Source organism: Denticeps clupeoides, chromosome 3 (genome assembly GCF_900700375.1).
Source record: "Denticeps clupeoides chromosome 3, fDenClu1.1, whole genome shotgun sequence".
In the NCBI taxonomy this organism is placed as follows: Eukaryota; Metazoa; Chordata; class Actinopteri; order Clupeiformes; family Denticipitidae; genus Denticeps; species Denticeps clupeoides.
The window spans coordinates 29,361,437-29,483,332 of record NC_041709.1 but is presented as its reverse complement, the minus strand read 5'-3'; the positions used below and the strand labels follow the sequence as shown (position 1 = coordinate 29,483,332).

General features: G+C 42.5%; 2 protein-coding genes and 1 long non-coding RNA gene across 10 annotated transcripts; 1 reads left to right on the top strand and 2 right to left on the bottom strand.

Annotated features, from left to right (window-relative positions):
• Window positions 1-868: 868 nt before the first annotated feature.
• Window positions 869-64,336, bottom strand: rimbp2a (RIMS binding protein 2a). 6 transcript variants are annotated; one of them, XM_028971153.1, is made up of 24 exons: window positions 64,307-64,336; window positions 64,028-64,168; window positions 57,298-57,441; window positions 43,731-43,814; window positions 31,621-31,710; window positions 29,056-29,178; window positions 26,086-26,190; window positions 24,047-24,097; window positions 21,889-22,093; window positions 21,599-21,738; window positions 20,488-20,567; window positions 20,055-20,164; window positions 18,278-19,087; window positions 16,225-16,376; window positions 14,231-14,953; window positions 13,654-13,791; window positions 12,765-12,911; window positions 12,566-12,671; window positions 9,717-9,886; window positions 9,155-9,323; window positions 8,144-8,244; window positions 7,423-7,494; window positions 4,581-4,763; window positions 869-1,598 (listed from the first exon to the last, which is right to left on the bottom strand). In XM_028971153.1, exons 2-24 carry the CDS (start codon window positions 64,160-64,162, stop codon window positions 1,419-1,421), a joined length of 4,218 nt encoding a protein of 1,405 aa, XP_028826986.1. In that variant the 5' UTR covers window positions 64,163-64,168; window positions 64,307-64,336; the 3' UTR covers window positions 869-1,418. The 6 variants fall into 6 exon arrangements, with proteins under 6 accessions (XP_028826986.1, XP_028826984.1, XP_028826987.1 ...); XM_028971151.1 differs by lacking the exon at window positions 64,307-64,336 and having other exon boundaries at window positions 64,028-64,264; XM_028971154.1 differs by lacking the exons at window positions 13,654-13,791; window positions 64,307-64,336 and having other exon boundaries at window positions 64,028-64,264.
• Window positions 64,337-67,582: 3,246 nt separating this feature from the next.
• On the bottom strand, window positions 67,583-73,897 carry stx2a (syntaxin 2a). Of its 3 annotated transcripts, XM_028971159.1 has the most exons (11): window positions 73,817-73,897; window positions 73,694-73,747; window positions 73,459-73,530; window positions 73,247-73,346; window positions 72,605-72,679; window positions 72,231-72,304; window positions 71,210-71,318; window positions 69,873-69,946; window positions 69,317-69,454; window positions 69,115-69,225; window positions 67,586-68,583 (listed from the first exon to the last, which is right to left on the bottom strand). In XM_028971159.1, the coding sequence occupies exons 2-11, from the start codon at window positions 73,721-73,723 to the stop codon at window positions 68,497-68,499; spliced, it is 870 nt and encodes a 289-aa protein (XP_028826992.1). In that variant the 5' UTR covers window positions 73,724-73,747; window positions 73,817-73,897; the 3' UTR covers window positions 67,586-68,496. The 3 variants fall into 3 exon arrangements, with proteins under 3 accessions (XP_028826991.1, XP_028826993.1, XP_028826992.1); XM_028971158.1 differs by having other exon boundaries at window positions 67,583-69,225; XM_028971160.1 differs by having other exon boundaries at window positions 67,583-69,225; window positions 73,459-73,525; window positions 73,817-73,890.
• Window positions 73,780-104,330, top strand: LOC114785231 (uncharacterized). Its single transcript, XR_003749032.1, has 3 exons — window positions 73,780-73,836; window positions 74,616-74,773; window positions 104,278-104,330. It is a non-coding gene; the product is annotated as an uncharacterized LOC114785231 (long non-coding RNA).
• The last annotated feature ends 17,566 nt before the right edge of the window (window positions 104,331-121,896 follow it).

Genomic DNA, 121,896 nt, shown 5'->3' with positions numbered 1-121,896 from the left:
ATGGTCATAACACCACAGAAACTGGCATTGACACAGAGAGCAGATACTTTTTTTAAAAAAGAACATTTGTGAATAAGAGGGCGGGGGGGGGGGGGGGGGGGGGGTTCTGTGACCATGATACCCTGTCCAGTCTGAGGTTATGGTGATCACTTTTCTATTGTTTTAATTATTACTATATTATATATAGATATATAGGCATCGATCGAAATGCATGAAAACCCACAGCCCAGTGCTTGTCCAGTAAGTGAGTCCACAGCATTTGGCTCAGAAGTAAACATATAAATGGGTGTATCATCCAACGGTACACCGAGACATTTCACTTTTTTTTTTCCTCCCTTCATGCTGGACTGCACCACCCCGTAGCAGACGGTCAAATTAAGAGCAACACGATGTGGGTTAGCAGCACAGCACATGGTCACATGACTGGTAAACACATTTAGCTCTGGCTCTTTTCTTTTTAAGGGACACACCGAGGGGATGGCACATGGGACCTCCACCTACCCCCTCCAATCCACACACACACACACACACACACACACAAACACACACAACCAGTTATTTATATTTTCAGCTGTCACATGACCACATATTCCTTGTGCATTTTTAAGGCAAAAACACAGATCCACTCAGACACAGCAGTGACACAAAGAAGTCCCTACAGATACGCAGTCCACAAAAAAAAAAAAAAAAAAAGAGTTCTTGGCACAGACTGATGCGTAAAGATAACAAAAATGCTCAGAGGGCTGGAGGAACCGAGGAGCGCCTTGGTCATTGGTAGTTGTCATGAAGGCCACTGATGTTAAAAAGATTTTGCTCCCCTTTTTGTTCCGTGGAGGTGGGTGGCTGGTCACGATGCAAAATCTTTTAAGCTTTGAAGCACCTTCTGTTTTTTTTTTTTTAGTTTTTTGACTCATGCATCCCCATCTCTCGCACTCTGTGTGTTACCTGTAACATACAGCATTGCACAACAACAACCGCTCTGTATTGCACTAAATTGGTTTAAGATAAAGATCTGTCTTGGCATGAGTTTATTCCCCTCAGAGCATCTTCTTTCACATCCATGCTGAACACAGGTGTTATTTGCACGTTTGCCCTTGATCATTAAACATAAAAATCCCTGCAGTTTGAACCAAGAGAATGTGAAGGAAACATCATGAGGACAAATTAAAAAAAAAAAAAAATCTAATCCGTGCACTTCATCCCTTCTTACATACTACCGACATAAAAAGCACTCTTTGTTGTCATTGCTTGGTCTCCCCTGTTAGTGTACACATAATTCAAATACCAACACTGATCAGACTGGACTCACACACATCACCACACTGATGACTAAATGGCTGAGATGGTCCCACGTTTGGGATGTGTGCCCTTTATATTTCGCGGTTGGCCTTGGCGTGAGTCAGATCCGGTGACAGCTTTTACTTGGCCGAGAACTTTTTCAGCAGCTTCTTGCCTTTAGACAGCAGGCCTTTTTTCTTTTTGGAAGCCAGGTCTTCCGGCCCGCCTGTTGGGCTGAGTGGCCGCAAGGGCCCAGGAAGATGAGGGCGCATGATGGGGGAGGCGGGTCTTCCGGGCGAAGGCGAGGTTTCCACCGGGACCTGATGAGAGACCCATGAGGGGGTGGAGGTTGAGGGACATAAGATTATCCAATCGCAAGCCTGGCGTTACTCTGAGCCTGCGGGTCTGCTGTGGCCTGACTTTTAAAATCTGCCTACAGCAACCGGAATTAGGAATTATGGGATAAACCTCATTTTACATGTACATTTATTCATCAGGCAGCTTTGCTTCCCCCTAAGCTTCTACTTCAAAAATATAATTTCTGTTACTGTAAGTACATGCTTAATGGGTTTCTGGCTAATTTAGCAAATTACATAAAAAAATGCTTGGTTAAGCAAATTGATAAATCTTAGAAGAGGTTTATGCCTTGCACCTCGGCGTAAAAGGCTTGGGAGCAACATCACATCAGATCTTTATTTGTTTTTATACCGTCTGCTAACCATTGTCACAGCCTTCTTCTTCTAAAAATGCTAATCATACAAGCGAATTTGCCTTTTAGAATAGTCAGTACATCAGCTGTCATTGCTTAAATGTTTAATTAATGTGGTTACCATTTAGCACCTGCTGCAGACGTTTTATGCTAATGATGCTACATTTGCTCTACCGCAGCAAAAAATACATAAATGAATCAGTACTTCTACATCAATTTATATGTGAATTTTTGTTGAATTTGTAGCAACAAGTCAACCGCCTGAATTCTGCAGCACATCCTGACTATTATGTTTTAGGGGGCAGTGGTGGCCTAGCGGTTAAGGAAGCGGCCCCGTAATCAGAAGGTTGCCGGTTGGAATCCCGATCCGCCGAGGTGCCACTGAGCAAAGCACCGTCCCCACACACTGCTCCCCGGGCGCCTGTCATGGCTGCCCACTGCTCACCAAGGGTGATGGTTAAAAGCAGGGGACGCATTTTGTTGTGTCACTGTGTGCTGTGCTGTGTATCACAATCACTTCACTTTCCTTTTGACTATTAGCATTAAAATGCTAACTGACAAAATCTTAGCAGACGTCCTTATTTATCTTAATACAAAAGCGCAGCCCATGTAAACTTTGTATGAGGCTAGAAATTTTTTAAAATTGTGCAGTTTAGTTTTAATATTGGCAAAGTCAATGCAACATATGAAGTGGGCATTCGTGATTTGTTTTTTTTATAATGACAAATGTAATATTTGGTGACTATTTTAATGCCACCTTCTCCATTATGACTCCATTAGGAACTGGCATCAGCGTATAGTCACTGGTGATATTTGGGAGACACATTTACATCCAGAGGATCTGCGGGCATAAACACTTTCAATTTCATGTCTCTAAAGACAATTTTAAAACTTTTTCCAAAAACTTCGAAGAGCTTTGTGACATCTCTAATTACATTGAAATAAATATGTTGTTTAGTCGCATTTCTTTGGGGGGGGGTGTAACTACAACATCTCTAGGCCGGGAATCCCAACCCAGTCTGAAATGTTCCATAGCTTCCCGTTGATAATGAATTTTGCTGTTCATTGTTCAGACAATTAGCAAATACAAACATCGAAAACATACTGCATGATTGATGCAGAACCCCAATTTTCCTCTCAGAACAGATTACTGCAGTTTTTTTTTTTTTCAGATTTTCGTGATAACAGCAATGCCTAGGTGAAAAATATTTCATAATAATTTATATACATAATCAGTTCATTTTTGTGAAAAGAAAACTGACTTACTTTGCACAAGGAAAAAATTGGGGCACAGTGAGCAACATGGACGACGTTCACCAATACAACTGAAGATACCAAATTATTGTTTTAATGCACAGGGCAACACAGACATAGCTTTTGATTAACACACAGGGGGGAAGTTAATCAGAAGCCCACAAAGCCATTGAGACTGACAGCACTGGCTGACTGGTGGAAAACGGCAACATAAAAGCCTTCAAACGATGCCATCCTGCTCCCTCCGGCCCGGTTACATCTGTTTAATCCAGGCCGCTTTGCACGTTTCTAATGATGAGTAATTACCGAAATGTTTCACTGGGCAGTTTTTACAGCACAGGTGTGCCTGCACCCAGCACCCTGCATGAGAACAGTAACTGGTATCCCTAGTTGCTTGTTAAAAAGCTGATAAACGCTGCTGGTACGAAAACACAAATAATCTCCTTCTCTCTCTCGTTTTTCTTTTTTTTTTGCCAAGCGGGTGGAGAAAAAAATTCTGATGCAGTGACACCATTTAAAAAAAAACGCACACTGCACAAATATGACAGGAAATAAATAATAATAAAAAAACAACAAAAACTACACACAAGCACTGATGACAGCTTTGTAAGAAACACGCTCATTTGCAAACCGTAGTTTTATTTCTTTGAGTCACCATTACAGTGTTAGATCCGATTGATCACTTTTAGATCTCTGCTGTTTTTTTACAGTTCTTTGGAATAGATTTTTTTTTCCATGTGTCTGGTTTTTGGTTGTGTCTGCAGTACATAAAAGAAACAAAGCCTCTTCAAAGAAACACAACTGCTCATCCAATATGTTTGTTCATATAGAAAACGTATGAAGTTTATTTGGAAAAAGGCATGCTAAGCAATGGCAACCTACAACAATTTTGTATGTCTCAAAACAAATTGTCCAAACCAGGCATCTTTTGAACACTTTCATAAAGCACTTGATTTGATTACATATGGTTTACACACAGAGATTTTGTGATTCAGTGCAAATGTAGTCTTGTTATAGTTATTTTGGAAGTTCATGGTAGGGGGACATGTTTTTGTCCCCACTATAGCGTTCTGGAAAATTTGGCCTCTCAGTGACATTTTTATGTCCTGATTTCACCACAGGCTTTGCTTCTTCCCTTTCCGAGTGATCAGAAAGGGCTTTGGACTTCCAAATCAACATCATCACCAGCACGGCCACAAAAATAACAAATAAAACCACAAATAAAACCATCAGGCAAAACCAACAAACCAACCAACCATACACAATAAAAAAGACAAGAACTCAAACAGGGGATGGATGGAGACAGGGCCTAGCGCTGAGAGCGACGGTGGGTGTGTACCCGTTTGGTCTCGACCCGCGGCGCTGGTTCAGCTGGCCCACTTTGTGAACTGTTCCCCGATTGGCCATTCTGCCCAGTGTGGCTGTTGGGGGGCGGGTTTTCCGTCAGGTAGACCTCCACGTCGTCAGGCACTTCTTCGAGAAAGTTGGAGGGGACCAGGCCGCGGTGGCCATTGAGCTCGCCCTGTTGAGAATATAGGGTAGGGAATCAAGAAGAAAGAGAAGATTTGTGACGTTCTCAGTCCCGTCAGCCCCAATGTTTGTTTCAGTTCCAATTTTGCCTCCACTCCTAGTAGCTAGCAAAATACACACAGGAGTGAAAAGCAGAAATCATACTTTCTGTGTAATGGAATTGGGGAATAACTGAATACATGAACCAGCGTTACATATTTAGAATACAAAATATGAATAACTGTATTTCGTTACAGTTACCATTTAAATGAGTGATAATCAGAATACAGGTACTTTGTTGAAATAAATGGATTACATGGCGGGTTTTTCCTGTTTCATATGTTAGGCTATCCCCCCTCTAATTTTGGTAATTCCACGCTGCGTGGACCACGCATAACACAGGTGTTCTGTCGAAACATGCTGCCTATTGAGTTGTGCTACCTAGTGGAATCTGTGCATGCGCAGTCCGTCAAGTTTGCGCTCTGTTTCAGCGCCCATAAATCCATGCTACCCCTGTAAATAAAATATGATTTCATTGCCTATTACACCATGATCTTTATACTCTTACAGTGCACATGAACTGGTTTTGTGTAAGGTGACACGGCATCACCCGGTTTAACTTCGCCGCTTGGAGGGTTTGAGTAGGGCCGCGCGGAACGGAGACGGCTTTCCACCGCGAGGAAGGTGCGGTCCTTATCAAAAAGAAGGCTACTTTTTATTTTAACTAAGTGATGGAATATGTTGGTGACCATAACAGTAAATACTTTTCGATGGCATATTTTATGTTTGTCTAATACTCTTCCACTTTTCACCTTTATAAATAAAAAACGGGGCTTTTTATTGTCTGTGATTGCTACATGAATGTAGCTGTAAATGTAGTTGTAAAAAGCATGGCAATATATTAAGTAATCCAAAGTATTCAGAATACGTTTTGGGGCATATATACTGTAATCTGTAACGGAATACAACACTGGATATATACATGTTTGCCAAGTTTCATGTTTTGTTTTGTCAGTATTTACTGTAGATGTTATCTTATGTTTATTACAATTACAATTAGGACAATTGTTATTGTCCTCCTTAGGTACAACTAATGGTATTTAGGATGTGTAAGTGTAGGATGTCTTTTACAGTCTGATCTCAATGACATGTGTCATACATTTGTTTAAACCATTCGATATTGTGTTTGTCATATTATGTTGTTATTACAGCAAATATATTTTTTGAATAGTTCTTAATGCACTATGGCTCTATTGTTATAATACTGCACATACAATATGGACACTCAATGTGTTTTCTTTATTTTCATGACCATTTACATTTGTAGATTCTCACTGAAGGCATCAAAACTATGAATGAACACATGTGGAGTTATGTACTTAACAAAAAAAGGTGAAATAACTGAAAACATGTTTTATATTCTAGTTTCTTCAAAATAGCCGCCCTCTGCTTTGCACACTCTTGGCATTCTCTCAATGATCCTCAAATGGTTTTCCAACAGTCTTGAAGGAGTTCCCAGAGGTGTTTAACACTTGTTGGCCCCTTTGCCTTCACTCTGCGGTCCAGCTCACCCTAAACCACCTCGATCGGGTTCAGGTCCAGTGACTGTGGAGGTCAGGTCTCCACTTTTTGTTAAGTACATAACTCCCCATGCTTTGATGCCTTCAGAATCTACCAATGTAAATAGTCATGAAAAAAAATAAAACACATTTGCTGGTTACAATTTCACCTTACAAGACATCCACATATCATACGAAGTAGATTGTATTATCTTTAACTTGATTGTCTGATTTTTATGTACAATTCTTTTAATTAAATTCTTGGAAATACATTTTTAAGATGATTTTGCTTGTGCTCTGAAGTGCTTAATTGGCTCAGCAATAAAGGGTCACACAACCAGCCACTGGGTTTAATAATTAACATTAAACGCAAAAGTAAAAATCTAATCATTTGTGAAATTAAACATAACCACAGGTCCGTTAGCCCTTCTGGAATTAGCTAAATCATAGCGAGACGTGTTCAACTTCCAAAATCACAGAAGCATTGTTTCAATTCTGTGGCAGTAGGGTGGTAGTAGCCTAGTGGGTAATACACTCGCCTATGAATCAGAAGACCCAGGTTCAAACCCCACTTACTACCATTGTGTACCACTTAACCCTAAGTGTCTCCGGGGGGGGGGGTTGGGGGGGCTGTCCGTGTAACGTCTGATTGTAAGTCGCTATGGATAAGGACGTCTGATAAATGTTGTAAATGTAAATGTAAATGCAGGGTTCGATTGTGCAGCCTGATTTAAGAATTTATTATTCTGGACACAGCATGGAGATAATGGCAGGTACTTCCTTCAAAACTTTACATTCTGTAGATAATTTGTCATAACGGTGTATTGCTATGTTTTGCGGTAGATATTTAAGTTGCCAGAAGCAGAAGCAGCCCATCCTTTGTGCAACTCCAGAGATGATAGTAAGTAGATGTTGCATTATGGTGATAAACTGCCCCTTACTCTATCAGGAGTAAATTTGCCAGCTAGCCAAATCTTAAACATTGGACCTTTAAAAGTATGAAATGGGCAGCCGGCATCAGTTCTCTTTACGGGGTGAAAGCTCTGAGAGGCGGCTGCACTCCAGCACGAGGGCATCAATGTCCAAAAGAGGCAGATGATGCACTCCACTCACGTAATAAAATCCGTCTTCATCAATCTCGCCGAACACGCTGATGATGTCACCTGCGCAGAACGTCAGCTCCGCCTGCAAAAGAGAAAGAGTGTTTGTGTTTGTGTCTGTGTGTGTATGATTGCTAATGGAAGTGTGTTTGTGTGACTGAACATGGCAGAATCTGAATATTTTAGGTTTTTCTGAAGGTTATGAATATGCATAGTGTGTGTGTGGGCATCCGGGACTAACACTATGGTGTAATTACAAAGAGCATGATATTGGACAGGCTCTAATGTACAAGAGTCGTGAGATAAACAGCTCTTGTGTCAATATTCATACTCAATATTCATTAGTTTAGCATGTGTGAGTTTGTTAACTTTATTCAAAGGTTTAATCTGTAAATAATGCTGACCGCATGTATAATGTACTACAATGCATTCATAATGAACAGCTGCATTTGTAATAATGATTTAAAACCAAACATAGGCACAACTGTTATTGCAAACATTACAGTCAATATAATTCATATTTTTTAAACCTTTTCTTACAGTTTCATATAGCAGTGGAATACAAAATTATTAAATTATAGGTAACCTAATTTGTATTAAATACGTTCACATAGATCTACATTATACATATGCTAATACATTATGAATGCATGTGTGATGTATTATGCAGCGGACAGTAAAAATCTTATGTGGTTGGCTGTTTCTTATTCTGCAGTGTCAGGGTAATGCTGCACCTCCACGTCCACATTTGGGGAGCTCTCTCTGGGGTCGTAGTCGTAGAGGGCCACCATTCTCCTGGTGGCCATGGGGTGTCTCCCTCCCCTCCGGTTCTGCTCTGTGGGTGACCAATAGAGAACAATGAATCTGTCAGGGTGGAGCTGAAGAATAATGGTTTCAGTGGCATTTCATGCCCGCTCTGGCAAGTTGTGGTGAAAGCCGATTTGTGTCAAAGTGGCATTTTATTGGAATGGGTTATTGTGTGACCTTCATTGTTAATAGTCACCGTCACTTAATGTCTTTAGCGAGTGTATTGCACATGCTGTGTTAGTGGATAAAGACAAATGGCATTAACAGTTAAACCCTATAAAAGCTGTCAGATTAGCAATAAAATGCCAAAGCATCAAATAATTCATCTTGGAACTGCATGTAATCCTTGTAATATTATATTAATCCACATGGATATTTCTGAATGCTGTTAATGGCCCCTGTTCGGATTGTTTAATTGTTTTAGGTTTTAAACCTGTAGGCGGTCCATTACAAATATGCTCATATTGTTTTAAAAAGCTTATTATAAGGATTAGAATTTTAAAAAGTATTGTGTTAATATATGAGAGCAGTGCACATCGTACCATGTTTACATGGGTCAGGGGGTCCAAAAATGCCATAAAAAAGTAGGTATTGATGATTGTGAAGATCTGTCATTAGTGTTTATGTGAAGGATCACACTGTAAATGCATTTGTGCTCCTTCATTATTGCTGCATGGTTCGGTGCATTAATGCTTGACAAGGGGGTGTGTCTGACACAGAGTGTAATTCACTTGTGTGAGCATCAACAATCAATCGTTTTTACATTATTTTCCCATTCTCGATGTTTGAAAAAAAAAAAAAAATTGAATGAACTGGGATATTTGCGTAAGTGTAATTTGCCGCAAGCAAAGCAGTTTAGCAATGCATGACGTCAGCCCATTCAAATAACAGACTGTAAAGAATCAAAATTTAAACAGCGACAAGGTAGGAGAAGGTACCTATTCTGTCTACAGGTGTGTTCAGAGACAGGAAGCCCTGTTTAATCAGAGAGTCCATGGTCTCCTCGTCCTCTGCGCGGATCTCGGACACCATGTTACACGGGATCAGGCCTGAACGCTCCCCAATCTCTCCTCGATAAAACCCGTCCGTGTCCTTGTCACCATACACCTGAGAGGCAGGAAGAAATTAAAAAGACAAAAGGAGATAAGGACAATTATTTTGCACCCCATGGAAATGCTGGAAATGTATGGAAAAGTGAAGAATTTATTTTATTTCTTTTATAAAGAAACTGGCAATGAAAATTATTTACATTTATGGCATTTTTATCAGTTGACCTTATCCAGCGTGACTAACAGTCAGTAGTTACAGGGACAGTCCCCCTGGAGACACTCAGGGTTCAGTGTCTTGCTCAGGGACACAATGGTGGTAAGTGGGGTTTGTTACCTACTAGACTACTACCACAATAAGACTCTAAATGTTCAACAACCAATTAAATCAGCTCAGCCAAGCCATGAATAACATTAACGTGGGCGGAGTCTGAAAACACCCTCTCTCACCCACCCTGATAATTTGGCCCTCTTTGAAAGGGAGCTCTTCGTCCGCAGCGTCCGGGTTGGGCGACATAGACAGGGGGTCGTAGTCAAACAGGGCCACGAAAATGCGAAACGGCTCCTCTGGTTCCGACTCGTCGTAGTATGCTGGCGAGCGTCGCCCACGATCCCTGTAGCCGTCTGAAAGACACGTGTTTTAACAGCACACCCATAAAAAAAAAGTTTAATGTAGGGCAGAGCTGTTCGAGTCAACTCTTCCACCTGGAGAGTTGTCAGCAGGGCCAAAATATATATATATTTTTTCTATTCCAAGATTGACTGTTTACCCATGTCTCACCCCACAAACTGAACAGCCCAGTTGCAGTGCTTTTTCAACAATTTCCTTGGGAAATCAAAGCATCAAAGCTCATTGAAATATGTTTAATACAGCCATTCAAAAGGCAGTTGCTGCAGTGAATCAACAGCGCCCCCTACTGTACGCCAATGGAGCAACCAGCTTACAACACGGTCCCACACAGTTAATGAAAGAAGCATGAACGAGGAAGACACAAGTTGACATGAATGCAGAGCAAATGCAAATAACAATACTGAAACACATATAGTACACATATATACATACATTAAAATCATGGACAGTCAGAATTCACGTACAGCATGCATTGCGCATTGAACAATGTGAGAGAAATGAGGAGACAGACTCACATCATAGTAGAGCCAACAACAACATTGACTTTAATAAGAAACCATACAAAAGTGGTTTATTTTACAAACTCCACTCACACAAAACTGAAATGTAGGGATTAAAAAGAGCTTTTGCCCTAACACTGTATCAGATTGATGAATACATTTCTATGCTACCGTCCACATAACCACACAGACATCCAGTATAAACCTTAGCATATGTTTTGCATTCTGCTACACTAAAGTCCTGTTTGCCTGTAAGACTGAAAGTGACTGTGTTAGCAAAAAAAACCTGCTGCACATGTTCAAGTCTTCTGCACTTTATAAGACTCGGCATACATCACAGAGCGTGCACAGCGCAGAACGCTGGGAAAAAGAGGGTAGTGCATTATTACGGGCCTCGTCTGGTCATGCATGCAGAGCAGGGTTCCACTGGACGTGAAAGGGGCAGGCAATTCATGGAAAAGTGCAAAGGGTAAAGGGCGAGAGGGTGGGGGTCAACATCCGCTACTTTGTGTGCAACCATCTCGTGAAAAACTGCGGCTAATGCAGTCCGAGCAAGCCACCGGTGTCTCAGGCAGGCCAGCGGGTCATGCACCCGGCCCAGGGTCGTTTTTTGACGGCGCACCGCTGCGAATCGCCGCCCGCCTCCTCAGCAGGGAGAGGGTCAACACGTACCATGGATGGGCCTGGAGCCCCCACGCTTCCCAGAGGACCATGTCCTGTGCCGAGCTACACTGCCATAGTAAACATCCTCCATGACCGGAGAGAGGTTGCCTTCACTGTTACTCTCTGTGGTTATCTCTATGGAAACACCAATCACAAGATGGGTAGTTACCATGCGCAGGCCCTGGGAATAGTGGGAAGGGGGAGGGGCTAAAAATGGTCTTTGGTCTAAACTATACTGTGTCGTAAAACATCACAACCTTTATTCTGCCAATGAAGTCAATTGCGAATATTGCTATCTTCAATGAAGTAAGTCACTACATTTCTGTGCAAATTTCTGTAATAACCAGATAAATAATTCTGAGGAATTAAATGAAGAATTAAAGTTGTAGAAACTAAAAAAATAGTTAGAAAAACAGCACTTCTATATTTTAGCTAGACAAATCCGCACAGAGTACTGCACAAAGCAATGAACTTAACTTAAGGGTACACACAGATAACATTTATGCAGGATCACAGGTGCCGCTAAAAAGAAATTAAGCTTAAATTAAAAAAATGCTGAAGTCAAAGATACATTTATAAACAAGTTATCAAATTGATTTATGTTTAGATAATTTTGAAAAGCAATTCCTTTAAAACAAGGGTTTAGAAAAAGGATCTGTACATCCAAATTATATGAGATTGCTGCCAGATTTGTATTTGTTTTCCTCATTTTTTACCAAGGTACAGAAGTGAAACAAAAAAGCTAAATTGAAAAATGAATTAATTTGTAGAGGATAATAAGAAGTAAGGAAAAATGCTAAATGTAACCAGAAAAGTAAAAAGGAAAGTTAATGTTTGAATGCTAGAACAAAATCAAGCTTTAAAATACGCCAACAAGTCTATTTTTTAAAGGTAAATAGGTTTAATGTCTCTATTAATCAAACACTTTGTAAGTAATACAATTGTCAGTGAAATTAATATTGAAATTGAAGTGGTTTTCATTGGAAAACACAGTGACACAATGAAATTGCTTTTAACCATCACCCTTGGTGAGCAGTGGGCAGCCATGAGAGGCGGCTGGGAAGTAGTGTGCAGGGACGGTGCTTTACTCAGTGGATCGGGATTCAAACCGGCAAACTTCTGATTACAGGTCTGATTACAGGTCTGATTACAGATCTGCTTCCTTACCTGCCAGGCCACCACTGCCCAGACATTAATGAATAGACGTCACTAGAGAAATACATTTTCTGTAACATAAGTGATAATTTCACTAATGTTAATAAAGCATGGGGTAAAGGTGTAAATATTGCGAACAGCTATGCTTCTCTTTTAGGGAGACCTGTGGTCCTGACAAGACATTAATCCATGACTAAAAAAATGCATTTCACACAAATGATAATGCTAATGGTGCTAAAGGTGTCTATTAAACACTGAAAGGCTCATGGATGTCTACATTAGGACACACAAAGAACACACTGAAGACAAACACAGACAGGACGCACAGTACCCTTCATAAAGACGGTAACTGACCAATGGAAGGGACTGTGAGGGGTCGGCGCTGGGGCTGAGGTCCGCTTTGACCTGACCTCCGACCTTCGACCCGAGCCCCTCGACCAGAGGGCGTATTCTGTAAATTCTGAGACCACAGATAAACGATTAGTATAATAATAGTATTAAATTCATTCATTTATTTGATTTTCATGTATTTAAATCTTTATAATTAGGGCACCTTCATTGTGTTGTGTGAATTACGCCGACGGCCTTCCTCCAGCTGCATCTCTGAGTAGAGCTCCTCCTCATCCTCCTCCATGATATCAGACAGGTCTGAACCACGGCTGCTCTCGGTGTGGTACTCCTCACTGTGGCTGTAGTGTGACTGGACATGGACACACACAAGCACACACAGTTAATTCTTGGGACAAATGAGGAAGTTTCAGATGTAAAAAATGCGTGGGGTTTGTTCACTAGTGTTAGCAATTGACATTTAAACAGATAGCAATGCACATAATGGCAGTTTGAAAACAGTGCCCTCAGCGAGACATTGAAGGAATTGGGCATGGTTTCTAAAATTTGGCAGGCTGACCCACCTGCCTGCCCAACTCTGACCCCCGCAAGAATTCATGTACTGATGTGCCTCTGCGCTGAGCCTGACTCGAACCATTGCCTTCCTCCTCTTCTTCTTGTATATTGATTGGTCAGTCTTTTATATAGTAACAAATGTGGGTGAGCAAAATAATAATAATTATAATATGTCTGGCACTGTTTCAGAATAATTTATAGTCACAACATGTACTTTGGCGAGTCCCATTTTATCACTGAAAAATATCTTCACGTGAATTATTATTATTTTTATAGTTCACCTAAAGGTAGTTTTAAGGAGCAGTATTTCGAGCTGAGAGTAGAAATGCCTTTAAATGATTTAAAATAATTTAAAACAGAATGTGTAGATTGTGTATATGTTTATTTTTCTGTCAATTCATGTCTAGTATTATATACATAGCATACCAGCTCTGCAGTTCACGCATAGCAAAGCATGTAACGCCAGTTTGAAAACAGTGCCCTCAGCGAGACATTGATGGAATTGGGCATGGTTTCTAAAATTTTGCAGGCTGACCCACCTGCCTGCCCAACTCTGACCCCCGCAAGAATTCATCCACTGATGTTCCTCTGCGCTGAGCCTGACTCGACCCATAGCCTTCCTCATCTTCATCCTCATCTGAGTTCTGTGGATGGAAGGGCTGGCTCCTCCTCTCCACCTGCCAGGCGGCCGAAAGAGAGAGAAACACATCTCTTCCAACCTCTTTTTTTTTCCCTGATTAGCCTTGACATTTCTGGTATTTTTTTGGTTTAAGGTTTCATTAAAGCCACTGTTCTAAAATCTGAGAGACTTTTATTTCCACAAATCCGTGGAGCAGAAACCCTTTGAGTATTTCCTCACTTCATTAATCCATTATCCTGTAACAAATTTGCACTCGGCTGCTCACTCAGCCATTTCACTTCAATCAATGATAGACTCTTTCACGTTTGCTTTACATCAATCCCCTTCAAGCTCATCCAATTTTCCTCCAAGCAAAGCTATTAAAAGTGTGCGAAAATGACCCAGCTCACTCTGAACTACACTTACAGTTGGAATGAACTTGCATGAGAGTCTGGGATGCAGAAATCATAGACCTTCGTGTTGCACAGAAAACTCACCCGCCCGCTCTCTGCTGCCACCCTCTGTGCTGCCTCGCGGGCGATGGCCTTGGCCACAGTGTCAGGGATCAGTGTGCCCCTTGGCTGTGGGAGGATCCTCTGTGGTGATGGAGATCGGCGATTGGGACACACAGGGGCTTCCAGGGAGTGGCCATGCATCGGAGGCGGTGGCATTCCAGAGGGCGAGCAGACGGACTCCCACGGCTGGCCAGGCCCCATACCCAGACCAGGCTCTTTGGTTTCCAGCTCTCTGGCACTTAGCGGCCTCTGGGGCTGCTGTGGGGGTTGTTGTGTCAGTTGGGGGATGTGGGGCTGGGGCATAGGGATGCTGGGTTGGGGATGGGGCGCTGCGTGAGGGGGCAGGGAGATGGGGTGTGCTGGGTGGGGCGGCAGGAGTCTGGGTCCCTGTGGAGGTAATGGCTGGAGGTGTCCGGGTTGGGGCTGGGACACCGGATGAGGCGGAAGTGGCTGTATTTGAGGCTGGGGCATGGGGTGAGGAGGGTGCGGCTGAGGCTGGTGGGGGAGATGAGGCAGGGGCCCATGAGGGTGGGATGTGGCCAGAGGTTGCAGAAGCAGTTTGGGTGGAATGGATGCGACTGGTGAGTCCTGAGACTCTCCTTGTGCTGACAGTGTCCGGACAACAACTTCGCGAGCCTCCAGGCACTGGATGCGGTTGAGCTCCACGCTCACATAATCTGCCAGAGGGAACAACACCTCCGCTATCTGTAGAGAAAGAGACCATAACCGGGGTCACGTATTACTACTAATCAGGACCTAATTAAATTAACATAAACAATTTCTTCTTGATTGTTGATTGGTCGGTCTTTTATATGGTAACAAATGTGATTGAGCTAAATAATAATAATTATTATATGTCTGGCATATATATATATGTATATATAATTTATACAAAGTCTAGCAGATATATTTAATAATAGTGATGTAGTGGGAGTCATAGGTGACTGTTAGTGAATGTGATGTGTCAAGAGATCTTAATATCGAGCCTGTCTATTTGGATGTTGGAGCTGGACTGTCCATGCACTGTATCCATTAAAATACTTAATTAAAGGTTTATAATCAGTGTCTGCCATTAAAGAGTAAAGGGATTTTAGAAATAAGAAAAAGAAATGCAATAAAAATAAATAAATAAATAACTAAATCAAGATGAGTATAGCGATTTAATTAAACTGTAACATCTTACACACTCATTGCATGCAACACAGTATGCTGGATGCTTAGAGGCCTGCATCCTGTGGTTTAACAGTGAATGGCTGCTGATTTACTAAGAAAAGGGTTGAGGGGATTGGGGGGGGGGGGGGGGGGGGGGGTGATCAGTTGAATCCCAAAAAAGTTCCCCACATTATTCAATCCTCTTGAATGTTAAATATTTGATTAATCAGTGGTTTATAACTGTATGATCTTACAAGAAAATGAGGTCTGAAGTCTGACATTGTGGTGGCTGTTAATAAATGATATTTATTAAATGTATCAATTATAATGATGTTAAGTCATATACTGTAGTCAATGTTTAGTACTGCTATATGAGGTAAACACTGCCAGATTAAACGTTTTAAAATGTTAACAGTTAAGAATATCACTTCATAATTTACAAAAACAATTAAAAAGTATTCACGGGTAATTACTTACATTATTTTCATTTGGTAATTGAAATAGTTACACTAATGTTGCTTTATAAAAAAGATAACTTGCAACTGCAACAAATTACATTTCCAAGGTAATCTTCCCAACACTGGATAAAATACATCCAGTAGGGTGCAGTGATTCTTTTTGTCCAGCAGAAGGCAGAAGAGGATTTGTCAGTGATAACCTGCATGGGATAACCAGATCTGGTCTAATTTCTTCAGTTTTTTTCCAGGTTTCACTTCCTTCACTGTGAGGTGAAAACCCTGTATTTGCAATCATCGATAGACCTGAAGCCTTTATTGCGGTGGAATCTGTGTTCCTTAAACCAGTTGAGGTGAATACAAACTCACCTTCTGGCCCTTGGTACACACGGCGTAACCAATGACATTAGCCCCATTGGACGTCCCCAAAGAGGTGAGCAGTGGCGGTTTCCAGCGCACCTGCAGGATGCCGGGGGCCTGACCACACTGCACCTGCACTTCCTGAGGGGGCAACGGAGGCCCTGAAGAGACAAATATGACAAACATCCTGGTTTCATTTATACTAGCAGCCAGAAAGCTTTGAAACATCCTTCAAGTTTGAAGTTATTTTTCTTTTTTTTTGTGAAATGTGTATGAAATTCATTTTTGTGTGTGAAATTCATTTAGACAAAAATGCATTATAATGATGGAAAACACCATGTCTACTTTCACAAGACTATCTTGAAAATAACTGCTATTCATTATACTTCTTTATGTATTTAAAAGAATCAATGTCAATATGATTAGTTCTTAAGTAACATGCTATCCACACTAGAAACCTGAAATGCCCCCTAGAAGAGCAGCATTCAGTGGGGGTGTTCTCTCATGCTTCGATGGGCAATGAAGAGAAGCAGAAGCTCAAAGTTAGAAGTCCCCGAGACACAAGATCTGCTATTCTGGCTGTTAGTCAGAGAGAAGCCATGCTGCCCTTCTGCACACCCACCCTCCTCTTTTTTTTTAATTCAATGGCTTGTCCATGTGTTGAGAAGGGAAATGTGTTTTTATAAATACTCGCAGCACTTATGTCTGCGGTGGCATCATGTGGAGTTGACAGAACTCCATAAGCTCTTTTTGTAGTGGGCAGTATACTTTTCTGCTCTAAAGGGCTGTAAGAATATGCCCTGATCTGGACAGAGTACATAACTTAGAAGTAACAGCAATTCTTGATTCATTTTTTTATTAGTCAAATCTTGCAGATAGCCGATAGCCACAAAACCTGCACTCTGATTAAATGCAACAAATAGATTTCTTATTTATCTATTTGATCTAAAATTTGAATAAACAAAATTAAACCAACAGCAATTTAAACACATTTTAAAATATTTTTTTTTCCATCAAGCTCATGTTTCCATCAAGCTCAACTGTGGGGAATTATTCTAAAGATTGTAAATTTTCAGGATTTTTACATTTGATAGACTACAGTGAATTACAAAATTTACCCCTACTAGCTGCAGGCTGTTGATTTTGAGCTTGATGTGATGCTCAGTGGTCTTTGGGTGCTCACAGATGGTGCCGAAGCAACTCATTTAGGAGTCCTCATTTCAGCTCAAGTCAATAAGGTATAACTGCTCAGGACATATTTCTGTTTTCCTGTTTTTGCAAATAAATACTTGCCTTTCAATGTCACTCTTTTGTGCCTCAGCTCTTCTTGAGCCCTAAGTCATGACACTTGAAAAAGGTCTTGGCTGAACAGCACCTATACTTGTTCCAATAGTATACTTTTCAATCTCTGCAATCCTCTGCTCATAAATAATTCAGGGTTCATTCCTCAAGCCCTGCATTGAAACTCTTCTAAATGTCCTTTTTGAGATAAAGTGACCAAAGCTAGACACATAATTCAATATGAGGTCTTACAAGGATGCTATTTAAGCTTAGCATTTCCTCCCTTTTATCAAAACTCCACAAACATGTGTCCTGAAGCAAATGTCACCTTCCATATCCAGATATTTTTGTAATCGGCATCAGTATTTATTTCAGTTAATTACTTTATATTTTGTCTGAATGTCTGAATTTGTCTGAATCATATGTGATCTTGTTATCAGTCCAGTCTTTAATTGGGTTGAGCATCTCTGTTGCTTCATCTCCTACAATGTTTTTGTCAGAAAATATAATCAGTTTGCTCTATTTGCTTGCTTTTGTAAATTTGGAATAATAGAGGTCCTAAAATTGAACCCTGAAGAACCTCATTATGGACCCAAGTTCACTGTGTCATTGTGCGTCTAATAACTACCCACTTTATTTCTATCTGTCAGTTTAAACTAAAACATTACACTTACAATTGAACTCATGACTAATCTCAAACTTAATTATCTGATTTTCAGACAAAAATCAACATAACCATTTACATGTAAAAGTTTGTTTAGGGGTGTAAATGGCACCTTACCTGCAGCCTGTGTGCAGAACTCCACCCCCGTCTCTTTCTTTTCTCTCTGTTCTAGTGGAAGCTGCCAGGGCATCTGGTGTGGCTTGGCAAGCACCCGAACCTTGTACACTGTCGTGGCCTTCAGGTTAACAAAGCGGTAGCGATAGCAGCCCGGCTTCACCACTGCCTGCTCCACGCCATCAAGGTAAATGATATGTGCGTAGTTACTGTTGCTAGGTAACCAGGAGAGTTCTGCTGAGTCCCTCAGGATGTTGTCAACGCGCATTCCGGTTGGCGCCACTGTCACATTCCGGCCCACCAGCAATGAGCAGCGCAGCTCGTCAGAGAGTCCGCGGTCTGTCGCGCTTTGCACTGAAACGCGATACGTGCAGCCAGACAGGTCAAGCTTCTCCAGGAGCATCTTGGTCCTGCTGCCAAATGGTACGGAGGACCGGACCTCCCCATCCACCAGGATGTTGTAGCCGCTGACTGTGCCCCAGCCCAGAGGCACCAGTGGTGGGTCCCAGGCCACGATGACACTGCGGGCCAGCTGCTTGATTAGGTTGATTTTTCGTGGGTAAGGCACAACATCATTCGCTAGGTCCTCAGGATCCAGGGGACCCATGCCGTTACTGCAGGGCCCCAGAGAGTCCCCCAGGCTTAAGCTGTCCAGTGGGCCTCCTCTGTCCACAGATGACAGCCCCAGGCACCCTCGCTCAATCCCCAGGTCCTCGCCACTGTCACCCAGCTGCAGGGACTGCTTTTCTTTGTCCTGGACAAACTCCACGAAGTTGGAGGGGACGAGGCCCCGCTGGCCGTCCAGCAGCTCTCCTGTACATGGAGAAAGTGAAGAGTAAATAAGGAAATTGAGGAAGGAAGTATGATACCAGAAATGTTTTGAAGACACCATGCCGCATACTTGCTGGGGATTTGGAACTGTCACTCCTGAAGAGCTGTTTTCACACAACTCATTAATGTTATGTTGTTCAACATTGCACAAGTAGAAAAGTTTTGCCACCTCCCACATGTTTGCACATGGTTCCAAAGCGGAGGAAATTCAGAGTGACAGCAGTCGTGGTGTTGACATAGTCCTTCACTATCAGAGAAGACATTATGACCTTGACTGAGGAAAATGTTAAAAGCTAAAATTAGAATAGAATGTCTAATTAGTAAAAGCGCAAAAGAGATGGGGAGAAGTGACTCATGCCTGTGTGTCCTCTCTGTGCACACTGCACTATTTTCTCAGGCATTTATCACTGGCCTGTGGGAATGTGACAAATGAGGATACGGAGATGTGAGGAGGAGCTTGCTGGTGATTAATAAGTCACACCGGATCAGTCATCAAATGAAAACCTGGGAGTGACTACATGACAAGCTCTCCATTTACAATGCACGTCAGAAACTCAGGCTAGATATAATGACCCATGTGCAGCCTAGTGCCTACTGGACAATGCCATGGATGCCATGCCAAGGATGGATATTGCTACTACAAACACGCCATTGGAAAAAAATGCTGTGAAATGGATTAAGCATCCGCCAATAAATGATGCTCATGTTCATCTACTTATTGTCAACCGTGAGGCAGGAACTGCGTCTGGACAAGGAGTCACAAATTGTTCAGCAGTGTAGGAACCAACTTTGACCATGCTTTAGCATCACTAAAACTAATTATTGATTATTGATAAAGTATTGTTTGACTTTGAGTCTCAGGAAAGTAATGAAATGGTTACAGCTTGTAGGCTACACAAGGGCTACAGCTTGTGAAAGATTGTGATTGACCAATAATAGACCAGCTAACCTTCATAGAAGCCATCATCATCCATGTTCCCATACACGTACAAATACTTCCCTGCCACCAGGGGGAGCTCTGCCTCCGGGTGCTCATTTGGTCCATCGTAAGGGTTATAGCTAGATAAAGACATCCGAATATTGATACAATGTAAAACATGGGTCCAAGCACAGTGGAAAGACATATTTGCTTCAATAACTAAGAAATTGACAATAAAATTTTTTTTTATTCATGTCAAGCATCAAATTGTCAAATGTACAAGTTTATGTAAATGTCTTGTCATTTTTGGAAAGGGTAGTTACTTTTTAAAACTTGTAGTTACTTGTTAACTGCCTGTAATCCTCATGCCCACTTACAGTCATGATTATAATAACAAAATGCAAAGAAAAAAAAAAAAGAACAAGCATTATGTATCTGGTCCGAGAGTAAACAAGGCTCTCACCTGTAGCGGGCAGTGCAGAGACGGACCTGTCCTGTGTAGCGAGGTTTGGACCTGGGAGATGGACTCACCTCATCATCCATCTGCAGACAGAGAGCCAGTCAGGGACAAATAAAGCAGATAAGGCAGTGTCTAATGAGCCATAACCCCACCCCAAAAAAACAATGGAATCAATCATTTTAACAAGACAGGAAAATGAAGGCTTGTTATTTATAGTGGTATATTACAGCTCATATGCTTTTTTTGCAAAGTGACATCTCTATTGTGAATGAGCTATTTTAAGAACGCTGCTGAAATATGCACACTTGCTCTTTTGCATTGTTTGATCATAGATTTCTGCTTTGTAGCAGATATTTTTAAGGCTGCAGCTCAGCCTTATGCGGTATTTCTTCCCTGCATGTAGACTGTAGTCACCTTGTTAACCTGTTTCCGCACGAAGGATGGGACTTCGTGCAGAATATCCATGGACTACATGTGGCATACCGCTGTGATTTCATGACCCTGTGTGTACAAGCACAGGTTACGTAAGTGAGGTTACCTAAGGCCGCTCCGAGAGGGGGCTGGACGATGGTTCTGCCTGTTGCCTGGAGTGAACCAACAGGTGAGCGAGAGCTCAATCTACTGCGGTCTCAGCAGATGCTCCAGAACAATAGAGACAGAGATTTACTAGTGCTTAGGTGGGAGTGACACGGGCGTCTGCCCTACAAAGCAGCTTTTATCAGACCTCTCATCTCTCCATCTGTGGTGTTAATCACAGCGCTGGCTCGTATTTGCTCCTCTTTTTCAATGGACACACACATTACCTTTGTGTTCTAAAAAGGATCAAAATTCAAATGTATTTAGTTTATATGTACTGTACTTGAAACCCGAGGAGCCCTCTTGCGGAACTGTGCCAGTCAATTCATTAAAATTGGGCAAACTACAGTAAGTACTCATGAGGCACTTAGGATTCTCTGATTCAGAAAGGCATTTATGTCCCTTTTAAAGTGAACTGTTGTCTGGAGTCCTTGATAATCAGGAAAGCCGCAGGAGAGATCATTCCTGGCCGTAGATTCAGCATCATGTGGCAGCTGTTTAAGTGAAAATAGGGATATTTTTATTTGGGATAAAGTACCTCTGAGGGGGTGGCCCGTTGTGGGCTGGTGGGCCGACTCCTGGTCAGGACGGTGGGTTTGACAGACAGCAGCTCGGGTTTGTCTCGAGTGGTCTGCAGGCCACGTTGATTCTCAGCGATCAGCGGACTGGCAGCATCGCCTGGCAACATGAACAGTCAACAACATGAAACAGCAGGGGTCTAACGGGGCATTGGACGGCAGTCCAAGCACACAGCCGAATATTGAGGAGAACGAGCATCCTGGCTAACACACATTGGTTTACGGTGTCGAGCATGTGGCTCATTCTCACCTTTCCCAGCCTGAGACGGCAGGCCGTTGGCAGTGTTGGTCGTGGCCTTCTCTGGGGAATGTGACACCTCCAGGGTAGCAAAGGGCCGGGAGCTCGGGGCGCCTGCGGCGTCTGCCTCCACTTGGTATCTGTGAAGCTCTTTAGACAGAAGGTTGAACTGCTCACACTGTGACCTGCATTTCTGCTCCAGGTCGCGAACCCTCACCTTTCGTCAGAAGAACAGACAGAAAAAAGGTAGAAGAGACACCGGTAGGACAACATGGGACATTGCACGTTTCCCCATTGCATGTAGGTGTCTTATACAAAATAATGACTGTCTGTGTACCACATGCATATCTCAAAACTGCACACAACATTTAAAGCATTACTGTAAGCTGATGATAAAGCCCACCTTCTGTGAAGGGTTATAAAATTCCACAGTGCACATTCCAGACGATAGGCTAAGCATAACTCAAGCATGTAAAGAGGCATTATTTCATGGAGCCTCAGCTGAAATGGCGTAGCTTTAAAACGAGCCACTGCCTTACGGAAGATAAGAACAAGGAGAGCCCAAAACCAAAAGGAAAGCTTATTTTGGCCAATGATTAGATTCTGGGGGCTCTTGCCTGGCTAAAGATTACTGTGGGCTTGGTGAGCGCATGCATTGTTTGGGATATTGAGGAGTTCCTTCTAAAATCTAATGGGGAATGGAGATGGGGCTAAATTAAAATGCTTCATGTGGGGACAGTAAACCCCATAGCAATAGTAAACAGGATGGTGGACAGGAAGCACCCAGCAGCCAGTTCATTTGATTTCATCACATGTGCTGATACATATTATGCTTATATGCAAACAACAATTACTGAGCACCCCACCCAGGACTGTAAAAGAAAAAAAGAAAAACAACTATTCATTCAGCATAGCTGTTTGCAAATGCATTTAAAATGTATTTTTAATGTAATCTAAAAGTAATCTGAATACATTACTATTCATGTAGTGTAATTCAGCAAGTATTGTACTCAGTACATTTAATGGAGTGTATTGAGAATTCAGCAAGTATTTCGCCCACCCCTGTCTGAAGGCGATAGGGTGTTACTAGCATAGTGGGTAACACACTCGCCTATGAACCAGAACACCACGGACTAATCTGAGCATATTTACATTCATTAGACTGCATTAACCTGCAAGCAGTGGGCACCCTGTGCAGAGTCATCACTCTTTCTTTGGGGGGTTTTCATTGTGAACAATCTGGATGCCCGATGTACACAGGATATAAAGAATTTGTAAAACTGCAGCATGCAGGAACTGAAAACTGTTTTGGAGACCTTCTTATTCTGACACCTTTATTCCAAAGTGAATATGTATATGAATCTTCTTCTATATGTTGTATAATTCTTCACGCAGAATCATTAATGTTATGAAGGAGGTGTTACCTCTAGGGTGACCTGAAGATCCAGTTTTTTGAATGAACTGTATAAACTGACAGAATTGTGTTGTTTGTTTGAATTATGTAATGGTGTCTTTATTTTAAAAAAGTGCTATTATTAAAACAGCTTGTAAGTACATGTTGCCGTTAATAAGAAATGACACACCGAAAGAGAAAACTGTGTTTACAAATGTCACATAACTCACTTCCTGTGACACTGGAGTCTGAAGAGTGTCAGTTCTTGAAGGGAGGATTTAAAACGGGGAGGGAGTTTTATGGAGTTAGAATTCATTCCAGCTTCATGTCTGTTGCTCACACTGTTATCCTGCATAACACTGTGTGTGCTCTGCTGAGGCATTAAAAGAAATACCCTGCAGCAGCCCTGAGCCTGCATACTTCAACGCAACTGTCAGAAAACGTTCCCTAGCGCTGTACACGCGAGCGTAATTCTTTTTTATATATATATATATATATATATGGGTATTTGCTTGGTTGGTTGGATTTTTTGTTCGTTTCTAAAACTCCGTTTAAAATGTTACACACTGCTGACATCAGCACACCATTCAACAGCATAGTGTTGTCTGGTGCATAATTTCTCCAGGCGAGGTTACGTGGGTGCGTCACCTGTTCATGCCAGAATGACAGCAGGATCCCTCATTCTTACTTTGGCCCTAAATAACCTGATGCCATTACAGGGTACATGATAAATGTAAATCCCCTATCTGAGTTCGCAAAAAAACTTCAGTGTCATACCTCTAACACGTGGACAGCCCCCTTGTGCCCTTTCTCAACTTCAGTCTGAGCCTGCAACACACACAAAGGAAGTCAGTGCACACGAAACTGTCAGCGCCATGACACAAACACACACAGAGCACCGGGTCATCCTCGTCACCAGCCAAGGGCAGATGACGAGGACGTCACATCGATGAGGCACGAGCTGAGGCGCAAGGCGGTTTGCGTCAGACGGAACCCAGACATTTGTAGGACAGAGTGCGGTTCTGCTCGATCGCAGGAACATCTGTTCAGATGCCTAATTGAATAAACGTGCAGACAGAACTGTGCACACTACAAGCCAAATTGGTTAATGGACGAACGGAGAGGAAGGAGCGGGAAGACGTGAACAGACAGACAGCCAGGGAGGGAGAGACTGAGTGACAGAGGGGAGTCTGTGTGTGGGCAGACTGTGAGATTTGAGAAGTCTGGGTCCCTCCCCGGGGATTAGGGGCTCTGCAGTGTTCGCTGTCAGCTCAAATTGTTGTGTGTGTCGGTCGCAGTGGCGCTTCGAGGGAAGCAAAGCGTACAAATCTGCAGGGCTTGGGTTACCGCTGGCCAATAGCAGGACACCTATCGCGTGTCATCACATCGATTTTCAAACCCCCCTACTCCAGCATTTGTTGAAAGCATGCATCTGCAAATTTGCTCAGTCATGTCCTGACCAGTGGCAGCACAGCGCACAGTGATTATCTAAACATATCATTTCTTGTAGTATCTAGTCCAGTCATACATTTGCTACTACTGCCATCCTCCATCACCAAGACCTGGGAGTAGTGCTGTAAATCTTGGCCCGAGGGTTGGGTCGGGTTCGGACTCAATTTTTTACATTTTATTCGTGTTTTATTTGAGACTACTACCACCTTAAAGAAGCAGTTGAAATCCCACTTGTTTAAAAATATAATAAAAAATTATAATAAAAAAATTTGTCTAGCACTTAACAATTCCCGAGCATGTTCTATTTCTGACAAGATAGGCTTTATCAGGGCTCTTAGTTTTGTAACTCAAAATCTATAGAAACCGAATGAGAATTGCTGGTGTCTTCCTCTTGTAAGTCGCTTTGGATAAAAGCGTCTGGTAAGTAAAGTAAAGTAAAGTAAATTGTTCAGGTTGGCCAGGGGGCATGTGACAGCAACAGACGACGGCGACCCGGAAGCGAAGGAGGACGGGGTCAACACACTGAATAAGAGCTGTGCAGCCATGTTGGGGGCTGCCGCTCTTTGACTTGAATTCATTGACGGTAGCCTTACTGACACACTGCCTCTCGGTTTATGACCCTTTCACCCGAACTAACAACCACGAGACTTGCCTGCTCCCTTCGGCACCCCGACGTTTGGACGTCCTTGCCCCTGTCACCCCGGCAAACCCCAGCCCGTTAAACTCCCCCTCGGTCCCGCACCATCCTGAAGCCAGCCACGCTCCTGTTCTCTCCCTCCACGGCCACCACGAGCTCCCCTTACCCACCACCCCTGTCCACCCCTCTCTCTCCCGCTCACCGGCGGCCTCCCTCAGCCACGCCTCCCACCAGCCAGCCACTACCCCAGCATCCACAGAGCTCACGTCCTTCCCAGCCACCGGATCCGAACCCGCGATGTGCGCCCCTGAACTCACTATCCTCTTCGTACGAATCGCTGCTTATAAATTCATTTCTGTGATTGGTAAAAGTGTTTTGCATGTTTCATTTTTGTTAAGTTTTAAAGTGTTTCATTTTATGAAATGTTTTTTGATGGCAAATTTTGGCCTGGCAGAGAGGGGCTATGTTGACTGTTGACAAGTAATTTATGATGTTTGATATTGGAATATCTAATTCCATTTGGATAACTATCAGTCTTTGTATTGTTATCATGCTTATTTTTAATGGCTGCAGAGTAACACATCTCCAGGTCATGAGACCGCACTGGATGTTGTGGGTGTCCCTCTCCTGCGTCAGTGGGGAGGCCAACGTTGAACTTTATCGCCTGCTGCGGGTGGAGTCATTAAGTCCCGCCTCCCCTGCTGGGCTCCAGACCTGGCGCTCTCACCTCCTGCAGAAGATCGAGCTCCTGCTGCTTGCTGCTGAGGATGGCCAGGGCCTGCGCATGCTCCACTTCTAACTGCTGCCTCTGCTCTGCAGCCTCACGCATATGCTGATGACACAAATCATGACGGAAAGAGGGAGAGATGGGGAGAGGGAATACAAAAACAAGAAAATGATAAACAAATAAATGATACATGTTGTGCAGCTTAAGAAACTGGCAGATAAAGAAAAATAGGGCAAGCACGCACTTAGTACGGAAAGTAGGACTTAGATGGTACACATTTCCTCTTTGGGAAAGATACTTAATAACAGTAATTGCTCATCATCCGATCCAGAACAGAATAGCTAGAATAGCATGACAGAAATGAACTACCTGATATTGTTGTTGTTACGGAGTATATGGTTATAGATTGCATATGTCAATTAATTAAGAGCATAGTAATATACAGTTATGCATTTTGTGCACAGAAAGTCTTCAAATTTGATAAATAAATGTGCCATGTGTACTTAAGCAATTAGACATTTGATTTAGATATTGGCACTGGTGTTATGCAGTTTCAGACACAACAGCAAAAGCCTGCTTGAACTAATTACCATTTTCAATGTTCTACATTTATGAATGATGGTTGTGACAGTAAATAAGATAATATTGGATTTGAAGTCAAGTGGGGAGCAATGGATCAGAGTGCTGAGTGCAGAGTACTGTATCTCATAATATCTTATATAATGTCAGTAAATGTCAGCTAATCACAATCTGATGAAATTATGAGTTAAATCCATACGTCACTCTCCACACCTCCACGCTGGTTGGAAATGATTCGTCAGATGCACTCCTTGCATGCAGTCCTCACTATTAAAATGGAAAACAGTGAGCAGGGTCGGCGCTTTCCAAGCTAAAGCTGCTTATTGAGTTTGTCATCCATCATCGTCTCTGTGTCGGGAGAAAAGCCTCTTTCCTAAGTGTGGGTGTTTTTTTTTTTCCGAGGTGGTCTGGTCACAGGTCTTCTGAGTAATCACTGACAGGCTTAGACACCACCACTGACGTCAAGGTCCTCAGGAGACGGCAAACACTGTCGAACTGTCAAACTTCCACCACTGTCAAAACCACATAGACGAAAACTCATTTACCAACATAGCAGCCTATGTCCTTCAAAGTCTTGCTGAACTCAAGTGTGAAATTTAATTTTCCACTCATTTCTCCAAGATCCTGCTCCTGTGCCTTCTGGGTTTGCTATTTTCAGGTTCTTCTCATTATGGAGAGTCTCATCGTCATCAGAACTGTGACCACGGCAAGTGGTGGCCTAGAGGTTAAGGAAGCGGCCCCGTCATCAGAAGGTCGCTGGTTCTAATCCCGAGCCGCCAAGGGGCTAGGTTCCACTGAGCAAAGCACCGTCCCCACACACTGATCCCCGGGCGCCTGTCATAGCTGCCCACTGCTCACTAAGGGTGATGGATTAAAAGCAGAGGACACATTTCGTTGTTTCACAATCACGAACGTATGGTACTCCACTTTGTTAACCATTTCTAAACTGATTCAGTGAACTTGCACCAGGCCACAAAAAGCTGATTTTCATCTTTTCAGACTCTAAACTCATTATGCACTTGAGGAACAGGAAGAAGCTCCAGTTCATGCAATTTGATGAAATAAAAAGATTGATGCCAAATACATCTCTTTGTTCACTGCTCTCCGCCTATTTTTCACTTCATTTCTCCCTATGGTTTCATCTCTGTGACTTTCCCTGACGACAATCGATAACTAATGCGAGGGAAGCGTGGCACCGTGTTCTTTTTTGAGACGTGCGGGGTCGATTGCTTGTTATCATACCATTCGTCCTTCATGAAACACCTCAGACAAATAGTCAATAGTTTGAGGATGAAGCTAAATAGCACAACGGGAGCATCTTTCATTTATCAATGAGGCTTGTACATCAACACAAGCATAATAATATTTCCCCGTGCTACTTCCCTGATAATGGTTACTGGTTAAGCTACAGTTTCACAGTCTCTGTTCTTCAACTGAAAGGCTGGACAACTTTCTTGCAAATTTTGTGTTTGCATTTGGCTGTTTGGAAGACTTGGCTCCAACATCTGCAATAGTTTCAAACTCATCATTCAAAGAAACCCAATAAACGCACAACCCAGTGTGGAAGGAAATTTAGCAGGCCCAGACACTCCACGTGTTTCACCTTTGGTCATGGAACAGCCAGAAAACAGCTGTATCTCACTTTAAACCTTGGTGATGTACAAGGCTAAGATGTTTTCCAAACAAGCGTCCTTGTCCAGGCGCCGATGACGAAGCTGGCGTGATCCTATCCTCCAACCCTTCATTACCATAGTGGTAGAAATATGCTTGTGAACTGTAATCAAGGGGGGGGGGGTGTCTCTTGTGAGTTCCCCCCATGGCCATTGTAAAATAAACTTGGATTATCAATTCAGTTGACTTCCTTTATTGCAGCTCCCCAGACGGCAAAAGTCCCACCACACCCAGTTCTAGAGAACACTACAAATTTATGATTTATGCTAAATTAAATTACTGGATGCATATCTTAATTAAACTGGTTTCTATGTGATATTTTATATTCGGAGTGAATAGAGAATAAAAAACTAAAGACCTCAAAGTAAATTGTCTTTTTGCACAATGCAAACCAGACTCAAGTGAGGAGCCTTCTGAGCTTTGTTGTCTAAGCTGCTCTAGGCGGCCACTATCTGAAGGCTGCCTGCCAGAGCTCCTGTAAATAGACTGTGACAGATCTACACTTGGGCCATGAACTCAAATGTTTGACAAAATGGCGAAGTCTCTGCAGAGTCAGGGAAAGGCATGGGGGTCAAACATGTTCAGAAAGCTCACAGGCCTGGTAAGAGGAGAGTAGATCACATGGACACTGTTTCTGAGGTGCAGGACTGATAGGGTGGAAATTGAAGAGAAGGTCAACTCATTTACAGCGGAGATGCAGCAGAGGCTTTTGGTTCTCACCTGTAGGACCTGCTCTAGGTTCTCCAGTTTGCCTTGGAGCAGAGTCTTCTCCTGCCGGGCCAAGTCTCGCTCCTGAGTCACAGTGCCAAACGTGTCTTTGAGCTGTTCATACTCCGACCTCACCTTCATGGAGACACGGCAAGAAACATTGGTTTACTGTTCTGTATACAACCTAAAAACCCATTTGCACATTGACAATCGGACAGATCCATCTATTGGTGCTTCATATTATGACACTGAATACGGGTGAAGCTTCATATCTAGGGTTCTCCAGCTACAGTATCTATCTGTAACCTCCATTTATCTCTTGTACAAATACACATAAACTGGTAGGACTGATGCAATTGTGATATTCCAGTAATAGAACTGAAGTTTGTGGATAATTCGTGAATTGTAAATCAATAACCATAGCTGACGTGACTCTCAAAAACAGACATGGACTAACTCAACACACACACAAACACAGCCTAATGTTTTGATCTTTATTGGACCCAAGTGAAGCTACAGGACAGGATCACCAGAGTCCAGTACCTCTTGGTTTCTGATATGCTAGACCCATCATCTGGATTACTTTAGCGGGACGAGCACCGCATGTGGTGACAATTGTTCTGTTGTCCACTTGCACGGTTGGTGCCGTGAAGGAACTGACAATAGATGATGTTGGCTTTCTGGTTTCCGATGACTAAAGTAAAGACACAGGTAAGGGCAGACACCAACGCCTTTATTTCTCATCTGTCCTGAGGGCGTCTACATGATAGAGAGGGTCTCATCTTGGTATTGATCCATGCCTCAGGGTATGTGAGAAACCGTGCAGTTGTCAGAGGATAAAAGGACCTGCTTTGTGCTGGCTGTGGGCTTATTTTTGCACAGTGGCAATCCTGGTGAGGCATTATAAACAGTAGGGCAAACCCCGTCTGTGATCCGAACGCGGCTGGGCACCGGTGGCACGCGGGCAGGGTATCTGATTAACCCGGGCCGTTCTCATCTCCCCACTCGTCTCGGCCAGGGACAGATGGTTCCTTTTTGTTCCTGTGTGAGGGGAGCAGGAGACGAGGGATTACACCACACCACTGCCAAGCCAGGCCCTGGATGCCTGGCATGGAGAAAAGCGACGCCATTAGCGCCCACTGCTGTGACCTGGTCTTCACAGCACAGGTGTGTTTGAAGTGATATCTGGAGAGCCTGCTGACTGTAGACAGACAACATGTCTACTATAGAACATAAGTCCAAAGGGCCCTGAACACTGGGTTAATGCACATTTCAACAGGTTGAACAGATTTTTTTAAAGGTGGTTTTAGAAACATCCCAATGGTAGACTTCCATCCTCTTTAAAAGAACAGACTGGTGAGCAATAATAAAACAGAACAAACATGCACTTGGATCACATAGATCAACATTGTATTACCATGAGAAATCACATTTTCATCAATGAATGTCTGAAAGGTAATTTTATTCCTGTAGTATTTTCAAACCTAAAATTATGAATTCTTGAATTCTTGGCAGTTTGTATGGATTTTAAATTCCGCCATAAAGACAGTACCACCCTGTTATCTGAGGTCCCCAGAGACCAAATGATAATGTGACTGTCACCCTACATACAAAAACGTCAGCTGAAGAGAACGAATATGATGGGACAAGACCTGAACACCCAGTCACTCGCCCTCTCTGTCAGACATAGACTTCATCTCTGTACACTAGAAACATTCTGCTCTGCAGAGCCTGCACACACACACACACACACTCACACACTGACATATACATTTTTTTTTTTTACTTTACTTACCAGACGCTTTTATCCAAAGCGACTTACAAGAGGAAGACACCAGCAATTCTCATTCGGTTTCTATAGATTTTGAGTTTACAAAACTAAGAGCCCTGATTAGGCCTAACTTGTCAGGAAAGAACATGCTAGGAAATTGTTAAGTGCTAGATTAATTTTTATTTTATTTTTGTGCAGTGTGTGTGCATGTGTGTGTGTTCGTCATGACTCGTCTGAAATACTTTTTGAATAAGTGGGCTTTCAACTGCTTCTTAAAGGTGGTAGTAGTCTCGGCTAGTCGAATGGAGCAGGGCAAGTTGTTCCACCAGCCAGGGACAACAAAGGAGAATAGACTTGATTGGGATCGGAGACCCTGTGATTGTTTGTAATATTAGCTGTGTCATATAATGTGCTGTGCAAAAGTTTTAGGCCTTAGTGAAATGATTTGAATGATTTTTGTCGTACATGCAAAAGTCTACAGATGGAAAACAACATTGTATTGTTTCTCAGAGAACAATAAGAACAGAATCTCTTTCTCTATACACAATATATCATTGTTTCGTGAAACTAATAAAAACTCTGCAATAAATGGTTTGAGTAAATCAATATTTTATCAGTGACACAAATTTTGTTTTGTATTGGTGCAACTGTGCAACTTTTGCACAGTACAGTGAGACTTATAAGAGAAAATATAATTTTGCAATAAGACTCTCCTAATTCTAACCCTACCAGTGAAGTGATCTTCAGTAACATTTTTTTTTTTTACCCTCCAGCGTTGATTTGGAGTAAGAAGTGCTGTTGCCCACCTGCTCGTACTGTGAGGCCTTCAGCTTCTGACTCAGCAGCTTCAGGTGCAGAGAGTTCTTCTCCTGCAAGGCATTGTGGAGCTCGCGCTTCTGTTTCAGACACAGAAAAAGAGAAAGACACCACTGGTCAATACTCAGTGCATGTCAATGTCCAAAAATCTGCACTGCAGAAGTAAATTAGGGTCGCTGGTAAAATTAGGGTGGTTGTAGCTAATATGAACCAAGGGACCCACATAAGTCACAAGAGAACTCAAGAACACAAGATCTGACCTCTGATTATGGCCACTGTCAGCTGATCAACACTAAACATTTAATTACATTAAATTTAACGAGTCGGAAGACGTCCCTTTAGACCTGTTGTTACGTGGATGTAGATACGTTTGTATCCACACATCCACAACTAGATAAAAAAGTGTGTGTGAGTGTGTGTGACTGTTTGGGTATGCGGATATACACACGTGGGCAATCTGAGACATCAATATGTATAAATAAATAAATAAATAAATGTTCCATTCCTGTCCCTCCATCACTGTCCTTCATTCATGCTACCCTAAAGCCCACAACCGTACCTGACTTACAATCAACATTAAGCAATATTGTGCAGACTGCATTTTAATCATCAGGTGGGCGGATGCAGACAAAGAGAGAGCAAATGTGGGAGGGGGCAAACAGAGTGAGAGACCAAGATGAAATGAAGAGGTGGAGAGGTGACAGAAAGAGAAAGGACAAAGATTAAGTGATGGAGGAAGAGAGTGACAAAGAGGAGGTGGAGAACAGTGACCGTGAGAGAGACGTACAATGAGACATACACTTTGCATAATCAGATTTGCATAATCAGGTCTACAACAGCGGGAGCCACGACTCACACAGCCTAACAGAAGAGGGCATCTGCCACTTCTGTACACCCTTCACTTAAATCATTCTTTTTTTTCCATGCTTGTGAAACACTTCATATCACATTAACTGTCAAATCAAAATCAAGAATGGGGTGACTTTTACAACCAACAATCACACTTTGCCAAATGAAGTTTTCATAAACCTGATCACTGGTTCTGGATGTAACGTTACTGCACTACATGGAATAAATGCATCTTTAAAAAAAAAGGATTTATAACAGGAAGAAGAATAACATTTATAGTAACAATGTCTCCAAGTTATAAAAAAGCAGTGTCTCTCCACATTATACCAAAAGACTGGAACTCCTGATGGCTGGGTGCAGCAGAAGCTGCAAAAAGCATCGCTGCCTTTGCAAAGGTGTGACACGTTCCGGCGAAATCCGAAGTGCCAATCAGACGCAAGGCACAGAGTCTCTGCTGTCGTTTGCCGCTGCATCGCATCGCCCTTCAAATGGGATCACAGCCATTTTCCTCAGCTTCCTTCGCTGATGAAACATGTTGGGGAAATTAGAGACGCCGTCGCTCAGACAGATGGTAACGCTCAGCGCTCCAGCCAAACCTAACAGATCTGATACATAAAATCCCCGACAGATGACTTTAAATTAGCTCTGATGCTCACAGTAATAAAACTGAAACCACACGGAACAAAAGCAACCATAGTGTGTGTGTTTGTGTGTGTGTAAATGTAGAATCGCTTTGATCTGGGTAATGTGTATATATTTTGGTTACTCAGTTTGTTAGAGTAAAATATGCTACTCAACCTCAGCAAAAATGAACTGCACTTTATCCAACCTGATACCCACGTCACAAACTTTGGATGTTTTTAGACAACTATTAAGTTGTCCATCTGTTTTTCCTTAACAAGCGTGCAAAGCCACCAAGACCCTCAGAGTGCAATGCAGCATTTCCAATAATTTCTGAATCAGATTCAAACCACTAATGTTGGCCTCCAAAACCAAGAATGGTCCAGTGCTTACACTGTGCCACACCCTCTCCGGTTCATCAGAACTACTCGTCTGGGTCCGCCATCGCTCAAGATGCATGGAAGCATGGGGTGGTAGTAGCCTAGTGGGTAACACGCTCACCTATGAACCAGACATGTGATCTAAGAAGACCTACTTATTTCTATTGTGTTCTTGATCAAGGGCATCAGCTAAATAAAAATGTAAATGTAGGTGTAATTCCCTTTTTTTGCACGTGTTTTTAGTATTATGCACTTTTATCTATCCAACTGAGTTCGAGACTCACTGTATTTATAAGCTGGATCCTGGTGAAGAATGTATTCAGTAGCAGAATGTATTTGCTGATGGAATTTAAAAGTACTTATGTATGGGCATCTCTCAAATGTTGAAATTGTTCGTTCATAAAAAGAGGCAAGGAGCTTTAAAGGTCCCCTGACATTATTTATTTGGTCTCAGTGGACCCCTAATACCATATCGGAAGTCTCTTTCTGAAATTCACCCTTGATGCAGAATTACCACTTTGATCCAGTCCCACAATGAGACTTCCCCAGGATGCTCCATTTCTGTAGTATTAAATGCTAATGGGGAGGACAGAGGCGAGACTAGGAGGAGAGTGGCTTTTGATTTTGATGCCGTAACAGATGGAGGATGGACATTCCCATTGCCTTGGGATGTCAAGTGTTGATTTGTTGGCACGTAAAATGGGGCGGAGCGACTGAAAAGCCAGCAGTGAAAGTGTAAAAATGAGCAGCATAACTGAAAGTCTTACAAGCAAAAATAAAAAAGAGCAAGATGTAAGCAAAAATGAACGTTGTCAAAATTCCAACCTCCTATTTTTTCTCATTTCAGTGTCATATTTACGTTTGATATTTACGTATGAAAGTTTTGTTTCAAATTTTTGGCACAAATCTGATTCCATAGAAAAAGGGCAAACCTTTGGAGAAAACAAAAATTTACAGAGCATTACAAGCTAAGCCCATATTTTATGTTGGTTAAAGCAAGAAAGTTAGCCCGTGCCAACTGTAATAACCACTTGATATCTTGACTTGATTAATCATTTCAAAATTTTGATTTCCTTTCCTGTTAATGTTAAAAATACCAAGCCAAACAGCTACAATGGATATCTCTTTGCAACATTTTCTGGGATGGTTTTGTATGCATGCAGGTAGTATTGTATTGGATGCATAGGCAACCTATTTTTGCTCACAAATATGGGGACTTGGTGTATGACTGCAGATTATTTTCATATTTCTAAACACTTGTCTTTTTCTACTCGTGCAGACGGAGTCTTGAAATTTGACGGGACAGCAACAAAGGGCTTTAAAAGGGTGTATGCGTCAGAGCATTTGAAGCATGCACTACAAAGATGTGGAGGTGGAACACAAACACAGTCGTCTTCCTTACTGAAGCTCTCAACTGTTGTTTTGTATTGTATATAGTTGGTTGTTGGGATTAATAAAAATGGACAGAAATGAGTGGCCATTTATTTAATCATTGGTAATGCATGATGTGAATAACTGTAACATGTATAACTGTATAACTGTATTTTCAGAAGGTGCAGGATATGCATATGCATATCCAGACTCATACAAAGATGCATTTCCAATTCAAATATGCTTCTGAGACAATCAAATAAAGCTGTAGGAATAATGAACTGGAAAAGTAAACCACCTCCTGAAAGGGCACTGCAGTTATGCACAGATCTTAGAAACAGTAGACCTGTAAAATGGATATCTAAAAGAAGTTTAAAAGTTATGTTGAAATGACATCACAGACGTGCAAAGATGACCTGAAAAAGACGTAGGGTAGAAGTTACAGATCCGACCGTCTGAGCTGAGCCTCTGAACAGCGAAGCAGATTGTCCAAATCACTCTTTGTACATTTTGTCAGTTCTAGCCACTGCAGGACCATAGGCAGGCTAGAGAAATTTGTATGAATGTTAAATGATCTCACTAAGTCGCTCTGGATAAGGGCGTCTGATAAATGCTGTAAATGTAAGTGAAATTTTAATGTCAGCAAACCTTTAGAAATATTTGTTCCTATTTTGTTATAGATAAAGATTAGTTTTAGACTTATTTACACAGTTACAATTATAACATAATTATTAATAGTTTGTTACATGTGTAATATGGGCAGTGTGCGGTGATGTGAAACTGCGTGTGTGCGATGTGTGTGAGAAGCTGTGATCTTGTCTGGAGGTGGGTGCGAACACATGGGCGCACTGCGACGTAAATATTTTGTATGTTTAATAAGATGACTCAGTATTGATTCACATTACCTGCTCCCCATCTCACGCTTTTTCTGGACCGACCAGGCTGTGCCAGAATGTCTGACGGCTCATCTACAGACCTGCAGTGCATCTTTTACAGAAATCCTTACTGTGTTAGTAAATGGACAAATATTAGACTTTCAAAGACCCTGAATCCTGACTAAATAAATCTTTTCAAAGTCAGACTCAGAAAATGCAATATATAGTCAGTTGTCTGTTCTGCTTTAAATGGACCCAAAACTGGACTGGATGCACCGTATTTACCCTTCCAGACTTTGACCAGTAAACATATATTTTCCAGAAACTAATTGATCTGTGACGTGAAAGGTCAGATGTGAAATGCGCAATAGAGTATTTTGTAGTGAAATTTGACAAACATTGATCAATATATCACTTTCCCTCCATAGGTGGGGCAGTGGTGGCCTAGCAGTTAAGGAAGCAGCCACGTAATCAGAAGGTTGCCAGTTCGAATCCCAATCTGCAAAGGTGCCACTGAGGTGCCACTGAGCAAAAGCACCGTCCCCACACACTGCTCCCTGGGCGCCTGTCATGGCTGCCCACTGCTGACTGGGGGGGATGGGTTAAATACAGAGGACAAATTTCACTGTGTGCACCGTGTGCTGTGCTGCTGTGTATCTCATGTGACAATCACTTCACTTTCACATATATACTGAGATAAGGACACAGTCTGATTAAATGCACCTGTAAGAATGGACATCACGGGAGCCTGCTTAACAGATGTCTGCAGGGGGAGGTGTGACATTCCTGTGTCAACGGTTGTGGGTGAAGATTCGGCACCCCTGTTTTACATGCCTTTTGTCTGACGGCAACGTGTGAAGTATCAGCCGTCAGGACCGCCCACCCTCTTTGTCTTCCCCAAATGGGAGGCACCGGGGGCGTGACATCAGAAACAACAGGTTCTGATTGGTCAGTAACAACTTCCTGTAGGCCAGTGACAACTTCTTGTAGGCCAGGGGTATAAGGGTCTGCTCACATGTGGAAAAAGAGACTCTGGGCTCTCTTGCTCAGAGGTTTTTCCATCGGAAGCCGGAAGGAGTCTTTCTCTCCCCCTCTTTTTCTCTTCTCCCTCTTTACTCTTTCTTCTCATTTTTATTTTCTCTGTAACCTTGGTACCTTTTTTACATTCAATATTCACATGTAACTACAATAATTATTTACCGGTGTTAATAAATTAGAAACTGTTCATTTTTAACCTCTATTGTGCCATGCCTCTTTCTGCCAGGTAACATCAAATTGGAGTGGTTGAACACACTGCTTTGTGTGGAGGGAGAAAGAGTTTTTTCTACACACTCTATTCTCTTCTCCCACACCACATGGTCTTTTTTACACACCAAAATGGCAAATTTGAAAGCAGCGTGTTTATAATGTGAAAGTGAAGTGATTGCAAAACACTGCAGCACAGCACACAGTGACACAACAAAATGTGTCCTCTGGGGAAGGTGCTTTGTATAGCAGCACCTCAGTGGCACCTTGGCGGTTCGGGATTCGAACTGGCAACCTTCTGATCATGGGGCCACTTCCTTAACCGCTAGGCCACCACTGCCCAGTTGTAAAGCGCTGTGTCTTCTGAAGCAACTGAATCTGTGTCAGCCAATGAGATGAAAAGCCCTGTCTCCCTACATCAGGTGTCAACTTGAGAGTGTGGCAATGACAGGACAGGGCCTGGCCTCCATGTCACAAAGCCTGTGTGTCAAACTCTGGGACAGTGTCCCGTGGAATTTGCCAGCTCAGCAGTACATACACTCAGGGACAAACACTCAACTCTGATCTATGTCGGTGATTCCATGCCCATTTTCATCTCAAAATGATGAGCATGTGAAACCTTCCTCCATTAAAGTATTATATTATACTATAATATATTATATTAATATTAGGTGTGAACATGCTGAGATACTTGTTCAGGATTTTTGAAGATGTTTTGTATTTCTGACCAATATAATAATTCATATAATAAATGATTTGATCACATGTGCAGCCAGTACTCTGGTGCAGTCCTGGAGCTGAACAAGCTCAAGACTGTGGCGATGACAGTAGAACTCAGGAGATGTCCCAGGAGATGTCCCTCAACACTGCTCCACCTCAGACAGCCCAGTGTCTTCTGTGGAGAAAGTTCCTGGGTACAACCATCTCTTAGGATGTAAAATGAGAGACCAACACCTCTTCCATCCACAGAATCAATGACTGCAGTGTAGAACTTGATCAGAAGTTCCTGTAGAAGACTGGACTTCAGTTGTTTCAGGAAGACCAGTCTTCCCAGGAGCTGCTGATCCTGTTCAACACTGCAGTCATTGAGTCCGTCATGTGCTCCTTCATCACAGTCTAGTTCAGCAGCACAGGAACAGACTGCAACAGACTGTATTGACAGCAGGACCATCCAGGACCTGTTCATCTCAAGAACCAGATGCCTCATACCCTGGACAAAGACTTTTTGACATGCTGCCCTCTGGTAGATGATAAATAAACCTGCAAACCAGGACCTGCCGACACCTCACTGTTACAATGTTAATCACCTACAACATTAGAACATTGCAACCGCACATTATGTACACTGCAATCCTTGTATTATTACTTTATAATGAGATACACCATCAACCGGAATCAAACTCCTTGTATGTGTTCACTCACATACTTGGCCAATAAACACAATTCTGATTCTGGCACTTCAAGTCTAATTTGATCAGTAGATTTTTTTAGATTTTTTGAGATTACAAAATATGTAAAAGAAAGGAAATGTTGTTGCAGCCTCCTTATACTTTTATTAATCAGAGTTGTGCTATTTAATATCAATCTGTATCCACCATTTTTATTTTGCAAAACTGATGAGTTAACTCTCCAGCGTAGTTGTAACTCCCACTGTGTTTCATACAGGAGCAGACCTCAGAAAACCAGGAAATTACTGAACTGATTAAAAATAGAGGCTTGTATGAGGAAACTTTAAAATCATTTTAAGGAGCTGAAGCAGCAAACCGCAGGTGCAGAGCGAACGAGAAGAAGAGAAGTCTGATGATCACATTCAGATGCTGCTCCGCCTTTAAACTCTCTGTTAATGAAAAAAGAAATAAGCACATAAAACACATCTGTGCGCTACAATGCTGACTTCCTTAGAGCACAAACTCACAATCTGCTCAACATACAGTGCCCTACACACACACAAACAAGTCCACAAATAATGACTGTACAAATACGACCAGACAATAAACTTGATGAACTAACTATACTGTAATGATGTCATTTTTGTCATGTAATCACACTGAACCACTCACTTAAAATTCGTGGGTACACACTGTACCATTTTGAATCAGATATGATTTGTTACAAATCATTATTTTTAGTATTGCCTACTATTAAACTACTAAATAAAACAGTTCAATCTATGCACAACATTAATAGACACTCTGGAGCATAACATTCAGACATCCATAAGCAGAGATAAATGCACACATTCATACAACACACAACATAACCTACAAGGAAAATTCTCAACAGCCTTACACAACTGTCGTCTAATAGACACATACATTACGCAAGAGCTCTGCAAATGCATGGATGCAGACACTGACAGTGTGTGTGTGGGAGCTGATTTACGCACAGAGTAGGAAGGGAGACGAGGAAACGTAAATACGGCAGCAAACTAGAACGGGTTCTCGACACGTACAGACCAAAGAAATAATGCCAATGGCGCTTGCGGATAAAATGAAAACTGCACACCCAGGGGGTCATGTGAGGCAAATCACCTAGTGTGCTTTGCAAAAAGTGTCACAGCGCATCGCGGGGACAGTTGGCTGTGAAGAGACTTTAAATGCCGCCGATTGTCAGATCATAAAGGGGCGTGTCCACGAACATCAGAGAAAATGTCAGCATCAGTCTCCCATGTCTCAAAGCGGGCACTCCCAGCATCTTTTCTTCCCTCGCCACCACCTCCCTTCTCTCTGAGCGCAGGTGGTTGCTATGACAGCTCGTCCCCTCCTCTGCCTGCAGAAGAGCGGGCTTTGCAGAGGACAGAAGAGTAAAAAAAAAATTATCGCCTGTCAGAACACTGTGGCAATACGAACGTTAAGGACTTGGCAGCTTCAGAAGCACCACTGCCGCCTCCTCCTCTTCCTCCTTCAGGCTGGGTCGTAAATATGCACCTGACCCCTGACACAGCTGCTCAGGATGACTTTTCCCACACTACAGTGCCATAGTCTTTCACATACAGAAGGTCGCACTGGTCGAAGTCATCCTAAACGCTTCCATACTCATTATGTCAGCAGTAGCTAGATAAATGATTTACTTCATGCTGATCAAGGGACAGAGGGTATCGTCAGATTTCCTGTTGATGTCCTGTTGAGAATTGGATAAGGAAAACTACTCAAAAAGAAGAAAACTTTTGTTATAACATAAAAATAGCAAGAAATGAGCTTCAATAGCACAGTTTCCATCTTTCTTTTGTAACCCTCCTTCTAATGAGTCAGCTGTCATGTGATACATTTAAAATATATATATGTTCATGTTCAGTGAGCCTCCTCAGAACAACTCATTGGCATTAAAAGTCTGCATGTTGGTCTTGGTAGAGAGCGTAGTCCAGAGACATATCTAGACATCACAATTTGTGATGTCAGCTGATATAAACTGACATAAACTATGAATGTTCAGAAAACTATGGAATCAGATTTGTTACAAAATTTAGAAAAAAAAACTTTCCTAATATCAAACAAAAATACAACGTTGAAATGTAAAATAAGAGGCTGTCACTGAAATACCTGCTGGCCAATGAGTCGAAGTCCAACCGAATTCTCAGGCAGCGCAAATGTAAAACGAGGCAGAGCGACTGAAAACCAGCAGTGAAACTGTAAAAACAAGCAGCTTAACTGAAATTCTCACAAGCGATGAGAAAAATGAAAAAGCGCAATGTAAGCAAGAACGAATGTTGTCAAAGTTCCAGCCTCTTATTTTACATTTCAACGTTGTATTTTGGTTTGACATTAAGAAAGTTTTGTTTCAGAATTTACTCACAAATTTGATTCCATAGAAACCAGGGGAATGGAGAAAGTGAAAGTGAAGTGATTGTCACATGTGATACACAGCAGCACAGCACACGGTGCACACAGTGAAATTTGTCCTCTGCATTTAACGCATCACCCTGAGTGAGTAGTGGGCAGCCATGACAGGCGCCCGGGGAGAAGAAGGGAACAAGATAAATGCTGGCACTACACCTGTGTGTGAGACATATTAACCGGAGGGGGGTTTAAATTGTCCAGAATGCATTGCAAAATGAATGCTGTGACATTAGTGACCCCATGCACCACATTGTGAACACCAGCAGGAAAATATGAGGCAGTTTTTCTTTTTAATGTTCTGTGGCATACGAAGATTCCACTCAGTTGATGCCATGTGGCGTTTTTCCAACAGCAGCCACCAGAGCAGGACTCACCGAGCGCAGACGACTGCTGAGCATAAGCCCTAATATGGGTAAATACAGTTCATATCAGCATAAGAGGGACTCTTACATAACCTGGCATAATTACACAACCTCAGAAAAACCGCAGTTAGAAATCAACTGAAATACAAGGTGGGGTGTGAAACGCAGAATAATGGAATTTCCGTCAGACGGGTGTGGAGAGGAGCTGTATTAAACTCTACTTTTACTAGAACACACACACATACACACACACACACACACACACTCAAAAGAGCAAAGCGGTGCTTTGTGAAGTTCTTGTGCTAATGAGGGGTCGTGTCTTCTTTAACCCTGCTACGATGGTTCTGGCCGCTTGGCACTACAGTGAAGGGTTTGACCTCTGACCTCCTGCTAATGATTGGCACACAGATACCAAACAGCCTCTTCAGATGAACCTCCTCCCTGACAAATCCGCTTATTTTTATATACAACTTTATATATTAACTTTATAAATTTAAGTCCATTGACAAGGATGTAGTGATACAAAATGATGTGAGTGACTGATTTTTTATTAGTGCTGACATTTTATTTATTTATTTTTATTTATTTGTTGTCAGAGTAGATATTTGATTAAAAATTTCTAATCAGTTTGCAACTGATGCATCTTAGGTGTCCTGCTTGGATTTAAAATGAAAATGTACATAGCTCAGTTATTGCATATTGCTGGCTTATACATGTTAATAAGCACTAGAAGGCATGGTTTATGTGCAGTTGTGAAGGCATTTCAGGAATTCTAACCTTTAATCTGACATAAAGCATTCATCCATGATGGCCTACAGTAGGTACAGTGGTAAAAGAATCTCGTTTTAATCTTACATAACTCACAGTGCTCTCACTCCCCCAGTGTAGCTTAATCTGAGTTTTGCACTCAGACTGATTCAAAGCACAAGACAGGATGTCTGTATGCTTCTGTGTGTTGTACAGAAGCATATCTAATAAGCACAACACTATGGGCATGAAATTGACACAATGACTTCTTTCTACAGTCTGGTTTAGTTTGAGAGTTTACCATAAAAAAAATTTTCAGTAAATTTGTCCCCAGTTTTGGAAGATTCAAATGTGACTTTTAGATACGCACAGGAAGAGAATAATATTTACAGATGAATGTACAGTAGTATGTAATCATATATAGTTAGTATTAACTATAAATATTAACATTAGTATAAAAAAAAGTGTATAATTAGAATTATACACTATAAATGTGTATTTCCAATGGAGATAAAGTGGAGTCCCTGTGATGTGCTTGGCAGTTGTCACCACCCACCGCAGCGCCTTACGCTCGGCAACAGTATCAAAGTATCAAATATCAGCTTAAACTACAAGGTTTCAAAAGTAAAAAAAAACTAAGTTTGCATGTCTCTGAGCTCGCCTGTTTTTCAAGACAAATCATGTTTAGTTGTGATGCAACTGTGAACTTTGCAGGTCAGAAGTCAGCTGCTTTATTGCTGGGTGGCTCACATAGAGTACGTAAGATTAGTATGTAGAATGTATAGATCTGTTGTGAACCTGACTTTGTGGGGTGCTCCGGGTTCATGTTCCGGACTGCAGTTTTGTGTTTGTCTGACTACCCGATAGTTCACGTATTAATGTGTCCTGCTGTCAGGTTCGTTTACAGTCATTGATGTTGTAACACTGTTTTGTACCACTACTTCACTGTGTTTATGTCTGTGTATTAGTGACTTATTCATTGTTGTGCACTTGCGTCCTTTTTTTCCTGCCCTGATGGATTCCTGACAAGATCCTTAGATCCTCAAAGCTTTTAAACTGTATATCATGACATTTATCAAATATATAAAGTTGTGGAAATGTGGAATTGTGGCTACAGTATATAGTATGTGCTGCTTACATGAGTAGCACATACAACAGATCGGTGGCCACTATCAGACAAATGACGTTTAAAAACCAACCTGCTATACATCTGCATACATCTCAGATTTTTATTATTATGTTATTACTATGCATCGATAAGCATCCAAGTGAATACGCACAATAAATATTGTGAATACGCACAATAAATATATTAAAGCCCATATAATGCTGAAGGAATGAAAGGAATGGAGAATGGTGGTGGCTGGCAGTGACAGCATTCTGCCAATGGCCATATTAGCATCTGCAGAGCTTAACTCACAGACCCAGGAGAGCAGGCCTCGACCCACTGTCAGAGCCTCCTGAGGTCACAGGACATGTGTGGCCCTTCTGCAGAGCCACAGGGCCGTAAAACAAATCTGTTCCACTGGAGGGGTTCAACAATAAAAGCATACATATAGAGCTTCTTATTGTTCTCTTGAAACGTGTAACTGTTAGAGGTTTCTGGGTAGCTGTCCAAGGTGCTGATCACAGGAGTTTGAGAGGAGCAGAGAAAATGAAGATCTCAAGCTATTTCTGAAGATACATTATAAGCCAAGGGAAATAATTCTCACACCCATTTTTAATTCTGATTTCTCGAGTCCACGTTAGGAAGCAGTCAACTAAAACATGACTCAGCCAAGTGACAAGCAAGCCTCGCGTCTCCCAGCACTCACCAGACTCGGGCATGTCAGCCGTTTGTGCCTCAGCTCCTTTTCCAAAAGCTGGCACCTCTTCCTCCCTGCATTCACCTCTGCCTCCTGAAGGCACAAGAAACACAAACGGCGGACGTTTAGTGGCGCCGCATGTGCAGGAAGCGGTACGGACTGAGGCTTTCGTGTTGCTTCCCCGTGTAGAGTATAAAGATGTAGGGATTACCATCATCTCAACAAAGGCAGCTTTTGGTTGCACTGTTGAATTTGTTTAGTTTGCTTCTGAAGCTCAGCAGATCTAGGTCTTGAGAACATGAGGGCAGTGGAGAGGTGGATTTTCTGCCATTTGAGATCCCTTGGAGTATTTCAAACAGTTATTTAAAGTGGCCAGAATATTGTCTACCGCTCTTTGGTGCTGATTGTTTTAGACCTATACACAGTTGTCAATGTCTGATTAGCTAGTTTACCAATCAGTTAGTTTGGTCTGGTTTGGTGAACAAGCAGTATTGCAAGCAAAGAAAATGTTAAGGAACACAGAAGGAGCGAAGGACACAGTACCCTTCCCTCACTGCTGCCAGGTTGGGCAGCTCTGAGTTTAATTTTGAATATTTAAAATGTTTTGAGAAAACTTGCTTGTTGAGAATAGAAAAGTTTCTATCTAAATATGTTCAGCACTCGCGACCCAGGTGGTTTCTACAGCTTTGTGTGTGTTTTGGAACAGGTTTGGATGATTTTGGAAAGGACACGCAACTTTCATTCTACATGTGACTTATTATGTAAAAGCTCATTGCTGTGGTCTCCTCCCATTTTAAGCATTGAAATGCATCTTCTGGGTAACAGAAGTAAGAAAAACAAAACAAGGTCCGTGTGGCCGGTTTGTTCATAATCCCCAAGATACAAACACAAGGCGCCTTTTCTTGTTAGTATCTGTGTCACTTCAAGTGACATAAGCACGTTAGCCCTTGATGTGACATTTTACACTCTTGTCTTTTCTTTCTCATGCATTGGATTAGAAAATGTTGTTCTTTTACACATATGCAATACTATGTGCAAGTCTGTTTGAAACTGTTCATAGTTTAATCTTTGGTTGTAAACATGACAGGTCTAAAATCTGCAGACTAGACCTGAAATGCAGAGAAATGCAGTTGAGCTGTGAATTACGGGCAAAGTCAGCAATTCAGATGAATTATATGAATATATGTTCAAGCACAAACACTTACTTTTAAAACCTCCATCCAGTTCTTTGCTGTTCCAGTACAGCATAGGTTCTCTTCACATCAAAAATGTGCTCTCAAAGCAATATAAAATATAACAAATATCCGCTAAATAATTTAATCCTGACCCAGTTGTGCGATACGTCTCCCACACATTATCCCAATCTGGTCAGCTGCTGCTGACACGCAGCAGTTGGACTCGCTTATTCTCCAAAAAAGCGGAATATCCACAGTATCGACAGCCAGGGGCCGACCAGAGGAGGTCAGTGATGGATCAGACAGAGGAAGGGAGCAGTGGTTTAAATGCAAATAACGTCTTGTTTTAAAAAAAAAGGAAAAGAGTAATCAATGACCATTAATCTGGAGGCCAAATCTACTGCTAGAGCTGACAGTGAGCATTTTTATGCCTCAGTGTGTGTGTTATACTGTATAGTCATGGTGTGTATACATAAGGGCTGGTCTCTAAACTTTTCTCTAAATGGACATTTAATTTTCTGCATTTGTGTACATATATGCATAATATACTGTGTGTCTGTGCTGGCATGATATCTGCATGCATGTATATATGTATATGAATAGTGAAAGTATAGTGATTGTCATTTGGAAACACTGCAGCACAGCACACAGTGACACAAAAAAATGTGTCCTCTGCTTTTAACCATCACCCTTGGTGAGCAGTGGGCAGCCATGACAGGCGCCCGGGGAGCAGTGTGTGGGGACGGCACCTCAGTGGCACCTTGGTAGTTTGGGATTTGAACCAGCAACCTTCTGATTACAGGGCCGCTTCCTTAACTGCTACGCCACCACTGCCATAGGAAAGCATGTTTTAGAGCGTGTGTGTATGTGTGTGAATTTGTGTGTGCACAGTTGACTTCCATGCATGTGCATGTGTGTATAAGTGTGTGTGTGTGTTTAAACGTCCGTGCAGGACTCTGGGGGCAAGGCAGCAAATGAACAGCTGGAAGCCGCAGAGCACCACGGTGGAAGTAACATGTTTCATCTGTGCCAACAGTCATCACCTTCCCACACACACACACACACACACACACTCCATCATGCTCACATGCTGAAGCAATCAGAAACAAGATGTGCTCTTTATCCTACAGTTCTCCTGATAGAGCGTCCAGAGGTTGAATTCATGTTCTGGCAGTGATTAGTAAGCCAGAAAATGTCATCGCTGGGATAACGCGTCAACCACAATCAAACCACCATGAGGCATTCAATGCGAATCGGAATGCAGCAAATGCAGCAACATTCAATATTTCCATGTGCACCAACATTCAATATTTCCATGTGCACATGCACCAAATGGGGCTCAGCTAACACTTTCAGAAGTTTGTTAAGCAGGCTTAAGCCAACCATCGATGTTTGTGAGCACAACAGACACACACACACACACTCACAGGGGAGCAGAGGCCGAGAGTTGCTATAGAAACCCATCAGGTACCCACGGCGCCCCCTGGCATTAGAAGGGAACCGGCTTTTTTAAAAACTCATTTGCACTTCGCTTCCATTCTCCGGTCAGCCTCGGATCCGATCCTCCGCAGAACTTAATATAGCTGCTGGCATAATGGGCTTTCGGCTCTGAAGCTTGGAAGAGCCTGGAATTACATTAAAAGCCACATCAGGCGCTCCTCATACCGCGCTGTTAACAAGCCCCCCAGTCCATCAGAGCTGACGCGGTGCTCCTGAACGCGCCCCGCAACATAGAGACGTTGGGAGCGTTCGCACCAGAGACTTCAGAGGGAGTTTTTTTTTTTCCAACGTTTTTGTTCTACCGTGACGCCACGGGCGAAGAGAGAGAGAAAAGGAGCTTTCCGTCAAGCGCGGCTGTCAGCTCGCCATTAGAACGTTCCACTGCTGATCTCAGGAGAAACAGAGCAGAACATTGCCTCCTTACTGCCAGGAAATGGCTAACCAACCACACACAAACACTCGCTCACACGCAGACCCACAGACACAGATACACACACACACACACACACACACACACACCTCTACAAACACAGAGGAGAGAAATAAAGGGAAAAAAACGGAACGTAAGAAGAGAGGAGGAGCAGAAGGAGACATGGACATGAAGGGTGGAGGAGAGGTGCAGAGTTGAGGAGTTCAGTACCCAGTCACTGCTGGTTGAAATGAAAGCCCCACACCCAGAGAAAGAAAGAAAGAAAATGCCGCAGATCAGAACCCCTCCCTTTTTAACTCTCGGTGGGCTTGCTTTTCTCTTTTTTTTTTTTCTCACCAACACACACACACCTAAAGATGGGGAGGGTTTCTCTTGAAGACATTTGCGGGCTGCTGATGCTGTGTTGCAGTTGTGTAAAGCATGATTGATTCCGGAGAGAATCCAGCCCACTCCAGCGTGAGCAGGCAGCGACAAGTGGGCGAGGTTACCTACCCTCTCTCTTCCACACCACAGCCAGCACCTGCACCTGTGTGCACATCAAATCACCAGCCAACCAAAGTTAAAGACTTCCTGAATGATGCAGTCCTGTTCATACAGCCACCCGGATAAAGATAAAGTGAAGTGATTGTCACTTGTGATACACGGCAGCACAGCACACGGTGCACACAGTGAAATGTGTCCTCTGCATTTAACCCATCACCCTGAGTGAGCAGTGGGCAGCCATGACCGGCGCCCGGGGAGCAGTGTGTGGGGACGGTGCTTTGCTCAGTGGCACCTCAGTGGCACCTTGGCGGACCGGGATTCGAACCGGCAACCTTCTGATTACAGGGCCGCTTCCTTAACTGCTAGGCCACCACTGCCCCATGAAAAGTCACTCCAAATGAAGGCACCGCTGGGATGCCACAACCCGGAAGTGATCGCACCAGAGGTCAAAAGCATGTATAAGTGGCCATCTTGGCTAACTGCTACGTCACCACCTCTTTATAAACCTTCTGTTTTGACTGACTAGCAGTAGCCCGCTTCGATTGTATTGGCAGCGCAAAAATATGTCATGGCGCACAGCAGACAGAGTTAAAGGCTGCTGAGTGGCACGCCATGAAACTCGTAACCAGAGCAGCGCTGATCTCAGATCAGGCAGCCACATTCATTTCCGGCACTATTTTTCAGCACAATTTTTATGCTACCACCAGAAAATCATTGCCATTGCCATTGACATGAGACAGGGCGGTGAACACCTTTACGTGGAAATGAGAACCCAGTTGCAGAGAGTGCAAGGAAGCAGGTGAATTTCCATGAGGTTAGTCTGCGTGAAGAAAAGAGAAGACAAGATACGGGAAGGCAGGGTGTCAGGACAGGCAAACAGACAAGGAATGGAACGATCTTACGATGAGTCGAGGTGAGTGGAGCCGGGTCTTTGAGTCGTGAAAGGCATTCAATGACTGAGAAATGGGAGGCGGCCATCTTGTCACCCCATTTCCACAGCGCTCCCGGTCACATGAGCAGAATCACATGACAAAGACTCTTTTTGGGTTAACTTTCAGATGAAAGCTCTGGGGCGGCACCTGGAGAAGACCCAATCAGGAGGCAGAGCTAATCGAATGACACGCAAATCAGTGCAGCGCTCCATATTTTTAAGGGGCAGTGGTGGCCTAGAGGTAAAGGAAGCGGCCCCCAATATCAGAAGGTTGCCGAGGTGCCACTGAGCAAGGTATCATCCCCACACACTGCTCCCCGGGCGCCTGTCATGGCTGCCCACTGCTCACCAAAGGGTGATGGTTAAAAGCAGAGGTCAATGCAAAAACCTTTTAAATGAGAGTGGATGATTAGAAGGGGAGAGAGTGAGATCCATGGAACAGTGTTTTCTCCCTCTGCATTGCTCAACTCATGTCATTGATGTGTATTTTGTGCTCATCGTTAATGTGTGTCATATTGGGAACTTGTGTTGTGTTGTGTCATATTGCGAACTGTTGTATGTTAGCTGTGGCTTTTTAATTTTTTCTCTTAGCCATAGAGCTAACTATTTCTACAAGTACTCCAAATTACAATAATAATAATATTCCTATTACTATTATCTATACTATTAACTATACTATACTATGTGGAGATGTAGCTCAGTGGTAGAGCGCATGTATGAGGTCTCGGGTTCAATCCCCGGCATCTCCATGGTGACTTCTCTTTTGGGGTGTTAGTAGCCTAGTGGTTAACACACTCGTCTATGAACCAGAAGACCCAGGTTCAAATCCCACTTACTACCATCGTGTCCCTGAGCAAGACACTTAAACCTAAATTGGTCCAGTGGGGGACTGTCCATGTAACTACTGATTGTAAATCGCTCTGGATAAGGGATAAATGCTGTGAATGTAAATGTTGTATTAATTATCATTATTACTATTAACACAACTAGTTTCTTAAAGACATCAGAAACCTTGCACATGTTTACATCAGCCTTTAAGAGCCACTGCATGGCCAACTCATCCCAGCAGGTTCTGTGGGTAGATGGCAGCCCACTGGGTAACAAACTCACATATCAAGCAGCTGACTCACAAACTCATAAGTTTAAATTCTACAAACCATCTTTTACTAACCCATTGAGTGAAACACTTAACCTTGCTGAGCCTGTAATTATTGGAAAACAACAAAATGAAGGCAAAATATTCCTAGGGTTAGGGTTAGAGATCAAATTTCAGTTGCTGCATCATCAGCATATAAACATGAATATTCAAATAGCACTAATAACACTAATGTGTTGCATAAAAAGAAAATCCATTGTAAAACTGTTAATAAAAGTGATGTTGAAAGTTTTTTAGTAGCTCAAGCTTGTTTTTGACATTGATAAACTTGTAAATGCTGTGAGAAAAAAACTGCACATGAGGTGCATTGTGAGACATAGGGCAAAAGTGCTGACTGTGTCGTAAAGTTTCTTCTTCTTTTGTCGTAGTAAAATGTGCATTTTTTTGTTATCCCCAGGTTTGATAGCATAAATAGAGGGACTCTGCAGATTAGCAGAAAAAGAACCCTCTATTTATGTTAAATTATCAGAGTGATGCAAAGTATGCATATTATGTAAAAATCTAAAAGACACTGAAACCTATTTTTGGTACACAGAAACTAATGCATATTGTTGTGCAGTTACATAGTTTTGCATGTTTTTATTAGGTAGTTACACAGTTATGTAACATATGTACTGTGCGATGTATGCAGTAATTATGATACTGGAAAAAGAATTCACATCACACCATAATATGATGTCGTTTGTATTGAATGGATAGATAGACGGATGCAGGAATGGATGAACTGTCTGATTTAGGTATCAGGAGATCCAGAAAGATGCATGTTTTCATGCATGCAGCAAAAAGATGTTTATATGGTTTAAACAACAGATGTTTATATGGTGAGAAACATCACGTAACATAATTATACAAGTAACCATGCATTAATTATTTTTAATATTTCCATTTTAGTTTATTTTATTAGCAAAGGTCTGGATCAGTTTTATCATTTCAGTTGTTATTTAATAGTTAGGGTTGTTATTTAATAGTTAGGTTAGGGTTATTTAAGAGGTTTTACTCAGACAAATAGTCTAGATTTGCCTGAAAATAGCACAATCATCCTTAATTAAATTAAACTTAATTTAAACACTTATAGAAAATATAATGTTTTGCCTATACTACAAATGTAAGATGACTCTACATTATGTGTGGAATTTAAGGGTCAATGAGGTAAATATGGATGGATGGAAATACAGCACTTCAGATTATGACCGGCTTGTGAAGGGTGAGAAACTGACCCCTGAGGACAGGCTGGGTGTGTCTGGAGGATGGATTTATTTCAAGTGAAAGGGTGCATGAGCTCTAGGATAAATGGAGAAGCTGTCTAGCAATGGGATTTTACTGCGGTGTACAATCCCCACGAATACAAACGGAATGGCAGCCCGATCCGACACTACAGTCCATACAAAACCATCCTTACACAGGGAGGGGGGAAAAAGGGCAGGCGGGAAAGATCAATCAGTGCAGGAGAGCGAGTGTCAATCAGCCTTGGGAGTGGGATATGGGCTTTCCTCCCTTGTAACCATGGCAACGCGGGAGCCACATCTGAGAGGCTCGGGTTACAAACAAACCCTCACTCACACCTGACACCCAGCATTTCCAGGCAGAGCCAATCAGAATGAACCCAGATCCGCAACACCTGCTCATTCCATGATCTTATCAGTAACATTTAAAAAGAAACTTCACCAAAGCTGCTGTCACAGTACTTATCACCATACTTTCGACTGATAAAAACTGTGTCACAGGTGTAGGAGATGATGCTTTTTTTTCCCGGGCAAATCACTGTCAGAGACTTGTGGAATAATGTGAGCTGCAGCAACATCCTGGCCTAGTTGCTTCGAAATAAAAAGCTCTTGTTTCAAAAATGTTCCTAGATATCTGGACCATAGAAAGCAAAGACATCGTGGATAATGGAAAGAAATAAAAGAAAAGATGCAGCTTTTACCGGCAGAAGACGCCTAGCAGCACCACCACCACTACAAGCCCTGCGTCCTGACCAAGACGGAAGGATGTCTGGTCTCGCCCTCTCCTCTCCTCCCCTGTCCTCGTCCTCTTCTCTCCTCTTCTGGGTGTGTAAATATCGAGAGGCTAGTCTCTCCGCCTTCCTACCGCTCTCCCTCTCTTCCCCTTGCTGTGACTCCCCCGGTGCGCTGCGCGATGTTAAAGCCACGGTGGAGGAGGAGGAGGAGGCGACTCCTCCTCCATACGGCTGCCGCTGAGAGTGAGAGAGTGAGACGGGAAGCAAGAGAAAGAGAGAGAGAGCTGTGGGAACTGCCTGTGAGGGGGCGGGCGGTAATCCTGCCCCCACCTCCCCTCTCTACGACTCCCTGCTTGCAGATGTGAGGCCGGCATGAGAGAGAGAGAGAGAGAGAGAGAGAGAGAGAGAGAGAGAGACACTTAATTAGCCCTAGAAGCTGATTAATGCTATACACACACACACACACACACACACACACACACACCCCTTCTGTTCCTTTGCTACAATCACAGGAAGCATATAAGGAATATTACATGTAACTCCCAGGGGAGACGGAGACTCCTAGCACAGTCCACAACCCACACACGTTTACACACGGCGTACTACATGGGGCATATTACACAATATAATCACGGTGTAAAGCCTTATTGTGTGACTTGGCATCTGGATATCGCGGAACAATGGTGGACAAGGGGAACATCACAAACAATGAACCGACCACGAACAGACACGAACAGGGCAGCTTTATACATCAGACACAGGTGATAACAATCAGAAACCATTACACAAGACTAGCATGAATCTCCGGTCCGAATTCCGGACCCAGAGTGGCCCCTGCTGGCCCGGATCATGACAGATAAATAACTTAATGGTGCAATGATGAAAAATTATCTCCACAGCAGAATTAACATTCATCTGATGAACTGAAACAATTTGTTTAGAGGAAAGTATTAGAAGTACAGTAAAGGTAGAAGTACAGTAAAGAAGTACAGGAGATGTCGGCAGTGGTGAGCTGTGATTATAGGCATGAGGTTTATCATGACACCAAAAAACTTCACTGATCCAACTGTTGCCAAGCAACGTGAAGCAGTCGTCAGCTGAAATTCTGATATTCTGACCATAAGCAATGTAGTAATTCAGTCACATCAATCACAGTGCCAGGTCGAAGCTCACTGTGGTATAACATGTTCATAAGGCTCAGTCATGCTGTCCAGATGCGAAGCAGCTCCGCCTCATTTACTTCTAATTCGCCCTTTTTAACGCCTCCACTGCCCTGCTATCCTTATATTATCTTTTTATTTTTTGCAGTCATCTGACCCACTTTCTCGTGTGGATTTTTTTAATTTTTTTTTATCTCTCAGCGCTGTAACCTGCGGGGTGGTACCCAGTGTTTCTTATCCGAGAAAAAACTCGATCATTAACACAGATCAGGACGCCCATCACAGCAAAGAGATGTAAACAGCGTCCGGCGGCCAGTGTGATGTTAAAACGCTGCAGCTACGCCCTCATCGGAGAGACATAATAATGAGGGGAGCCGCAGCTCAGCGCCCACTCCTGCGTCGTGTTCAGCATCTTGCCGGAGCTGGGATGATCCGTGCTGTGTTTAATAATGCATGCCGGTGATTTCGGGATTTTCCTTCCTAAGAAAGCACAGTGCACTGGAGAAGCCGATCTTAAATTCGTGTTTGAACAAGCATTCCTAATGCGGACTGAAACCTTTTTTAAAAAATCACATGATGTCTGAGCGGTTAGCGAAAGATTCTATTTAAGCAACAGAACATGAGAGGCTTCTTGCTCCTACAAATTACACCTGTGACTTGACAGCAGACACATATTTAACATATTCTTTATGAATATAACATATTCTTTAGATTTCAAAAAGACAGATAATGCAATTAAAGCAGAAAAAACACTGATTGGAAATTTTTTGAAATAATATTGTCTCCTAATATTGTCTCCTTCAAAACTGTTTTTTATAGCAGTTATGAGTGGGCTTGGGATTGACACAAGGTAAGTTCTGATGATTACCGCAAAAACTTTATTTTTTCAGCAGTCATTCATTAATAGCCAAGACCCTAACTCTCAGTTACAATGTGGAAGCAATGTTACCATCGGACTTTGTTACCATCGAACCTCTTCGATGGTAACAAAGTATGCTTCATACCACCTCCTGTAATGCACTCTGAAGGCTCAGAAATCCACTTGAAAGAACAGAAATGTGGAGATTGTATGGATGTGGTGATAAACAGCATACTTCAATAGTTCATGACAGCCATTGTAATGACTATAAGAATATTAGAGCATTGTCTGGGTCTTCAGGTTGTGTAGAGAATTAACTGTGATACAGATACACTAAAGGCATTATTTGTGAACTGGTGCTAAGCACAGTTCTACGCAGGGCCCTTGTTCACTAGTGCAAGGCCAAAAGATTCATAAGTATATACAATATACGTATGAATACAATATATACATGGTTTCTAATGATATTTGTGCATGCAACGTATTTGTGGGTCCAAAATTTGTAGCCACACAGAATGAGGAAGAAATGTCAGAGCTGTCCATCATTGAGATCATGCAATTTTATGCTCTGTTTTAAAAAACATAACTAAATATATAAAAAAAAACACAGATTACAAAAAAGTGCCCTACGTGTGTAACTTTATTACTTTGAATATGGTATGATGCGAATAATACCACAAATGAACAATCAGATAATGCCTGGAGTACTGATATAGAGTAGTATTTCAAATTGCCTTGTTTTGACACATGTTGATGGAGAAGCTCTTTAAGAAGATGACATTCAGTAATAGACTAGATTTTCTAGACTCTCACAGACCATTCTGCAGCCCACTTTAATTGCCCAAGTCAATAAGGGCCAAAAAGAGAGCCTGTCTGATATCCCCATTTGCGGGTGAGCAACGTGCGTCTGGATTCAGGATTATTACTTCACGGGAGATGGAGAGCTCCATTAGGCGCCGAGAAATGAATACCGGCTCTGTTTTAAATGGCAGCCGGGCTGAAATCGGGAGCTGAATGTATTTTCAGAAGGAGCTGAAGTTATCAGGTTATTGCCTTTAGCGATTGGCTTTTCCCTGCTAAAACTTAATCATCGTAACAACCCTGACAAGAGCTCCGACACGTGCTCTCTAAACAGCTGTCATTGGACTGCCACAGTATTTATTATTCACCAATTCAGGATTAGGCCATGGATGAGGTGGTGCCATAATAGCATTTAATTTTCTCATTTGTGTCGCAGGATAAATGGTAAAAATAAAAACACTGAGCCACTTCCTAATTCAGATTTCCTACCTGTTTGGCCTCTTGGTGGTGTTTTTAACCTAAACCAACCACAGTCACAAAATGTGACTGTGGGCAGGAAATTAAGTGTAGGTTCTGGGAAGAGCAGGGAGTGGAGAGCTGATGGTGGAGACTGTTGCCGTGGTGACACTTAAAACAAATGGGCCGGGACATGTTATGTCTCACGTATTTAACTTGTGTCTTGGCTGTCCGTTATAACTAGAAAAACAACTTAACATACAAATTAAAGCCTGAAAATTCTAGAAAAAGATCTAGAACATCTACAAAAAGGGTGTGGCTAAAAAGAGCCGCGTGCTCTAATAAATAACTGGTGGATTTGTTTGGTTGGTATTTTTTTCCTTACTATAAATTACGGAAGTTTAAGATGCTAACTCAGCATCACATGAATTATTTAAGATCATGGCTAACATGTTTTGTTCAGTCTGGCCTAAAAATACCTTACTGGCCTACAAATACATTATTGTATTACAGTTATCAACAACATTTTACAATACAAGTTGATGATGCAATTTATCATGTTTTATTATAGTGATACAGTGTGAAATGCTAGAAATGTGATATTGTCACTATAAACTGTACATATTTTGGTTCTTTAAAGACAAAAACCCATTAATTTAAAGTGGTATTAGAAATAAATACTATGTTTCTTGATATTTGTAAAGTAAAGTGAAGTGATTGTCACATGTGATACACCCTATACTCAACAACATTTTACAATACAACACACTACAGGTTGATGATGCAATTTATCATGTTTTATTATAGTGATACAGTGTGATATAATATGCTAGAAATGTGAAATTGTCACTATAAACTGTACATATTTTGGTTCTTTAAAAACCCATTAATTTAAAATGATATTAGAAATAAATACTATGTTTCTTGATGTTTCCCCCTATACTACTTCTTTTGGGTTTGAGTTCCAGATACCAAATTTTGGTCCACTATGCTGAATCCATTTGCTTTGCTGCAGCTTTAATGCTACAGAATGTTCCTGTTTAATATGCAGATAGGCAGATAGTTTGAAGTTTAATAACTTTTTTGACCCAAGGATTATTCCTTCAAGCGACTGTTACATTGTCAGGTTCAGAGCAGAAACTTTGTGACAATGACCACAGTAAAATTCTCTTTTTTATAGATGGTGCAAACTGCCAGGCACAAATTATCGACACTCAACCCCGGTCTGAAGCTGGAGTCCACCAGCCATCCCTGGGCATTCAGAAGCCCTGTCAGTCACTGATGGGGGCCGGAATGAATGAAGGATAATGGAATTATGAGCAACTGGAGCAGGATGCAGAGACAAACTTTAATGCTGTTACAGTGTTAGTAGCGGCAGCTTCAGCCAAGTCCAGATTCCGGGAAAAAAAAAAAATCCCCCTCCCTGCTGAGCTGTGACTATCTGGGGAAACACCACAAAGTCACATTACCAGCATCCTCTCTGCTGTAATGTGTGTTAGGGTGGTTAATTATACAGATGGAGCCTCCACAGTGTTATTACTCACTTTATTAATTATCTTACGCCGTTCTCATAGCTCTCCGGGTGGTAACTGTCGCAACAACCATGGAAGTTCCACTTCCAACCACATTTAAATGAAATGGTCGTCATGACAATATTAATTTTTACCATCTCCTTGAAAGTGAAAGTGATTGTGCCAACGTGGCGGTTCCTTACTGCTACAAGTCCACTTCCTTAACCACCATTCCACCACAGGGGGTCCAGCAAGAGAAGACAATTCCTGAAGGTCACGCCTCAACACATGCTCTCAGTCCATATGTCCACCATGCAGTGTCTTCTGAGGAACAGTTTGCGCCAATGAACCGTGGAATAAGTCATCGCAAATTAACAACTTTCCTCGTGGACCCAAAATAAATAAATAAATAAATAAATAAATAAATAAATAAATAAATAAATAAATAAATAAATGAATATAGTTGCCATAGTTACAGCCAACTAAGGTTTTGTGGAATATGCTCTCGTCCACAAAAAGTGACTTCATCCCTCTTACCCGCCAACTCAATGTGTCCTCAAATATGAAGCCAAATATGAAACAGGGTTCAGTGTGTGCCAGTTGGGTCACAAAGCTGCCCTGGATCATAAATGGACATTTTTTTTTAATAATGCTGCTGTTAAACATGTTTTACACAAGATCTGATAAGACGTGATAAATAGTTGTTTCAAAAAACATGAATTGACTAAAGCATGAACGTGTTTTTGAGTGGAGTGTGTTTGTGCAGCAGGCATCTTGTGAAAATGAGGGATCCAGTATGACTTGCAAAGCAAAGCTCCTGCTTTTGCATCAAAATCAATCCGAGGCATCGGCGACGTGTCGCAGTCTGCCCATTTCCCATTACTTATTTGTTCCTGCTCTCATATGGGCCGGTTGCCCAGACAACAGCTCCGAAAAAAAAAAAAACCTTTCCTCTCCGGTCCTGAGGTGGACCTGCAAGACCTAGTGCTGCTTCATTTCCTGTCCCTCATGGCTTCTTCATTTCCTGCACCTGAAAGCTACACAAGACTTCTGCACCGCGGCCACTTGTTTTGTAATTGAACATTTCCACGCCAGATGGGTTATGAAACTGCACGGCCACAATGCTAGGCACGATGCTGAAAAGAGCAGAGACTCACCAAGGACCTGTACTGCTGCTTCTCCTGTCTGAGAGTTGAAACCTCGAGCTTCAGGGTTCGATTCTTGTCTTCGAGCAGTCGGTAACAGTTGACTTTCTGAGGCAGACGTGTGATGAGTTGCTGGGGAAGAACTTCGTTTCTCAGCTGGAAGAGAAGAGAAGAGTCGACATCCATACATTATCTCCACCTGTACAGGTGTACGTCATGGTCTCGGCCGTATCAACATATTACACATCATAACAGCGTTTCAGAGGTGTGGCTACCTCTGGTAAAAAAAAAAAATGGAATCCTAGTTCATGGCTCCCGTGATGTTGCCAACTGGCTAGTCTGCATTGAAGCGCTGAGGTTTTTCATTATACTTTGCGCATAAACAATAAATCCTTATAAAACCTTACATGAATTTAAATCTTTGCATGTAATCTCCATGTTGGAGAGAATGGTCTGATCTGCAGGGGTTGTAGTAGCCTAGTGGCTAAAACACTCACCTATTTGCTCCAGGGGGATTGTCCCTGCAACTAATGATCGTAAATCGTTCTGGATAAGGGCATCTGCTCAATGCTGTGAATGCAGATGTAAGTCTGGTTGTACTTGTGGGACACGAATACATTGAAAAAAGCATTTAATGGCAATGGTTGGATAAGATGAACGAGATATAAAAATCAACCAGATCTGTACACTGTCAGTGGCATTAGCAATTTAGCATAGCACAAATCTGATGCTGATTCACATGAATGAAAGCCAAAACGCCGCTTGGACAGAGTTTCATGTGAAAGCTTCATTTCAGGTTTTCGGCCATCACTCTGCATTTACCTTCACTCAATCAGACGATGTGCCGATCCATTTACGGCCCCAGTCCCTCCGGAGCAACATTAAGTGCTCATGGGCGCCCTGTTAAGAGTGGTGTTCACACTTGACACATGGCTTTTTGCAGGTCAGCAGGTTTCACTTACATCACATTTTACTTATTTAGCTGACGCTCGTATACAGAAAAACTTCCGCTTTCTAATTGACAGTCCCCTAGGAACACCCCGCAAAACATAGGCTTGTTCGGCTAATTGATACAAATGAAGGCAACCTTGAGCTGCATCTCAAGTGTCTCTCAAGCTGTTTGCACCGATTTAAGGACTAAAATTGAATTCAGATTTTGCACAATCTGACAGTGGTGATTACAAAGTGAGTTTTAGATCAGAAGAACGATAGAGGTCCACACATAATCAGTTGAATTGTCACTGAAGATCACACACAATTTCACAGTAAATTATTTAACTTATTAGATTATTGCATTCTATTGAAATGGAATTTATTGGAATTTTTTGAAATTCTGCATTTATTTACTCAGTAAGGTATAGAATTAGATTTGTCCCACAATTCTGAAACTAAACTTTCCTTATATTGAACAAAATTAAGACGTTGAAATATAAAATAAGAGGTTGGAATTTTGACAACATAGTTTCACTGCTGGCTTTTCAGTTGCTCCGCCCCCTTTTACGTATACGCTGCCTGAGGATTCGATTACAATTCTGGCACAGTTCTTTCGTGTGGGCGGGGCTTGGCCAGCAGGTATTTGAGTGACAGCTCCGTTCCCCGGAACTCTATCACTGCGAGATATGTGGGCTTCAAGAACAGGCAGAGCTCAACAGCTATTAGCCAACACATCACATTACATCATTCCATATGTGATTGCAAATGTTTGTTACTGCTGTGCGTACGCAACTTCGGAGTTGTGATAGGAAGTTTGACTCTTTTCAGAGTGCCTCATATTTCAGCCTTGTGTGGCAAATATGATTTATCAACTATGACATATATACATATGAGGCTGCAGATGATAAATTAAGAGGCATGCCACAAGAGCCCTCTCTCCTAAAAGAGCCAAACTTCCCATCAGTCGTTCAGAGGAAGGGACCTAATGAGGTGAAGCCCCGCCCACATGGGAGAACAGGCAACACAAACACAAAAGCCAGCAGCGACACTGGAAATTGAAAGTCTCACAAGCAAAAATGAAAAAGCCTCTTATTTTATACTTCAATGCCTTATTTTTGCCGGATGAAAAAGGAAGGTTTGTTTAAGGTTTTTTTCTTTAGCAAGGGGGATGATATAAGCGGCATAAGGAAAATGCCGGTGGAGACGCCAGCAGTAATCAAACTCTACCTCTGCATTGGAAATGTTGCTCTGGCAAACCGGCCCCTTCCTCTGGCATGCCCATTACTGATGATTTATTCATGAATTACATCCAGCAGTTGCAGGCACTGCCAGGCCTGTTTGAATTGCTCTTCCTCTCTGTGCCGCTTTATCCCCAGTCAGTCCAGAAGGGCCAGAGTGAACATCACAGGTTGCTCTTATCGCCCTGCTGAAAGAGCTGTTCCTCCACAGCCTCTACGGATCAGGAAAGACAGCTTTCAGTTATCCGGGAAGCATCTTCAGACCTCGATCAATTTCCTGACGTAGCCTGAATCCCAGGTCAGAACAAACTGTCCTCGCAGCCCAGTGCCCACAGCAAGCAACATGCTTCAAATTGGTCCTATAAATGTCTTTACTCATTAGTTTCTATCTGTGCCAGTTCTTCATATAATGTTCCAAGATCAGTCCAAGATCAGAATATTCAATCAGTCTTCCCACAATGCAACAGAACTGAATGGGTGATTTCTTTTCTTTTTTTACCAAAAAACCCGAAATGCTGCAGCGCTCATACATGAGCAGTCCTGGCACGTATTATCTTACACAAGGCACCATGAAAAATTTATAGAAAAACCTGGAAATTTTCTCAGATGCTGAACTCTTCTATGTGCTGTGAGCTGTGCTGCGGCAGGCATGTGTGGGCAAGTGGGCATTAATTCCACCGGATCGCTGCCCTACGGTAGTGACAGGAGGAGGGTTCGACACCATCAGACAGGCAGTCACACAGGGAGAGGCCGCAGATGACCAGAGCAATTCTGCCTATCTATCTGTCTATCTGTAAATTCATTTGTAAAAACGTATATGTGTTCTCAGTGTGGTGAGACAAAAAACTGATTGATTAACTGAAACGTTTGCAATTAAGCTGTTGTTTCATTATCAATTGACAGAAAAAAACTGTTTTCATGAAGAAGACCAGACTGGAAGACCAGTTGAAAACAGATGAGCAGAGAGGGACAGTAAAAGCCACAGGCATGGGACACTTCCATGCTGCCAAGAACCAGTGACCAGGAACGGCTTTATTTTTAATCCTGAACGGGCGCACAGCATCCGGTAGCCCCGGGAAAATGAGAAATGGTGGAACCTTTCTGTCTCTCTCTCCAGGTACAGAGAGAGGGGCTCCTACAGAGTCAGAAGGGGTGAGCCTGGCTGATTTGTGGGAATAGAGCAGGGAACCCCAGACATCGCTCTGCAGACACTGTGAAACCGGATCTACATCCCGTCCGGACCACAGCTGTCGGGTGTGTGTTTACATCACTTTTCTGTTATGAGTTACAGCGATTCCCACGATTATTTTTATTATAAAGGATAGGTTATAAAGTACATAGACGAGTGGTTCTCAGCTGAATAGTTTATTGGTCTGCTTATTCCAAGGCAGCACATGATTGCATTTCTTCATTGCTGTGCACCGGCTGCTTTGTTCACTGCAGATCCAGCAAGTCCTGGGCGTGGCCGTCTGCTTATTTTATTCTGCATCCGATTAAAGATGTTCCTTTAGAACCGTGTGATCAATGCTCATTCCTCCTCATCACATTGTCATTTGTCCAGACTTCAAAGAATCAGATGCATAGAGCACCACCGGCCTTGAAAACCTCAAGTGTGCCAAAGTATCTTGTTCTCTTTCCTTTCTGAGCCAAGGGGCTTTCTAGAACTTTACATAATTCTCCCACGCATGCTGCCGCTAAAGCCACAAATTCATCACAGGTCTGTCGGATCCAGCTGGCAGACATAGTGCGGGCGAGGGAACCAGAGAGACGGACATGCGGAAGCTGCTGGAGCCAACACAGACCAGGAGACACTGATCAACAGGCTGTACATGTACACATGTCACTTGCAATACACTGAAGTCCACCGTTGTAGAAAATTAGAGTAGTGACTACCTATTGGTTTGATGCCCCACTAGGCCACTACTAGCCACTTCAATTATGCCTAGTCCTTCTACACCTATTTTCATTTTTTTTTAGTCTTTCTGTAACAAAACTGGACATCAAGCAACAAGTAATGGGACATCGGCCATCCAACAATGAACTAGTTTCATGGAGCAAACTAGCCGTTCGCTGTCTGAATTTCTATAAGATCTACCAAACGATCTGATCTTAGATCAGAAGCGAAAATGGCAAAGTCCTCTGCACGCTGTAATTCTTCTCTATGGTCAGCGTGAGGTCACTGCCCTGAAGCACACAGGCTGCTGCTGGAGGAGTAAAAATGCTCTTTGTCTGCAGGCGCTAACACCCCATGTGTAAAACGCCCTTCCTGGCTAGAAAACATCAGGCAACAAGCATGACCTTGACCAGACACAAACATAGCCTGTGGTGCTCTCTCTCTCTCTCTCTCTCTCTCTCTCTCTGCATCTTTCCTCCACCTCTCTCACTACTCCTGTCCTCTGGGCATCAGGAGTAAGCAGATCTGCCCTCGCGCTCTCAGCTCCCCACATCCACCCCAGTCAGCCAAACTCGCCCTCTCCTCCTCCGCCACCTGACCCCACCCCCCCGATTAGCCCCACGCCACGGGCTGCTCCCTCCTGTTCAGCCAGCCGTCCCTTTTCCCGGCACACTACGCCAGGCCAGATGTCAGGCACACAAAGGCACTCATTTACCATCAGAGCACGGGGTGTAGCATGTAGCATCCTATAGCTGACGCCGCCCAAGTGAGGGTGTGTAGCATAGCGTACCTCAGATGCGGCTCCCCTGTTTCCCAGGACGACCGTTTCCCAAGACGACCAGTAGGCGTGGCGGGGCTACCGATGACAACACGTCTGTGGTCTTTGCGTTTGTGTGTGCCGCCACTAAAAAGGCTTCTCACAGCCCACAGCTGCATCGGTGGAGTATATTCTGTCTGTTGCTCTCTCTCTCTCTCTCTCTCTCTCTCTCTGTCTCTCTCTCTCACAGAGAGAATAACCCCAGCAGCATCACACCAGCAAGAGTCACTCTTCCTCTCCCTTCATCATCTCTCTCTCACCGCACACACTCACACTATGGCGCATGCTCACACTCACACATCCTCCCATACGGTAGCACACACACACACACACACACACATTCACACTCAACCCCTCCTTCTGTCTCACTCTCTCTCTCTCTCTGACACTCGCCGTGATTCACTCTCATTGTGTACGTATCACTCCACTGGTGCTAACAGTAGCCTTTTTTTTTCCTGCGCTCTGCAAAGATGGCACACCCCCATCGACTGTGGCTGTCCAATCAGCATCTCTAACCTTTGACCTTTTCCATTTTTATTTACCAGTTCCACCTCTACCCTTCTTCCATTTCTTTTATTTGCCAGTTCCGCCTCTATCTCCTTCAGCTCATGCTTTGACCCCTGACCTCCTCTCTGGCTGCCCTCTGCGCACAATGCATTGAGCGTCCGCCTGTGGACCCAGAACCCCCCGGTTCTCTTGTCTCTCCCTTTAAAGAGCACAGGAGCTGAAAGGTCAGTCTCTGCCTACAGCAGACACTCGGGGTGAGCGGTAGTCAGCCGGAAAGCATGTCGGCGGGGGGGCGGGCTAATTGCACAGCACAGCTGAAACGCTAAAGGGACGACTGTCTGTTCGCCTTCCCAAAATGCACTGCAGTGCCGGAGTCATCTTTGGACGGATAGACGGAGGAGCGCTGGGCTGCTTACGTTGGGAACTAGCTTAAAAAAAGGAAACGCTCAGCCCAGAATATGCCACAGTCTCTTGTCCTTTCACGTGTTGCCTAGCAACCACGGCAGCTCTTCCCGTTCTCCCTCCCTCCCCTTCCCGGGGGCACTCCCCTACAAATGCATCAGTTTAAGGTGCAATGTGTCTCCCTGAGGGACACAGAAAGCATCTGCAAAGATACCGCCAGTGATTGGACAGCCAGCTGCAGCCACACCTGCTACGTGCTACAGTTGCTTGAAAGGGCAAGCTGTCATTTGACCAGACCAGCAGCCCCGCCCACTACTCATTTGTATAGCATGACGTCTGCGATAGGTCGAGTGGATTTTGAAAATAGTGAGTTGGCTCCCTCTGCTGGACAACAGGGACATTTTTTATGTTTGTTTTAATCAGTCTGTCCAGGATTTTTGGCATTTATGCAATAGCAGTATGCTTGGTTTAATGGCACTAATTGGTCAAGTTTGCAGAAAGGTTGCGATGATAAAAGAACGACAAAAGTTTGTTGAATTAGCATTAATTATCGATATTGCAACATCCCACATTCTAGATTATCTCTGATGTATTCAAATTTGCAACGTCGTTAAATTAAAAAAAATTTCAGCACTAGGCATTTTTTAGGGGTTCTCTTGTGTTCTCCTGGGCCAATGCATTCAAATAAATGGACCATGAAACAACTGTTGTTGAGGACCTGGCTTGTGCTGCAGCCCTCCATCACCAACCAAAACACATTGGACTTGGGTCAGAAGATTGATCAAGCAAGTTATATTTTTTGTGTTTTTTAATACAGCATCCATTTCCAGTAGCAGCAAAAAAAAAAATACAGATCTCAACACCTTTGAGATGAAGAACTCATTTTAAGTTAAATATTTTACTAAGAGTAAGAAATGAACGTAGAACTTGTCTTCACAGGCTGTCACTCACCCTCTCCTTTGTGCGGGCGTGCCCAGCGCTCCTGGCAGAGATGATTGACAGTTGCCTCTGAATCCACAGCAGTTCATTCTGTGACTGCCGGAGCAGCTGCTCCACGTCAGTGGTTGGACGTTCTCGACCACGCATGACGACCTGCTTACACACATACACACACACACACACACACACACACACACACACACACAAAGTGGTTAAAGAGTGGCTACACATGAAGAATTCTCCCTCTTAAACCCCAAGAAGAACTCTGTCTGGAAAGGGGGTGTGGTGTACCTTCCTGGCTGTGCTGCTGTCCCAGTCCGCGCTGCCACTGGCCCTCTGGGACGGGTGTCGTCCCCGGCCTGGGATTATTAATGCGGGCTCTGCTCGTTACGCAACGTCGCAGCCAACAGAGGATTACACTGTCAGAGAGTCCCAGCGCTGGCAACCGATCCACTCTCTTCTGCGGAGACAAAAGCGCAAATCCCCTTATTCCACAATCGCACATCGCTACGCAAGACCGTGGCTGCTGCGAGGACATGCTTTTACAGGACAGTGGTGTCCCAATTCAGAAGAGGTCGGTTTATAAAGAACACATCTGCCAAGGGTCCTGGCCTGACTTTAATTCTGGAACTTCGGGTTATGTATGTCATATTTCCTAACCGCCCATCACAGTAGATAAGTGGATCCAGAAGCAGAGTGAACTGGGTGGGTGACGCACACCCACATGGGAGGGGCCGTCAATCATAGTGATACGATATCTTGGATGGATGTCTTTCCATTATGGAAGTCTAGAAGAAGGCATTACGTCTAAGACTCTATGCAATGCCGAAGCAATGCACTTCACTGTTATGGATTGCTAAAACACTCCAACTCACTTCACTGCTAAAATTCACATTTTTACTCAAATCAGTAATGAAAGATCTTAGCTACACATTACTGTGTATCTATTTATTTATTATTTATGGATTATGGATGGATGTTGGCTCTTACAGAAATGGTCACATTCCCCTTATTTATAGCAAATCTCACCTAGAAAAAGCTGCGTAATTACATGTTACCTCATCCTTCACTGTATTTAACATATCTGCATTGTGAAATATTAGTATTAGTGTTATGTTCATTATGTTGATGTAAACTATTATTTATGTTGTTCAACACAAATCACAAAAATTAGTTTTGCTATGATCTTCTAAAATCTTTTTTCCTCGCATAATACTAAAATTAAACATCCTCCCATAATAATGGTTGCCACTTTTCTCAAGAACAAGTCCTATAATGTATATATTAACACAATTAGGTTCATTTAATACACATTAAATAATAAGACTGGCCTTTGATTCCTTACCACAGCCACAATCCACAGCTCTCTGTTCTCCGCTCTGCCAATAGAGGATCCTTGGAAAATAAGTCGAATTGAGTTCAGGACTTAGAGAGGGAAAGCCCAGCTATCGACATGTCTCTTCGGTGCAGGGCGACTGTTTGCGACTGCTGCAGGTTCGGCTTTTCTTCTGGACACAACGCGCCGGAAACTGTGTGAGCGCGTGGGTCTTGATCCTTCTCTCTCTTCTCCTGCCGTTCTTCCACCAGGGAATGCTTGCTGTGCAGCCATATGGCAGAGGAGAGGAACAGAGACATGGACAGAGGAAGAAAGGGGAGGCCAGGCCTGACCTGACAGTTCAAACCGTGCCACTTTCACCAGCAATGGCGATGATGCATTAAACAGGAAAGGTATAGAGCTTTTTTATAAATTTTTCTTGACGTTTTATAATCATTCCTTTCGCACTGTGAAAGGAAGAAATCTTAAGAAAACTAACGCTAATAGTTTCATATTTCAAGTTTTTTCCACAACTTTTACCATTCTGGCTCGTGACCTATCATCATGGGTCAGTGGTGGCGTAGTGGTAAAGGAAGCAGCCCCGTAATCAGTAGGTTGTCGGTTTGAATCCTGACCTGACAAGGTGCCACTGAGCAAAGCATCGTCCCCGGGCACCTGTCATGGCTGCCCACTGCTCACTAAAGGTGATGGTTAAATGAAGAGGAGACATTTCACCATGTCACTGTGTGCTGTGCTGCAGTGTTTCACAATGACCTTCACTTCACTTTATCTTGTGCAGGTAGGGGGCAGTGGTGGCCTAGTGGTTAAGGAAGCGGCCCCGTAATCAGAAAGTTGCTCTGATAAATGACGCAAATGTAAACTCACATTAACTTTAGTATTGGAGTGTTAACAAATGTGCTAAAAATACAATGGGCATACAATGCTAGGTTTCTTTTTTTAATTAGACCACCACAAGCCATTCTAAATTTCTGTATTGTACACCTATAACGTTTACAATGCATTTGAAGCACCTTTGCTGAAGCAAATTTTGATTTAATTACAGTATTTGGTCTCATTGGGTAGGAGTCTATAAGCATGGCTCATCTTGTCAGCATTTGCCCACTCTTCCATGCATAAGCCAAAATATGTCATAGTGCCAGAGTGTCTCTTGTGTGTGAGTGAGGTGTGTGTGCACCCTGCGATTGCTGCAACCCTCAGCTGGACAATGCAGAATTAATAGTCAGGTTTAGAACAGACCAATCAGCGTAAAGCGCTGTGGTAGACCCACGTCAGAAAGTATTTAACATAAGTGACCCGTTTGGATGCACTGCTCATTTTATGGGTCTTGCAAACATGAAGACACAGGACTATGAAATAACACACGTGAAGTTGTGTAATAAATGAAAAAACAAGTTGTACATTTGAGGTGCTCCACAGCACCTGTCTTCTCTCTACCACCTTAATTTACACAACGGGGACGGTTCCCAGCAGACCAGAAGGTTTATTATGCTGAACGCGGCTTTTGATGATGAGAATAGTGAACAAAGCAGCTATGACGGTAAAAAGAGCTGACTCTGGGAAAAAAACTAATTCGTCAAACACACTTCACTTCCTCCTGCAACATTGGATTCTTCAAAATGTCCATAACAGACACAGAGTAGGTGCATCCAATCTTTTGACTGGGAGTGTATGTCTTCCATCCACCATGTAAGTGGCCACAAAGTGCTTTGTACGGAGTGTATGCCTCAGACATTGCGAAATGAACGTGCTGAAGGTAATACTAGTAGACCAAAAACATGCAGCAAAAGTCTTCCACTTTCTACCAGAGAATTGGTGCAGGGCCCAGGAAGGGCGGGTTCGGAAGTATAAATACCCATCAGACGCTTCCTGCAGGGTCTACTGCTGTCTGAGACCCTATAAATAGGTCAGTTTCCTGTGGCCATTTGTTGAGGCTGGCACAGTCATGCTTAGGGAAGAAAAAAAAAAAAAAACGGGACAGGTGCGTCACCACGAGTCACACAGGTAGAGATGGGTTCCCCTCCCATCTAGTCATGAATACAGTTCTCTTCAGCACTAACAGCAAAGCTCAAATCAACACCAAGAACAGGTCTTCATAAATTAATGTTTATTTCATCCAGACAACAACCATATAAATACGCATCTGGTTAATTCAGCAAAAACTCATATGAACATTTACAGAGCAGCTGGATTTGTGATCATTAAAAATATGACTTCATTACTGAGAAGAGAAATCAGTCAAACATGCCATATTGCAACACATGTCAGTATGAATATCCAAAACTGGCCAGTGCATGTTAGAGCTGGTGAGGAAAATGGCACTCTGATGTGTCATTTAATCTTGACTCAGCATTCAGCCAACAAGTTTTCATTTCCATCACAGCTGTAAACATAAAAACGTAAAAAACACACAGTAGCAGCTGAAACAAAAATACATTTCTATAAAAACAAAAACTAAAAAGCAGATGGCAGTTTTAGAAATTGGTACAGGCCAGGCACGCGCATCGGCTCGGCCCACAGTACGCGGTTCTGGCTTCCCTGTCCTGCTTTTAATGATGAGCAGAATGCAAACCGTGGACAAAGTGTTAGTTGAAGGCACAGAGCAGCGGTTGTCACCAGAACATTGACTGTGGACTGGGCTGTTAAAGACAAGAGAACACTTGTACTGATAACAGTCACCTATGAAGGATAGCAGAGATTCATGGGAGCTCAACTGAGACCGGAACAAACTGTAAAGCCACTAGCTGCAGATCCAATGGAAAATTAAACAGGACAGAAGGGAGTACGGAGAGAAAAAAAAAAAAAAAAAAAAATTCATTCTGATCAGTGGAGCACAAGCCATAAAAATGCATGTTCACAAACAATATAACTTGCATATCAACAAAAGAGCAGATGTTATGTTCAAGTTGTACCAAAGAAGACACCAGGACATATTTGGCTTGTCCTTTCGAATGTATCTGTATGTGAACTTCCAAAACAGTGTGGCTGGTGCTCCACTGATGCCGTGCAATCATGGCTAAAAAGAGGCAGGAGATTCATCAGGTCCATCTGAAGGTCAGGCCACCACAACAACAGGAGAATCGGAACAAGTTCTGTACAATGGAACAATAATTACCTACATGCGTGAGGGGGGCAGGGGGACATGGGGCTAGGGACGCAGTCCCACAGACAGACCAACGACAAGTGCCAGAACAAGCAGCAGCACCAGCACTATTACACCAATTATGATATACTTCTGTAAAAAGACAAGAAGCACAGTGACAGTCTCGGTTAGGTGGGCAGGGTTAAGTAGCAAACGATACATCACAAAGTCACACTTTCATATTAATCACGGAAGAGTTTTCAGAATGGTCCAATTCCTTGGTCTGATCAAACTGTGTGCACTCTGTACGACCAATAAAATTCAGATTAAAAATAAAAGTCAGAGTGTTAAATCAGGAAAATAAAACACATTGATGTGTTTTGTCATCACTGGTTATAGAAATATTTATATTAAAATACATTTGACCTCTCTGTGTTCATAGTATAGAGCATTGATTATGACATTTCGAAACGCACATAAAAAAAAAAAAACATTGCTTGTACAGACACAACATGCAGTTTTATTGCAAATAATATTTTAAAACCAGTTCAGACGTGATTGTCACACCCTCGAGTTTTACGGCAACCTCCCAGTTTTCTTAGGTTCTTCGGTGGCAGAGCAGTGCTCCTCGTGTCTCGCTCTGCCTCTCCGGAATAGTTTAGGAAATCTGGGGAACAGCCTTACCCTGCGAGCCCTTTTCTGGTAGCGCTGGGCCTTCTTGGTCTCCACCTTGGCCTGGCCCACATAATCCGTAGCGTTGGTCACATTCTTCTCTATGCTGTTTATCACCTCCCCCTAGTGGACGACCATTGGAAAAACACAAAAGGGAACAACAATGTCTGACGTGCCATCATACACACTAATAAGAACACTCACACAAACAAACCTGGGTCTCCACCAGCATGGCGATGTCTGTGAACATCTCGTGCAGCTCTCTGATGCTGGTCTCAAGCCTGAGGATGTCCTGATGACGTGACTCGATCTCATTCAGGGCCTGTCTGGTGATCTGTGAGTTGAGGAGGATCTACATGTGAAGGTAATGAGGAATGGAGAGGACATTACTCCAACTGCACATCACCTTACTGATAATCCAAACCATCCTTGGTTTAAATTTTGCAATTGTCCTACCAAACCTGTCTCTCATGTAAATGGTATGTCTACAGCCGTGAAAGAGTTTTTTATGCAAATAATATGAGTGCAGAACTCCTATTATTATTAGAGTGTTCTGAACTCCTGCTGTCCACACTGCCTGGTTACATCAGAGACACGGATGCATAATAATGATCTGAAGGACAAGGGATCCCATCTGGAGCCACTCAAGACAGAGTTAATTAAGCTAGATCCATCGCTGCTATTGACACTTTTTGCCCATTAGACCCTCATTTGATCTGATCCCGCTGGGACTGATCTCTGACAGGGGGGAACAGGCAGCATTCGCTCACGTTAGAGGTGAAGACCGAAGGGCTGTCGCTGTGCAAAAAGTTCTCCAGATCCTCATCTGTTAGCACATGTCCAGCTATTAAAAGAGTAAAAAAAAAAAAACATAAAATCAATCAAATGAATATATATCTTTAAGGGGCAATTAAAAGCACAAAGGGCACTTGAGCAAGGATAGAAAGATATAAAGTGCATCAGTGTTTACAGTGTGTTAAAATACTGTACAAAATTACAACCAGGTAGATAAGGACAGAATAAATCTGTAAAGCGGAGGGATTGTCAGTAAGCAAGAACAGCATGAGTGCCAAGTTCCAGTACAGAAGTCTGTGAATTGAGAAGCCGAACGACCCTGGGAACAAAATCTTGGGGGTGAGAACCTTGAGTTGAAAATGAATGCATACATACAAACAAACATACATACATACATACAATCATTTCCATTGACAAATGGAAATGATTAAATCAAGAATCTGAGTTATAAGACAAAAAAAAATATTACTTAACACTGAACTCACAGAAGGCATTTTATTTATTAAATAAAATGAAATGTTCAATATGTATATAGTCATCCATATGACTATATACATAGTGTGATGTGATTTTTAATAATAAAAAAATAAATATAGCTTTGGATGGGCTGGGTGTGATTAATTACAGCAGGACCATCACAATCAAACCTGGGTTGTGTTCAATAAAGTAGATATCAATAAATATGACCTGTGGCAGTAACTCAAATCCACCAGTATTTTTTTTTTTTTTTTTTCGGCACACAGCGTAAGGGTGAAATTTCATCCCTGCACTCCTCTCAACTCAGATCAGAATCTGAATTCAGGTTATGTGCCGTGTACCCTACCACTGATCGTGTTCAACATGGACCGATAAATCCTGCAGATCCGTACGTCATAGAGCTCGAGCAGCAAGAGACATCAAAACAGCTTCAACACTCCCAAAAACGCTACTCTAACAGAGATGGTAAGCAGTTTTCTGTAAGAGGCACTGACGGACACGCGGTCTACAAAATTTCCCATAGTTGTTGGATTCAGTTTGGATCATGTGATTTACGTTCAAGTGAAAAGCTCTGGCTAGCATATCGTCGTCTGACCATGTGACTGGCAAAAAGCAAACAAAAACCACCGACCGGCCCAGGCAACGCCCACTCTCGCTGATCGTCTCCATGGTGACGGCAGCGCGGGTGTCCTTTTACAAACCACCTTTTCCCAGGTGTGGGGACAGTGTGTCAGACTGCAGCCCAGAGGGAAATTATTATTCACTGATGTGTGTGTGTGTGTGCGTGTGTGTGTGTGTGTGTGTGTGTGTGTGTTAGGGAAACTCTGTTACTTACTAATCTCCAGCTGCCTCTGAATACGACCTTTACTCTTCTCCCGGAAGGATATCTGTGCATCGTTGTACGCAGTCATGACCTCCACAAATCTCTGTGAAAGCATTGAGTGCTAATGGTTTGGGAAGAGGACAGTAGAAGAGAGATGTGGAGAGAGAGGAAAAAAGAAAGTAATGCTTCCATTCCAGTTCCTTTGAAACACCAGGCTTTGTCTTGTTCTTGACCTTTCCTCTCGAATGAGCGCAAGGCCTTTCCCTCAGTGGTTTAACTTAAAAATCATTCTGAGTGTCTGGGTTATGGAACAAAATATTAGCTCGTTCATAGGTAATTTCAGTCTATAATACAGGTGAGTAAAAGTTGGTGATCCGCTGTAAAAGCGTGTCAGGTCATACATTAAAACCGGCAACCTTAAAAAGGTGTTCAGTAAGAGGCTCAGCTACTGGTCAGCCTAGTTTATCACCCATGCCACCACACCATTCAATACATGTGTGACGCAGAGGTGGCCTAGCGGTTAAGGAAGCGGCCCCGTAATCAGTTTGAATCCTGAGCCGCCAAGGTGCCACTGAGGTGCCAATGAGCAAAGCACCGTCCCCACACACTGCTCCGAGGGCGCCTGTCATGGCTGCCCACTGCTCACCAAGGGTTAAAAGCAGAGGACACGTTTCGTTGTGTCACTGCGTGCTGTGCTGCAGTGTTTCACAATGACAATCACTTCAATTTCACTATAGGCACATATGATGCTCAACAAAACAATCCCAAAAATGCCATTTGCCTCGTCAGATCAACTCTGTTAATCTGTGACGAGTGGTAAATTCCTCCTCCTCCCCATATGTAGTTCATATCAATTTACTTGTGTAAATCCAGAAGACACACTGGTTGTGACGTTAGTGAACACTTCCCTCGTGTCTACCATTATGCAGAAGAAGAAAAAATGGATTTCAGGCACCTACAAGATGGCCACAGCTTAACCACACGTATTAAGACTGTTGTTCAGTGCCGTAAATGTTGATGGCTGTGGCCTGACCTGGGTCCTATGGATGCGGTGGTACACTGAGGTACTGTTGCCGTTCTCATCCTCCGGCTGGGATGTCTGCATGCCTGGGGGAAAAAGCATTGGGATTAGCATGACAAACAGCAGCTCGCGGACACACCCGATTACAGGCACGCTTTCCGGCAAACTCCGCGGGGCCATTGTCCAGAGGAATAGGTAAACGCTACAAAAGGTCATTTGCCTGTGAACGATTCAAGGTTAATGTGTTTGAGCAGAGAGAGAGAGAGAGAGAGGGAGGAATAATGAAGTGCTTTATTATTCCTCTTTCAAAAACAGGAGAACTCCCGGCATCTGCAAGCCACTTCCTGTCTGAGACGCACAGTCGCCAAACACACACGCGGACTTACTTTTAAGCCGGACCTGAACTGAAATGGCATGTTTCCTGATCTCGCTGCACAGTTGTTCCAGCTCCTGTTTAATCTCTACAGACATCCAAAAAACAGACAACCAGATGGGGAAGAGATTAGGAGCGGAGTTTATCATCTAGACAACTAGGCGATGGCGGCTTTTCAAAGGCTTCAAAAAACGACTGAAAACTGGCTGAACATTATAAACAGGTCCAACGTGCGGGTTGAAAAAAGGTATTCTTGATTGAACATTATATTTTTTGGCCATTTACAGCATTTATCAGACGCCCTTATCCAGAGTGACTTGCCATCAGTAGTTACTGGGACATCCCCCCCCCATCCTGGAGCAACTTAGGGTTAAGTGTCTTGCTCAGGGACACAATGGTAGTAAGTGGGATTTGAACCTGGGTCTTCTGGTTCATAGCGAGTGTGTTACCCACAAGGCTACTACCACCCATATTTCAAAATTGTCAGTATTTGTCACACATTAGGAAATAAATTCTATTGCGGGATGTGATTATCTCTGATGCTGTATAAACTGTATTGAGCGCAGCAAATGAAGGAAATCACTCTCAGACAATGAAGGGGGGGAAAAGAAGCGGTAGAGCAGCGGGCCTGGCGTAACGTAACGGTGTCACCGACTCGGCTCGGGGTTGGGAGCGGACAGGATGGCGCAGTGTCGCTTCTTCACTTCTTCGACCAGCGAGGCGATCTTGTCCACAAGGACCTGGACTTCTGCCACCTGGTCGGACCAGAGGGAATAAATGATAAAAAAAATAATAAGAATTCATAAATGTCAGGCACCCGGGTGAAATAAAACAATAAAACCACACACGTTTCCCATCATTTTTTACCCTTTTCAAAAAGTCATCCATGGCTGGGTTCTCCTCAGGCCCGCGGGCGTCGGCCGGCTGGCTGCTGCTGTACTGCGGGCATGAGAGGAGGGTGAAGCACGGTCCGCTACGGAGCAGATAACCCGCTTTTCTTTTTACGCGTCGCACACAGACGGGAGTGAAAAGGCGCCAGTATGGCCGTCCTCCGTCCGCGAAGCTCTACCTGTTTACAGGTGAGGCGGGCGCGGATGCTTACCGCGTTCAGCTCCGCCAGGCGGTCCTTCATCCCCGGAACACGCTGCGGCGTCGCCTGCGAAAATGAAAACACGTGACGAAATGACAGTGAACTGGACCGCGGCTCGGACGGGTGGACATGTACCCGCTTCAGCGCCACGAAAGGTGCGTCACGCCGCGACCTGGTCACCGTCACGATCCGTCCGCCTTATTTCGCCCGTCAACCCGTATCCTAGCAACCGCCCTCGGCCTTGGAAACGGTCGAAGTTTAATCGCCGAATTAAACTTTTTAAAAAAAAAAAAATATATATATATATATATATGTTTTCTCATCGGAATTGTATCGGGATTAATTAAAAAAATATATGTATGTATTTTAAGGAGGTATTCCGTTACAAATCTACTGTCGTCGCAATCATGGCTACGTCACAACACTGCAAACGCGCACGTTCAGGCAGGGCGAGCATTATCTTACGTCTCTAAACCCCATAAAATATATTTTTGAATTGATATACTTATTTTTGTAAAGTATGAATAATAAGATAGTGTTTTTTGTTTAATTTATTAAAAAATATGAGCGTATATTGATGCACCTAATGGGGATATTCATGTACACCCATCTTGAAAAGCATCACAAATTATGTTTCCAGGATTTTATTTTTCTTGGCCTATTTTTAATTCATTAATTATTATTAAATTTGGGCCATAAGCTCTCATCCTGAATGTGTTTATTTAGTGTGACGAACTCTGTGACCTTTCTCCTACCTTCCCTCTCACTTACTGTCCACAACTGCAGAAGGCAGAGCTGGACTGCGAGACACCTGCTATCCTCTCCCACACCATCTGTGGAGCTCGCAGAGACCATGTAGTGATTGACTGTGTCTCCTTGTAGGTGTCCAATCTCAAAGTCAGAACATTTACCATAATAACCTCTTGTCCACCAGATCTTCACTGGACAGTGTACATTTTTCCTCTGGCTGACCATGAGATGGCAACGTTGCTCTATTTTGTGCAGATCGGGTTGCCTCACGTCATCTGTCTTTTCAGCACAGCTCAATTCTGCACAAGGTCCAAGCAGCCTGAGCAGCCCGCAGGCCAAAGGGTCAGTACCAACACGACTCACCTTCTAATTACTAAATACAACCTGCCAATAGAAGCTCTTGGCAGGAGGGCAGATATTTTGACGGTTTCAGTCTACTAATAATCCGTGTCTCTTTTTTTGCACGGATGTCAGGCCCGTTCACAAACGATGCTTGATTTGTGAACATCAGTGTGAACCAGAGCCATGGATTATTAAGAAAAACGGGCTGAAACGGCTGAGATGGGCTTGACAGCTGTCTTGCCCTATAGTACGGCATAATTATGCCACGCAAAAAGAACTGTTCAAATTTCACTCAGACCTCTTGTGTAACTTGTTGGCATGATCTCCGTGTGGCTTCAAGGTCTACGTGTCCCACCTTCCACCTGTTGCATGTGTCCCAGATTGACAAATTGGTCACATTGGTCACGTGTTGATTCTTTTCATCGGTGCCTTGTGAGAAATGCATTATTAAAAAGAAGAAAATAAGAAATATGAAAGAGTTCTGCTGTTATCAGAAGCAGAGATATGTATTAAAGTACAAATTGGTTGTATTATAGGCATATTTATGTGTATTTACTTAAGAAAAACACATTCAGCTTTTACCAGGAATGGAAATGTTTAATGTTCCTTTGCATTAACCTGACAGTGAGTAGGAAACTTTATGTTTTGGCATAAAATAAGGCTTGATCTTAAGACAGTCACAAGGCTACATTGAACTTTCCTTTCAAAGGCACTGAAAGTGAAGTGTTACAGCCCATTTTTTCCTTTACATGCCTCATATCCTTGAGCCAAATGAAGTAGCAGAAATGATTATATTCCACCACTGCAAGACTTGAGTGCAAATGAATGGAAAATTTTAAACTCTACCAAGGGAGACATGAATTATGGTTTACAAATACAGTGCAGGACACAGGATCCACGGTGTAAAAACTCAATTAGTCAGCATTTGTGGCTTAGCATCAGCCCTGCAGATGCACTTTGTCATGATGACAATGGACAGTTTTAATTGTGCACAGTACACACCTCTTCACCATCCCACTGAGCAGAACTTACTGTAGCAGTAAACATTAACAATCAGGTCTCAAGTCAGTTTAATCACATGACTTAATACGCTTAAGACCTGACAAATGGTAGAAATACAATGTCTATAAATGTACATAAAATACAGTTTAGATAATGTGCAGAGTGCATGAGTGATTAACTGTCAAGAATGTGTACAGCATCATAAAACAAATTAATTTATTACCAATCTCCAGTCAAATTTCACAATCCAGACTGAACAGATCAAGCTCATTGTGAGCTCAGTTGTAGGCATGTGCATCTGAAGGCAAAGCACTGGGAAAAAAATCTTATTCTTTTGAAAAAGCAATTAAAAAGGGAAAAAAATCTTATACTGTGTATAAATATAATGATATATCTATTTAGAATTAAATACAACTGTCATTGTATTTAGATATACCTAAAAAATCTTTTAAACCATGCTGGTTTTGCCCATTATCAAAAAATTATCAAGGTTTTTGAACATTGAGGGAACAGATCATTCACAAAAAAATCCAAAATAATAAATTTTAATTAATTAACATTTTCATGAATGAAATAAGTATTTGATCCCCCAGAAAGGGGCTGTCATTGGGAGCGCCTAAACCGTATAAAAGACCTGTATAAAATTGTATAAAAAAGAAGTCCATAGAAGCAATCAATCAATCCAGATTCCAAACTCCATTGCCAAGATAAAAGCCCTTTCCAAGGATGTCAGGGACAAAATTGTCGATTTACACAAGGCTGGAATGGACTACAAGACCATCGCCCTGCAGCTGGGTGAGAAGTTGACAACAGTTGGTGCAATTACTTGCAAATGGAAACCATAAACCTAAAATAACTTTGCAGTGTCCACAAGGTCCCCCTGCTCAAGGAATCACATGTACAGATTTATCACTGAACATGGAGGTTGGGGGTGTTATTCTGCCAACAGCACAGGACAACTGCACCCATCCTGGGTGAGGACCTCCTTCCCTCAGCCAGGGCATTGAAAATGGGTCGTGGGTGGGTAATCCAGTATGACAATGATCCAAAATACATGGCCAAAGCAAGAAAGGATTGGCTCAAAAAGAAGCATATTAAGTTGTTGGAGTGTTGCAAAAATGATTATGGGGCAGTGGGGGTAGTAATCAGAGGGTTGCTGGTTCGAAACCCGATCTGCCATGGTGCCACTGAGGTGCCACTATTTAATTTACTGTGATATGCATTTGTCTGGAATTATCTTTTTTGTTATTATTCTGTATCCTACTGTACAAATAATTCTACTACTGAAAATTATACACTCATCGTTTATTTGTTAGTGCGCAAACTTTAAAAACCAGAAGGGGTTGAAAATAGTCTTTTTCTCTGACTGTATAGACACACACACCATAAAAAACAACCTACATGTGATGCCAAGGCAGTACCGGGCCAGCCATGTGCTGCCAGTCACAGGCACACAAGGTTTCTAATCACCCCCATTTTAGAACTCACCCCCAGATTAGTACCCTAACTCCCTTGTCCTGAATCGTTTGTGAAAGTGTTCCACTGTTTTGCAGCTTTTCAGCTCCTGTGTGTTTTTTTTTTCTGCTCTCTCCGAAATTCAGCCTTTGTGCAGAATTACAGCCACTTTGAGCCAGTCCCACAATGATGCTCCATTTTGGTGTCTGTAGCTTTAAATGTACACGAGGAGGAGAGAGGTGGTGCGAGGAGGAGAGCGGCCTATAGAAACGGGCATTTGCTGAGATTACGTCCTCAGCACCATTCACCAACCACGATGTTTGGTGCAGACAGGAACTCGTGTTGGCATGTTTCCAGAAAAATAAAATGAACCCGCTGGTTCTCCAGAGTCTTGCATGATGGAGCTAAAAAAAATACATTTGCACGTTTGGAAGCCATGACGGTTGGTGGAGATAATGTTTTAGGGGAGGGGTGGAAAAAGCATGAGGAACATGCTTTCTCATGCTTGGAGAATGTTTCTAGCTACTGCAGGACCATAGACAGGCCATCTTTTTTGTTATATTGTGATATTTTCATGATAGGGGACCTTTAAAACTGGCACAATTGACATGTTGAGCGTTTGCATCTCCTTTTTTGTAAATAATATCTCACATTTAAAATTATGCTCTTTATTGTGCTCTGCATGCACACATTGTGTTCCAGAACACATTCAATTTGGGCATATTTTAGTCAATTTTTTATGCACTGCTCTATCAAGTGTATGATTTATCCAATTATTTTTGATTTAGCTCATTGACTAATACAATTAAGTATATTTTACCCAAATTGAATAGATCGTATTGATGTAATGTTTTTACAGTGCACACACACAATGTTCTGCAAGTTGTTCTAGTTTAGATGGGTTTTTGAGGACTGCAAGATTGGCTCTAACCCAACCTCAGGCTCATTTTTTCTATGTTAGTGTTTTTAGTGCTTTTATGTGAACTGCTGTGATATAAGGAGTTAGGTGGTGAATGGGAAAGGTCAGCGCTTCCCTTTACTGTCTAAATCATTCTTTTTCTCAATTTTTTCCCATTTGGCCTTTCTAACTTCGTCTCTCTCTGCTTCTTGTGCTCAGCTCAGCTGTAACTGCTGGCGCCATATACTGTCTGGTTTACACCAGTTAAAAGGTAACGGTATGTGTGATGTTCAAGTCCATCCTGCAAATGCAGCGAGCTCTCAAACAGTCCAGGTTTTCTTGTTCTTCTCCTTGAGCGAAAAGAAACGCATTGACAAATGCCTACCTGGCATCCCCTCACGTTTCGTGTGCTTTTCCTTTCTTCACAGCTCACCGGTCTTGATGTGGATATCGTTGGCATTTCATAATTTAATGAAAAGAGGTGTATCACAGAAACGCTTTCATTCACATGCAGCAAAATCAATAGGAAGCTCTGTCTTTCCTGAGTACCTTATCTTTTAATGAAATCTATATCATTCTGTGCTCATGATAAAAAAAGATATTTATAATTCTGTGACCGAGTCTTTTTTCTTTATGTGTCTAGAGAATGTTAATGTCTCCAAACATGTCATCTGGAGGGCTGGTTCACACCTAGATAGTGTTGCAAAGAGATGCAGCAGATTGAATAATACCTGGCAACGTCATCTGAGGACCTCTCACCATAAACATTGCATCACCCTTGCCCTGTCCACAACCTTGCCCAGTCCCATTGAGATTATAGTGAACCTTATGTTCTAACTGTGGTGGTAAAATCACTCATTTTAAAGAATCATGTGCATAAATGTCTTCTTCTTCTTCCTTGAATGCCTTGGTTGTCAAATGATTGCACTCATGCTGCCTCTAATAGTACCATGGAGTAGAGTTAGTGTCCTCCCTTTCTTGCATTGTGGACAGTGAATGACAGTCAGTCACAAATAATATTCAAATGCTAAAAAAAGTTTGACTCCTGTGTAAACTATTTCATTAGGCTTGTGCTGCTCCTTTTAACACATTAAAATCTCATCTCATTTAATTGCCGAAGTCTGGGTTCCTGTATTCAACAACATACATATACAAGGATGTTTTTTTGTGTGTGACTTGTCTAATGCATGGCGGGTGGGGTTATTGGAAGGATGCTTTGCCCAGGGCACCACACAAGCTGTTACTGATACTGACAAGTAATAAAACAAGAGGAGCAGAAGCAGGATACTATACCAAGCCAGCCTCGGCTGAGATGCCAGGGACAGTTATTTGGACAAACATTGAAACCAAACACATATGGAGTCCTCCGCCTTACCTCATACCCCGGATATATTCATTGATTTCCACAAAAGCCCACAGAAAAGAACTGAGAAAAGAACAAAACAGCAATTCTGCTGGGCCTTGGCACTGGGTGTATAAATTACTTGTTCAGAACGGTAAAAGAGCTTTTCCTGACCGCTCCTCATGGTTTCCTTTTTCATTGCAGTTTCACAAAAAAAAAAAAAAAAAAAAAAAAAACAGAAAAGAAAAGTTGCCCAAATTGAATTCCATGCAGATTTAAACCGTCGAGTGCTCCGGGCCCCTTCTGGAAAAGGGCATCCTTGTAACAAATTAATAATGGAAATAATGATTACACCAGTGAGACAGCTTTGCTCTGGAGGCTCGGCCATGAACCAGAGATAATAACAAAATGCTCGGATAAACCTCAGCAGAATGGCGGCGCGTTAATCTCATTAAACCCACGTTTTTTTTTTCCGTTTTTTTTCTAGTCTGGCAAAGTCTTTAGCATTCAGTGGGCATTCTGTTTTGCACCCACTGGTCCGTAATCCAAATGAAATTATGGGATAATCCCTGGTATCCACGGCATTTTTTGACACTACCTGCTTGCTAAACCATAACTTTCTTTTGCAGGCGGGGATTTGGAGATGACTTTTAGTGTTAAGAGCCAGTCCTGCACCATTGTGTCCACCTTACTTAACAAAATGAGTTTTTCTATTAACCCCACATCTGTGACTCCCCATATCACACAGCCGTCTGTAGTTTCAAGATAGTCTCTCAGGGGGGCGCACTTTGGCTTTGTCACACTCCCTCCTCCTCTGTTGCGTGACGTAACTGAGAGCGTCTGCTGTTTTTCCGATAAAAGCCATCTGTAATTACTGCAGTTGCTCTGGCCCGCAGGCGCTCGCTTTCGCAGGGACGGCTATCTTCACAGGCCCATGGGCCACTGAGAGCCAAAAAGCCCAAAAGCCTCATCAATGTATAAAATAAAAACATAAGAGCTGAAATATAGTGCAAATTACGGGCCTGACCTCTCACGGCTTCATGTGCTCATAATACAACTTTTCAATTGTTCCCAAGGGTACAGGAACCAATATGGGATATCACTCTCTTTGTCTCTCTCTCTCATGGTGTGTGTGTGTGTGTGTGTGTGTGTGTGTGTGTGTATATATATATATATATATATATATATATATATATACACACATTGGTAGATTCTGTACTGTTTTCAGTCATGGTTCATACTCCTCTTCTCTCAACAACGTCACATGGCATCAGCAGAACTGTTCAAAGACACCGTACACAAACATCGCCGCCATGCCCAGAGGAGAAGGCCCATGTAGAACACAACAATTCTGAGGAGATGCTTCATTATGGGGAAGATTGTTTTCAGCCGTTAAAATAATCACAATGCTAATATTTCCTATTAAACGAACAGCTTTTCTGGCAGCACCAACGCTGAGCTTTCAAATCCCAGAGAAAAAGGCTAATTTATGATCTCCTCTGGGTCCATAATCAACCAAAACAAATAAATGTCAAACGGATTACGACTTTGAGGCTGCAAAACAGTTTGCTGAGAGTGTGTGTGCAATGTGTGTTCATTTCTCTATACGCGCAATTCCCAATGCACCCCCTTTCTTTACTTTTTGGATGTGATCTGGTGGTCTAATGGTTAAGAAAGCGCCCCAGTAATCAGAAGGTTGCTGGTTCGAATCAAGGTGCCACTGAGCACTGTGGCTGCCCACTGCTCACCACTGCTCTTCATTGTGTCACCGTGTACTGAGCTTCACTTTCACTTTACACTGGAAGTAATGCAGAGGTAGTCTCCAGCACTGAGGCTCCACTTCTTCTCCGGTGAAGCCTTAATTAGCATCCAGCTTCATCCCGTCCATCCAACCCCCCCGTCCTGAGACCTCCCGTTTCCTCGGCTCCTTATTTACAGCACAGAGCAAGTTGTCTGTTTACGTGAGGCATCGACAAAGCCCTGGCCACACTTTATTACTTCTGGGGAACGAGGTAGGCGCGCGCATTGATACAAAACCAGCCCAAACAGCATGGCTCCAGTCGACAACAAACAATATAACGGCTCTTTCACCCACCCGACACCTTCTCTGCAACCAGCCTGCTCGTAATCGGTGTCTAGACTAAACGTTGCGCATCTTCTTCGCATTGATTGCTGCCATCTGACTTGGAGGGTTAGAAACAGGGGGAAGTTTAAGCCTGATGACTGCTTGCTGACTCAATTAACAAGGCCGCAATAGTGTGTCTCCGCGCATCAATACTTGGGCAGCGCTACCAAGACTCTGTGACGTGATTGAAACTGTAATAATGTTAAAAGCACCAAATGCTTGTTTTTCATGATCTGTTTATAGTTCTCTAGGAAACGTTATGGATTTAATAGTGAGGTCCATATGTGGTTGGCATGTTGGAACTTCTGTTTTTTTTTTTTTCCACGTTTTTAATATATCTTTCTGTTGTCCAAAAGAAACGTCCAAAAAAGGACACAAAATACAAAAAAATTATATATATATATGTATTTTCAGTGCAACTCTACATGCTTAGGTCAACACAGTCGTCCGGATTTACATAATGGTCACGTCACAGATGCACGAATGATTTTGTTACAATAGCAACACCTGAGAAGCACAGAACAAAAGAAAAATATCTATGAATGTGGGTTACACACAACCATATGCAACAGCTAGCACAATCGAATAATAGCAGTGGTGGCCTAGCAGGTAAGGAAAACAGACCCATGATTGAAAGATTGCCGGTTCGAATCCCAAACTGCCTAGGTGATCACTTCACTTTCACTTTTTTTCACTTTAGCATACAGGACTGCAAAACAAGAACTAACCACAGAAATAACCAATTACCTGCATCTTGAGAAACTAACTCTTTTTTTAACCCGTCACCCTTGGTGAGCAGTGGGCAGCCATGAAAGGCACCCAGGGAGCAGTGTGTGGGTGCAGTGGACGGTGCTTCTCTGGTGACTCTCTGGTGACCTGGTGATCTCACACTCAGTACTTCATCATTGTGGAAGATTTGTGGAACACCTGTTGATATGTCACACACACAAACATCATTAAACATAATCAATTTGATCAATTTATTGATGCAAATCCTGGGGATCCTGGTGCTTAGTACGTAGCGCTGCACCTAACATTAGATAATCGGAGAGAGGAGTCAGAGGAGAGAGGAGGTTGACGCAAGGTTCCAAAAACAGTGCTCGTCTTTGTACCCTCCTCTTTTTCAAAACAAATGTGAAATCCCAATGTGCAAATATGTACAGGTGAAAAAAAAATAACGAAAAACGCCACAAGACACAAAACCAACACCGAGTTTGTTTGTAGCTCCGTCACCCTCCAGCCTCAGCTGCCCTGGTTGAATGCACCTCCAGCATTAAGGCCTCAATCATTAAGCTGTCATAATGTTCTTTCAAGGGAGAAATAATAAATGTTTCATTTATGTCATTCACGCATACCCTGAGATTGTATTTGACTTTATAATACACCTAATTCCTACTTCCTACTGTTATTCGCACAATTTTATTTTTAAGAGTATCAAATTGGATAGTGGAAGGGATTAAAAACATTATCTGTCTACATACTGTGTATAATACTCTGCTGCTGTTAGACCTGTGCCGGAGAGTGAGAGTGGGGTGTGCATGGAGGACTCTGTTGATTTTAATCCACTTTTATTCTTACTATAAGCAAATATGCAGAAACGAAATTGAATGGAAGCGTCCCGCTATCCAAACATGACAAAGGGAGGGAGGTGCAGATAATTGAATTTAAAACCAGCATTTACATCAAGTGCTGAATTATAAATGTTTCCCACAACCCAAAAAAAGGACAGCTGGGCATAAAAAAGGATAAACAACAAGTTAAAACATTTCATGAGACACAAAGAATCCCTGGACAAAGTGCTTACCTGTCTTCCTTCTCCCATCATCTGTTTTCCTTTGAATGCTCATACCTATTGCTTGGCTGGCCATGTCCTCTTGGTTTTTATATTTCTTTCTTGGGGGGAATAAAAGGAAGAAAAGGTGCATCTTCTGTTTTAAAATTCTGTTTTTATTCCACAATTTTAATGAAGGAGCACAGTCACACTGAAACAGCACACAGACAAAATAAAAACAGCAGCGCGAGCATTCGGTGAGCTTTAAACTGACAGGGCAGGGTAGCTTTACACTAATAAAAACACGCGGTAGGAGTAGTTCCAGCGTAGTGGTTGCCATGGCGACCTGGCCCCTTGGCCTTAAACATTCAGGTATGAGGTGAGCTCCTGACCTGGCGGGACAGCGCGAAGATACGCCCGGCGCCGCGTGACCCAGGCATCCTCCGGTATTGATCCCCTTCACCCATGTTGCGATAACCTTTATCTCTTCCTTCCGCCCCGCCATCACTGCCTGTTGAGCCTCGACTGCACAGCCAGACGACTGCAAGTTTTGACAGAGTGCTGGTACTTGGTGATTTTGCCACCATTCTGCTTAAGGGAATGTCTCAGGCTTGTGGATGCTTATATTTTATTGGTTAGACCCAGTATATAACGTCTGAACTTCGCCTGCCATCTTCCTCTTGTTAGAAACTTATTCCCATTTATTTAATATTTTTATCCAGCAGCTACGGAAGCACCGAGAGCAGAAGCCAGTGATTTGTGGGACTTTTAGGTTTTGTGTGAGGTTTCTCAATGCATTCAATAGGCCTGTTGTACAAGTACATGATAGCTGAAGACCTGTGAAAATCTCAGCAGGGGTGAATAACACCTCGGGCCTTGCACCAGAAAATAAAAAAGTCAGTAGTTCTAGTGTTAAAGTAGGACACTTTTATAGACAAGCTCTTATTTCTTAAAGTTGGGTGAATCTACTGAGTTTGGTAACAAAGAGGCCTAGATTCAAGTCCCAGTCTGGTTGATGTCTGCAGTGTTTCTTTCTGGTTCTTCTGGTTCTCAGGTGTAGCACACAGGTACAGCTGCTTGTTGCAGGGTTAAACTGTGCAAATGGGTTTTGTGCTAAGATACAGCTAGATGTTGGACGCACAAGTACGTAGATGGTCAAAAGCAGTGGTCCAAACACGTGAGACACACCTTGACTAGCTGGAGCAGGAGGAAAATATGAGCCTTTGTAGGAGTATGATTTAAACTGGTGAAACTGGTGAATTGTGAATCAGATATCATCATACAGAAACTTTGTCAATAAACTGATAATATTTCAGACTTGTTGTTGACAGGGACACGTGGAAGCCAGTTAGACACAGATCTGATTTCGAAATTCTTCACACTGCTCCCCGGACGCCTGTCATGGCTGCCCACTGCTCCCCAAGGGTGATGGTTAAAAGCAGAGGACACATTTCATTGTGTCACCATATGCTGTGCTGCAGTGTTTCAAAATGACAATCAATTTATTTCTGTATGTGTTAATTTACTGCTCCGTGTCATAATGGCTGGACATGGTGAGGAGGGAAGACGCACACGCACAACGTCACGAGGCGGGTTTATTACACGGAACACACGGCAGGGGAAACATCACCAAACTCAGGGTTACGTGTCTTGCTCAGGGACACAATGGAAGTACGTGGGGTTTGAACCTGGGACTTCTGGTTCATAGGCACTAGGTCCACCCACTAGGCTAGCACCACCCTGTTGTATGGTATCGTGCTCCTTTGACGTTCAGACTGTTCTGAGCACATTTAAAATTATTTAAGTTAGTAACTTCAAGCATCTGCTTTTAAACTAAATGACAAACAAAGAAAAAAGTCAAATGAATTAAGAGAAGTGTGTGATAGCCCTCTGGCTATGGTGGTGCACAAACATGATTTAAAAACTTCAGTTAAATTAAGGTGAATATCTCAATTCTACGACTGGATGCAGAAAAACATATGAATAAATAAATAATAAACTGTTTTCACCTCCTGCGGTTCTCCTTTGTCCAAGGATGGCGCTCCTCCAGTGTGGCTGCATGCTTTTATTGTTCTTGCAATTGCATCGTTACTTGGATTTTGAACGTCTGACAGTTGCCTGGGGTGAGAAAGGCTTCTGAACACACGCGTTAAAGACGAAATAACCGGCAGGAACGATGTATCCCCTGCAGGCTCTGTCCTCCTTTCTTCTCGTATCACGCGATCTCCGCACAAACACAAGCTAAGAGCGCACTGACTCAGCCTAATTGGCACAGTCGCCACCTAATTGGACGCGCGTTCCCTTGCATATTTGCAACATGATGAGCTCTTGAGTCAATATGGGGCTGATGCTATTTCATATGGAAATCCTCGGCGCCGCATGCAGAGTGGAGAGCCTGCATGAGGAGTTATTAACTCATCGTTGTAGCCTTTACGTTCGAATTACCAGGGTATTTTCGCCTCCGGTGTAAACAGATTTGGTCATAGCAGCGATAATAATGCAATTACGCTGTTCGTTTAATGAAGAGCTTTCTTCCAGAGTAGCATTTACACACAGGCTGTGGTGCTGTGTACATTCCATGCAAGTGTGCCTGAGACATACTAAACCATAATCATTAAACAGCACATGAATTTGAAAAAGTGATTTGCCATACACTGCAGCACAGCAGAGGACACAGCAGAATGTGTCCTCTGCATTTTAACCCATCGCCCTTTGTGCGAGGTAGGGAGCCATGAAACTCGCCCGGGGAGCAGTGTGCGGGGACAGTAGGAGTTTGGGATTTGAACCGGCAACTCTTCGGTTTCTTAGACACAAGGCACGCGCTGAGTTGCATGCAAGTGTCCTAGAGCGGTGAGTCGAGGTAAGTCTGTTAATGTAAAGCTTTTCACACCTGGTGATAATTCAAGGCGCTTGACAAAACACGACTTTGCACATATGCCATCATGTCCATCTTCATTTGTTTGTGCATTAAATCGCTGTCAGAGCCTGAGCCCTAATTGAGCCCTCTGTCAAGAAACTGACGCTTTCGTCGCCACTCTCGACAGTGAATCAACTTAAAGCCAGATGCCTGCTCATTTATTCCCGTCACGCCTTCAACATATCCATTACAGCCACCAATGTGTCAGGGAGGTGTTGGGAGATGGATTCTCCTGTCTGTGGGCACATGTAGATGATGATGTCTCCTACAAGAAGTAGCTGAACTTTACCCAGAAACTTGGAAGATGGCATCATATGCAAATTGCATGCACAAGACATCATCATGTGCAGAGTGTGGGAGTGTTCAGGTCTCTCCTAGTATGGATGTTGCTAATGGTCTCTCAACGCATCTGAAGGCACAAGAAATGTCACTAGATTTGTTGCTACTCACTTTTTGGAAGACATCTCAGGGGTTCTGAAAAAGTAGCTATGTCTAGCAGGGAAATTGCTAATTTGGCAACAGTGGGTGCACTTCAGAAGTTCTCTGATGACTCTGCAAATGGGGATAACAAGGGGTACAGAGAACTGACCAAGGACATTGTGGACTGGTGCCAGCAGCACTACTTCCAGATCAACACTGGAAAGACCAAGGAGCTGGTGGTAGACTTTCTTAGGCACAAACACCTTCCACTACAACTACTAAACATCCAGGGTATGGATATTGAGGTTGTGGAGGGCAACAGTTACCTGGGTGTTCATCTGATCAATAAACTGGACTGGACTAACAACTGCTGTGGAGGTTCAGGTCTTTTGAAATTAAGGGTCCACTCTTGAAGACCTTTTATAAAAGGTGGCCTCAGCCATCTTTTATGGTGTGGTCTGCCTGGGAGGTAGCATCTCTGCTGGGGACAGAAAGAGACTGAACAGGCTGATCCGGACAGCCAGCTCTGTTCTAGGATGCCCTCTGGACCCAGTGGAGGTGGTGAATGACAGGAGAATGGTGACTAAGATATAATCCCTGCTGGACAACATCTCCCACACCATGCAGGAGACCCTGACAGCTCTGAGCAGCTCCTTCATAGGAAGGCTGCGGCACCCATGATGTGGGACAGAGATTCAGAAGGTCTTTCCTGCCAACCGCTGTCAGGCTCTACAACAGCTGACCACACACATTATATATTCAGTACACAATCTCCTCTTCTCTTAAGTGCAATATGTCTATATCTACCCACTCTGTAACTATGTAAAATCTTACAAATATATATTTTATGTATATACCGACATTTCATTTTGTTATTCTAGGACTATTTTTTTTTGCTTATTTGTACAGTGAACTTTTATATTATACAGTCAACATAGTATCTGTGCTTTTGTCTTTTGCTGCTCTTATCTTGTATTGTCCACTTCCTGCTGTGACAATGTACATTTTTGACCAACCAGTTGTGATTTTTTACAGGTGCCTCCTGCCCTTAACCGTGTAGCCACTGTGCCTCTGCCAGCCCTTCCATGCTCCTGAATGATGCAGATTAGATCATTTATCTACACCCTCAACTTTGCATAGTCATGAAGGGGCAATATTGACCTACAAGCTTACATGCTTAATTTATTTGAATTAGTTCTGCAGTGACTACAAAGTCAGCTGCCCTGCAATTTGTGTATAAGCAAATAAATTCCCAATCTCCAGCTCTGAGAAAATCTAAGACAATCAAAGACAGTTGGATTTGCTAGATTTTATGTAATTGTGCAAAACGCAATATACACAGTAAACAGCAGAACAGCTTCCCTTTAATTTCCCACTTCACACATCAAACACACAAATGTGGAGTGTTGTGTACTACTCTGAATTCCATACCTGGATCTATAATTATCTATATATATATATATATATATATATATATATATACACACACACACACACACACACACACACACACACACACACACACACACACACACACACACACACACACACACATACATATATATAAATTTATTTATTTATTTATTTATTTTTTTAAAAGCAGTCTAGTTTAGTACATCAAAAAAATATTTGTTTTAAAAAATATATTGTTTAAGTGCATCAAAATATTTTGAACTGGACACTGACAGATTCACATTTACTTCACTGCAGACCAGTCACAGCGCCGCTGTGTTTAACTTCATCCAGAGGCATCTGGTTGATTTGTGGGGCGTTAATAGCTGGAGTGCAAGGTAAATGGATGGCACTGCCATTTTAGGGACTCCAAACGTAATGACAGGTGTGCTAAAAACACACCTCACACATCCATTACAGCTCTGAAAAAAGACCTGATGGCCCATATTCCGGGTCGCCACAGACAAGAGAGAAATGAAAGGTATTCCGTGTCAACATAAATTGAGTTTGCATGGCCTCAGATCGATGTATGCTGCCCATTATCGCCCTCAGCTGTAATCTCTGCTTGTTCAGCCTGTCATTACCGCCCTCTACGCGGGCAGATGGGTCGTGTTTATTTCTGAATTTACTTTCTTCACCCGTGCAGCACTTTGCTGCTCATATGGAAAAAGGGGTGACCGCACTCACTGATGTTATCCCTGTTAATGACCATTGTGGCCCAGGTAAAGAAATGATGGTTAAAAATGCAGTACCTTTTTAACAATTTCAGTGGGTTGCAGTCTTCAGAACATAAAGGAGACATGCCAGACAAATTTATTGGAAGCTTTTGATGGAGATGGTCTTGCATTTCAACCAACCAACCATTAATTTGTAAAGTCAATTACCAGGGAACTTGGAACAGTCTGTACAGGGCAACAGCCTAAAAAAAAGTTACACACTCAAACACACACATGCGAAAGTGAAAGTGAAGTGATTGTCACATGTGATACACAGCAGCACAGCACATGGTGCACACAGTGAAATTTGTCCTCTGCATTTAACCCATCACCTTGAGTGAGCAGTGGGCAGCCATGACAGGCGCCCGGGGAGCAGTGTGTGGGGACGGTGCTTTGCTCAGTGGCACCTCAGGTGTGAAGCGTCAGCCATGTTTTTGAGATCGCCTGCTCTCTTTGTCTGCCCCAGACGGGAGACTCTGAGGGCATGATGACAGAAAAAAAAATTCTGATTGGTCTGTGACAACTTCCTGTGGGTCAAATGTATAAAGGATGTTCACATGTGGTAGCTGGGGCTTTTTTTTCTCAGCTTCTTTTCCATCGGAACTGGGCCGTCCAGTTCCCGAGTCTTCTCTCTACCCATTTTTCTCCTGGATCAGGTGATGTCTCTGAAGTTTGGTTCAGGCTTTTCTGTCTTTTTTCTGTCTTTTCCTCCTGGTTTTCTCTGTAACATTGGTACCTTTTTTACATCCAATATTTACATGTAACTACAATAATAATCTACTGGTGTTAATAAATTAGAAACTTTTCATCCTTTTAACCTCTGTTGTGCCATTCTGTCACGTTGGTCTGGACATGGCGAGGAAGGAGGACACAATCACTACTACTATTATTATTCTCATATTATATCATATACTGTATACACTATATATACTGAATATATCCATACACTGATATATTATCATATTGCTGCTATTATCATATTGCTGCTACTTGCCCACCTAGTTTGTCCTGTTTGTCTTGACCTGCCCTATATTATGTTCTTTGTCAAGGTTTTGTGTTGTGTCTTATTCCATTTTCATACAATGAATCCCTCAAATCCCTGTATGGAGGAGGGAGTTGAGTAGAAGGTTTGGTGCTAAAATAAGTTATGATTTTTGTAGCAGTGGAGGTTAAACCCAGATTGTTGATTTGTTCAAAAGACAATGATAAAAAGCATTGGTCCCAACACAAAACCTAGAGGCACACCTTGATTGACACCTTGATTGACTGGAGCAGGGGGAGTGTGATAAAATGTGTTGTGTTTGCCAAGTATTGTGTGGTGCAATGTCATTTCAAAGACTTCTGAGATGAGCATGAAAATTTTTTCCAGAGTCTACCAAGATGAGCTCTCATTGATGATCTTAGTAAGGTTGGTCTCTCACTGTGGTGCCTTCAGAAGCCTGACTGAAAATTTCTAATTGCTTATAGTAGGGCATGTATTGTTGATGGGCAGGAACATCATAACAGATGATGCATGTATGAGTTGCACACAAATTGTTAGTGGTGCATCTAAAAGGTGATTTTATCATGCAGAAACTCAATAAGCCGAAAATGTTCAAGACATTGAGTCAGAATTTATCTGATTGATGGAGGCATATGGATGCCAGCTGAATGCACAGAAGAGGCATAACCGAGCGAGTTCTCCCTGCACTGCTTCCCCGCTCATTTCTTTCCGCGGCGTGTTCTGTTTGCAAAAGGCTGATTGACAGCTTGGAAATGAAATGTTAATCCAGACAAAAGTGCCCTCCAGCAGTGTCTGTGGCAAAAGCCCCCTAGTCCCGAAGCGGCATCAGTTACATTCCCGCTTCGCCCTGCAGCTTCCCCGGGAAACTGCACATTAAAACTGCAGCAACTGTGAAACTCCCAGAGCAAAGCACATACATGTGCGTCAGCATGTGGTCGAAGCAGCATGGGAACTTTTATTGGGAATAGGCTGAACAAAGTGTTTTTTGTGGTTGCACGGAACTGATTTATTTGAATACTGCAACTTGCCAAACGGCCACACGCAACAGCAGCCTTCTGTTACCCCTTTTTAACGCTCTTCAGGAAGCACTTCACTGGATCTGAAGCCGTGTGCTGAGTATGGGTACCTGTGTATAAATGCAAACGTGCCCTACTGAGTCTGAGTGTATATATGAATATGAACGTGAGTGTGTGTCCAAGTGTTCCATGATGGTGAGAGTTGTGTTTCAATGTATGAATGTGAATGCATATGTAATGCTGAGTGTCTGCATGAACATGGGTGAGTGGGTGTGTATATATGAATTTTGTGAGCGGCCGAGTGGCCCACACTGTCATCAGTGAAGTGGGCTCGACTGTGTCACAGCTGCTCACAATAGAGGTCAAGGGCTGAGGCCCAGCAGAAGCTTGAGTCTGATTGGTGCTACTGGACCCATGGACGATAAGTTCATTAAAATGACACAGTCCTGATTAAATAATTGGCCCTTGAGAGGACAGACAAGCAAACATGAGGACACTGATGTGCTGTGGAGATCATTGTGCAAATAATTCGATGCATAAATATAAAAATAAATATGGCCCTCTATGCACCTGCAGTTCCCCGCTGCTTTTTTTTTTTTGTCTGTGGTTTGGTGGAGAGCCTTCAGGAAGCTTGACAAAGGGGTCATGACCCCCTTCAGCCCCGCGCCCCACACCCCAAATCCCGCACCTGATCCATGCTCCGTTGTAATAGCAAGGCTACACTCGGTGAAGCATAAACCCGGGCGGCTGCTTAATTAATCAGGTCTTTAACAATTCGACAGGTGTTTCCTCATTGTAGTCAGCGCATGATATGCCCGTGGGTTCTTTTCTTTTCGGCTCGTCTCACTCTGGGATATTTTCTCACACAACATGATTGGATTTTCTATAGCTCTTACTTAGGAGCAGAAATGTTCTCTTTGAGACTTGTACGTCTGTGTGGTATGCTTGCTTGTATTGCTGGTGCATTTGGCTGACCTTGAGTAGGCATGTGAAGCACTCATTCTGTGAAGAGCTACATTATCAATATAAAATAGAGATTGTTGCAGAGCTTATGAATGGTGATTGTCACGTTCCCGGACACATTTCCCCACGTCTTGTGCTCCCCTGGTTGCCTCACTTGTTGTCATCTGTTAACATTAGTATAAATATATAAAGAATTATCATTCTGTCATTCATCATTCAAATGTTCATGGCTGTGTGAAGGCCCTCTTGCCATCACAATGTCCCTGAGCGTTTACGTCTTTCTTTTCCCCGCCGCTTGTTCCCGGCAGTAATATTAACTTGCTGATTCCATTCGGAAATATTGTTTTCATCGTGGAATGGTTCAATATATCCCTGTTCATGATAATACATCACACATAATGCATAATATTCATATGTGAATGAGTTTATGTGTAAAGATGCAATAATCTAACAATAAATGTTACATTTCATGAATGTAGAACTCATAATGCAATAATGTCAGATGACTTAAAATAACATCTTTTCCCCTCTCTACTGACTTAATGGGGGCCACCGAGGTTGTGTGTTTGAATCCTGGTTCTGTCTTTGTGTGTATGTTTGCATGCTCTCCCTGTCTTGGTATGTGTTTTCTCTGTTTGTGCAGTTCCCTGCCATGTACACTAGGTGGATCGGGCGAATCTGAATTGAGGATCATAAAATCCTCTCCAGACCATCATAAAAGCAAAATGGTCCTAAAAACTGTTTCATGAGAGGCACCTTTCAGGCTTGACCGGAGATATAATGGCTTTGAGCTGAGGGCCGCCTTGTAGTCTGGTGCTCCTGTCTCGTGGCCTGTGGAATACTTATTTTGAATTAGTCTCCAGCTTGTATTACTTTGTAATGGTTCTGTGGAACAATCCCTCAGTTTTTACAACACTCCACGGAGGCCTGTAACACCCAGATCATTCCCCGGGTATTGACAATATTCTAATGGCCAACGTCAGGCTGCTGTGAAATGTGGAGCTGCTCTGTTTATGTTGCATTTTACTATCATTTTCACCGGGATATTAGATTAGAAGATGGGCTGGTTTGATATTTAAATTGCTGGCTTTCGCTTTGAAGTCCTGCGGCTGGCCACTGAAGAGGAGAGGTGAATGGACCTGGGGCGTCACTGTGGCTGCTTGGGTAAAAAAAAACGAATGAATTCTTCTGAGCTCCTCCAAACTGAATGTTCACTTGTACCTGTCTGTCTGTAGCTGTGTCTATTCATCTATCCCATTTCACGCTCTCCATCCCTGCTTCTTACACACTCCAACAAGTGCACAGCACGATCTGCAGTCCTGTTAATTTTCAGCTTCTTGTCCGGCGGGAAATGAAATTGAAAGTGGAAGGTGAATACCGTCCTCTTTTCTAAGCCGACCTGATCCCTTCTCAACTCTGTGGAGAAGCGCAGGGATACAGAGTTGGAGTTGTTGAGATGAGCCTTTCAGAGACAAAAAGAATGAGATGAAGTTAAACAAGTGAAACGAACCGGTATACAAACACTCAATGACCATCCTTTATTAGCCTAAACCCACCAGACAGTCCAGCTATAAGCTGTAGTGCATCGTCTGCTACGTACAGAGTGTTGGTAGCTATATTTGAGTCAAAAGAACCAAGATCTGAACTATAACCCAACTGGCAAGAACGACGGTGTGAGAGGAGAAGAAGAAAGGAGCAAGGAGAGTGTGGTGTCTTGCGTGGTGACCATTTGTCCTTTGCTATTAACAGCTTGATCCCTTTGGTTTTGCCCGTGTGTTTTTAATAATAGATTTATTGTTTGTCATTTTAGGCATATGCTCCCCTGTCCCTCTTGTTGTCCCTGACCCTAGTCCAAGGTTGTAACAGTGTTTCCTGTAAAGAAGAGCATTAATGTTCACAGTTGTGCAGTGTTCACAGAGAACGGTGTAATGCCTGTCATGCTGGTTCCAGTAGATCTGGAACGATGGCTGGACATGGCGAGGAAGAAGCAGGGGACATCACGAAACAGGGGTTTGATACATGGTGAATGGTACAGGGACATGAATCCTGGACCCAAAGTAGCCCCTTCAGGACCGGATCATGACAATACAGGAAAAAACAGTGGTTTCGGCAATGTGGAACAAGAAACACAGCTCACTTGAAGCCGTAGTCGCACTGATAAGGATTCTTGTGAGAACCGAACATGAAGCCTGTACTCAAAGCCCCTCCTTCTCTGTCCCCTCAGCATCCCAGCAATGGAGCCGCTTTGAGTGGCACAGTGTACAGTCAAGCCCAGAGGACAGCCCTCAGTGGGGGTTTTTTTTGTAATAAAGAGCTGGGTCTTTCCCTGATAAAAGGCTGAATTTCCCACTGCGTGAAACACACGCCCCTGGGGGCTTCCCTATCCCCGGCGTGAAGCGTTGCTTAATGATTCCCCTAAAGTAGCTCAGATAAATGCCACCATTGCAGGAAACACAGGAGGAGTTGCATTCGCCATGCCAGCCTGATGGCACAATACCTCTAATAATGTTCTCTCCTTAAAAGACTTCTGGCACAAATTATATGACGCAAGAAAAGGATCTGCAGCTAAAGCCTCGAGATGCTGACCTTAAAGGAGAGTTATCTCGTTTCCGGGGAGGTCATCCGTCTGAGGGCCCGGCAGACCCATGGCACACTGAGTTTAATACACTCCGGATGATGAATAATGAAGACACACCATGTCTGTTTCACCAGGCTGATGCACTCAACTGCGAATTTGATGGATGATTAGTTAACTTAATGCCTTGTGCTCCCTCTGTGTATTGAAGGGACTGTGTTCTGCGTGATGGTGGTGGTGATAATGATGATGATGGTGCACTTGATGAATGGAACCATTTTTGTGGTCATTACATCTGAGCTTCCTGTCGGGGGGGGGGCTTGTGAGAGGCGTGCGTGTACATATTGTACCTGGGATCGGTTGATGTTCCTCAGTGCTCCACTCGATGCTTTCCCGATGCACTAATTATCCTGCCTTCCTTGACAATGGAGCGGCGAAAATACCCAGCATCCTCTTGAGTCTGAAATATACAATCTTTTGTATTTGCAATTGTGGCTCAAGCATTTCATAAGAGACAAAAGTATTACCCTGATGGTGTTTCTGGTCCAGAAAAAAGGAAAACGCTTGTTGGTCACACTCAAGTCTCTCCGATTGCCACGTGCACTGAATCCTTAACATGGCTTTCAGTCCCAGCGGACATGGTGGACAAACACTCGTGAAGTTCTCTGCCTGTGATGCGTTAAACCGTGCAACCGTTGGATGCATGGAGGATGTGATAGTGCAATCGCTTTGCACCCGGCCTGCATGTAAGCTCCTCTTGCTTCCTGCCTACAATCAGATGCCCGAGGAACGTCTCCCCTGCATTCTTTTTTTTTTTTTTTAATACGTCCCTTCCGTTCTTTGCCCTTAATCTGGTTTTATATACCGATATAATGTACTCCCGACAGAGAGTGCCCTCAGAATGGTTCATGCCTAGACAAACAGGAGTGCCGGCAGTCATTATCTACAGCAAAATAGATGGTTATGGGATAAGGAGTCTGCGTTCATGCTGCTGCCATATGAAGTTGCCGCTTATAGGAATAACACCTCTCCCTCTCCGCAATAAGTAGATAGCGGTGCTGGCGTGGAGCCGGAGTAATCATCTCTGCTTGGTGCAGAGTCAGCGCCTGGCCTGCAGCAGCAGCTCTATACGCAACAGCTTCATATATTGTTTCTGCACCCATATATTCTGCAGATGTTTGTGCATGTGTGTTTGTTTGTTTTTGTGGACCAGTTGGTCTATAGCTTGTCTCTGGGTCCTGTGCATTATCAGTGAAATTATTACCAGTGTAATTATTTCTGAAACCCTAAATACAAACTAGAAAAAAAGCTTAAAATGGCAAGAGACCATCTTGGATCAATTTAAACTCTCTCATGTCAATGAGAACTTGTTTGAAATGCTACTCGTTAAGCGTAGGGCTTAAGGTCTAACGATGGACACAGGTTTGAATCAGCCAGAAGGAAGACGTAGCATTACGCAGCATAAGAGATGCATATCTCCCATTTTAAAAGGGTGGCAAGTTTCTTTTCATGATCATACATTAGCTAATGTGCCCCATGCTTAGTGCCCAATGTATTTTATGCCTGCATTAACATCCACTGGGGTATATTTTCAAGGTGTTAATACGTTGCGTATTGGATGGGGTTCCCTTCTTCGCAAACTTCTTGAATAACAGCATAGATGATCGATCTGCATGTCTGCTGTCAGTGGCATGGGGCAGTGTTACATTTACGGCATTTGGCAGACGCCCTTATCCAGAGCGACTTACAACGTGCTTACAAGTTACCATCGATGAAGAGATCAATTCTGGTTCACTAGGACCCCCAATTATGAATACATCTATTTTATTCACTCTGTTGTAGTTTCTATACATAAGTCGGACAATAAGAAGGTTACAAGTTAATCTAAATATTCTCTAAAGAGGAAGGTCTTGAGCTGCCATTTGAAAGTGCTCAATGACTGGTCATTCCACCACCGAGGGGCCAAGACGGAGAAGAGTCTAGATGAATGTTTTCCTTTTACCTTCAGAGATGGAGGGACCAGGCGAGCAGTACTGGAGGCTCGGAGTAAACGAGGTGCAGTGTGAGGTATAATAAGGGCTGTGAGGTAGGATGGTGCTACTCCATGTTTGGCTTTGTAGGCCAGCATCAGTATTTTGAACCTGATGCGTGCAGCTACTGGGAGCCAGTGGAGGGAGCATTGCAGAGGGGTGGTGTGGGAGAATTTGGGAAGGTTCAATATCAGTGTTGGGGTGATTATCTGTATTACTATGATTCACCTACATGTTTTTTTTTTTGTTTTTTTTTATTGCTGCTGAATTACACAGAGTTGGCTACATAACTCCTGTAATGACCAGTCTGACGGAGGAAAAAAAAGAAAAGCTGCAATCCCACAAAATAAAAAAAAAAAAAAACAACTCGTAATTGTTGGTATGGAGTGTCTAATGGTGACTAATGGTTTTTATCATATCTGACTGACAAAATGGCATTGTGGGATAGCAATCAGCAAGAAAATGTATACATGGAGAGATAATAACCATGCCAACTGGAGGGGGCATATTTTTATTCCACTTTTATCTGGTGCCGTTGGCTCCAGCCTGGGAAAGGAAACGTTTCATCAAACTAACAATCGAGATGCAAATTGGCCAATCTGAGCACATAAACCACAATTCTCATACTGCATGCCACAATTTGTGTATAAACTTCATTTTGCTGCTTGAATGACGTCCTGTTTAGTTAAAATACTTCACCATAAATACATATATTGACTAATGCTCAATTTTTTTTTTTGTTTTTGATTTGGTCAACCAGAATCAGGACTTTTGAAGTGATGCACTAACCACAAATTGGGATTCAATAACTGCTGGTTAAAGCGAAAAATTATGTTATTCCAGGTGCACATCATTGGTCTATGTTGTCATTATTTCGGTGGTGTTTTTGTTTTTTTGTTAACTGAGGTCACCATTCCCCTTCTTTCCTCTTGGTACCATGGCCCTTCTAGCGTGTACTCAAATAAAAAGAGAAAACACATGTACATGTAGCTCAGTTTTAGCTCACTTTTGACAAAGGTTCATTTAGGCTTCTTACTTTTCTATATACCAGTACTGTTCAGGTATTACTAAATGCCATCTGATTGATGGGGCACTATGTGAATTATACTACATAGATTTGTGTATAGGGTGGATAATTTTTTTGTTCTGCAAGCCATATTGCACATATTCTAATCATGTTCCTAATGAAAGCTGTTCTTTGTTATTGATATCTTGCTTTTTACTGTTTGACCATCAAGGGTTCTGGCCAACTCTAAGATTCTAATCTTGAATGAGCTTGGTTGATTACTGCCCGGATCATAGGGCAGTGGCAGCCTAGAGAGTAAGGAAACAGACCCGAATTGAATCCTTAGCCACCACTGAGGTGCCACTGAACAAAGCATTGTCCCCACACATTGCTCCCCGGGTGCCTGTCATGGCTGCCCACTGCTCACCAAGGGTGATGGTCAAAAGTGGAGGACACATTTCATTGTGTCACCATGTGCTGTCACCATGTGCTGTTTCACAATCACTTCACTTTTACATCCACATACACAACCTCTGTACCTGCTTTTTACATACAGAGGTTAAATAACTATTAAATAGGTATTAAGTGTTGTGTTGTTGCTGTCAATGGTATCAAAAGCACAATAAACAGCTCAGATTTACTCAATTGATTATTTATCTTCCCACCTGATGAAGCAGTGATTTTCATTCTAGATTTTGCGACACACTGGATAATCAAAGGATAAATGAGCACTAAAAGTAATGTTCTGCACTTTAAGCCATTTGATCCTTGACTTCACAAGAAACAGTTTGCTAGTCTGTTCATCCTTTTTGCACGTCTTTATATTGACTATGACCTTGAATGGTGTTTTGGTTTTGTTTGGCTTTAACTTCTTATTAAATTCTGCAACTGGGTTCTCCTTTGGTAAATTGTCTCAGACACACATCATAATACAGATGATTTTTTTAACAGTGCAGCATACTAATATTTGTTTGAGATCATGGAGCCAGAGCTCTCAATCAGTTTATGGACTGTTTAAATGGAATGGACTTGTTTAAAATATGCCAAAAAATAAGTGTAAGATGAGCATGTAGGCCTACAATGCTTTACTGATTATATTTCACAATGAATTATTCATTTTAAGTCACCTGCAGTGTGATGTTTCCCTTTAACATAGCCTGCATTTGTAATTCATGCCCAGCACTTGTCTCCGATAGCGATGGGGAATGCTGCTTCATCATGCCCGTTGATCATTTATATGAATGTAATTCCATACGCCACAGTTACAGAAACGCTCCATCACTGCCAACTGTCGTCAGCGAAGCCCCAGGGGAAAAGTCGAGGGCCGAGGCTGTATCGGCTCCTCCAGACAGTGGCTCCCACCTCCTCCACGCCTCCACGGCATCTCTCAATTATTCAGCTTTCAAACAACGACACGAGCCAGATGCCACATGAGTAATGAAGTCCATTACTTAAGACCTTTCAGTGGTTCTTCTCTCTTCCCCTTTTTCATTTATTTATATGCTGCAGTTGTTTTTTTCTTGCTCTTCAGGCGGATATCAGCGGGTCCCAGCATCGGCCTTTTGCATCGGTCCTCAGTTCTTTTGTAATAGGCGGTTTGTAAGTCAGCCTATTTCTATGCCTTAAATCTCTCTTTTACTGTGTCTTCTGTCCTACAACAGATTAGCTGCTTCTCGGCCACTGAAATGTAGGACGCTTTGCTGTGATCATTGCCATGCAAACTTAAATAATTGTTAAAGATTTATTACATGGTGTGAAGTACAATGTTAGATTCACATTTGTTCTGGGAGTCCCAGCAGAAGGAGACGGGAAATTGCATCTGAATGAAAAATGCGTATGTTTGGAAAAGACTTCCAAGTCTTCTGATCTGTTTATAACATGCACACACTGACAGGCCAGATCCAAAGCAAACCGTAGTGGCAGCAGACAAAGAAAAAATTCTATGAAAGACAAAATTTACTGTCATCAGCCTGAATAGCCTAATTGTTCAAATTTCTTTTCAATTTTTGAGGTTGTGCCTCTATAATTTAATTGGTTATTCGTCCCAGTGCCAGGAATTGGTTTCAATCGAGTCAGCTGCACACATTTCAGGCTGTGGATAAGGTGTCAACAGTCCACCTGAGCTGTTACGTGCTTAAAATTAATCAGTCACCTTTAAGGACTATGATTAAGGGCAACCAATGGTTGAAATATTATATTATGATGATGGTGGCAGGTTGAACACACTATGGTTCAAGACCATTAACTACTGATTGTAATTCATTCTGGATAAGGACGTCTGCTAAATGCCATAAATGTAATATGATGAAGAGGAATGGCCTGCCATGAGGTCTCTGTGGAACTCCACTGGTATGTAGGGGCATGTAGGTATGTTTTGGGACCCTGCATGCCCAGGTTGCTTAATTGCTCCGTTTGACAGTCCTAAAATTCCTGGCATTGAGTGGAGTACAAAAACCTCTCTGCACATTAAATAAGGAAAGATCAAGGCCCATGTGAACCTTACTGGATTAGAGGATGGTGTCAGACCACATCTTCAGATTGGTCTTTTTTTATTATAGCCATTAAAAACCATGTTTGTATAGAGATTTTTTCATCACTCTTGTGTTTGTTTATCACCCACACCTAATGCTTGTTTCCCTGTCAAAACCACACTATTATTCCACACTTTGTGATTCCAGTTATTTAGTGGCAGAAGCCAAATTATTTTTGTGTCACAGTGAGACTTAGAATGAAATATTCTGATAGTTTTTCATGGTTTAGGGAGATGGAAATGCAGCGTGCATGACGAACGCGACTGCTGATCACAAACTCATCATTTTAGATCTGAATAATTGTTCCTCCCCACCACTCTGAACAAGACGGGGGCAAGTGCGACCTTTTCAAAGAAAAAAAAAAAACTTCAGCGATTTACATCACTTTTTAAACATCATTACAGCAATCTCTGTCTCTCTCATACTCCGTAATCAAGCCCCAAATGGAGTGCATACAGGAAGCAAGAAACGAAAAAGAGACAACACATCTCCTGGGAGCAAATTACTGCACATATCTGATGCCCTCTGTCTCACCTTTTGCTTTCAGAAGGTCTATTAAATTACCATCTTGCTTTCTCCTCGCCGCATGATGCATATGGATCAGTGAGAAAGTTGTTTGATTTCACTTTAGCAACTAATCAAACATAATGAATAACCTTTCCATCCCCTATTTCCCGTCCTTTGTTTTGATGGCAAGGCATTCAGCTTGGTAAGGCTTGGCACTAACGGCTAGGATAATTAGGTTGAGGCCAGTACCTGGGTCACTTCCATTTTTTTATCCAACATTGTGTAGAACAGCAAATTATTATTTTTTATTTTTTTTTTAAATACATGTTTTTTTTTCCCAATGCCAGAATCCCATAAGCAGACAGTCACGCTAATTAGAAAAACAGGATTATTCATTGTGGATACTGTGTAGCAGTATCAATTGTGTTGTGTGTATTTGAAAGGTAGATTGTGTTTTAAGCAGCACCAAGTGATTGGCATCATTATCATACTCAGCTGGTCAATCACTGATAGTTTCGGGTTCGCTAAGGTGCAAATTAGGGGGCTGGACTTAGGGATTTATAGGGAAGGTCACTCCGCTACAGACTATGTCTAACTACTCTCCACTCCATAAACATCTCCCCTGACCTCATCCCTTTCATTTCTTATATCATAAACAGCTCAATCTCATCTGGCCACGTACCATCCGCCTTCAAAACAGCCAGGGTTCTTCCAATCCTAAAGAAACCCACTACTGATCCTACAGACATTAACAATTACAGACCAGTTTCCCTCCTCTCATTTCTATCCAAAATCCTTGAGCGCTGTGTCTACAACCAGCTATCACTCCATTTATCACAGAACAACCTCCTGGATTCTAACCAGTCTGGCTTCAGAACAGCTCATTCCACCGAGACTGCCCTTTTGGCGGTTACCGAGCAGCTACATGCAGCCAGATTGGCAAAACTGTCATCAGTTCTTATTCTCCTCGACCTATCTGCTGCATTTGACACCGTTAACCACAAGACTCTCTTGTCAATCCTGAAGAGGCTTGGAATTCGGGGCTCAGCATGGCAGTGGTTTGCTTCCTACCTTGATGAGCGATCTTACCAAGTGACTTGGAAAGGATCCACCTCTACCTCACGTAGACTCTCCACTGGTGTCCCTCAAGGCTCGGTGCTAGGTCCTCTCCTTTTCTCCCTCTACACGAGATCACTTGGTGAGGTCATTTCCTCACATGGATTATCCTACCACTGCTATGCTGACGACACACAACTCCTCTTCTCCTTTCCTCCCTCTGATCTTCATGCTGCTTCCAAAATCTCTGCTTGTCTAACAGACATCTCGTCTTGGATGGCAGCCCATCACCTCCAACTTAATCCCACCAAAACTGAACTAATATTCATTCCAGCAGATTCTTCACCACATCAGGATCTTGCTATTTACCTAGACAACTCGCAGCTCTCTCCTTCTGCAACAGCCCGCAACCTTGGCGTAACAATAGACAACCAACTCTCCTTCTCAACTCACATCAGCAATCTTTCCCGCTCATGTAGATTCCTTCTCTACAATATCAGACGAATCCACCCTTATCTGTCAACCCAGGCCACCCAACTACTGGTTCAGTCCTTAGTAATCTCACGACTGGACTGCTGCAACTCCCTTCTAGCTGGTCTACCACTATGTACCATCCGACCTCTACAACTCATACAAAATGCAGCAGCACGACTGATCTTCAACCTTCCCAAATTCTCCCATACCACCCCTCTGCTACGTTCCCTTCACTGGCTCCCAGTAGCTGCACACATCAGGTTCAAAATACTGATGCTGGCCTACAAAGCCAAACATGGAGCAGCACCATCCTACCTCACAGCCCTTATTACACCTCGCACTGCACCTCATTTACTCCGAGCCTCCAGTACTGCTCGCCTGGTCCCTCCATCTCTGAAGGTAAAAGGAAAACATTCATCTAGACTCTTCTCCGTCTTGGCCCCTCGGTGGTGGAATGAACTTCCCCTCAAGGTCAGAACAGCTCAGTCACTGAGCACCTTCAAACGACAGCTCAAGACCTTCCTCTTTAAAAAATATTTAGATTAAATTGTAATTTTCTTGTTGTCGAACTTTGTGTACAGAATCTACAACAGAGTGAATAAAATAGATGTATTCATAGTTGGGGTCCTAGTGAACCGGAATTGATCTCTTCATCGATGGTAACTTGAAAGCACGTTGTAAGTCGCTCTGGATAAGGGCGTCTGCCAAATGCCATAAATGTAAATGTAAATGTAAATGTAAATGTCTGCCAAATGCCATAAATGAAGTGGAATCTCGAATGCAATACGCTTCCAAATGTTGCCAGACAGGCTTTGAAAAAAATGTGAAGGCCGTGTTTGGCTTTGGAGTGGAATTTTCCCTCTCACCAGGAGCCAGGCAGTCACTGATTCAGTATTAGCCCAGTGTGATGCTGAGATGGAGTAGGACCGGCAGCCTGCTGTCTTCTATAGGATGTGTTAAGGACATTTTCCACTCAACAAAGGATGCGAAAGGAGCCACCCTGTTACCAGCTGTGCTAATGTCACAGCATTTACAGAATTGCCTGAAATAAACTGATAAGAATAAAAAAGAACTGCTATTTCTATGTTGGAGAGGAGGAACTAACCACCTACAAAATCCTCAAGAACATCAGCTTAATCATCTTTATTTAATCAAAATGTGCAAAAGGACAAAGTCAAAGTCAACTCTCAGACACCCTATTTCCAATTTCTATTTGCTAACAATACATCAAAGACCCCAATGAAGCATATCGCCTCCCTTTCTCATTTATTATCGACACTTCTAATTCCCTTTTGTCAGTTCATATCACAAATGCAGAAAAAAAGACAGATTATTATTGATTTAATTCAACTGCTTTTTTGGACATGACATCAGCAAAATTTGCCCCATGTTCAAGTCATATATACTAAAGTGCTGTGAAAATATGGCCCTGAGTCAGAGAAAAAAGGCTTGGGCTCGGGTCTAACACCAGGCATTCCAGTTTGTGACACTGCAGCTGCATTGGCAGCTCTGTCTGAAAAAGTACTGAAGCAGCAAATGAGAGATGTTGATTGTTCTGCAGCAACAGTTGTAGATTTCCAATGAATACACAGTGTGATGTGGAACATTTGTATTCTGCACACTGAGATCCTCCAACACACAATCCATCACCATCAGGATCAAGGGAACACTTTGAGATGTCAATCTTCTTGCGACCAAACTCACTTCCCCACTCAGCTGTCTATGGGCAATTATATAACAACAAGAGAGAGCCTGTCCAATGGAAGAGTGGGATCATGTACCGTCAATAACCGTAAGATCCTTTAGAATGGTCCCTATGTGTTGACAGGTTGTAGGGATTTATTGTTACAGGGGAGCTTAGCAAAGATAAAATGCATAACAGATATGTCAATCAATCCCAACTGCACACACTCTTCAGCTCTTAAAAGCAATAAAAGAAAAATGTAATTCATGCACAAATGAAGATAGCAGCCATGTTATGCTATACATTTGGGTTAAGGCTGCAGAGTACTTCAGGTAAAGTACAACTTTGTTGGACAAAGAGAGTCTCAAAGCAATTGGGGAGAAACGTTTGATTGTGTAAAGAACACAAAGTGTACATTTACAATCCAGGACAGGAGGGTGGTCACAATAGAACACTACATTTAAAAAAAAAAAGAAAATATAATACTTGTAACGTCCCTGGACATACGCTCCCACTTGTTTTTGTGTGACTGACTGTGTTTTTGTGTCTTGGTTCTTTTAGATGGACTTCTACACCTACCATCTGCCTATTGATCACCTCCACCTATATAAAGGGACTTCGGATTGTGTTCGGGAGGTCCCCAGGGTCTGCTAGGCCCTTAATGTTTTGGGACAACCCCAGGGTCCACGGAGATCTGCAAGGAGCTCCATTGGGGATCTCATTCGTGTGTCTTGTTGCTTTGTGTGATGGACCGCTTTGTTGTTAGCCTGTGTTAGCCTGTTAGCTGTATGTGCCCTTTTTGTTAACTTTTTGTGAGTTATCCCCGCTGGGCCAACCCTTCCTTTAGGCTATACTGATGTTGGTTAGCTGTGCTGATTCTGCTGTTTTATTTCAACTGTTAGCTCACTGTAAATAAAAGCTCTGTTTGTATGCTTCGTTTGGTTGTGTGTGTAACAAGGGACCTCCTCCTCTCCACACCTTTGTCGCGTTTCTTAGACTCCTAGATTGAGGAACGTGACATACTTGAGTGATACTCAATAAGACTTTAACAGAAACTTGCTACAAAGAGCTGGAGACAATCATGGGTCTAAACATCTGAATGAACGAACAGGATGAGGAATGAATTATTCCCCAAAATGGTTTTGAGTGCTATACAAGAAGTAGTATGTATGTTGGATATGTCACTAGATGTTGGGTTAAATTGTCCAAATTGTCTCCTCCCAATAAATAGACTTCTCACAATTTAATAGGCCCATGCCAATGTACACCTTTATAACTTGTGTTGTAATTTTCGAGACCGGTCATTTAAAAAATGTTACATTACAGCATTTTCTCAATGGACACTGCCAGCGCATTACAATCATGCACATTGCATAATAGCACATTTTATAAGTCGACAAAGCAATGTCCGCACAGTGGATTTTTGACAATTGGCGTGTTTTGACACAGCATTATAGACATTGGCAAAATAATTAGTTTTTTGCACTAGCGTGGTTCTGAAGAGAAAGCGGCATGAAAAGTAAGATAACTAATTACAAGAGCTTTGACTAGCTCTGCATTTCTTGACATGAAACTATGAGGAAACTCGTAAATCTGACGAATGTCACAGTGCACAGTGCAGTCGTTTGTTCAGGGGAGATATTTTGTTTTTTGCAAGCAGCGGGATCACTACTATGGAGCCCCTTAAGTACCATGAAATGCAAAGAAATGACTCCTGTGCAGTGATAGTGATGTGATTGTCATTGTAAAACATGTAACATTGAAAACAATTAAAACAAAGTTACATACTGACACAAAGTGCGTGGCACAAACAAAGTGGGCTACACAAAGTGCAAAAAGGGGACACAGGCAGTGCAAGAATAACATTTACCAAAAATGTAGACAACAATGAGACATAAAGCACTAAACTAGTTAACCCATCACCTTAGTGAGCATGAGAGGCGCCCAGGACGTAGTGTGTTGGGACGGTACCTGTGGCACCTCAGTGGCACCTTGGCAGCTTGGGATATAACAATTTTCTGTACCAAGGTCTATGGGCACAATTTATTTAATATTTCTAAAGAATCCAACTCAGCTAATATGATTCTTACTTAATCTTTTTTTGCTTGGACCGGATTGGTGCACTAGCAGATGTGAAATGCCGGCATGTTGGGGTTTGCGAGGCAAAGCCTTTTATGGTTCAGAAGAGTGATATGAGAGAGGGAGAGCTGGTGTGTGAGTACGGGTGCTTTCGTTCAGCAGCTGACTTTGTTACATGACACGAGTTTCAGGGAGAAACAGAGAGCCTTGCCGTGGCATATCTGTAGGTAAAGTTGGTACGCTGTAGACGATGAGGCTGGAGAAAGGTCAAGTTCATGTCAAATGGCTGGCAACATCAGAGATAGAGGGGGAGTGGGCAGTGTTGGCCTAGTGGTTAAGGAAGCAGCCCCATACTTAGAAGGTTGCCGGTTTGAATCCTGATCCGCCGAGGTGCCACTGAGGTGCCACTGAGCAAAAGCACCGTCCCCATACCCTGCTCCCCGGGTGCCTGTCATGGCTGCCCACTGCTCACTAAGGGTGATGAGTTAAATGCAGAGGACCAATCTCATTGTTTGCACCGTGTGCTGTGCTGCTGTGTATCACATGTGACAATTACTTCACTTCACATAGACAAAAACAGGTGAATTTGAGAAATCAGGGTCAATCAGCAAGGTAAAAAAGGGCTTAGTAGCAGATGTTTGTGGGCATTTTATCTGGCTCACTGACCACTGTGGTTTCTGCTTTCCGGTTGTTGTCAGAGGTGGCATCGCAGCCATATCACTTGGTCTTGGTAGCCTCCTGTCTTGGCAATTTCTTGGTCTTAGTTTAGGCGGTCTTGACTACAACACAAATTATAGCAAAAAAAATCTCATCATCAATGTTTGTCCCTTGGGTGAAAGACCAAATGACATTCGAATTAAATGGGCTTGGCGGGTAGGTAATTCATCCTGTCCAATATACAGATAATTAACTGAGGAGTCGTTCTGCATTTATATCTGTTGATTTCTGTGAATCTTGATGTTAAATATTTCTTTATGGATGATTATACTCCCATCTACAAAATAAGGAGGAGCACAGAAGCTATCCTGATCGATCGAGGTGTCCAACATCTTCCAAAGATAGATGTTGATTTCTCATGCACTGACTTTACATTAGTTTAGTTCTACATTCATATTTACAATATTTGGCAGACGCTTTTATCCAGAGTAACTTACATAAGTGCTTTAAATATCCATCATTGAAATTCTACTCAGGGTCATGGTTACCAGAGTCCATCCTGGGACACTGAGCATAGGGCAAACCCACCACAGAACACACATACACAGGACATCGAGTCCACCTGGTGGACTAGTAGCATTATAATGGACATTTTTTTTTTTCGTGTACAAATCATTACCAACCCTGCACTGACACCAACTGCAGGTTGACTCTACCCTGGAAGGGGGTCCCTCCCTTTATCACTCCTTTCCAAGGTTTCTTCCTTTCTTTTTTTTCTCCATCCTACAGTTTTGAAATGGAGTTTTTCCAGTTTTTCTTTTTGGCTATGTAAGATGGGACGTCGCCAGACCATGGCCTTTCTACGCTTTTGTTTTGCATAGCGGCCGTCTGTAAGAAGAGATGCCACTGAAGCCATGACATTCCTGTGCCTTTGTTGTGCATGAAGATTCAACTCCTCCATTTTACATGTCTTTTGTCGGATGGCACTGCAACATTTGCTGGTCCTCCCCGAGCCAAACGTGTGAGGTGTCGGCCGTCGGGACCGCCCACTCTCCTTGTCTTCCTCAGACGGGAGGCACTGGGGGCGTGACTTCAGAAACAACAGGTTCTGATTGGTCTGTGACAGCTTCCTTTAGGCCTGGGGTATAAAGATCTGTTCACATGTGGGGAAGGGACTTGACTTTCTTTCCCAGCTGCCTTTCCATCGAAACCGGATTTCGATGGAAACCGAAACATCAAGTTGGAGTGGTTTGAATACAGTGCTTTTGTGTGTAGAGAGAGAGTTTTTTTGCTCTGTTCTCTCCACACGTTTTACAGAAATACATGTTTTTGCCAATGTAAGCAGAATTAAGGGATTAGCACAGTAAGGGGGGTGTTGGCCTGACCGTGCATTTTAAACTTCTAAAACACAGGAGAAAAGAGGGCAACAAAGTGAAAAAGCACATCAGTTGCATTCTGACATTTAACCATTTACTTGTATAAAATTTTGTCCCTCCTGAGGAGAGCAACATTCTGTTGCACCCCCCACCCCCCCAAGAAAAATCCTCCGCCTCCTTCATCTCGACTTCAGGCGACGCACATCCAACCAAATGCTGTGTGATTTGCCGCGATATGTGCAGATGAAAAGTTAAACCCACTTTGTGCCAGGCTGAATTCTGAAGGAGACGATGGGAAATTGAAACAGCTGTGAACGCCACTCTCTCATCCAATAGCAATCCCCTTCATACTGGGGATTATTTTTATTATTATTTTAAATCTTTAGGATGGGGCTGTAGCCAAAAGCACACTTTTTTTTTGGTTGCAGTTTCAGTGTGCGGGTGATGCAACAGAAAGACAAATTACTTTTCTAACTTTACTTTTTCTCGTAAAAGTCCACATCTGCAACACCACGGTAAATTGAAAAGATAGCGTCTTTTTGTCCTCTCGTCTAACAAAGGCAAGGATAAGAGGCTCGGTGGCAGGTGTCGAGATGGATACTCTCTTCATCCCCAAATTAAAATCCCCTCAGATCAGCTGCAATCCTCCTGAATGCCTATAATCACTGCAAAGGACCGCAGGGACTGCCAGCCGTTTACTGAGCCTGGCACGTTCACGTTCCCATGGTAATGAGGGACAGATGTAAGCCCGAATTTTACCCCTGTAACTCTGGAGCAAAAAACTCTACTGTTGCGCAAAGTAGGCAATGACGACACTTTAATTTCATTTAGGCGACACATTGCCCAGTGAAAGCAATCTCGCTTGTGTGCTTTTAATTATACATCAGCGGTGTGCGACTCTAGCCACATCCCTGCCACTGCCCTTTCAGTCTAGTGTACAGATTTGCAGGGTCTTTGGGTTTGAAGTCTTGAGTTTTTCAAAATGAAGAGTGTTATTTTTAAAGTGCTTTAATAGTCATGGGGTGTGCTGGTGTGAGAGTAGGATTTTCATAAATAAGTCAATTAATAATAATATGAGAATCTTTTTAATCTGACTTCTTCTCCCTTCTATTTTGTTTACTTCTTGTTTCTCTCCTTGTAATAAAACCTGTTCACAGCTATGTCAGTGGACAAGATAAGAATTAATCATCTTGGAACCATATCTGACAGTAATGCAGTTGATATTTTATGACTGAATTAAACTATCTTTACAACTTTCTGCCACTATTCTTCATTGTTGAACCGTGTTATTTTGTTCTTTATATATATATGTGTGTGTGTGTGCGTGTGTGTGTGTGTGTGTACGTGTGCAGCTTCTATAGATCTGTGCACTCACTTGGCCTTTCTTCCATCTCATCATCTGGAGTCAGTATTCTGGAAGTAATGAGGCAGTGGCTGATTTACAGATTACAGGTAAGGAAGAGGACGGATGCCGGTTCGAATCCCGATCCACCGAGGTCCCACTGAGGTGCCACTGAGCAAAGCGATGTCCCCACACACTGCTCCTCGGGCGCCTGTCATGGCTGCCCACTGCTCACCACGGGTGATGGTTAAAAGCACATTTTGTTGTGTCGCCATGTGCTGCAGTGTTTCACAATGTCAATTACTTCACTTTCATCATGCTAATATTTTTGTTTTGGGGTGGTTCTCACTGATTTTAATGTAACCCTTAAAAACAGGAAGTAAAACAAACTACAAATCGTTGGGTGGCATTGAATTGCATTCGAATATTAAGAAATTGGTCTTAACAGGGCCATTTTGAAACTTATTTCAGACACCATCCAATGTTTACCTTTACAAACAACAAGTTGTCAGAATCAATCTGAAAATGATAAAGATTTCTCTTCTGTTAGTGGCGCTGGCAATTTTCTGCAGTTATTACTTCTGATGATGGAGGAGCTCCTCAGACAGATTTAATCTCATGGTGCAATCAGAATGGCTCTAAAGGCTGACTTTTTAAACCACGACTGTCTGATTAAACTGCAATCAGAGTGGGGGTCAGTAGAGCCATCCGGCTGTTTACAGAGCGGGCTGTGTGAACAATATCCTGAATAAATAGTGATGCCTCTCTCTGCGTGTGTATGCGTGAATGCATATATATGCCATTTGAAGATATTCTGCAGAGTAGGATTAGGTTTAGGCTTATTAAAATATTTGAATATTTTATACGTATATATCACGGTGATACTCTGGAAGCTCTGCTGGTGATACTCTGGAAACTCTGTTGTACCATGAAAAACCGGTGAGAAAAAGTCAGTCATTCATTTTAATTTTTTACTGTATTTACATCATGCAACTTGGGGATGAGTTTCAGCAAAACAATTATATAAATATAAAACATATCTGCCATATATATGTCATAGTCAAAACATATACATATTGATGTAGCTATTTTTTAGACAAATTTGTGACAATTTCGTAATTAGCTTCAAAAACAGTCTTACATAATAAACAACTAAGAAACTTTAAACTCATTGCGCTTCCATGTATTTGTTTCATGTAGTTAAATCATAAAAAATACTAAAATGTAAATATGTTGCGGATTCTTCAGCTTTTAAGGGGAAAGCATTTTTCTTTTTTCAATCGTCTGCACAATCTATGCACTGTCATACTGAGAACAAAGCATGTAGGTAGATTTCAGCCAATTACGTTGATAAATTGCATATATATATATATAGACCCATAAACCCTCCATTGCTTCAGAGTTGTGGTTCAACTGTGACAAAACTAATTAAAAGTCTAGTGTGCTTTCGAAATAAATCTATTTTTACTGTGCAATACACAAAAAAAACATTTTAATGTTTCAAGCTGAGATGAAATTTCAGTGTTTGCATGTCATTGAAAACATTTATGATTGTTCAGAGCGGCCATAGTAAAATAGATGAATTACTAGAGAGCGGCTTCGTTAATGTGCATGTTTAATAACCCAGTAATTCTGGTTTAATTTAATTACTGAAAAAGCCTTTGGTGTGGAAACAAGGAGAATCATTTAATTATAATCCGCAAATTGCTTCAAACTAATATTTTGATACTGCCCCTGGGATTATTAAATGATTTTAAGGCTCATAAACCACTCTGTTATTGTATTTAGACAAGAATGTGGCCCTGACCATTTGCAGCTATGAACAGAGACAGCGTATCTGGCATTTTACAGTGCAGTGTTGGAACCTGGTAATACGGCGGGGACTTAATGGCACCTTGGTGGTTAGGGATTCGAAACAGCAACCTTCGGATTACGGGTCCGCTTCCTTACCCGCTAGGCAACCACTTCTTCAGGTCTTCCGGTCTCGCTAGATATTTGCCACAAAGACTGTAATTCAACGGGTTCGAATCCCATACTGCCAAGGTGCCACTGAGTAAAGCACCTGTCATGGGTGCCTGTCATGGCTGCCCACTGCTGATGGTTAAAAGCAGAGGACACATTTCTTTGTGTCACCATGTCCTGTGCTTCACAATAACAATCACTTTACTTTCACTTTAAGGTAAGGCATGGTTTTTATAAAGGTCTGCTGGTTTTGATTGGAGAGTTGAGACACTGGTACCGTCTTTGCTTTCTTTGCATTCAAACAGTGACAGTGGACAGGTTCAACCCATAGAGGCAAATAATAAAGTTACCTGCAAGTATCCTGCTCCTGGAATCCACCGAGAAGTCCGGAGGTTTCGCAGAATGGATAGAGACTACAGAGCATGTTGCAAGAACTTTGCCACTGTAGTTTCACCCCTAACTTCATTTCCTAGCCTTAAAGTCCCACTTGAATGGTCCAGGAAATGTCAAGCAACCTGCAGTGCCTGTCCTCTGGACTGATTCTGATTTTAGTGCTGTTGTTGCTGCTAGTGAGAGTGATGCTGGTACTGTACTCTTACAGCTAGGTTCTGATGGCGTGGAAACTGAATTTTTCTAGGAAAGTCTATTCTACAGTTGAAAGGGAGGTTCTAGCCTTTATCCTCATGGTTAAACATGTTAAGGTATACTTTGGCTCATCATTGTTGAATTGATGTCTACACTGATTATAGCCCTTTAGTATTTAATAATCCTATGAGAATCCACACATAATGCATTGGAGCTTAATTCAGAATCTTTTGAGGACTAAACACATCAGCGGGATGGATAATATTGTATCTTGAATAGTCCAGAGTTAAATTTTTTGTACAGTTTTCTTAGGTACTGCAGTACCTACTGTGCAGTCTCTACTCTCAGGGACTGCACGTAATTCAGGGACTGGGTTTCCCATTCACATCAGTATTTCATTAGTCCTAGGGTCTAATGTTTCTGAACAGACTCACTGGGTTGCAAAGGTACACCGGTGGTTTTGGGGCTAACCTGTCTTTTGGCTGCAGTCTGCGATTTTTAAAAAATGGAGTTCGATTTAAACCGGGAACTATGGTCAACCGTCAACCCCTTTTTAGAGGTTTTCACCAATCTGATCTCTGCAGTCTTTGGGGAGCAGTTGGTTAGTAGTACCCCCAAAATGATAACTGATTGTGGTTAAAACTACGTCTTTGGATCATTTCATGAATATATATATATTCATATATATATATATATATATATATATATATATATATATATATATATATATATATATATATATATATATATATATATATATATATATATATATATATATATTTTTTTTTTTTATTCAGCTTTGCTGTTCTCTAGTGTCTAGTATCAACAATCAAAAAGTAATGCACTTTAAATTGTTGTGAGTGTATTAATAACGCAAGGCTCATTTGTTCTTTCCTTTTTGCCCTGTTCACATTAGTGCAGTATGTGCTCCATTTTAAGAGCCACAAAGACATGAGCCTGCTCAAAGACTCTCTGAGTTTCCTCGAGGCTATGGACGCAGCAGCAAAGTTTGCTGACAGACCTAAAGTGACTGGCTGCGGTGAAAACCACTGAGAGCCCCCGTCTCCTGCCCAGCACACTCACTGCAGCCATCAGCACCTCTGGCCTCTGCAACGTCTTTAAGATTGAAAGGTTGGGTAGGTTTTTCTTCCAGCGTCCTGCTTGAACAAGCCCAGTTCCTTATAATTCAGCTAACAGCATCTGACCAGTCGTGTTTACTGCGTTCCCCCAGTAAGACTCTATCCAAGAGTCCCCAGTGTTACTGCCTTATCACACAATATTTTTAATCTCCTTGCACTAAAATGTTTTCTTCCTGAAATAAACTTTAACTGCAATCCCATGTCATCTTAATGAAATGTATACGTTTTAAAGATGGGATGCACATCCTTTGATTTGTCACTGGACTCATTTTTGGCCATGGAACACACAAACTTGTGTATATATTCCATTAATGGGAACTTTTTTAATCAGTGGAGCTTTTGGAAACTGTTTCAAAACAGACTAATTTCTCTGGATATTAATTAATTCCCTTTTGGCAGTTTATTAGACGAGGTCGAGCGAGTGGGAATGAATCCGAGTCCGGTTCCAAAATAGGTCTGGACTAAGTGCACATTAGTGCACAAACAGAAATTCTTTGTGTGCCCAGATAATGTCTGTTTTGAAATCATTTGCCCTTTATATTTACAGATATAGCCTTGTGTAAATTATTGACCAATAAGAATTAACTATAGTTTCAGGAGTTTAGTCAAGCTGCTGATTCATGGTCCTTATGGAACAATTTCCTGCTCAGCCGGGATCAATGCAACCACAATTCGCTTGTATTCCCATTTCAGAGGCAGTTAGTAATTTAATCAATCAATTAGATCAGAAGAATGTTGACAAAGATTGTAAACCCTTTTATGTTAAAAAACTATACAAATGTTTACATATATTCATCAAATCATTGTGCATGTTAAATTATCATTTAAAAAAGCATTTTCCAGAATTTCTGTAATTCATTAATATAGCTGAATGTTTGCTAATATCACACTAATTATGTAAAAAATTGCAAAAAATAAAGTTACTTGCGAGAAAGTACTGTGCACTTGGTATTGTTTGCTACCCACCTAGTCTTTGTTTGTGTGTAATTATTTCCAGAACCTAGAAGATGATCTTTAATAATGGTCATCACCATGCCAAACATGCAGATATTCTGTGCATGTGAATGTGACATTAGCAAACAAGCCCCGTGTGCTTAAGATCATTTAGTCCTGGGAAAAAATGGTATTACGCTGTTGCTGTGGGTGTTGGTCTCAAGTGCTAATTCCAAACCCATAACCCATATGTTCCCCCTACATTATATCCTCAAACTGAGCTGGTAGTTCATACAGGACTCACCTAGAATGCCTCTATGGCTCCCCTCGTTCCTGAGCACTTCACATAGTAGAACCCATTTGGCGGCTAAGTTAAAAAGATGTGTTATGGAAATTGATTTCTTTGAAGTGTTAAAATTTTCCTTATGAGACTAATTGAGAAAACAGAACAAAACTGGCCTCTGTATTGCCTAGCCCCCTTCTTGTTCTATCACTATTTTGGATTGTGCATTACAGAATTAATACATAACTGATTATATAAATAAAAATACACAAGACTGTAGCCTAGGCCATTGGGCAATCACAGCCGGTGCCGAGGCACCTAATTACGACTTGATTAAAAATCGAAGCTTGATTACTCAGGACTCCTTATAAGCCGGTTAACAGCACCCAGTATGTGCTGCGACAATATGTTTTAGTTACCTTATGTTTTAGTTTCCACTTCAAAACACGCCTGCAGGCTAGTTTTGGTTCCTTTTTGTTCCTGTCTTTTGCTGTTGTGCCATTTTATTTTTTTTATTGGTGATAAAAACCCTTGTGCAAAATGCATCCCTCCTGTGCATCCTTCCCTAGTCAGCCCTCAGTCATGACACCTATTTTGAACATCTGGTAGATTGAAAAAACGCCATTATACACAATTGCTTTGAGTTCCTGCCAGAATCACATTATATGTAATAATCACACACATCTAGGAGAGCAGACAATTTTCTCATTGCCATGCTTAGCAACAAAAGTTTCAATTATGCCATGAAAGAGCCAGCACTTTTTTTTTTTTTTGCTATGAATGCATACAACACATGTCCCCATGGATTTTTTTCAGTTAATTCATCATTCATTGCTAGGTCATAGTCATGGAACAAGCATGAATTCCATCTGTCAAGTGACTGCTTTTTCTCTAACAAGACAAGAAATGTGCTCATGCAATAAGCCAGTGACTTTGACTATATGTTCTGTTATTCTGCATTAGTGCATGTATGGCCCATCATAAAAGCTTCTTGGCTAATTGTATTATTTTGTGTGTGTGTGTGTGTGTGTGTGTGTGTGTGTGTGTGTGTGTATCATGGTGAGCACTTAAAAGCACTTGCATTTACATTTACACTTACAAAATTTATCAGATGCCCTTATCCATAGCAACTTACAATCAGTAGTTACAGGGACAGTCCCCCCTGGAGCAACTCAGAGTGAAGTGTCTTGCTCAGGGACACAATGGTAGTAAGCAGGATTTGAACCTGGGTCTTCTGGTTCAGGCGAGTGTGTTACCCACTAGGCTACTACCACCCACTTCTAGTAACCACCCTGGACCTTTCACCTGATGGCAACCAAATTCTTCTGCAAGACAATGTTACAGAGGCAAAACTTTTATGCTGCTAAAGGGGTCCCTTTCTGATTCAAGGTTTTCCCTTTTTTCCATGAGTTTTATTGTGTGCAGAAAAGGGTCAAAGTGTGCGGGGTTGTCCACAGTAGGGCCTGTCAAAGCCCATTGTGTCACATGATTCCATTCATGTGACCGGGAGCAACACGAAGATGAGGTAACACGACTCCTATAAATTGGCAAGATGGCCACTGCCAGCCGCTCAGTCATTGATCAACTCGACTCGGCTCCTTCTCCACTTCAAACCCGTGAGAATTATCCTGCTCGTGTTCTCACCTCTCCACTCTTCCCTCTCACCCTGTCCCTTCTCTAATTCAACCTAAAACACAAACAGCAACATCTGTGTGGCTCTCATGGCTCTCATTTGCATATTAAACCGGAGGAGACGTACCTGCCTCCTTGCGTCCAATCGCACCGGGGATTCTCATTTCGTCCAATGCGCACTCACGTTCTGGTCCCGCGCTAGGACCATGACACATTGAGACATACTGTTTTAAATAAATGTTGGTTTTGTTGTTGTGTGATCAGTTCAAGGTTCGATTTAAAGCATGCGAAAAGGCCCTGTGATTCCCATCAGTACAGTCCTTGCAAGTTATTGATGCATCTTGTGATGCTCTTGCTGATGTTTCCTCAAAACAGTGTAAAACTCCGTGGGGAGAGAACAGAGCAAAAAACTCTCTCTCTACACACAAAAGCACTGTATTCAAACCACTCCAACTTGATGCTATGTGGCAGAAAGAGGCGTGGCACAATAGAGGTTAAAAGGATGAACAGTTTCTAATTTATTAACACCAGTAAATTATTATTGCAGTTGCACATGTGAATATTGTATGTAAAAAGGTAGCAATGTTACAGAGAAAACTAAAATGGAAAGAAAGAGTAAAGAGAGAGAGAGAGAGAGAGAGAGAGAGAGACAGAGAGAGAGAGAGAAAAGCTAGGAGAAAAATGGGAGAAGAGAATAGACTCGGAAGCCGGAAGACATGTAAAACGGAGGTGTTGAATCTTCATGCACAACAAAGGCACAGGAATGTCATGGCTCTGTGACATCTCTTCTTACAGACGGCCGCTATGCAAATCAAGACCGTAGAAAGGCCATGGTCCGGCGACGTCCCATCTTACAACAGCTTTAACCTCCAGAGCTTTTTTAGTATGCTATAAAACAATTTAGCAGAATAAGCACTGATGGATCTAAAAATGTAAATATGTGCATTCTTCTTGGCTGCCTATTGATTTTTGGGTAATTTGCCCTCCTGGTATTGCCCAGCCTGTTAGCTGTGCACTTGATGGTGTCCTGTCGATGGAGTTATTACAGAACAGCAGAAAAATCCATGCACCGGAGGAAATTGTAGTTCAGGGGAATATCAGCTCGGAGGAATGTTCCGCTTCAAGCAGAGAGGCGACAAATACCAGAAACCAGAAACACAAGCGGAAAAATTGTTTGGGAACAGCGATTTGTGCCACACAAAAGGCTTAGCATTTTATTAAACCCAATTCACTTTTTTTTTCTCACAAAAGAGACATTATTTTTTCTTTTGCAAAAGAAAATGATTTCACTCTGACGTGAGAAAGTACTTGTTATTTGGCTGGACAGTTTTCAGTGGAATGTGAGAGACTTTTGTTTCATAAAAGTGTTTTGGGAGAAATCTGCTTCACAGAGACTGAAAAGACTTTCATTTTGCGGCCATGAAGCAGATTATAAAAGGCAACGGGTGAGAGAATGGAAGATCAGAAATGAAGGGCTGTCAGATGAGATCGGACATAGATGGCACACCGAGCAATTTCTGACTTTTGAAAATCTTGCTTTTGTTCTGCTGATGAGAGACAGAAGTAACGAGCATAACTGGCAGTTTTAGATATCTGTTTATTCTGTATAACAAAGCTTTGAGACAATGAAAATGTAGCAAATGTTCACATTATTGTTGTTGCTGTTATTATTATGTTGGCATTCTTTTTTTAAATTCATTATTAAAGGAATCATCACCAACAATATAGTTCACATTAGGAGATGTAATGATGTTTCATTCACCATATAATAGCAGAAAATCCTACAAGGCCGTGCTCGTCACATCTTTTGCCTGGATACCTTCTGGTCCCTTCATGGCCCCCACCTGTTTCACCTCATCATGTGGTCTGTTCAAATGTGTCTTCTTTTGCTTAAATTTAAATATTCTGTTTTATGAATCCACAGAGGTTTGGACATGTGACCTCACCCTTTCATTTCTTTGGTGCTGTCTTGTGGTTCTCTGGTCTTTCATCATATACTGTATGGCAGCAGGCAGAGACTATTTGTAACTAAATGGGCCTTTAAATGGCTCAGTATACACTGCATGGACACAGTTAGCTTATCTGTAAAGTTTTCAGGTCAGAAACTAAATGTACAGGCACTCAACAGTCAGATCTCCAAAGAAAAATTCTGAGTTTCAATGATACAGCACATACAGATTTTATCAAGTCCTCCTCAGATCTTCTGGAATGGACACCTGCAGTCGTGCTACTCGAATGACATATGAATTAACCTCAGATGCAGTGAAGGGAAGTTCAGTCCGGGTCAGCTGTGACTTTGCCAGATCAAGGTCTTTTCATCAGTTCTTCTCACCGCAGATGCAACCCTCCACATTGAAGCAGTTGTCTAGATTGGACCAGGAAGTGATATTATTACCTTAAAAATACAAAAAATGTTAAATTCTACGTCTGCTCCTCATCAGGTCATTTACAGTCAAGCCTCACTTTAATGCGTCCTGTCATAAGACCCCATTAAATTTTTAATTTGCACATTTTGCTTCCCCATTTTCACCCTTCTCTTGTTATTAGGATGCAAGAAATGAAGTGCGAGGGAGAAACTGATGGTTTCATCACCTACTCATGCTGAATCTACGTATGGCTTGTGATGGAAATGCAATTTCAGCAGGAGGGAAACTGGACACTGATGAGAGCAGAAATGAATATTATTGCATAAAATTATATATACATGTTGTACAGATTCATGTTGCTTCAGCAGAAATGTCCATTTTCCCGAGCAGGGAAAATGTTGTCATTGGTGATTATCAGCAGAATCAGGAAGTGTGACTTTTGTCGTTGCCAGTGACGGGGTCACTATCCAGCCAAGATGAGTATGAACAAGGGTGTAAAATAATAGGAGGATGTGTGAAGCAGCCCCAGTCACCTTCTCACTTCTTCCTGTGGGCTGAGTGATTCATTAGGGATCACAACCATGTCGTTCCGTCTCAACAGCCTTTTCCCTCGATTATTCCACAACTAAAAGGTGCATTGCGGCTTATTACGTGAGTCCCGGTGAGATGGGAATCCTATGACATGGGTGTCGAGAGTAATCTGTCTGAATGGTGTGTGTGTGTGGTTGACAGCTCGGGAGACAGGATGCATGCCGCTTGACTGACTTTTCGGTGCCGTGGATGGAGAAAAAAAAAGTGTGAAATTAATTTTGTCGGCAATAATTAAGGCATGAAATGAAGTAAACAACGACAGGAGCCTCCCCCCCTTGATCTGTGCTGTTACTCTGCATTTTATTACTTCTGAAAGGCCGGAAATAAATTCCCTGCGGCCACTTGTGGCCTTCATTATGAATTAAGCCTTATACAATGTGCAAGGGTTGATTTCATTGCACAGCAAAAACTGTAAAGCTGAGAAAGTGCAAATCCACCAGGTTTTTATCTGGCATGTTTTTGCAGGATTATGTTGAAGAACCCCAGGGCGATTTTGATAAAACGTGGTGGGCAGATGCACTGTGGGTAAAATGAACAATGGATTTGGCTTTAGAGCAGATTTAGCACATGATACACATGTGTGAATTTAGTTTTTGTCACAGTCCATAATCATTGGCTTTTAATAAAATATATAGGGTGCGAGGGCACCCCAGTCATATTCAAACCGAGGACAAGCTGACGTATGACAGAATGAGGACTGGACACGGCGAGGATAGATTTATACTAATACTAACAAGTGAAACAATCAAGGTGTCACGTCCCCGTCTAGGGGCTGGTAAATGTATACACAAGCACCAGACCAAAGTTACACATTGTGCATTTATTTACAGTGAGAAGTGAACACCTAGAGACCTTGTTTTCGAGCCGTGAAAACGGGTCTAGTGAAGAAATGTGTTATTGCTGCATCGTCTGAGGATCCTGTCTCACGGCCCACCTCGGCTTCGGAGACCTAGCTTAAAATAGTATTCTATATACAGTTTACGTGAAAAACCACAACTAACACAACACTGACCACACTAACACACGACACAGGCTTTTCTCAGGCTTTTGTCCAACACAATCCTCGTTTGGCACCACAGCAAGGGCCCCGTTTGGTGGTTGAAGTTGTTCATACGTGCTCCTGTCTGATGAGTTGATTTGGTGGAATGATGATGAGGGAATAGGTAGGCGGAACCATCAATTCCCAAACTCCACCCAGCAAACAGCCTAAAAGGGAACCATGCACCAAACACAGAGCACCCCCAAACCACTCTACGGCCAAAAGGACGTAACACAACGCAAAATTAGAATGTGATACTGAAATCTATTAATCCGACAATGAATTGGACACATCAGGGGAGACTTTGATGTGAGATATGATGTGAGATTATTACTGTAAGCGCGTTATTTACACGCAACAATGTCTCAGTACTGACCGATGCCATGACTGAGCTGATGCGGTGGCAGGACAACGATTTACTGGTGCCATGAGTCCCGAGCAGGCTGCCTCTCCTCCATGGTGACTGACACTCACTGTGCCTCAACAGAGAGACTTCGATATTTGCTGAATTATCGAAGAAACACCACGTAGTAAAACAGATACCCAGAGCCACTGGCACACAGTACTAGACACTATTACAAGTCAGTTCAAATCAGTTTCCAAATCAAAACCACTCATGGAATTGTCTTCAGTTTAAGCAAAAGAAACAGTCAATGATATCAAAGCACTAAACTCTGGGTTCAGCGTTTCAATGTGAGAAAATGAAAGTAATGAAAAGCAAAGGCATTGCACAGTTTTTTTATTATGATAAAAATGAAGGCTCTTAATAAACCACACAGAACATGCAATTCAGAGTGATGTTCCTTTTTTGCAGCACACGAACAAAAAAAAGGTATTTATAGATTAATTAAAAGACAGCGCAATGTCATGATGAGCTGTACAAAGACGGTGCAATTAAAATGCATTTAAAATGCGCCACATGCACAAACAAACATACAAGAATCTCACAAGCAGTTAAAAGCATTGGGGGGAAAAAAAGCACCTGTGATCTGGTTTGGACGAGCAAATGTGGCAACAGACTTATTCAGCAATCACTCATCACTTAAAAGAAAAAATCAATGCATTGTTCCCTTTGACACTCGTCCCATTTAGCTTGAGCAGCTTTGGGGGATCTGATGGCTCCCGCTGACAGAGAAAGTGAAGGCAGCACTGGCAGCTTGGGCTTATTAAATCTCCCGCAGATTCGGGATGGTGGCAGCCTGGACACCATGTTGTTATTTTTAACAATATCTGCTGTTTGGGAGAAGAAAAAAAAAAAAAAAAAGATTGAACTCATCTCATGTCACTCTCTACCTTTCTTCTCATTTATTTCTTTTTTTTAAGATGAAGTCAGCAATAACTTTTTTTTTTCTCTTGTGAGAAGCTGAGCAGAGCATATATTTCTGAAGTTTTAACCTCAGTCTCCAAGCCGCTATTAAAAGAGCTCATTTATTAGCAAGGGGCGCCGTGTTTGTTTATTCCAGATACCCAGATAAAAAAGCATTCATACTTAAATATATATATATTTTTTCATTTGCCAATCACATTTGCACAGATTAAAATCAACCCCTTGGTGCAAACTTTAATTTTCACCCAGAAAAGAGGCCCGCCTCGCCACAGCGCTTCCATAAACAGAGAATTAAATGAAATATTGCTCATGGGTACTCAACTGTACCCCGCCCCTCTCCCTCTCGCTTTGAAAGTTTAGGCGCCAGCTCCTGCCGGCGTCTTCATTTTGTTTGCGCAGCGTCTTGAAATGCAAAAGGGCTGCATCTGATTAGACAGACAGGCTATTAAGGTAACACAATGATCTTTAAAGAATGGAATTAGCATCGCATTATCTTCTCCCCGAGTTTGACTTTGCCAACCGATGCTTGGTGTACCCCTCCAGATCCCTCAGCATCATGGGAGTTATTGGCCTCAGACAAAGGCGCGTGGGTCGATGTCGCGTGTCGATGTTGACATTATTTGCAATGGCGCGCTGCACCTTTCCGCCTGTCCTGCCTTCCCTTCATCCCGGTGGATTCTCAGTTTGGCCAAATTCCCTCTACATCTCCCGGCAGGGAGGCGTGGAACGCTCCTGCACTGTCACGTCCCGTCAGCATTACGTCTTGGTTTAACCTGCCGTACCGAGCCCCTTCCCGTGCGGCATGAAATATTCACCACGCCGAGGAGATGCGTGGACCCTCCGCACCACCGCTTTTACCCATGAATGAT

Bases quoted from the DNA above. Each gene is read 5' to 3' on its own strand.
- rimbp2a (XM_028971151.1), bottom strand. From the start codon at position 64,246: ATGTGTAGCCACTCTTTAACCACTTTGTGTGTGTGTGTGTGTGTGTGT. The intron at 31,711-43,730 runs GTGAGTGCTGGG...TGTCTGAAACAG, and splicing joins GGCTGACATGCCCGAGTCTG to AAGCGCGAGCTCCACAATGC. The intron at 26,191-29,055 runs GTGAGAACCAAA...TTGTGTCATCAG, and splicing joins ACCTAGAGCAGGTCCTACAG to CATATGCGTGAGGCTGCAGA.
- stx2a (XM_028971158.1), bottom strand. From the start codon at position 73,723: ATGAAGGACCGCCTGGCGGAGCTGAACGCG. The intron at 73,531-73,693 runs GTAAGCATCCGC...TCATGCCCGCAG, and splicing joins GCCTGGCGGAGCTGAACGCG to TACAGCAGCAGCCAGCCGGC. The intron at 72,305-72,604 runs GTAAGTCCGCGT...TTTTTCCCCCAG, and splicing joins AGTTCAGGTCCGGCTTAAAA to GCATGCAGACATCCCAGCCG.